Raw genomic sequence first — 144,179 nt, 5'->3', positions numbered from 1 at the left:
TTTTTTTTTTACAGATTTGCATACAATCTGGAATATTAAACTTCCCAATTTGTGTATTGCTTGGTCTAAACATGGCACACAACAGGGGCATTTTCTGCTTTCATTTGTCATGCTTGTACCTAGTATAGGTTCAAAAGAATAGAAACAAGATTTGTGGACCTTTCCAGGACAGTTCTGATCCAATAGGAAACTATTGATGCAATGTTTCAGTGGTAGCATTACTTGGTTTGAATCTCCTTTGGGTGAGTTGACACTGGCATTTTTGTAAAATTGCTTTATTTACAAACATTCAAGTAGCACATAAATTGCTTTTAATTCTTTTTTACAAATTTGCAGACAGCATGCAAGTCTTCAGCTGGGGTACAAATCTTGTTTGGTCAGGATTTTGATGCAAACCTACCTGATCCCCACTTTCAGAAACATGTGTATATATACACTATTGGTGAAAATGGCATATACACATGCATTATTATAGGATATATTGCTTGTAAAAATGTTTGTGTCAGCAAAATTGCAAACAGAACAGTGTAGATATATGGGGAAAAATTTGGACTAAAATACTTGTGAATCTTCATGAGGACATTTTCCATTTAAAAAAGAAGCCAAAAATGGATTCAGAAATGTGGTGAGCAGAAACTTAAAACTGGAAAAAAATAAGAAACCGAGAGAAATGAAATTGAGAGATTCATCCATCCTTCATCTTCCCCAAGGCACCCTTCCCCAGTGTGATAACTTCCAGATCAACCCTGATCAGTATTGCCAATGGTCAAGGATGAGGGCAGTTGCAATCCAAGATATCTGGAAGAAACCAGTTTGGGGGAGATTTTCATAAGCGATGGGGTCATAATTGCAATGCCTTTCCTTCGACGGTCAATAGATTCCACCCACTCGCTATGTACTGATCAAACATGACAGGAAGCTGTTGATCAATCGTAGGTGTGCCCAGTTCTCATTACAGATTTGCATCCCTGAACATATCTCACTCTTCCTTCCCAGAAGCAATGTGAAGCAGTGTTTTGAAACCAGCCAAATTGGCTGTTTTGCTTAAATAATTGTCAACAACAGCATTGGAGACAGAGGTATGTCACACGGGTTTACAGACAGAGCTCAGGGGAAACATTGGCTCCCAGTACATTTCCGAGCACAATTCAAAGTGCTGACATTTGAAGCCCTAAACGGCCTCGGTCCTGTATACCTGAAGGAGCATATCCACCCCCCATCGTCCGGGCCAGACACTGAGATCCAGCTCCGAGGGCCTTCTGCTGGTTCCCTCACTGTGAGAAGTGAAGCTACAGGGAACCAGGCAGAGGGCCTTCTCAGTAGTGGTGCCCACCCTGTTGAATGCCCTCCCATCAGATGTCAAGGAAATAAACAAAAATCTGACTTTTAGAAGACATCTGAATGCAGCCTTGTTTATGGAAGTTTTTATTGTTTGAAGTTTTATCACATGATGATGATGATGATGATGTTGGGAGCCACCAAGAGTGGCTGGGGAAACCCAGCCAGATGGGTTGGGTATAAATAATAATATTATTATTATTATTATTATTGTTATTATTATTATTATTATTAAAATTATTAAACTAACCTGGTAACTTTGCAACTTTGTTTGTTACACACAGATGCCTTTCAATGAAGTTTTGAGGCAGAGGATTCCAAATTCAACCACTGCCTTCTCCCATTACCAATACAGTGTGCTTGTGTTGTAGAGGTCATCACTAGAAACCAGACAGTTCCTGCTGATCTTTATAACAACAACAACAACAACAACAACAACAATTTATTATTTATACCCCGCCCATCTGGCTGGGCCTCCCCAGCCACTCTGGGCGGCTTCCATAGAAACCAAAAATACAGTAAAATATCACACGTTAAAAACTTCCCTGAACAGGGCTGCCTTAAGATGTCTTCTGAATGTCAGGTAGTTGTTTATTGCTTTGACATATGCTGCGTCCGGGCAGAATGATGGGGGTGGAGACGAGGTGGAAAGAGAAGGAGACAGGCAAAGATCAGTATAAAGCTCTTTGGAGCTGGAGAGTCTGCCATGCAGCTACCGACCACCACTAGGAAGGATGCTAATGAATACTTTAATATTATGATTGTGATTCTATTAAAGTATCTTAATTACTTGCAAGACACCATGGAAGGATTTGTATCCTGACATCACCACCACCACCACCACCACCACCACCATCATCATAATTTATATATACCCCACCTATCTGGCTGGGTTTCCCCAGACACTCTGGTAGCTCCCAACAGAATATTAAAAACACGATAAAACATCAAACATTAAAAACATTTAAATCAGGGCTGCCTTCAAATGTCAGATAGTTGTTTATTTCCTTGACATCTGATGGGGGGCATTCCACAGGGCGGGTGCCACTACCGAGAAGGCCCTCTGCCCGATTCCCTGTAACCTCGCTTCTCGCATTGAGGGAACCGCCAGAAGGTCCTCGGAAGCTGAACGATGGGGGTGCAGACGCTCCTTCAGGTATACCGGGCCGAGGCTGTATACCTGACAGGAGGGACATAAGCCATTGTAATATATAAATTCTTTGCACATCTCCATTCTGGAGACAGCAAAGCCATTTCCGAGCTGGGGAGGAGGTGGGGTTGCGGGCCCACCCCCTCCCCACGCAGGCATTGGCAGGGGTAATTGTTACTCAAATGAAGGGGGCGGGGAAGGAAGCGCCATCACCTTCCCCCAAAGAGAAGGGTAGTCTGATAAAGGACTCCGGGGGGGGGGGCGTTGCCCTGTCCGAAGCCTATGGAGGTGTGGGCCTAAGGCATGCCCCCAAGCGGTGACACCCGGGGGATCCTAGTTGGCGTACTTCAGCAGGACTCCCCCGGCTGGTGGTTAACCCTTCCCAGTCTCCATGCCGGGTAGTCGATAGGAACCAACGCCTAAGGCCAATACCTCTCAATTCCTGTAATCAATAAAGTTGTGGCCTTTTTCGCCCATTAACCTTAAATAATGTGTCCTGTGTCTTCATTTCACATGAGGGAAGGGGACTTGCCATGCAACACAGGAGCTCTAGTGACTTCAGAGGACATACTGAAACAAATGATTAGGGACGGCCATTTCTCCACAATTTAGGTAATGGAGAGTTGGATTTAGAGGGTGGTGCAGGGGGAAGTGACCTTTGGATAGAGTCCCTTGCATCATTTCCCCAGCCAACAGTAAACCTCCTGAAGCTGGCGACACATTATGCTGGAAGAGGAGAGCATTAGAAGACAGGGAAGCATCCTCACATTGCCTCAGAAACTGACCAACTCTTCCCTATACGACACTTCGGTCTGTACTATAGAGCCTGGTACCAGAACACTGGGAAAATGTATAGCACACTAATGGAAGGTTGGGACATTGGTTCAGTCGGCCAAAGAGCTGCGGGAAGTGGCTGGTCTCCCAGTGCTGACCTCTACAACACAAGCATCCTAGTAATGGGGGAAGGGTCAACTCAAAGTTTCATTGAAAGATGTCTGTGTGGGTATGTGCATGTCTGCAACCAAACTTGCAAAGTCACCAGGTTACTTTCAGCTGGGCCCTGTCTGTAAACCCATGTGACACACTTCTGTCTCCATAGCTGTTGCTTGCAATTATTTTTGTTCAGGAACTATTTTTTTCTGGTTTCAAAATTTCCATTCCATTCCATTTGGGAAGGAACAGCGAGGTATCTGCGAGGATGTAAATTAGTTACCAGCATCAGACACACCTAAGATTGGTCAATGTTGCTCTGTCAACAGGACTTGATCATGACACAGCAAGTAGCTGGAATTGATTGCCAGTCGAAGGAAAGGCTTTGCAAATATGACCCAATCATTTATGCATTGTTAAGTGTTGTTGGCACCGATATATGCATTTGTATTTACATTTTCCTGTAATAAAGTCAAACCTCAGTTGTCAGATGTAATCCATTCTGGAAGCCTGTTTGGCTTCTGAAATGTTTGACAACTGAGGCATGGCTTCCGATTCGTTGCAAGAGCTTCCTGTACTCAAGCGGAAGCCGCGGCGGACATTCTGCTTCCAAAAAAAGTTCGAAAACCAGAGCATTTACTTTGGGTTTTAGGTGCTTGGGAGCCGAAACATTCCAAAACCTAGTTGTTCGGGAGCTGAGGTTTGATTGTATAATTATTTTTTGTAGACATTATTTTGTAGACACAAAATTCAGGGCAAGGCAGAAAAACTGCTGTCCTTCCGTGGGATATTGTTTCTGAATCAGGTAGGTGCGCATTGAAATCTTGGCTAAACCAGATTTGTACCCCCAAGTGAAATAATGTTTGCATCCAGTGTGATGTAGTGGATCTTTTACCTTGTGGGAATGCCTCCGTTTGCCTCCACTTACAGTATGTGCTGCCTGCATATTTGCAAAAAAAGAAAAACAAATTTTATAAAAATGCCATAGGTTTCAAGTGCCCTGCCATCCAAAGGAACCCAAAACCAAGTAATGAATTGTTGGAATTTCTCAACAATAGGAACGGGTTAAAGAATCAATCAAGGCCTGCAAAACATGTTACAGTGGTAGAAGAAAAAGAAGAAGAGTTTGGATTTGATATCCCGCTTTATCACTACCCAAAGGAGTCTCAAAGCGGCTAACATTCTCCTTTCCCCTCCTCCCCCACAACAAACACTCTGTGAGGTGAGTGAGGCTGAGAGACTTCAGAGAAGTGTGACTAGCCCAAGGTCACCCAGCAGCTGCTTGTAGAGGAGTGGAGACGCGAACCCGGTTCCCCAGATTACGAGTCTACCGTTCCTAACCACTACACCACACTACCTCGTTTTACGGACAGGATCCGTTCCAGAGGTCCGTTTGTAACATGAAACTCGACGTGCCGCGTCTGTGCGCATGTGTGAGCAGCAAAACCCAGAAGCAACCCATTCTGGTACTTCTGTGTTGCCACGGGACGCAACCTGAAAAGACGCAACATGAAGCAGACGCAACAAGAGGTATGACTGTACTAGTTTTTCTACAAAAGGTGAATCTTCCAAGACTTTTGGATTCTCAAAGAGAAGAAAAGCAGCAGTTTGCAAGTGTTCCTCATGGCCACTGGGTGCTGTTGACCAGATAAGTGGCTATTTGGAAGCTTGCATTGAATGTCTTGTTCAGAGTTTGACATGATCGTAATCATTCATCTAAAAAGGTAAAGGTCCAGTTGTGACTGATTCTCGGGTTGCTGCGCTCATCTCGCTTTATTGGCTGAGGGAGATGGTGTACAGTTTCTGGGTCATGTGGCTAGCATGACTAAGCCGCTTCTGGAGAATCAGAGCATCACACAGAAATGCCGTTTACCTTCCCTACGGATACCTATCTATCTACTTGCACTTTGACGTGCTTTGGAACTGCTAGTTGGCAGGAGCAGGGATCGAACAATGGGAGCTCACCCCATAGCAGGGGTTTTCTTTTTGTTATTGTTACGACTACTGCTACCCAGGGGTAGAGGAAGGGGGGTGTGGTGGGGGAAGGTCGCCCTGGGTGTCACCACTGAGGGGGGTGACAAAAGGCTGGGCGGCACTCACCATGGGGCCTGCAGCGTGTCTGAGCCATGCAGCGCGTCGGAGACCCCGCAGTGCACCCTGCCCCTATGGGTGGCTTGCCCTGCCCCCAGACGCGCTGCCCCAGGCGCCTGAGCAGCTTCCTCTGCTGCTGCTGCTACCACTGCTGAGTGGTGTCTTGCAAAGCTCATAAGCAGGCATAGGCAAACTCGGCCCTCCAGATGTTTTGGGACTACAACTCCCATCATCCCTAGCTAACAGGACCAGTGGTCAGGGATGATGGGAATTGTAGTCTCAAAAGATCTAGAGGGTCGAGTATGCCTATGTCTGCTCATAAGCATGGCAGGTCCAATCCAAATGTCAACATGGGGAAGAAGAGATTTTTAGCTGCTTGGAGCAGCTGCTTGCTGGGTCAAGAAAATGTTTTTAGCAAAAAAATAATAATCTGGAAATGGTAGCAGTTTATGCCACGCCACCAGTTGTGGAGAGAAAATGCATCACAGGCTGAAATAGCTCATGCTTGCTGGCCCAACCACACCTTTATTTTATGGTGGGTCAGTGGTGGGGTACATTCATCGCACAGGGGAATGGTCTTAAATTCAGTCCCTGGTTTATGCAGGTAGGGTCTGAGAAGACTCCTATGTGGAAATCTGGGCAGCTGATTTCAGTCCAACTAGGCAATACTGAACTAATTGGACGATCAACTAACACATAAGGCAACACCGCCTGCTACCTCTTCCAGGTCCTGTCTAGATAATTACATGCAATATCTAGATAACAGGCTGTTGACTTTGGGCTGTAACTTCCTTATGAATCCTTTCCCAATTACCTAGGAAAATATTTGTACAATTAAGCTAATATCCATGCTGTGACACGTTGCTCTTTGCCCTATAAGTACAAGGTCTATTCTAACATCTCTACATCTTCTCAACTCTTGAAACGCTATCAAATTTTTCAGCCATGAAGATCTTTGCCCTTTTCACAGCTGTTCTTTGTGCTGATGGCTGCTCCAGGTAACGATATCTATTTATTTATTTAAAAATACAGTCAAATCTCGGTTGTCAAACACAATCCATTCTGGAAGACAATTCGATAAAAATATTGGGATAGATTCCTTTATAAATGAATTAATAAGTGATAAAAAAGATGTCTGTGCCTGGGAAGTCCATTGAATGCGCAGAAATCATTCCCTTATTATTGGGGTGGTTTTCAATAGGGGAAGGGGTCACCCAGGTTCAGTATGAGAGGGAGGAAGTGGGAATTGCAGCCACATGTTACAGGCTGGGGTGCCCCTGTCCAGTGCTCCAGCCACAACCGCTTCTATTAATTTGGCTACAGTCCTATTGGCACTCACCAGCTGAGTCTGCTATTAGCAGGAATGACAATGAGAACACAACTTGTTCTTTCTTTTTCCTACAGCACTTGCGCAGAAGTCAGAGGCAGAATGTCACAGGATGGGTGGCAGGTGCTATAATGGCTTTTGCCCAGGAAACTTAATTCACAAGGGACATTGTGGGAACCCAAAAAGATGGTGCTGCAGAAAATAGGTAAGAATTCTAAATGAATCTCCTGTCCTGTTGTCAGGATGGTTTTGTCCATTGGTTCTTTTTATCTAAGCCAATTTGGAGAAGTCCCAGTCCAAGCCAAAACCCGGGCTGGCTTTTAAGACATATTAATGTATCCGGCTGGGACGGGGGTGGCACTGTGGGTTAAACCACAGAGCCTAGGGCTTGCTGATCAGAAGATCGGCGGTTCGAATCCCCGTGACGGGGTGAGATCCCGTTGCTCAGTCCCTGCTTCTGCCCACCTAGCAGTTTGAAAGCACATCAAAAGGCAAGTAGATAAATAGGTACCACTCCGGCGGGAAGGTAAACGGCATTTCCGTGCGCTGCTCTGGTTCACCAGAAGTGGCTTAGTCATGCTGGCCACATGACCCGGAAGCTGTACTCTGGCTCCCTTGGCCAATAAAGCAAGATGAGCGCCGCAACCCCAGAGTTGGACCTAACAGTCAGGGTCCTTTAATGTATCTGGCAGGAGAATAAGAATAGCATATTTGTATACAGAACACAATAAGTAGGAATACTGCTGGCCAGAGTGAAAAAATAGCTTGGCATGTTCTTGTGTCTGTTACACGTGCCTGATCTGTAGATGTTGCTGGGGCCAAGAAATGACTCATCCAGAACTTCTACATGCTTCTTCATAGGCTGTTAGGTTCCCACCTCAATTCCATCCATGCTGGAAGAGCCTATGAACTTGGCCCACTGTGTGCTGGTGATGCTTTCTGAAATGCTGAGCTGTACCATAGAGGCTGAGTCTGTCACCTGGGCAACTCTCTCCCTCTCCTGTTCTTCTGTTTATGATATGCAGGAAAGCAAAATGGTCCAAATCATTGTGAAATAGTTAATATAGAAATGGAGGTGCTTTCAAGACTTTTCCAAGGGATAGTTTCCCCTTCAAACCCAAATTCTGCCGCAGTTTTTCTTCCAGGCCCTGCTATGGCTTAGCATTTGCAGCTGCTGATGCTTTCCTTAGGAAACACATGCTAACATCCAGCTTTTTTGAAAGAAATCTGGGCTACCTGAATACTGGCAGAAATCAGACATCAGAATGCATTGCTTTTGGTCATGCTTAGCTTAACAAGTGCAGAACCAGTGGGAAGCAATCACTACCCCCCCATTAAAAATTTTTATTGGCCTTGACATAGTGTATTATGTTTAGAGGAGGGGTCAATACAAATTTCAAGTTATTCTGTATCTTTAATGAGGAAACAACAAATTCTGCTGGTGAAAACTTTTTCAAAGCAGAAGAGGCTGATTTGTGTATTTCCAGATGTTGCCAGTTTCCAACTCTTCCATCACCCTTGTCCCCCTCATGATGGCTGTTGGGGCCATTGGGAGGAAGAGTCTAACAACATCTGGCAGGCTAGAAGATCCCCATCTCATTTTAAGGATAAATAACGTATCAATATAGGGATGCGGGTGGCGCTGTGGGTTAAACCACAGAGCCTAGGGCTTGCTGATCAGAAGATCGGCAGTTCGAATCCCTGCGACGGGGTGAGATCCCGTTGCTCAGTCCCTGCTTCTGCCAACCTAGCAGTTCGAAAGCATGTCAAAGTGCAAGTAGATAAATAGGTACCACTCCGGCAGGAAGGTAAACGGCGTTTCCGTGCGCTGCTCTGGTTCGCCAGAAGCAGCTTAGTCATGCTGGCTACATCAACTGGAAGCTGTACGCCGGCTCCCTCGGCCAACAAAGCGAGATGAGCGCTGCAACCCCAGAGTCGGTCACGACTGGACCTAATGGTCAGGGGTCCCTTTACATTTACCTTAACGTATCAATATATTTGCCCTCTTTCTCTTTGTATTTAAATATGTGTTTGTGTTTTTGAGTTGTATGCGTTCAGCTTTTTAGTCCTGATTATCTATGTAATACAACATTAAAAACTGCAGAATCTGACAATGTTTTTTCTCTTTGGTGCAGATAACCTCAAGATGTTGTCTACTCACCATGGATTTAGGGTAGCTTGAACATTTGATGGTAATGCTCTTCTGATTTGCCTCCAGCTTTTAATGGAGCTGATTCTACGGTGATAGTTAAATAAAAATAATTAAAGACAATATATTTGAGCATCTATGTTTTTTGTGTGTCTGTGTATTGAAGAAGTAGATTGTCAAAGAGATCTTTTCGGGGTGCAGATGTAGAGAAATTCACACTTCTCTGAATATTGCAATGTGGTTTTCTTGCTGAGTTATGTCTACAAAAAATGCAGTTATTAGGGAAAAGTGCACTGCAAGGATGTCTATATTAGACAAGATTACATACAGAAATCTGCATAGTGGGGAAAATGCGCATTTAAATGCTGATGAATTTTCATGAGGACGTTTAAGAAATGCAAAGCAGTTTGGAGAACTGATCTTAAGATAAGGAAAATGAGCAACTGAGGAAAACTGAAGTTAATAGATGCAGGCTAATGACAATTGTGGTCTCAACCATTTTGAGGGTGTCACATTGCCTACTCCAATTGAAGGCACCAGCAGGTTGCTACCTTCCAAAAAAACAACCCCAAACATCTTTGTTGTTAGGAACAATACTTTAGCTTTATAGAAGCCTTTGCTAATTACTCAGAGGATATACACAGAATCTCATAATACTGAAAAAAAAAAAAACCTTGTAGGGGAGGCCAAAAATTATAGCAACCACATCAGGCAGTTAAACCCTGGGACATAGATGGGTGTTGGGGATGCTTGAGACTAACAAATAATAGCTTTAGCCAGGTCAGTTCATGGCTTAACTGATATTTGGATTCTGGACAACCTACATATAATTCATGGCCGTAACCTCTATGCTACAAAATAGCCAATGCAGCTGGCTTCACAATTCGGGATTGGAAGAGGGCAAGGTGGGTTTGTTGACACCTTGTTGCCTGACAAGAAGACTTTGCAACTAAACTGACAGCTGGCTCCATATACAGTAGTACCTCTGGTTACGAACTTAATTCGTTCTGGAGGTCCGTTCTTAACTTGAAACAGTTCTTAACCTGAGGTACCACTTTAGCTAATGGGGCATCCCGCTGCCGCCGCACAATTTCTGTTCTCATCCTGAGGTAAAGTTTTCAACGCGAGATACCTCTGGGTTAGCGGAGTCTGTAACCCAAAGTGTTTGTAACTCAAGGTGTTTGTAACCCTAGGTACCACTGTATGCCCCAAGCTTAAACCATTTTGAGTTTTTTAAAAAGGAAACTCTGTTTTAAATGCTGGACATTTTGAAGATTTTTCTTCTTCACCCCCCTATTTTTCATTTCACTTTAAATTTGCACACCGTCTTTCCGTATTGTGATACACAAGGCTATTCTCAAGTTGAAGAAACAACAAAACAGACAGCAAAGATCACACACCTGATAACGGTCTGATCGAATTCAAAGAAGTCATTATAAAAGCATAACTTTGAAATAAACAACTTATATCAAATAAAAGAATATTCAACGATCCATTAGAACGTAATAGTAAATAGACGCTGCCTTGCTCCATAGAAATATCCTGGCACAATGGCTCAGTCATAGCCTGAAGGGATTCAGGGTGTTGTTTTTCTTCAGCTTGATTTCCAAATATGCAAAGCAGTGCTCACTTTCCTGGCATATCCTCTCATGGTGAAATGATTATGATTTTGAAATAATCCCATCAAACGCATTCAAGGTCAGGTTGGGCATTTCAAAGGAGGGAGGAGAGAGATTCATGCTGTTCTCTCCTGCATGTATATCTTGTTTCCCTGCCTGACAGAAGCAAAATCAAATGCCATAATCTTCAGCCCAAACAGCTGCAGACATCTGTATGACTCACCTAACATTTCATAGTAAAAACCAAAAAAAATTCCTTCCAGTAGCACCTTAAAGACCAACTAAGTTAGTTCTTGGTATGAGCTTTTGTGTGCATGCACACTTCTTCAGATACACTGAAACAGAAGTTTCCAGACCCTTCTATATAGTGAGAAGGTGGGGAGGGGTATTACTCAGAAGGGTGGTGGGAATGGGTGATTGGCAGATAGTTGTGATGAGCCTGTTGACGACTCTTAACGACTGCAATAGGTCTTACAGGAAAAAGCAAGGGGTGAGAAGGTGAAAAATGGCTTTGTCATGTATAATGAGATAAGAATCCAAGGTCTTTGTTCAGACCAGGACTCTCCATGGTTTTAAGTTTGGTGATAAGTTGCAATTCAGCAGCTTCTCTTTCCAGTCTATTTCTGAAATTCCTTTGTAGTAAAAGAGCTACTTTGAGATCTTGTATAGAATGTCCTGGGAGATTGAAGTGTTCTCCTACTGGTTTCTCTGTCTTGTGATTCCTGATGTCCGATTTATGTCCGTTTATTCTTTGGCATAAGGTCTGGCCTGTTTGTCCAATATAGAGAGCTGAGGGACACTGTTGGCATTTGATGGCATACACAATGTTAGACGATGAGCTATATAGAAGGGTCTGGAAACTTCTGTTTCAGTGTATATGAAGAAGTGTGCATGCACACGAAAGCTCATACCAAGAACTAACTTAGTTGGTCTTTAAGGTGCTACTGGAAGGAATTTTTTTTTGTTTTTACTATGGCAGACCAACACGGCTACCTATTTCTAACATTTCATCCTCGACATCGATTTCCACATATAAGAATTAGGTCCCATGCCCTAACATAACTCAGACTATAGCTAAGCCTAGGGATGTATGTATTCGCCAATTTAATTTCTCTTAGTTGCATTTTAAGTTTGGTTTGCAGCATTTCTGCATATATTTGCCTTAAAAAAAATCTTCATCGAGATTTGTACATTTTTGTGTTTCTCCTAACAGATGAATTTTTGTACACATTTTTTGACTGGTATGCACATTCTCACAAGCAATTTCCCCACTAATGTGCGAATAATTCACTAATGTGCGAATAATGCACGCTTTTGTAGTCTACTTTCGCAGCAGACCATTTGGAGACCTGCTGTGATAAGCTCTTGAGACGCTTTGAGGGGAATAAAGGTTTTTGACTTCATAAAAATATTGATGCCATGTTTTCCCAGTTTAGGTGGCCTGAAGATGCTGGCCAGCATCAAATCCCTAGCAAGGAATTGTGTGTTGTGCTGCAGGGCGTACAATGTGTACACAACAGGGTGTCTTCAGTTGCATAGACTCCTGGAGCCTATTCCAGTGAACATGCAAATATTGGGACTGAGCTCTCACCCACTGAGCCACTGACAGCTGGAACTAACCACTGGATAGGACATCACCATACCCATATTGCCTAAATAATGCACACATTAAGGACATGGCCCTTAACAGCCGTAGTTTCCTGGTGCATTCTGGAGTTGCAGTAAATGAAGAACAAAACATGTTCAACTGGAAAGGCATTTAAGAGTCCGGGATGAACAAGTGACTTACAGGAAGAGGAGTAAAGACTTCATCCAGCACATCAGGATGAACGCAGGATATGAAAACTCATTGTCATACAACCACCCTGCTAATAAATCAGAATGAATGCTCAACCAAGACCAGGTAATCAGACTATTTGGGTGTCCTTTTAATCATAAATTCATGATGTTCTGTGCTCAGGGTGGAACCAGGGCAATTATATGTGACGCTGCTTTCAGGGCTGTTCACGTCAGTAAAAATTTAAGGGGGAAATGCTGTGTTGTTTCCAATCAGTTCCAATCAGTTGTTTCCAACCCTGTGGCTTCTTGCCTGTTACTTTCCACACCACAAATGCATACCCTCCAAGTGTCCTGATTTTCCAGGGAGTGCTGAGATTATGAAAGCTATTCTCCCGGCTTTTGATTTGATCCTGGAATGTCCCTATTTCCCCTGCTAGTGCCAGTGCCACAGAGCTCAAGGAGGAGGATGGATCAGCGCTTGTTGTGGGTGGCGGCTGCAGTGGCCGCAGCTTTGAAGGAGCCTCCCATTGCCTCTCCTTGGCCTCTTCTGCTGGCCTCTTCCTTTAGGCATAGTGGCTGCTGGACCGCAGGTGAGGAGGAGGAGAGGTTGTGACCGCTGAGGACCACTCCTGCTGGCTCTGAAGGGCAGGCAGAGGACAAGAAAGAGGGAGTGGAGTCATCATTAAAAACAAAAATCGCTTTGTGTGTCTGTGTCCAATCTTGCCCCACTTGAAAATTTATGCATTGAGGAATATCGAAACAAGAAACAACTAGAGAATGGATAATATTTAAGAATTATGTAAAACTTTATTGCACAAATAACTCCATATTAGCAGAAACTGAGTGATATTTGTAAAGAAAAAGTTCAAAGCAGAAATAAATGATATTATATAATGTAAACCTATGTAAAAAAGAATTTTATATCAAACAGTATAACGAGAGGGGTGGGAAGAATTATGTCGATGAGTACTTTTATTATGTAAATAACTTTGTCTTTTTTTATTTGTTTCTTATCTTTGCTACTTCTTTATTTTTTCTTTTTCTCTTTCTTTATAAATTTTCTATTTTCTATTATTTTCTTTTTTCTACCTGTTCAGAGATAGTACATAATATTTGTATAGACATGCAAATATTTTAATCAACAAAGAATATTAATAATAATAATTTATGCATTGATGTCTTTCTTAATTATTTTTATTACAGATGTTCTCGGGTTACAAAACTGCATGCATCACCTCTATTTTCATGTTCTTTTCCACAAGATCAGTTACATTTGGTGTGAGACATTAATGTAGGATACAGTATAGGATTGGGGGAGAAGAGGGATGGGAAGAGGGAACGAATTTCTATTCATTCATTGTTTTTCCACATGTGCTTTTCTTCTTGTAAATCTGCAGAAGAATAAAATAAAATAAAACCAGGATTAAGGGGGTTTCTCTGAGGGGTGGGGGGCATGTGCTCTGTGCCCTGTTGGTGTACTGGTGGTGGCACTTGCCCTCCCTTTGGTAGGAAATGCTCTGTAGGGGGGGCTGGTGGGACAGAAAAAGGGGAGGGGTCAATGAGAGTCAGATGGGGGGGGGAGTGAGAATGCCAGGGGTGGAGCAGAGGCAGAAAAACAGACATCGAAAGGATAGCATACCCTCCCTGTTTTGACCTAAGGAAGGTTGGAGGTTATGAAAATGTTCCAGGGAGTTGTTGTTGTCATGAAGTAGTGATTATGTCAGCAAGTATCGCTGGGTGGGGCCCCTCAGGCAGGTGGTAACAATTAGTCCCCAAAATGGGAGCAGATGATGATGATGATAATTTACTTGTACCCCCACACATCTGGCTGGGTATCCCCAGCCACTCTGGGCAGCTTCCAACAAAGATTTGTTGTTTAGTCATTTAGTTGTGTCCGACTCTTCGTGACCTCATGGACCAGAGCACGCCAGGCACTCCTGTCTTCCACTGCCTCCCGCAGTTTGGTCAGACTCATGCTGGTAGCTTCAAGAACACTATCCATCCATCTCGTCCTCTGTCGTCCCCTTCTCCTTGTGCCCTCCATCTTTCCCAACATCTGTTGCATTCTGAGGCCAAAGGAAAGGACCGGACCCTGATTAAAATAAGACACGAGGCTTTGACCGGCAAGGCTCTCGGAGGAAGTGCGTAAAACCACACCCCTAACCAGGCCATTTTATTAATAAAAGAATCCTTCACACAGTGCTCGTGAGAACCAATCATATTTCCTCTGAGCATTTCATCAAACCCCACGTAGGAACAATGTTACACTACAGTACTAATTACCATGCATGCATTTTGGGGTAAATACAGTGGTGCCCCGCAAGACGAATGCCTCGCTAAACGAAAAACGCGCAAGACGAAAGGGTTTTTCGGTTTTTGCGTCGCTTCGCTACACGAACTTCCCTATGGGCTTGCTTCGCAAGACGAAACGTCTTGCGAGTTCTTGCGAGTTTTTTCCTTTTTCTTAAAGCCGCTAAGCCGCTAATAGCCGCTAAGCCGCAAGACGAAAAAACCGCAAGACGAAGAGACTCGCGGAACGGATTAATTTCGTCTTGCGAGGCACCACTGTAAATTGAGAACTACAAAGGAGTGGTAAATAAGTTGAGAACTACAAAGGGGAGCATCTGGCAACCCCGGAGGTGAGAAATATACATGATAAGAAGGATGACCAGAAAGACAGGATCATTATCACTTTCATGTGAGATCTGTTTCCTGGCTCCAAGATTAACATTTTGAGATTAACATACTAGAAAAGCTACATCAAAGAAACTGCCCATAGTCTTAGATGACCCAGGACGCCTGCCTGCCTGTCAGTGTACATGACTTGTCAAGAAAGAGAAATGGAACAGGGATGCAGAGGTGTGGATTGATCAAGAATCATATCAAAATAGTTTAAACCCAGTCAACGCAATGCTTTCATTGCTGACACAGATGGCTTACTCTATATTTGTTATAATTCCTCATAGCAATCCCACCTGATCACTACAAACATCAGGGTCTTTTCCAGGGAGTCTTCTCTTCTCATGAGGTGGCCAAAGGATTGGAGCCTCAGCTTCAGGATCTGTCCTTCCTGTGAGCACTCAGGGCTGATTTCCTTAAGAATGGATGCGTTTGATCTTCTTGCAGTCTGTGGGACTCTCAAGAGTCTCCTCCAGCACCAATAAAGATTAAGAATACATTAAAATCAGGCTGCCAGTCTTCCTTGGCCCCATAAATCTTCGAGTTAACTTGCCGAGAGGAGGGAGATAGCACGTCGTATATTAGACTGCCGTTTGATGTCTGTAGCTGGTGCCAGAGAAGAACTCAGTAAAGCCTGATAACCCGTTCGGTGCCTATGTGTGTTATTAGAAGCTTGAAGGGGCGGCTCAGGAAAGCAATCTCCTGCTTGACAGTCCCCCCCCCCCATTTTTGTTGTGCTGGAATCTCGCCTCCAGATGGTAGCATTGCCATCGCACTAAAAGACAACATGAGGCAAACCGAAATATGGGTCTTCTGTTCTGGAAGACCATTCAACTTGCAAAACGTTCAACAATCAAGGTGCGGCTTCCAATTGGTTGCAAGAGCTTCTTGCACTCAAGTGGAAGCTGTGACAGACGTTTGGGTTCCAAAAAATGTTTGAAAACCGGAGCATTTACATCTGGCTTTTTGGCGTTCAGGAGCCAAAACGTTTCAAAATGAAGCCGTTCGTGAACCGAGGTTTGACCGTAACAGGTTGTACTTATTAAAACATTAAAAGAGGATCTGTTGATCAACTTAAGGAAACCTATTGCCCAATCAAACAAGTCTGGGCAAGTGAGCTGGGATAATAGGCTGATCTAATCAATCCCATTTCATTACGCATGCAGCAAGGTTTGACAAATAAGCCAATCATAACATGTACCATGGCCCAGCTGACCCACATTCACCCTGATGCACCTTACAGGCCAAAGCCCAAACCGGTTCAGATATTAATCTGATACTTTCTTAAATCTATCCAGGTACCCGGACCAAACGTCAAGAAGCCAAATTCTTAAGCACCACTCCAGTCATACAGACAACAGTGTAAAGTTGGCAAAAAAGAGGAGACATAGCCTGATTGGTGTCCCTCCCCAAAATCCCCCCCCCCGCCAAAGGCAATTAGCAAAGCCCATACAGCTGGAACAGGAGAGTGGGGGTCACAAGTAGAAGGGTGAATGCAGTGTAGAGAGGCTTAAATTCTGGAAGTATAAGGTGGAATTATGCATGGATGGTCCGGTATAAACCCACTACCAATGAACTATTGACATGTTGCAGGATATATCTGCGAAGAAACCAAAACCAAAGCCAACGTAGAGGGGCCAATACTTGAAACTCGGCTTTGTGCAAGCAAATCTGCATGGTTGTTGAATGAATGGGTCAGCTGGAGGGACCAGGAAAGAAACTAAAGTTGACCAATTTAGACCCCCCTCCCTCCCATCCTTTGCATTCTGTTGTAGTGTGTGTGTGGGGGGGACGGGAGTTGTGGGGGAGATGGGAATGATATGCAAGGGTCCTCACCAAGAGCAGGGAGTGGGTGAGAAGAGATCTCCCCTGGGGGTGGGGAAGAAACACGATCTAGTTCAATTTCTGATTTGGTTAAGCAGCCAACCAAAATGTTACCAGTTGTTCTGTTAAGGTGAATCCTTACATCCTTTTGGGCTACAAAAGAGAAAAAAAGCAGGTTCTTTGGCAAGTGTTCCTTGTGGTTACTGGCTGCTGCTGGTGGAAAGCTATACTTAGCACAGGTGATGGCTAGATAAGGGGCTATTGGCAAGCTTGCATTGAAAGGTTCGCTCAGAGTCTGAAATGATGGTCACCATTCATCTTTGTTGTTGTTGTTGTTTAGTCGTTTAGTCGTGTCCACCTCTTCGTGACCCCATGGATCAGAGCATGCCAGGCACTCCTGTCTTCCACTGCCTCCCGCAGTTTGGTCAAACTCATGCTGGTAGCTTCGAGAACACTGTCCAACCATCTCATCCTCTGTCATCCCCTTCTCCTTGTGCACTCAATCTTTCCCAACATCAGGGTCTTTTCCAGGGAGTCTTCTCTTCTCATGAGGAGGCCAAAGTATTGGAGCCTCAGCTTCAGGATCTGTCCTTCCAGTGAGCACTCAGGGCTGATTTCCCTCAGAATGGATAGGTCTGATCTTCTTGTAGTCCATGGGACTCTCAAGAGTCTCCTCCAGCACCATAATTCAAAAGCATCAATTTTTCGGCAATCAGCCTCCTTTATGGTCCAGCTCTCACTTCCATACGTCACTACTGGGAAAACCATAGCTTTAACTATATGGACCTTTGTTGGCAAGGTGATGTCTCTGCTTTTTAAGATGCTGACTAGGTTTGTCATTGCTCACCATTCATCTACGTCTGCTTTTAAAAATTAAAGGCTAACAAGATGTTATCTCATGTGGATGAGAAGTGCTGTTCTTGTTACTGCTGCTACTACTAATACTGCTGCTACAATGCCAACATGAACGGGGCCTTACACAGCTCAGGTCCCTAACCTGAGAAGCTTCCAATCCAAATATCAACATGGAGAAGATGGAATTTCTATTTGCTTGGAGCAGCTGGAAAGGGAGGTGCTTGGCAAAATATTTGTGTGTGTTTGTGTGCGCGCGCGCAAAAAAACCCCTCTGGAAATTGCCACCATTTATGCCATGCAACCATCTCCTGCATTGAGAGAAAAAGATGGCTACCCCCAATTTACGATTATGGTGCAGAATCAGGAGAAATGGACTTTAGGCTGAAATGTCTTCTGCCTCCCACACATACCTTTGTTAGATGGTGGAACTGCAGGTCAGTGGTGGAATACAGTCTCTGCCGTGTCTCAGTTCTCCAAAGGACCATTGACCATGGGTAAGCAAACTAAAGCCTGGGGGCCGGATCTGGCCCAATCGCCTTCTAAATCTGGCCCGCGGATGGTCAGGGAATCTGCATGTTTTTACATGAGTAGAATGTGTCCTTCTATTTAAAATGCATCTCTGGATTATTTGCGGGGCACAGGAATTCGTTCATATTTTTTTTCCAAAATATAGTCCGGCCCCCAACAAGGTCTGAGTGACAGTGGACCGGCCCCCTGCTGGAAAAATTTGCTGACGCCTGCCATAGACCCTGGTTGAGTGCCTGGAAACTTGCTGCAGCTCAGCAGAGAGTAGGGGTGGCACCTAACTTTTGTAACAATATGCTGCCTTATCTCCATGCCCTATCTAGATAATTACACGTAATCAAATATTTTAAATATTGTTTTCGTACGTGAGGATAGTTAATTACATTTAAGGTCAACAACTGGCTGTTGTATTAGGGCTATGCATTCCCTAGAAATACTTTCCAAAGTAACCAGGGATATACTTGCATAATAATACCATCATTAGATTGCAGCAACCCACAACAAGCAGCACCCACAAGATCTTCATACCATGATATAAACACTCCCCTTTGCCCTATAAATACAAGGACCTTTCAAGCACCTCTCCATCCTGCTGTCTCCTGACACCCATCCAATTGTTCAGTCATGAAGATCTTTGCCTTCCTTACAGCTGTTCTCTTCTTCGTGCTGATGGCTGCTCCAGGTGAGTTTTCAATTGATGTTCCCTGAATGTGGACTTCGGGAGGGTATGTTGCTGTTGCTTCCGTGCTCTGCTGCATGGTGGACCACCAATGGGCTCCTAGATGTCTTGGGACTCCAAGTCCCATCAGCCTCAGTCAGCATAGCCACAGCCCAGTCCGGGCTTTTAATGTTTGATGTATCACAGTATTTTAATATTCTTTTGGAAGCCGCCCAGAGTGACTGGGGAAGCCCAGCCAGATGGGCGGGGTATAAATAAATTATTATTATTATTATTATTATTATTATTATTATTATTATTATTATTATTATTATCCAGCAACAACTGGAGACCCATAGATTGCCTGTACCTGCTGTATAGGAACCAGGCTAGTAAGTAATATATCCATATCTTAGATAGGGAGCCCTTACTCACATGAGGACAGTCCCAGGAGATCAGCATTCTCAAGCTCAAGCATGCCTTATAGTTAATAAATTTCCACTCTTTCAACATTGTGCATAAGACAAATCTTGCATTTTCCTAGTTCTGTAAACCACCCAGAGTGCAGTGCATTGATTGATTGATTGATTTGATTTATATACTGCCCTTCATCATAAGATCCCAGGGTGGTTCACAGAATAAAATACAAGATAAAAACAAGTAAATAATTAAAATCAAACCAGCAAAACAATAAGCCTTCCCCTTCCCACATGTCCATTTAAAAGGTTGTAGGATATTAATCAGCCAAAGGCCTAGTTGAAGATGAACGTTTTTGCCTGGTGCCTAAAACTACATGTTGTTGTTTAGTTGTTTAGTCATGTCCAACTCTTCGTGACCCCCTGGACCAGAGCATGCCAGGCACTCCTGTCTTCCACTGCCTCCCGCAGTTTGGTCAAACTCATGCTGGTAGCTTCGAGAACACTGTCCAGCCATCTCGTCCTCTGTCGTCCCCTTCTCCTTGTGCCCTCCATCTTTCCCAACATCAGGGTCTTTTCCAGGGAGTCTTCTCTTCTCATGAGGTGGCCAAAGTATTGGAGCCTCAGCTTCACGATCTGTCCTACATAATGTCCTACAAAACTACATAATGAGGGTCAAAACCAGCAATTGCCCTCCTCCAGTCTGCCGGGACTATGCCTGTTCTCCAGGAATTCTCAAAGATGTCTGCCAGTGGTTCTGAGATCACATCTGAGTTTTTTTTAATTAAAGAAATATTTAATGTTTTATTATGTTTTATGTATGTTGGAAGCTGCCCAGAGTGGCTTTTCTTCCAAGTTGCTCAAGTGATCTTCAGGTTATTGTTTTCTTATTAGGAAAAAACCCCCTTCTAATCTGCATATGCGTGTGTTGCTGAGAAGTCCCCTGAGTAAGCTTACCAGGGGTCAGCAAATTTTTTTAGCAGGGGGCTGGTCCACTGTCCCTCAAACTTGTGGGGGGCTGGAATATATTTTGAAAAAAATATATGAATGAATTCCTATGCCCCACAAATAACCCAGAGATGCATTTTCAATAAAAACACACATCCTACTCATGTAAAAAGACCAGGCAGGCCCCACAAATAAACCAGAGATGCATTTTAAATAAAAGGACACATTCTACTCATGTAAAACCACACTGATTCCCGGATCATCTGTGGGCTAGATTTAGAAGGCGATTGGGCCGGATCCAGCCCCCGGGCCTTAGTTTGCCTGCCTATGGCTTAAACCATTCCTGTGTTTGGGGTGGTGGTGGTTTCCAATAGGGAAGGGGTCACTCAAGTTGAGTATAAGAGGGAAGATGTGGGGCTTGCACCCACATGTTACAGGCTGGTGTACACCTGTTCAGTTTTCTGGCCAGCCAGCTATGGCCCCTTCTATTATTTTGGCTACTGTCCTGTTGGCACTCACTAGCTGAGTCTGCTATTAGCTGAAGTGGTGATGAAAATGCAGTTCTTTTCATAGCTGTCAACAGATTTGAAAATAAGGCACTAGCAGCCTTGAAAATAAGGGACCAGCAGCCAAAATAAGGGATTTTAGTCAAACAGCTGAAATACGAATTTAAAAGGGACCAGATAATTTTGGAGAGAAGTGCTGGTTTTTAGCTCTTCGTTTCCCGAGGTTGTTGCTCAAGACACCAGCCGATGAAACACTGCAATTAAATAACTACAAGCAGCAACCACTTTTCGTGCAAAATGAAGTCCAAGCTACGAAGATGCTGCTGCAGTTCTGTATCTTTTCTCTCGTGCTCCACCTGCAGCTCTCAGTTCCATCAGGCGGGGCGGGAGGAAGGGGGGGGATAGCGCCCGAAGTAAACCCGCAGATCAGACCATCTATGCTAGTCTACCACTACAAATCTATGGGAGAAGCACTTGCGGTCCTTCCCTTGTAGCCCTTGGAACACCTGCCCACGCCTCCGCCTCCTCCTCTTCCTCCTCTCTCTGAACTGCTTTCCCTATGGTTGCCCTCGCTCTCCTCTCAAGGCTCCTCAGCAATTCATAGGCCATGCGAGGCTGCCCATTTCATCCGGGTCCTTCGGCGGCACAGCCGCAGTATGGCCTAGCGGGAGTGGCAGCGACGAGCAGAGGGGAGGCCCCCAGGCAGAGACATTCAGTTCGGGGGCCGCAAGGAGGATGGTGGCGGAAGGGCCCGAGGCTCCTGCCAGTCCTAGTGGGGAGGGACTCCCAGGGGCTGAGGCTGGTGAGAGGAGGCCGGAGGGGGGCGGGCCAGGTAGCCAAGCAACACAGTTTGAGCCTCCCTCCTCCCTGGCCGGCAGGGAGGGAGGGAGGGAGGGAGAAGAGCTGCTTCCTTTGAAACCCAGGAAATTTAAAGGACATCCATCAGTAAGGGACAGCAGCGGGACATGGCGCTGGGATAAGGGACTGTCCCTCCAAATAAGGGACGCTTGACAGCTATGGTTCTTTTATTCCTTTTGGTATAGCACTCGCGAGGCCAAAGACATATGGTGAATGTTATCGTGCCCATGGTAGCTGCCACCATTCTTGCCCACACCATACACGACAAATTGGAGAGTGTGCACGCTATGTACGTTGCTGCAAATAAGGGGTAAGGATTCCAGAAAAAGTGTTTGTCCTATTGTCAACATTGTTTTGTCTGTTGGTTCTCTCTATATAATCCTGTTCGGAGCAGCCTCCGTACAAGCCATAATCCCAGCTGGCTTTTAATAAATATCAATGTATCCCACACGAAATAAGAGCAGCATATTTTTTCCTGTTCAGCACATGAAATATACTCGGAGTCGAGAGTGGATTTCATGCTGTTTATTCAGCTCATAGTAGTGAGGAGGAATGAATGTTCCCCCACAATATCTGCTTTATATACATTATTTACACAATGGGCTGCATGTGATTGGCTAATTCTGGGATTCTTCTGTAGGCCAATCAGGTGGTGGATTCACTTCCACCTGGAGCTGGATTGGGTGGCTCCTGTGGACCAATCATACTGCTGCATTGTTCTAGGACCAATCAGACTGCTGCATTTTGGATCCTATTCAACTCAGTACATAACAACACAATAAGTAGGGAGGCTGCTAACTACAAGGAAAAATAGATTGGTGTGTTCTTGTGCCTGTAACAGATGTTGAAGATATCAAAAATTGTGCAGTTTGAAGCGACTGGAAGCAGAAGAACTAACTCCTTTGGAAGGGAAGCATTGTCCAGACCCATGAAAACATTATTCAAAGTTTTACTGGCAGAACTTTCTTTAAAACAGAATTAAAACATCAAAAATATCCATAAAATATCTTGTGCTGGCCAGCACAGGTTCAGCATCTTGCAAAATATGAAAATAATAATAAGCAAACCTCACCCTGCCCTCTCTCTCAGCTGCTTTGGAGCCTCCAGGCTCCCCCTTTGTTCAGGAGAGCTATTTACTTGCATTGTTCTCCCAGTAGCATCCAGAGACCTCCATTTGCATCTGAGTTTGGGAGACAAAGAATCAGAGGCAACTCCTTTCAAAATCAAGAATGCAACCCAATACCTCTTGCATGTTCCCAGGTTTACAACCCTCACATGTTAGCTACCAGAGAACAACAGTCAGTTTGTTAATCATCAACTCTGCAAGGAGCTCGGACTTATTTAGAAAACCCTTTTGGAAAACCCCCAGCGTTAGCAATACACTTTTGGGTATTTTCCATTTTAAACCTCCATCAATACATATACATCTTTCATTTCTGTGTGAATTAAATCATTATACTTAACAACAGATGCCTCATTTGTATGAATCACAAGCTGTCCTTCTTCACTGACTGCCTCAACACTTCATCAATGAAGGATGCTTGGAGGAGAAATTGACTCACTGTGACCTTGATGATGCTTTCTGAAATATTGGTGCTAAACTGCAGCACAGAGCCGTAGGACTGGTATATTTCTAGCTATCCTGTATTTTTAATGAGGAAGCGACAAGTCACCTTGCTCAGAAGTTATTCAGATCAGGAGATGCTGACCTGTGCTTCTCCAGATGTTCTCAGCTTACAGATCTCCATCACCTTAGACAATTTCTTATGTTGGGGCCAATGGTGGAGTTGAGTTCAACAATATCTGGAGGACCACAGGTTCTCGACCTCTGATTTAAATAAAATAACTATGTGTTTCCACACCCTTTCTTTATATTTATGTATATGCTCCTTATTTTGATTTGTTTGTGTTAAGTTTTTAAATTTTTATTATCTACATAATTCCACATTAAAGACTCCGGAATCTGAAATTGTTTTTCTCTTTGCTGCAGATAGTGCCACGGCTACTCACAGCGGATTTCAGCGTTACTTCCATGGCTTGAACCCTCATAGACCTAGCTTATTTCGCTCTACAATCCCTTCTCCTGATTTGCTGTACTTTTAATGGAGCTGATTCTGTATTGAATTGTCCATGTTAATTAAAAAAGCATGTATTCTAGAAGCTTTTTTGGTGCCTCTGTGTTTTGGAGAAGTAGTTTGTGGAGGAGATTTCTTCATGGTGTATCCTAGGATTACCCAGTCAGTAGAGTATGAGATTCTTAACCTCAGGGTTGCGGGTTTGAAACCCACATCAGGCAAAACATTTCTTCATTTTGGGAGGTTGGACTAGATGACCCTTGTGACCCTTAACAAACTAGTGTTCTCAGTAGGGTTGCCATACTTCAAACAGTGAAAATCTGGACAGATTTTGGGCAAAATCGCTTTGAAAAAAAATGCTGCTTTCGAGCTATTTTTATGGGGAAAGTGGCAAGAAAAGGCACTGCCAGATTTTCCTGGACATTTTTTACAGATTTATGTCTGGTCAATGCTGCCAACTGCAGTATTCCGGATATGTCTGGGAAAATCTGGACATATGGCAATCATAGTTCCCAGGATGGGAATGTTGCAGAAGAAGTTAACCCTCCAGATGACTTCATCAAAGAGTTCAGAGCTAGTTTCTTTAGGAATCACCCACTGCCTCTTTCAACATAGACCACCCTCTCAGAGCCAGCGTGGTGTAGTGGTTAAGAGCAGTGGACTCGTAATCTGGTGAACCGGGTTCGCTTCCCCGCTCCTCCACCTGCAGCTGCTGGGTGACCTTGGGCCAGTCACACTTCTCTGAAGTCTCTCAGCCCCACTCACCTCACAGAGTGTTTGTTGTGGGGGAGGAAGGGAAAGGAGAATGTTAGCCGCTTTGAGACACCTTCGGGTAGTGATAAAGCGGGATATCAAATCCAAACTCTTCTTCTTCTCACGCAGCAAACATTAACCACACTCTGGACCCAACCAGCCAGCTCTCTCTCTGCTAGATTTGATATGCCAGGAGGGACAGGGGTCAAGGGGACATTTGCCACCAACATCTTGTTGACATCAGCTGATTGCGTCAGATGAAACTGATCACATAAGACAACACGGGGTACTTGAGCTGTAACAAGTGCAGAGTCAAGATCATGCCAAAGTCAAGTGACTTTATCCTCAAAGTGTGTAGTCAGTTGGTCACGGTGGGTCTTCAAGGGCTGAAGAGGTCCCTTCCCCATACTGGGAGTCGATAACCTCCAGACCATCCAAATTAACTCCACTGATCACTACTAGAGGATGCAATGTGAGCTGCAAAATGAGCTTTTGTGTTTTTACCAGTGTTGGGTTGGCTTCAGAGCAAGATTTGCATTACTTGCACTCCAGTCTTCATCTGGCATGCTTCCTAGTCCAGAGTTTTATAGCTCCGAGTACCAAGGAGCTGCTTGGGTTCCAAAACACTGCAGAGGACATTCAGGAGTGATCATATCAACCACCCGTTTCATCTCACCATTCCATAGCGAGACCAAGGCTTCAATAGAATCACCACCTTTCTCTACTGGAAAATTCCCCAGACCATCCAGGAACATATCTGGTTCCCTAAGTGTCTGAGGGTGGGCCATCCAAACAGGCCCATCATCCTTACAGCGGGAACTGCCCTTGTCAGTCTAAACATAACCAGATTATGGTCTGACCGTGACACTGCGTTCTTAAGGCAAATATCACAATAGGACCGTGACCTTCCTGGTGTGTGGGACCAATGACCACCTGAGACAGACCCATCATTGTTGTGGAGGCCATGAAGTCTTGAGCTGAGTGAGGTTGTTCTAGTCACAGAATTCGAGAGTAGCACAGTAAGAAACTCTTAACCAGCAGGTGATAGCAGAGAGACCGCAGCAGCAACTGGGAAGTCCTGCAAGAGGAAGTTCCAGCAGATGGTAGCTATGCCAGAGGTCAGCAACCTAAGGCCCATGGGAGTCGCTTAACGGGCACATGGACCCCCACCACCCGCTCGGATGGCTCCCGTTCACCGCACTAAATCAGCGCGGAGCAGAGCGAGGACTGCCTTCCTGCAGCCAATGTGAAGCTGTGCATGCCTCCTCTGCACTGGAAGGAATGGCGGAAATAGCATTTGCGCATGTGTGTGTGCGCATGTGTGGGACATCTGCCGGACCGTGAACCGGCCCATGCCACAAAAACTTTGCTGACCCCTGGTCTATGCCATACATTGTAAAAAGGTAAAGGACCATTAGGTCCAGTCGTGACCAACTCTGGGGTTGCGGTGCTCATCTCGCTTTACTGGCCAAGGGAGCCGGCATACAGTTTCCGGGTCATGTGGCCAGCATGACTAAGCCTCTTCTGGCGAACCAGAGCAGTGCACGGAAACGCCGTTTAGCTTCCCGCCGGAGCGGTACCTATTTATCTACTTGCACTTTGACGTGCTTTCAAACTGCTAGACATCTGAAGGCAGCCCTGTTCAGGGAAGCTTATAATGTTTGATGTATTAGAGTATTTTAATATTGTGTTGGAAGCAGCCCAGAGTGGCTGGGGAAGCCCAGCCAGATGGGCGGGGTACAAATAATCTATTATTATTATTATTATTATTATTATTATTATTATTATTATTATTATTATTATTATGTTGGCAGGAGCAGGGACCGAGCAACGGGAGCTCACCCCATCATGGGGATTCGAACTGCTGACCTTCTGATCAGCAAGTCTTAGGCTCTGTGGTTTAACCCACAGCGCCACCCGCGCACCGCCACACCTTGTAGCCTCCTGCTAAAACTGTTAAGAAATGGAACCCTGATTGCCATCCTCAGGCCTGGTCTGAATCTAGACTACAAGAAATATAGCAAACAGGCCTCCTCTCAAAATGCCTGCAGGTAATCAGGAACTACATGCTTGAATACACTATAATGCATACATTTTTAATAGTGGCTATTTAAGAGAACACTGTATCCTTCAGGCTGCATCCTGATCGTTCATGGACTATTAGCAACGGCTTCCTCATGGGCTATTTACAGATTGCCATCTATGGAGAGGGGCCTTATTTCAGGGTCAGAGAGCATCATTTGCCAGCTGAAGTTCCTGGGTTCAACTAGTGGTGCCACCAAGACTGGGCTTTGGGGCAGAAGTCCAAGACTCTACTCAGCAGCACAGTGACTAGGAGGGCCTCAGAAGCAGCTGGTTTTCCGCACTGGGAATTAAGTGAAGTAGTAGACATTACAAGTTAAATAAGTGGGGCCCTGTAGGAGCATTAAGTTGAGGGCAGGATGCCTCTGATTGCCATTTCCTGGGACTCACAAGTGGGGAAAATGTTGCTGCAGTCAGGTCAGGCTTGTGGGCACCAGCTTGGCTGCTATGAGATGTTGGGTAAGATCAGTGGTGGACTTGGGGCTCTCAAATTTCAGCAGCACCCAGTATGATAGTAAAATTTTGCACCCCCACCTCTTGTGCTCATTCAACATCATTGTTGTGGCACTCCCCGTGGCACCGGCACCCAGTGTGGCCAAACTGGTTGCACTACCCTCAATCCACCTCTGGCAAGATGGGTCTTTGACTTGATCAAACTATGGGGTTGTTCTCTAGGTCCTGAAAGACCTACATTGGCTCCTAGTACGTTTCCAAGCACAATTCAAAGTGTTGGTGCTGACCTTTAAACCCCTAAATGGCCTCGGCCCAGTATACCTGAAGGAGCATCTCCACCCACATCGTTCTGCCCGGACACTGAGGTCCAGCTCCAAGGGCCTTCTGGCGGTTCCCTCATTGTGAGAAGCAAAGTTACAGGGAACCAGGCAGAGGCCTTCTCTGCAGTGGCGCCCGCCCTGTGGAACGCCCACCCATCAGATGTCAAAGAAATAAACAACTATTTGACTTTTTTGAAGACATCTGAAAACAGCCTTGTTTAGGGAAGTTTTTAAGATTTGATGAATTATTGTATTTTAATCTTTTGTTGGAAGCCGCCCAGAGTGGCTGGGGAGTCTTTTTATCGTGGTCTTCTTATGTTCATGTGGTCTTAAATCTAGATTCTAAAAATGCCCAACTCCATCACTGTGTGCAACTGTTGGTGTCTCCTGGTATTGTTTAATGCATTGTGCACCCTCTGAAAGCTGTCCAGATGGGAATGTGGCAGAAAAAGGCCCCTCCCCACCCCAACATTACAGACCTGCACTTCAAACTCCTCCTCTATCCCTCGATGGACTGCTGTCATTCAATGGCCTATAAATAAGGAGCACCTTCTGTTCCCTCCTCAGAATCTCCAGCAAGTTGATTCAGCCATGAAGCTCTCTTGCCTGATCTATGGTTTCTTCTTCATCTTCTCCTTCTTTTCTCCCTTCCTAGTAAGGGCCACAGGTATGGTACAGGGGCATATTGCTTAGACTGTGACATGCACTGAAAGAGCTATGTGGACAGTTCAAGCCCTGCATTCCACAGGGGTCTATTTGACCCCCCTCATATAGCAGTACCCAACAATGTGTCCTCCTTCTTCCAACCCATCCCGGCTATATGTTTAATTAGGTTTTAAAATGCTAATTAAGCTTTAGTGTTGCTCCTGAATTTTTTTGGGGTGAGGATCCTGGTAGAGTTGGCCTCATATCATTCCATATTGGATTAGGGGTGATCTAAAGTGCTGAATTAGACCCTGGATTCATTTTTCATGTGGGTGGGTAGGGGGAGGGCATGTACAGCCCTATTTTTTTACTGCTATTTGCTTTTAATAGAGCTGGTATAAAATAGCTGAAGAAACTGAACTACGTTCCTGGTTCAGATCTTTCAGGCTTATACACCCGCTCCCCACCCACAATATGGAGCACTGTATGAGTGACTTAACTTTTATTGTTAGAGCCAGAGGCATCATGAGGAGCCGGGAGCAGAGCTGAACGTGGCGGCCATGTGGCTCAGTGGCTTCCCCCTCCTCTTAGCACTGCCACCAGCAGGAGTCTGCTTTGCCCCTGATTCCCCTCTGAAGCAGCAGCAGGAGAAGAAGGAGCCAGCGGCTGGAGACGTGCCACATTCATCTCTGAGCTACGGCTCCACACCTTTGGGTCATGGGGGTGGTTGGCTGGGCCAGCCCCTACCCCCAAAATATGGGGGCACCAAAGCTAAAATATTATACAAGAATGTGTATGAGAAATGTGTTCTAAAATGCGGATATATTCTCGTGAGATCTTCAAAATGGTGATATAGTCTCACGAGAGCTTAAAGAAAGCAAACTGATGGAGAGGTGTGGTGAACTAAATTTAAGGTAGGAAAAACAAGAAATTTTGGGTGCCTGTGGGTTGCTGGTATTTTGGAAGAGGGGTTCCAACGCATAGTGAGAGATTTAGGTTTGCTCAATTAAACTGGATAATAAGTTATTTGTTGCCCTGGTTGAACAAATCCATGTTAAAAGTGGAAACTGACTTTTGAGGTTAGGAAAGTGATGGGATAATGTATGGAAATGTGAGTTGGATAATAGATTAAGGTGAACTCATATAAAAAAACTTTTCAAGCAAGTCAGGATGAATGTTCATTGGGTTCCAACAAATGAATTGGAATGAAAATTCGGTTTTTTAAAAAAGATATAACCTAACCTCAGCATAAGCTTTGTGTAAGTAATTCAGAATGAATGCTGAATGAATAGGACATCTGAACCAGCCCATATAGAAAACTGCAACCAAGAGATTCTCGTCAGAGGACATGGCTAAGGGATATGAGATTCAACAGCTTCCAGCTCACCATCCTTAGCTGCTCATCTAACCCAACTCTCTCTTTTTGAAACATATATCCAGAACCATTTTGTAATGGCGTATGCAAGGATAAGTGCGGTGAAGATGAAAAGCAATGGTCTGGAAGCGTGATATGCCAAAGACATGACGACATCTACTGCTGTAAAAAGTAAGATAGGTTTCCCTCAAGTGCTCATTTGTGATCTGCAAGATCAGTCTTGCATTAAATGGAATGCAGGGTCCAGGCTGGGAGTATGATGGGAACTGTGAAGAAGAATCTGAGAGAATGCCTGTGTAGGAGTGAGTTTGCTGAAGCAAACGGGTATGCCAATTTTTGTGTGAAAGGACAGTATAGTAGCATCTTTAGCAATGCTCAGAACATGTGGGAGTTAGGATCCAAAAAAGGCGAATGAGAAGGAATGGGGGCGCTCTAAGATTTGAGTTGTTTGATTCCAGTAAAAGGCATATAACACCCTGCTTTCAGGATTTGCACTGGTGCAGATCTGCCACAGACCCAAGTTCAAGGTGTTATAATAATATAATAATAATTTATTATTTATATCCAGCCCATCTGGCTGTTGGTACTAAGATACAAGTCTACTGAAAACCACTGATTGAAGAGAGTGGAAACTTTCTAATTTCAGAGGCCCTGGTGAGAGGACAGAAAAGGATAAGGAGAGTTGCGGAGTAGGTGGTGAAATCAGCATGGCAGTTAACTGTTTAGAGAAGTGTGCCAAGCATCCAGGCATTTGCAATAAGGTCCCATGCGACACTAAGACCCAAAATATTGGGACATGTGGTACAGGGCTCTATTGCTGCAGTAGATTGTAAGATTTTTCTCTGTGCCAAGGATTCCCTGCCTGAGCTGCTTCAGGTCATGGCGGATGTTCTGCTGGAGACACCTAGCTTGGTTGTCCTAGGGGATTTTAACATCCATGCTGACACGACCTTATGAGGGGCCGCGAGTTTCTGGAGGGGCGCCACTAGACGCATGCAGCAGCATCATCCCTAGCAGCCTCCCACCTGCGCAGTGAGCATCTGGGGGTGCCGCACATGTAGCGAATGTGGGGGGTGGCGGTGCGGTGATGTCACTCCCCCTCACGGCTGACACCCGGTGTGACCACACCCCCCCACACCCGCCTTCCTCCGCCAGTGGAAAGGTGTGGGACCAATTCGGATGGTCCGCCCTCTCCACTTAATGGATCCAAATGGTTTCCAGAGAGTGGTAGGGGATGCTTTATGTATGTTGATGGCTGATTCCCTGGTGGCCTGCTAGAATGCAGAGTTAACCAGGGCTATTGACTGTCTGGCTCCAAAGCACCCTCTTCAATTGCATGAAGCCTGGATAGCCCCATGGTTTTCCCCAGAGTTGAGGGCAATGACACAATCGCTGAGATGGCTAGAGAGCTGGTGGCGGAAAACTCATTTTGAATCGGACCAGACATGGGTTAGAGCTCAACGTTGAGCCTACCAAGTGGTGATAGTGGTGGCAAAGAGGTGAAGGTGACCCAGAAACTACAACTAATCCAGAATGCGGGAGCTAGACTGGTGACTGGGAGCAGCTGCCAGGACCACATAAGACCTACATTGTCTCCCAGTATGTTTCTGAGGACAATTCAAAGTGTTGGTGCTGACCTTTAAAGCCCTAAATGGCCTCAGCCCAGTATACCTGAAGGAGCATCTCCACCCCCATTGTTCAGCTCTGAGGTCCAGCTCTGAGGGCCTTCTGGCAGTTTCCTCACTGCGAGAAGTGAAGTTATAGGGACTCAGGCAGAGGGCCTTCTTCGTAGTGGTGCCCGCCCTGTGGAACGCCCTCCCATCAGATGTCAAAGAAATAAACAATCACCTGACGTTTTGAAGACATCTGAAGGCAGCTCTGTTTAGGGAAGTTTTTAATGACTGATGTTTTAATGTATTTTTAATCTTTTGTTGAAAGCTGCCCAGAGTGGCTGGGGAAACCCAGCCAGATGGGCAGGGTATAAATAATAAATTATTATTATATTATCTTCAAGGCAACAGTTCACAGTAATGCATGCATGCATACATCATTTTATTTGGCTGCCACCTTTCCATAGTTGAAACCATGCTCAAAGTGGCTTACAACATGAAAACAAATTACACAATTACAAATTGAACAGAATTAGTCATAAACAATAAATACACAATCCAACTGAGCAATTTTCACATAAATCATGAATCATCTAAAAACAAAGATACAAAAAGATTATACAAATAACAGCAAAACCTCCACTCTTCTACAACCCCCACTAAACAAGATCCCAGCCCAAGGGCCTGTAGCCTCAGCTTTTGTAGCTGGAGTCAGTCCAGGCCCTACCTTCCTAGGCCAGGTGAGAAAAGGCCTGCAAGGCAGGGAACAAGTCTTCCAGCACTCACAGATGTCTTTGGTGAATCCTCAACCTGTTTTTAGAAGTATGGCTCTATTTGATGTGAGTGATAGCTATGGAAAAAAGGTCCCTCCCATCTTTCTTTGGGCAGAAAAAAAATGCTGCAACTGACATTTGAATTGTAGGGGATTGCTTCTTCTCTAGCCCCTTTGGGTTGGCTCTGACTCCATCTGTTGTCAGTGGGACTTACTTCAGGATAACGTACAGTTATTGTGGCATGAGCCCAGATTATAAATTGTGATGGCAGTGACCCCTTCTGAACCAAAGAAAGGCATTTTGGTACCCAAGACTGATAAAGATTGGGATGTGGGTGGCGCTGTGGATTAAACCACAGAGCCTAGGACTTGCTGATCAGAAGGTCGGCAGTTCAAATCCCCGCGACGGGGTGAGCTCCCGTTGCTTGGTCCCTGCTCCTGCCAAACTAGCAGTTTGAAAGCACGTCAAAGTGTTTTTGTGTTCTGCTCTGGTTCGCCAGAAGTGGCTTAGTCATGCTGGCCACATGACCCGGAAGCTGTATGCCGGCTCCCTCGGCCAATAAAGCGAGATGAGCGCCGCAACCCCAGAGTCGGCCACGACTGGACCTAATGGTCAGGGGTCCCTTTATCTTTTTACTGATAAAGATGAGGTGGGGAATCTCAATATGCTGTATAGGGTCAGGGTGGTGGCTCAGGCCAAGTAAAGTAAGTTCAAATCTCAGCTCTGCCATGATGTTTACTGGGTGACCTGGGGCCAAATTTATCTCACATGAGTCTAGTATTTTGTTATAAACTCTTCCAATGTGCTCTTTGGTTCTTATTCTGATGTTCTGTTTCTTATGATTATAGATACTGAAGAGCGTCAACCAATTGTGTACTGTGTATCAGCCAATCGAGAGGTTCTGAGTCCATGATGCCCCCCCCACAGCCACAGCCAACCATCTGAAACTATACAATAAAAATGGGCTTTTAGTCTCGTACTTTGTTTGAAGTTCTGTTGAGTTATGAATGCCAGAGGAGGGTATGTCTTTCTGAGGTTGAGTGGGAAAGAAGGCAATGATAACTTATTGAAGTTTCATCCCATCACTCACCATCCCAGGAATAAAAAAAAATTCCTTCCAGTAGCACCTTAAAGACCAACTAAGTTAGTTCTTGGTATGAGCTTTCGTGTGCATGCACACTTCTTCAGATACCATGCACACGAAAGCTCATACCAAGAACTAACTTAGTTGGTCTTTAAGGTGCTACTGGAAGGAATTTTTTTTGTTTAAACATCCCAGGAATGCATCTTGTTATATATATGCTCCCCACAGCATTGACCACCCGCAATCCTACATTATATTGCCACCTTAACAGAAACATCCAGACTCTGTTCTAAGTGGATTGAACTATACAAACACACTTCATCTCGCCCCAAACTTATTCTCTTTTTTCCTCTGTTGCTACTGGGTTCGGGCTGGAACAAAACCATACATCTTTTCTTTTCTCACACATCTTCCCCACTTTTTTTGCTGTTGGGATTCTTGTTAAAAAACCAACCAACCAGAGGAAGTACAAGGAGAGAGAGAGAATGCTTAGTTATGCTGCCTCCTCCAAAAGTTGGGCCAGCATGCACCCAAGGAAAGTGCAAAGATAACACACATCTCCATTATAGGCCTGTTGTGCCTGAATGAAGAGGCACCTGCACCCCGCCCCACCAGATGCTGAACCCATTGGTCTTCTTCAGCTGGGTCCTGCAGCAAGGAGAGGCAACAGCCATGAAGCACCTTCTTTTTTCCATGCATAATCTTTATTGTTTACCAAATCAGAGTAAAGAGCAAATTATTACATTTCTTTACATTATCTTTGAAATGGTGACTTCCTTCAGTCTTACCACAAATTGTCCTTGTTCATAATAAACATTATTTCTGCATTCCTTTGTTTGTAATGCCATTAAACTATCTCATTTATGCATTTCCTTTGAACATTACCCTTTATCTTTTACAGAGCATCTTTAAAACCCACCAGAGTTATCTGATCCTCTGTTAGACTTTCCAGATATCTTGTAAAACTTTCCCAATCTTTGATAAACCTCTGATCTTTGATGTATCTAATTTTTCCTGTCAACCTGTCCAATTCCACATAATCTAGAAGTTTTGATCGCCATTCCTCCCGTGTTGGTATAGTCTCTGATTTCCAGTTTTTCGCTATTAGGACCCTTGCTGCCGTTGTTGCATATTGAAACAGCTTGTGATCTTTCTTCTTAATCTCTCTACCTACCAGACCCAGCAGGAACGCCTCCGGTCTTTTACCAAAAGTATATTTTAGCATTTTCTTCATTTCATTGTAAATGCTTTCCCAAAACCCTTTAACCTTTTGGCATTCCCACCACATGTGGTAGAAAGTCCCCTCCTTTTCTCTGCACTTCCAGCATTTGTTATCGGATCCGTACATTTTAGCCAATTTTACAGGGGTTAAATACCAGCGATAAAACATTTTCATTAAGTTCTCCTTTAATAGTACACAGGCCGTAAATTTGATATGTTGGTTCCAGAGTTTCTCCCACTCTTCCAAATAAATATTACGACCCAGATCTCTGGCCCAATGTGTCATTACTGCCTTAACTTCCTCGTCCACTAGATTCCATTCCAGTAATATTTTGTACATTTTGGACAAAATTTTTGTATTGTTCTCCAAAATCTCGGTTTGGAATTTAGAATTCTTATCCGCATATCCTTTCGCTTTTACATCTTTCCTGAACATTCCGTGTATCTGATGGTAATGCAGCCAATCAAACACATGGGACTTAACCTGGTCATACGGCCTCAGTTTCCACTTCCCTTCCTCCTTCGTTAATAGTTGTTCATAGGTTGCCCATTTGGTTCTCTTATCGCTCTTTTTAACCGACATGACTTCTAGTGGTGACAGCCATTGTGGTGTTTTAGGTTCTAAGACATCTTTATACCTTTCCCACACTTCCATCAGAGGGCCCCTAAAAATGTGATTCCCAAAATCTTTATGTACTTTCTTCTTCCCATGCCACAGATAAGCGTGCCACCCGAATCGATTATCATGGCCTTCCAAGTCTAACACTTCTACCTCTTCTAATTTTATCCAAGCTTTAACCCAGCACAGGCATGATGCCTCAAAGTATATTTTCAAATCTGGCAGGGCAAAGCCTCCCCTTTCTTTAGAATCCGTTAATAGTTTAAATTTTATTCTCGGTTTCCTCCCCTGCCAGATAAATTTGGAAATCTCCCTGTGCCAGGTTTTGAATATCTTTATGCCTTTAATCACCGGGATGGTCTGGAAGTAAAATAGCAGTCTTGGAAGTACCGACATTTTGATCGTGGCTATTCTCCCCCAGAATGACAGTTTGAGTCTACCCCACGTTTCTATATCCTTTTTAACTCCTTTCCATGCTGTTTCGTAGTTGTTTTTAAATAAGTCTATGTTCTTTGACGTTACCCATATGCCCAAATATTTCACTTTCTTAGTCACTTCTATTTCTGTTTCTCTTTGTAGTTCCTCAATTTTATCTGCTAGCATGTTTTTAGTTATTATTTTTGTTTTCTTTTTATTCAATTTGAAGCCTGCTACTTCCCCATATTGATCGAACTCCGTCAGAACTTCTTTTATTGAATCGAGTGGGTCTTCTATTGTTACGACCAAGTCGTCCGCAAAAGCCTTAGTCTTGTATTCGTGTTGGCCAACTCTGATTCCTTTGATTTCTTTGTTGTCTCTAATAGAGTTTAATAATACCTCTAATATCATTACAAATAATAGTGGGGACAGCGGGCACCCCTGTCTTGTACCTTTGCTTACTATCAGTTCCGTCGACTCCACATTGTTTATTATCAGTCTTGCTCTTTGTTCGGTATAAATTGCTTTTATCCCATTGTAAAATTCGGTGCCCACTTCCATGTATTCTAATTGTTTCAACAAGAATTCCCAGTTTACATTGTCAAACGCTTTCTCGGCGTCGACAAATAACAGTAAACCTTCTTTGTCACATCTGTCTGTTAGGTATTCTATTATATTGATAACACTCCTTATATTGTCTTTCATTTGTCTTCCTGGCAAAAAGCCGGATTGATCTTTGTGAATACTTTCTACCAGAATAGTTTTTAGTCTCCTTGCCAGGACTCCTGAAAAGATCTTGTAATCTATATTTAACAAAGAAATCGGTCTGTAATTTTTGATTTGTTCTGGGTCAGAGTCTTGTTTGGGGATTAATGTAATCAGTGCCTCTTTCCAAGTCTCTGGTATTTCTCTTTCCTTAAGGATATTATTCATCACTTCTTGTAATGGGTTCAACAGGACCGATTCCAACTCTTTATAATATTTGCCAGTGAACCCATCTGGGCCTGGGGCTTTCCCATTTTTTAAATCTGCTATTATTGCTTTAATTTCTACTGTCTTAATTGGGGCATTCAACTCCTCTTTTGCTGCTGTGGTGATTTTATTGATATTTTTGGATTTTAGGTATCTCTCTATTTTTCTCGTCATATTCCTTCCTGTATTTTTAAAGAGTCCTCCGTAGAAGTCCGTGAAGGCTCTCCTTATTTCTTTTGGCTTGTTTATCTCTTCTCCTTCCACCACTATCCTATTTATTGTGTTCTGTTCCTTTCTTTTTTTCAGTTGCCACGCTAGAAGCTTCCCAGATTTATTGGCATATTCAAAATTCCTCTGTCTCAATCTTTTGACTTTCCATTCTACCTCTCTATTTATCAACATTGCGTATTGGGATTGTAATACTTTAATGTTTTCTTTTATTTTCTTGTTTTTTGGATTTTGACTTAATTTCTGTTCGTTCTCCTCTAATTGCTTTGCGATTTCTTTTTTCCCCTTTTCCCTTTTTTTATTCTTAATTGCACTCTGTTGAATAAAGAAGCCGCGCATTACCGCCTTACCAGCATCCCAGACCACCTTTATTTTTGTGCCTTTGCCTACGTTATCTTCGAAATATTCTTTTAGTCTATTTTGGGCCTTTTCTACTATCTCTTGGTCATCCAACAGATAGTCCTTGAGCTTCCATCTGTTTAATCTGCTTTCTTGCCCTTTCAGTTCCATTTTTACTGGGTTATGGTCTGAAATTGTTCTGACCTGTATCTCTACCTTTGTCGTTCTTCAGACTAATGCTTTCGAAATCCAAATCTGATCGAGTCTCGATAGCGACTCATTAGGTTCTGAGAAGAAAGTGTATTGTTTTTCCAGGGGGTATTTGTATCTCCAAATATCTACTAAATTACAGTTTTGTACCAGGGAAAAAAAAGTTCTAGGTAACTTCCCCTCTTTGCTCTTAGTATTCCTTTGCCTATCTCGCTCTAACGACACCACGCCATTCATATCTCCTAGTAATATAATTTTCTGATCTACGTAGTCCAGCAACTTTTCTTCGAGCCTCCCATAAAACTCTGATTTGTTATCGTTGGGGGCATATATTCCCACTATTATTATCTTTTCTCCCTGCCAGTTGATTTGAGCTGCTACTATCCTTCCTTCTTCGTCTTTGAATAGTTGTTGCGCTTCGATTTGTTTGTTAATATAGATAACTACCCCCCCTTTTTTGCTCTGGTCTGAGGATACAAATTCATTTCCCAGTCTATGGTTAATCAGAACTCTTTTGTGTTTCCTCGCTATATGAGTCTCCTGGAGACAGATAATGTCTAGGCTTTCTTTCTTCAAAATATGTTCAATTTTATTCCTCTTTCCTTTATCATTCATCCCCTTAACATTCCAGCTGTACACTTTCAACGCCATTTTGGTTTAATTTATACAGAGGAAGAGGAGAAGTTGTTATTCTTTTTAAATTTCCTCTTCCGTCGCTCCCTCCTCTCCCCCCTCCCCTCCCTGGTTCTTCTCTCCCCCCTCCAGATCCCCTCCGGCGCCATGAAGCACCTTCAGCCCAAGTTCTCCTATCTCCTCTCTTCTTTTCCACTTTCACTTGTCTCCACTGCCTTCTCCAAACCCCTCTGTGGTTCCTCCTTCACTGGTATCCTCTTTCACCACATCCTCCTCCTCTTCCCCTCCTTCCTGCTGGCTATTATGCTGACTGCTGACCCTCTTTCTTTGCAAACTCTGTCAATTGCTTACTTTCTCTCCATCATCATCATCTCCAAGTCAGCACTCCTCCTCGGTGTTTGTTCCATGCCTGCCTTCTCCCACAACAGCAGCCATCTCTCAGTACCAATCAGCATGAAAGGGTAGAGGAAGGGTCTCCTCACTGGCTAACTCCCCGCCTTCCACTCTGATTGGCTTTAAGCAGCACAAGAGGACAAGGAAGCATGTCAGCCAAGTGAGAAGACTCTTCTCAGCGGCCAACACAATAATCTTTCATGCTGATTGGTTCACTAGGCCATGTCTTCTCAACAAGACTGGCTCTGTTCTGCACCCTCCTCAAGTACTTTTGCCTGGTAAGAATATGTCATTGAACTGTGATAATGTCTCTTGCTTGCAAATGTGCCTGCTGGGCTAAAAAGGTCCCCCCACTTCAGTTACATGTATTGGAGTTATCAATATTGTGCATATGGAAGCCATTGGATAAATAAAAACCCACTCTTCTTTGAAATAAAAATTTCCCAGCCCAAAAATATGGTTCAAAACCTTGCTTATGGAACTTAACACCAAAACAGCTTAAAGCAATAAAAGTTGCATTCAGATCATTGCACAATTTCTTATACTTATCCCAGCATATTTGTCTTAAGAAGAAGAAGAAGAAGAAGAAGAAGAAGAAGAAGAAGAAGAAGAAGAAGAAGAAGAATTTGGATTTGATATCCCGCTTTATCACTACCCGAAGGAGGCTCAAAGCGGCTAACAATCTCCTTTCCCTTCCTCCACCACAACAAACACTCTGTGAGGTGAGTGGGGCTGAGAGACTTCAGAGAAGTGTGACTAGCCCAAGGTCACCCAGCAGCTGCATGTGGAGGAGCGGAGATACCAACCCAGTTCACCAGATTACGAGACTACCGCTCTTAACCACTGCACCACACTGGCTCTAGATCACTGTCTTAGATTACAAATATCTTGCAACCTGAACTGAAAATAAACTCTCCATCTCTTCACCAAACAACCTCCAACAGCCTGAGGCTGTTTACTGGAGAACAGAGATAAACACATCCATTCTCTTAAATAACTTGGAGCAAAGAGCTTACAGACCCAAGATGGATGCCTGCAGATTAGCAAATGCAGAGATTTAGGGACGCCATTCTGGATTTCTGTAGGGTTTATTCCTTAGCCCTTTTCTTCTCCTGAAGATATCCCAAAAGGCAGCGAAGGTTTAGGCTCTGAGTTTTCCTTCTCCTGGATGCACTACCTTCACAGATTAATGAGCCCCATGTGGCATCATCATCATCATCATCATCATCATCATCAAACCAGGAAGGCATTGTGTTGGCTGCAGGAGAGCTGCCCTCTAGCCTCTGGGTCTAATTTGTCCCACCAGACCTACCATTTTGGCCAAGCCATGCCCACATGTCCTACACTTGATGACATGCATGATGTTTTAAGCTCCCAATTGTTGCTTTGACAGACAAAGGCATGCTGGTAGGTATTTTGTCAAATGCAAGAGTTATTTTGAAGTCAGGGGCAATCACAGCAAAAATGAAACAGTCTTCAAGCAAACTAACAGAGCATGCACAAGATACAGTGGTACCTCTGGTAGCGAACGGGATCTGTTCCAAAGGCCCGTTCACAACATGAAAAGCACACAACCTGAAGCACCGTATCTGTGCAGGTGCATGGCACGATTTGGCGCTTCTGTGCACGTGCGAGCGGCAAAACCTGGAAGTAACTCTTTTCAGTACTTCTGGGTCGCTGTGGGATACAACCTGAAAAAACGTAACATGAAGCAAACGTAACATGAGGTATGACTGTACAGTAAAACACTTCTCCATTCAGTCGTTGGGAGCTCCAAGGATCGATAGAGGGGAGACGCCAGTTGGCCAGTATGCAGCCCCATCGCAGCCAGGGCCTCTGATGAATCTCCAGGGGTCAGACCCCATCTGAGAGACTTACCGTACACATTGTCTGGCCATTGAGATGGGATGATGAGAACAAGTAGCACCACCATCTCCAGTGTGTTCTTTCCCCTGTGGATGCCATGATATCCTTCAGCAATGATCCATAAATAAAGGGAAACTTTTGTTCTCTTTTGATGATATCTTTGAGCCTCACGGAGAGGGGAGCAGAACTAGTGCTCAACGACTGAAGTATTCTCCGATTCCATTATCTCCATCATTTCTGAATCAAGCTTCCATTTGAAGATATAGGTTTCCTTAGGTCGCTATCTGTTGGTGCTTTCCTTGTTTTGTGCACCTTTAGAAAGCACACACACACTTTAGAGAAAGAGAGAGAACAAGAATTAACCAATCAAAACTAAAGGAGTACATAATAGACATGAATATCATTAGCAGAATGTTTGGAACACACGGTCCTTTCCTTGGCCCTGAAAGCTTCCTCTCACCATTCCCTTGGGAAGTGTTATTCTAAAGCAGCAATGCGGCAGCAAGCAAAGGCTATAGCAGCCAAGTCTGCTGCATGTGGCTGGAAAGCCAAACAGGAAGTTTGTGACTGTTGCCATGGGAACAAAGGGGCAGTCCATTCTGTACTGAGCACCGGATGTTAGCTCAGTGGGTTTGTCATATGACCTGTACAGGACGTACATGGGTGGAGTTTATTCTAACTGCTGATGAGTGCAGACATGTTTTCTCTGTACTGAAGTAAAAGACAGGAATAAAAGATGTAAATAGATTTCTGTCTGCTTCTTTCCCCTCCCTGGGGACACCAAAGGGGAGGAGGAGCAGTTGGTGTGTTTTCCTCACAGCCTGAGGAGAATCGCCGGAACGGACCTCGAGTATGTTTATTCCTGCCGGGAGTCGCCGGAGGGAGGTCTGAGGAATTCAGCCGGTGCCTGAACAGATAGGCACATACCTCAAGACGGGCCAGAATTCCAACAGTGGTAGCAGAGGATGGTTGCTGTTTTCATCGACCTCTGCATCAAGAAGTGGCCTCCATGGAAGCCTGAGGTGAGAAGGCTGATTCTCTGCAGCCAGAAGCTGACCAGAAGACTCTGAAAGCCAAGCAACGGAGCCCAGGTATGAGATTTTCGGGCTTAGAAGTGTGAATGCAGATTGATTTATTCTCTGCTTCGAGGGAGCAAGGTTTGATAAAAACAGCTCCAGTCAAAAGAGAAACCGCATTCCAAACATTCCTGTGGTTAATCCTGTCCAAGGGATGGAATGCACTGTTGCTAAGCGACGCCCTTCAACGAAGGCCATGCCTCAGAGAGGAGAAGTGAAACTTAAAATGGAATGTTTTGACTACACAGTCTGAAGAGCTCTTGGAAAATTCCAACGCAGCTAGCGTTGAGAGCTGCCAGGTGGCACAGAGTGTAAACAAGCCAGCTATTGGATTTTAGAGGCTTGTGTTTGAGAATCAATGCAAAGACTCAAGATGGATGCAAAGAAGGGAGCTTTGCCTTCTCCGCCCCTTCTGACCAGTGACAATTATGCATCTTGGTCTATTAAGATGAAGGCCCTGCTGCAGAATCAGAGACTGTTTGAAGTGATTGAGAACCCCATTCCAGCAGCACCAACGCGTGCTTGGGAGTCACAGGATGTGAAGGCCAGAACTGCTATAATTCTGTGCGTGTCAGATTCGCAGCTGATCCACATACAAGATTTACTGCACGCGAAACATGTTTGGGACACGCTGAGACGGACACATCAGAGAGATGCAGGTTCTTCAGCGTTGCTGTATTTTGAGAAGCTGACCAACCTGAGGCTTGCGCCTGATGGAGATGTTCAAGCGCACCTGACGGAAATGAAATTTCTGCGTCAACAGATGGTGGAACGCAATTTCCGTCTGCAGGAGGAAGTGTTTTGCTTCATGGTAATCAACAGCCTGAATCGGACTTACAAAACAGTTGCCAGTCAGCTGGGGTCTCTCCCAGCAGCGGATTTGACTTCGGAGAGGGTCTTTGCCGTGGTTCTGAATGAACATGACAGACTTTCCGCCCTGGAAGTCAAGGACAGGGGGAGCCAAGAACGGAGTTCTAACGCCCCCACTGCTGTTGCTACTGGAGGAGACGCCGTAGCTTTGAACCTCGTCCGATGCTACAATTGTGACCAAACTGGGCATCTTCAGCGGTACTGCAAGAAGCCACGTCAGAACAGAGGAGCCAAGGCGAGCTCCACAAAGTCTGAGGCGTCAGACAAAGGTCACACCAAGCCAAAGGCAAAGACTGCAAAGGCTTTGATGTCGCTAAAAGCCACACCAGAGGTGGGAAACTTCTTTATCCTAGACACCAGATGCACGCAGCATATGTGTCGACACAGAGGACTATTTTCTACGTTTAAGAAGCAAAGCTTCGCGGTGCAACTAGCCAACGGTCAAAAGCTGGAAGCGACCGGAATTGGGACTGTGTATCTTAAAAGTCTGAACTTGACTATAAGCAATGTTTATTTGGTTCCAGAGTTGAAGTTTAATCTGCTCAGCGTTTCGCAGATTGCCAAGAAGGGACTAAAACTGTCCTATGATGATCAGAACTGTGAGATCTACAAAGATGGAGAGCTGTATCTTTCTGCCAAAGAGAAAGATGGACTGTATTTGTTGACTTTTGATCAAAGTGATTACATGAAATGTAATTCTTGTGATTCTAATATGATTTCTTTTACAGGTGTAGCCAAGAAGAACACCAAGCTGGTGACCTCGAGGGTCGACAAGGCATTTCAGCGGGTGTATGCTGATGTGATTGGTCCTTTAGCACCGTCTAGAGGCAATGCAAAGTATTACCTAATATGTGTTGATTCTTTCACAGGTTTTGTCTGGATTTATCTTTTGGAGAGACCGAAAGAAGCCTTAGAAAGGTTTAAAGAGTTTTGTGACAAGGTTAAAAATATGCATGATGCTGACATAGATTGTCTTTGCACAGATGAGAAGCCAATTTTTCTTTTACAGGAGTTCCAGAGGTTCCTGAAGAAGAAAGGGATAAGACACAAAATTGCTAGTTCCGAAGAAGCTTGGAACAAATGTGTTTGTGTTAGGGTGAACAAAGAATTGCAAAAGGGAATGCAAGCGCAATTGCTAAGTTCACATCTGCCACATGAGTACTGGGCTGAGTCGCTAATGTCATTTTGTTACACGTGGTTGAGAAAGTTTTCAAAAGAGTTGGGATGTTCTCCTTTTGAGAAACTGTTCCACAGAAAACCTTCTGTTGCCCATTTCAAGGTTTTTGGGTCTCATGTGAGAACAGAAGCTCCAGGTGGGGTAAAGAATGCCAGAGGCATTTTTGTGGGTTATGAAAAGGGTCTCTACAGAGTAATTTTGTCTGAATCTGGAAAGGTGATTCTCACAAAATTTCTAGAGAGTGCTCCTGAACAGGAGAGAGTGATTGTTCACACATTTCCCACAGGTGATGATGATTCTGATGATGATGATGATGAGTTTGATCTTATTGAGTTCAGTACTACTGATGATGACAGCGATAGCTCAGACAGCTCAGTTGTCACAGTCATTGAGAGGAAATCTCACACAATGACTAGACCCTCAGAAGAGGAGGATGAACCACTGATTAAGCTTAGTACTGGTTCTCCAGAGAGTTCAGAGGCTGAACCAGAAAGCAAAGAAGAGCAGCACCTCTTACGTAGGTCTGAGAGAGCAACGAAGGGTGTACCACCCAAGAGGTATTCACAAGAGTTTGCTAACTTAGCTGTTGCTGTTGTAAACGACCAAGGTCAAATTGAAGCTGTGTCTGAGTCAGAGACAAAGGCACAACAGAGAGTTGTTAACCAAGGTAATGCAGAAGCACTCATTCCTTGGAAGTCACACAGCCAGAGAGGTACATTGGTAAAACCAGTGGCGGGTAGTTCCAAGGGTGGAACTGAAACAACAGGGGAGTGTTATACATATAACAACTGTTTGTTTTCTTCTCTGGATGACGCTTTGCTCGCAGCACGCATTGATACTTTAGGGGGAGTATGTTATTCTAAAGCAGCAATGCGGCAGCAAGCAAAGGCTATAGCAGCCAAGTCTGCTGCATGTGGCTGGAAAGCCAAACAGGAAGTTTGTGACTGTTGCCATGGGAACAAAGGGGCAGTCCATTCTGTACTGAGCACCGGATGTTAGCTCAGTGGGTTTGTCATATGACCTGTACAGGACGTACATGGGTGGAGTTTATTCTAACTGCTGATGAGTGCAGACATGTTTTCTCTGTACTGAAGTAAAAGACAGGAATAAAAGATGTAAATAGATTTCTGTCTGCTTCTTTCCCCTCCCTGGGGACACCAAAGGGGAGGAGGAGCAGTTGGTGTGTTTTCCTCACAGCCTGAGGAGAATCGCCGGAACGGACCTCGAGTATGTTTATTCCTGCCGGGAGTCGCCGGAGGGAGGTCTGAGGAATTCAGCCGGTGCCTGAACAGATAGGCACATACCTCAAGCCGGGCCAGAATTCCAACAGGAAGTACCAATAGAGGATCTTTTCTCTCCCTGCAATATCTTTGAGCCAGAAGGCAGCTCTAGTGGCTCCAGCATTCAGCCATGAAGACCTCTGTCCCTCTACTTCTCCTGTTGGTGCTGGTGTCGGTCCCAGGTAAAATCACCGGAGAACGATTCTTTCCGCGTTCACTATCCAGCCATAAATCAGCAATCGTCAGGGGTCCGTGGAACGTAGACAAACAGCAAACACGTCTCCACCAGCCATCCGTAGCCATTACTTTGTAGCCACCACCCGCGTGCTACCATTTCCTTGCAGAGGATGTTTACGATCCATCGACCTCCATCTGCTACCATATGTTGGAAAACAAGCCCCATCGGGAGAGGCTGGCAACTCTCCCAGGCTCCTGGGCTTGTTTACTGGTGATCTGCCCTGGCTGCAATCCCCACAGTCCAGGAGATCTCGATAGGCGACATTTCCCAGCGTGGAAAATGCACACCCCCTTCCCTCCTTGCATTCCAGCAAGGGAAAGAAGATAGTCAGAAAGTCCTTTACATGTTGTTTATGTTAGGGTATTTCCGTTCCACCTTAAAAGGGAGCAGGCTTTGTGAGTCACAGAGTCTGCGTATTTCCTGTTCACAGGATGTTTATGTTTTCTATTGCTTTTGTTTCTCTCTCTGCCTGAGCATACCGAAGCAGGCAGTCATGTTTTTTCTTTGTTCTGTCCAACGCTGAATAAACCTCTAAATGATACTCTCCTGTGTGCAACTTTTGCTATGCATTATCTGCTGATAGAGTGTGCATCAGTTCTGGAATGTGGCAAGCTATTTTCTGGAGCTCGTGTCGCTAATTGCTGATACTGTATCAACGGGAGATTGATGGATGTCCGGAGACGACGTGGGGGCCATGATGGGCCATATCTCCCTGGCAGTATCCCAACGGTTTATTTCTGACTGTGCAACTCTACAAAAAACCATGTTCAAACAGTTCAGTGTTCAGCAAGCAAGTGACAAAGACTTCCTTCACATACGCAACAGGAAGGTCTCATATTACACACAGAGCAAAGACTTTTGAAGCCTGTGAACTTCTGGGAAGATTCTTTCCCACAGCTAGTCACATCATGTGATGTAAACAAGCTACCAGTTTGCAGCTGCGTTGCTCTCATATCATAACAGCCCCAACTTGGTGGAACACTCTGTCACAAGAGACTAGGGCCCTGCGGGACTTGACATCTTTCTGCAGGGCCTGCAAGACAGAGCTGTTCCACCTGGCGGACTCCATCTGACCCTTATGTTTCTCTCCCCTTACGGTTTTGATCTATGGGCTTCTTTTAAAATGAGGCTGCATTTTAAATTGCATTTTAACCTGTATTTTAAATTGCTTTATTTTTATTCTAATTTTATTGGTGTTAGCTGCTCTGAGCCCGGATTTGGCCGGGGAGGGCAGGGTATAATTATTATTATTATTATTATTATTATTATTATTATTATTATTTATTACTTCTCCTTTCAGTTTTCAGGAGGGATCAATAAAGGAGAGACTCCAGCTGGCCATCTTGGTCAGGGCTTCCACCCAAAGAGGATACAGTTACTGATTTTCTCAATGGTTGCTTTTTCAGGGAAAAGGTACCTACTGTCTAGCCATTGAGATGGGCTGTTGAGAACAAGAAGCCTGTTTGTTCTTTTCCTTGTGGGTGCCACAACATCCTTCATCAATGATCCATAAATAAGGGGAAACTTTTGATTATATCTGTGAGTCTTCTGGAGACTGGAGCAGAACCACTGTTCAGCCACACATGTCTCATTCTATTCCATTATTTGTTTCCTTCTTCATACTGCTACATTTGCCATGGGAGGGCCAGTTTGGGGTATTTGAGTATCAGAATGTCCAGGATGATGTCCTGGGTGTTTTAGCTGAGATTCCTGCATCGCGGGGTGTGTGTGTGTGTGTGGACTTGAAGGCCCATGGGGTCCCTTCCAACTCCATTATTCTATGAGGAACATAAGAAGAGCCAATGGCCCATCAAGTCCACTATCCTGTTCTCGCTTTGGCCAATCCAATGAGGAGCACAAGAGCAGCCGGCCCTTCAGCAACGGCCATTCAGAGGCATCGCTGCCTCCAGCTGTGGAAGCAGAGCATAGTCATCCTAGCTAGTAGGCATTAACAGTCTTCTCTTCCATGAATTCCAAAGCCATCTATTTTAGAGAGAGGGAGCAAGAATTAATTATCCAAAACTGAAAGGGTGCATGGTAGCCATGAATATCATTAGCAGAATATTTGGAACACACAGTCCTTTCCTTCCCCCTGAAAGCTTCCTCTCGCCATTCCCTTGGGAAGTACAAATACAGGATCCTTTCTCTCTCTGCAATATCCTTGAGCTAGAAGACAACTCTGGTGGCTCCAGCATTCAGCCATGAAGACTTCTGCCCCTCTACTTCTCCTATTGGTGCTGGTGTCCGTCCCAGGTAAGATCTAAAGGGCTGTCCATCCACAGCACTCCAAGAAGACCTGCCAAACCAGCCCCTTGGCTGCTTTGTAGTGCTTGGAATATTAGCCCATTTGATACTATGTCATCTGTGTAAGATTGAAGTTCTATTTCCTGATTAAGTGGGAAATGGAATGGAGTGCTTTTGCTGAATAGAACTGTAGCATTGTAGAATTGGAAGGGCATTGTCTAGCCCAATACCCTGCCATCCATATACTTCTGTTGATGCAGCTGAGAATAGCATAAGGTTTTCTTTTTGCTGCTGCATCACATTGTTAACTCATGTTATGCTCATGCTGGCCTTGGGTGTTACTAAGAGCCCTAGCTCCATTCACATATACAATAGGGAATGCATAGAGATGTTGGTAATCTCTTTTCACTTGAGGGATTGATTTCTATCTTCATAATATTTTGCCAGGACCAACTAACACCAACAATATACTTTGTAATGGCGTCTGCAAGCGACGCTGTTCAGCTGGAGAATACGAGTCTTCTTTAGACCCCTGCCAGGAATCTGGTCACGTCTTCTGCTGCAAAGAGCAAGGTAACATGCTAAACTGTTATTAGGGGTTGCGATCATTATGATTTGGGAAAGTGGTGAAAAGATAAGAAGCAGGGTTTTGTGCTGCTCTGTTCAAAGCAAGCTGAAGACCAAATAAGGAGCAGGGGCTCTGCATGGAGAAGGCAGAGAGGTGTGTGACGGAGGGAAGGTGGAACTGCTCAACAAGCATTAGAAAAGATAATTAAACAGTGGATCTGTGAGCACATTGAAAAGGTTACTAAAAACTGGTTACTAAAAACTGGCAGGAGTTTCTCGAAAGAAACAAGTCATGGCAGATGAATCTTTTTTATTTTTGGATAGAGTGGCAAGCTTGGTAGATCAGAAGAATGCTGTGAGAGCCAGTGTGTTGTAGTGATTAGAGTGGTAGACTCGTAATCTGGTGAACTGGGTTCGATTCCCTGCTCCTCCACTTGCAGCTGCTGGGTGACCTTGGGCCAGTCACACTTCTCTGAAGTGTCTCGAGTGTTTGATGTGGGGGAAGAAGGGAAAGGAGATTGTTAGCCACTTTGAAACTCCTTAGGGTAGTGATAAAGCGGGATATCAAATCCAAACTTCCTCTCTTCTTCTTCTACCCTAAGGCAGGAGTAATCCCATGCACAAATATATAATTGGGTACACCTGGCTTGACAGTAGTATATGTGCAAAGGATTTAGGGGTAGACAACAATTCTTTTTTAGTAGACAACAAATTTAACATGAATCAACACTGATGCAGCAGGAAAAAAGCTTATGCAATTCTAGGCTGCATCTGGTTAAGAACTTTGCTTCAGGATGAGGACAGAAATCGCGCGGTGGCCCCATTAGCTAAAGTGGTGCTTCAGGTTAAGAACAGTTTCAGGTTAAGAACAGACCTCCGGAATGAATTAAGTACGTAACCATAGTTACCATGTATGTCATATGAGCAAAATTAAAGTTCTATTTCTTCATCTGGTAGGAAATGTAATAGATTGCTTAGGTTGTTTAAGAAATGGTTAGAGATGTTGGTGATTTCTTCTCATCTGAAGGATTGATTTCTATCTTTCTATCTTTCTAACATTTCTCCAGGATCCACTCCCACCCTGAACGATAATTGTAGGGGTCACTGCTCACGATCATGTTCAAATAGAGAATACGTGGCTTCATTAGACCGCTGTGATCTACCTGGTTATGTCTTCTGTTGTAGAAAGATAGGTACTGTATTTTTCGCTCTATAACATGCACCCGACCATAACACGCACATAGTTTCTAGAGGAGGAAAACAAGAAAAAAAAATTCTAAACAAAACAGTGGATGTATGATTTTTGTGGTTCATGCTGTGGCCACAGACAAGTGATCTGACGGTCAGTTTGTGGTAGCCCACAAGGAAAGGGAACCATGGATCCTGTGCTCACGACTGCAGCAGATCCCCCCGCCATCCGTAGGCATTCGCTCCATAACACACGCAGACATTTCCCCTTACTTTCTAGGAGGAAAAAAGTGAGTGTTATGGTGCAAAAAATACGGTAATTGTTGGGAATATGAGATGAGATACCCACTTTGTGGAAGTTGACCCCAGTTTCAGTTACCACACAGAGGCAGCATAAGTTTACTGCTGCAGGAGATAAGGCTTCAGTAATCAGTTCAGTTGATAACCAGACAGAAAGAAAAGGATGCTGTGATTACTAAGAGCTTGGAAGAATATCTTTAGGAGACACTTTCCTTCCTCCTGAAAACTTCTCTGCTGCCTGTCTCTGGGCATATCACTATTCCCTTAGGAAATATAAACAGAGGATACTTCCATTCTCTTTCTGCAATATCTTTCAGTCAAGATGACTCATGTGGCTCTAGCATTCATCTATGAAGACCTATGATGATAGACTTATGATGCTTTTGATGCTGATTACTGCCCTGGGCAAAATGTAAAGGTCCCTCAAACCACAGGACTGTAGTAAAATAATAAATATATAACTACCCCATTTGGGTGACCTTTGACCTTGTTCAAAATATTAGCTCATTTGATGGTACAGTAGTACTTTGGTTCTCGAATACCTTGGTACTCAAACAACTTGGAACCCAAGCACTGCAAACCCGGAAGTAAGTGTTCCGGTTTGTGAACTTTTCCGATTTTTATGTACACTCTAGGAATGTTGTATTTGACTGCTCTGTGTTTCACATCCCACAGTTTTTAACAGTCTGGAATGGATTAATCCATTTTGCATTACTTTCTATGGGAAAGTGTGCCTTGGTTTTGGAACGCTTAGGTTTTTGAAATGACTTCTGGAACGGATTAAGTTTGAGAACCAAGGTACCACTGTATGTCATTTGTGCAAGATTAAAGTTGTATTCATTTAGTGGAAAATGTAATGGACTGCTTTCACTGAATAGGAGATTCTTAGAAATGTTGATGATGTCTTCTCATCTGAGGGATTGATTTCTATCGTCACAATATTTCTCCAGGACCCATCATAAATGATTATTGTAAAGGTAGCTGCAAACCAAGTTGTTCAAGTACAGAATATGTGGCTTCAACAGACTTCTGCCATCATCCTGATATGGTCCACTGCTGTGCAAAGAAAGGTAACATGCTAATTTTTTGTTATGGGCCTCAATTATTATGATTTGGAAAAGAGGTTAAAGATAATAAACGGTAGTATTCAAAGCAAGAGGAAGAACAAATAGGGAGCAGGTGCTGTGTGGGGGAGAAGATAAAGAGATGCTATTTTGATTGTTGTTAGCCGCCCTGAGCCCAGCTTCGGCTGGGGAGGGCGGGATATAAATAAAATTTATTATTATTATTATTATTATTATTAGGTGACAGAGAAAAAGTGCTACTGCTCAGCACCTAATTTGCCTCTGTCTTCACCCATAAGGAAAACAGTGTACAACGTGGTGATAATAGAATGAATGATGCAGCGAGGTTGCTGCAACCCAAGAGAGAAAAGGAGGTGGTAAGGGAACTCCTAGCTTCTCTGAATGAATTCATATCTTCAGGGCCTTATGATCTGCACCCAAACATACTAAATGAAATTGCAGATGGAATCTCACTGCCTCTGTATATAATATATGGGAATCCTTGGAGAACAGGTGGTGTCCGTGAAGACGGGAAGTGGACAAACTTTGTTGGCATCTTCAAAAAGTGGACCCAGGCACATTGCAAGAAACAAGATTCTGACTAAACATAGGAAAGAACTGATGATAAGAGCTGTTTCAAAGCTGAACATACTGCTTGGGAAAGTGCTGGACTTTGCTTTCATTGGTGATTTATAAACAGAGGTTAGATGGCCATCTTTCAGGGATTATTTAGTGGTGCATTGCAGGGGTTGGAGTCCCTTAACCCACAAGCCCCACCCAGAATCAAAGGTCAAGAATGATGGAAACTGTAAGTGAACAACATCTGGAATGAAGGAGGTTTGCCAGGCCTGCAGTGAAGAATGACATATTCATTCAGATATACTTATGGATTTAGTTCATAAAAGAAATGTCCCAACGGGCTCTTTGATTATGTGATTCCTCCACTCTCCCTCTGAAAAACATAGCCTTACTTTTTGGGAAGGAATTCTTTGCAAATGGTTCAGAATGTCCTTTAATGATTTGCAACTTTAAGAAAAGGACAACCAAGTTGTATTCAGAGCAGAGTCGTTAACATTAAAATTAATGAACTTAAGTTAGTCAATTGAATTAATTTTAGTGGGTTTATCTGTAGTATGACTAACTTTGGGTACCAACCCTTGAAAATAAATCTGGAAATTAATCAGCAATGTGGGCATCTGACTAGTCTTTACCTTAGAAGATATTTCCTTTACAAAGCATTTCTGTTAGAAAGTTGATATGGATTCAAGAATCTGGCGTTTCCAAAAGGCCATACAGTTATTTTATTTAATTATCCTTTCTTCCTGAATGTGGTCTATGGCATGAGATTTAAGATGTTCTCTTTTCTTCAGCAGGGGCATAGTAGCAGATCATAAAGGTAAAGGTAAAGGGACTCCTGACCATTAGGTCCAGTCGCGGACGAGTCTGGGGTTGCGGCACTCATCTCACTTTATTGGCCGAGGGAGCCAGTGTACAGCTTCCGGGTCATGTGGCCAGCATGACTAAGCTGCTTCTGGTAAACCAGAGCAGCGCATGGAAACGCAGTTTACCTTCCCGCTGGAGTGGTACCTATTTATCTACTTGCACTTTGATGTGCTTTCAAACTTCTAGGTGGGCAGGAGCTGGGACCGAACAACGGGAGCTCACCCCATTGCGGGGATTCAAACCATCGACCTCCTGATCGGCAAGTCCTCGGCTCTGTGGTTTAACCCACAGCGCCACCCGCTGATCATAAAATGGTCACACAACTATTTTGATGGGATTTTGGGGTGAGGTGCTCAGAGGGTGAGACGTTTTCATTACTGTGAAGCAGAGTGGGAGAACGAGAAAGTAGCTTTGAAAAAGCAATAGTATTTCAAACATTTCCAGTTGCAAAAGAGCAACAACTGAGTTAAGGTTTCATTCTTTATGGATTTCAACACAAGAAACGTTTCATGGAAGAGAGATGATACCGTATTGGCTCAATTATAAGCCACACTTCCCCCCCAAATTCCGATCCAGAAAAGTTTAAGTGCAGTTTATAATTGTGACCTTATGGAAAAGAGGTTGAAGATAAAAAACAATAGTATTCAAAGCAAGAGGAAGAGCAAATAGGAGCAGGTGCTGTGTGTGGGAGAAGATAAAGAGATGCTATTGGGTGACAGAGAAAATGTGCTGCTGCTCAGCACATATACATATAAGGCATTGCGGTAATCTAATCTTTTGAATTATGGTGCTGGAGGAGACTCTTGAGAGTCCCATGGACTGCAAGAAGATCAAACCTCTCCATTCTGAAGGAAATCAGCCCTGAGGGCTCACTGGAAGGACAGATCGTGAAGCTGAGGCTCCAATACTTTGGCCACCTCATGAGAAGAGCCCTGAAAAAGACCCTGATGTTGGGAAAGATGGAGGGCACAAGGAGAAGGGGACGACAGAGGACAAGATAGTTGGATAGTGTTCTCGAAGCTACCAGCATGAGTTTGACCAAACAGCGGGAGGCAGTGGAAGACAGGAGTGCCTGGCATGCTCTGGTCCATGGGGTCATGAAGAGTCGGACACGACTAAACGACTAAACAGCAACAACAACAACAATCTTGAAGTGGTCAGAGCATAGACAACAGATGTTAGTCTATCTGTATAGAGATGGGTTGCAGCTGGGCCACCAGCTGAGGCTTATGGGAGGCTCTCTCTACCACTGAGGCCACCTGAGCCTCAAATGACAGTAAAGGACCAGAAGTAGCCTCCTGAGGGATTGATTTCTATCTTCACAATATTTCTCCAGGACACATCACAAATGATGATTGTAAAGGTAGCTTCAAACCAAGTTGTTCAAGTACAGAACAAGTAGCCCATTTGTTCCTTTCCTTGTGGGTGCCACAGCAACCTTCAGCAATGATCCCTAAATAAGTGGAAACTTTTGATTATATCTTTGAGTCTCCTGGAGAGTGGAGCAGAACCAGTGTTCAACCACACAGGTCCTATTCCATTATTTGTTTTCCTTCTTCATACTACTACATTTGCCATGGGAGGGCCAGCTATTCTCAGCACTGCGGTTTGCTGTAAAAGACCCAACTGGTCAGTTTGGGGTACCGTATTTTTCGCTCCATGGGACGCACTTGACCATAGGATGCACCTTGTTTTATTGGGGGAGAACAAGAAAAAAAAATTCTCCCCCTCTCTGCTCAGCACCCCTTCAGAGAAGCAACAGGAGAAATGGAGCCCCTTCCATTTTTCCTCCCGCCTCGCTGAAGGGGCGCTGCGCAGCTCTCCCTCTCTGCTGAAGCCAGGAGAGTCTTGCTATCAGGGATAGCCGCCTGAAGCCTTTGGAGCGCAGCAGGACCTCGCACTGTGCTCCAAAGGCTTTGGGTTCCTTTCGCTGAAGCAGGAGAGTCTTGCACTTCAGAGGCTTCGCGTTGCTATCACTGAAGCCAAGGAGCCTGCATTTGCTCCATAGGATGCACACACGTTTCCCCTTAATTTTTGGAGGGGAAAAAGTGTGTCCTCTAGAGTGGAAAAATGGTATTTGGGTTTCAAAATGTCCAGGATGATGTCTTGGGTGCTTTAGCTGAGATTCCTGCATTGCAGGGGGTTGGACTTGAAGGCCCATAGGGTCTCCCCAACTCCATGATTCTATGAAGAACATGTTGTTGGTTAGTCGTTTAGTCGTGTCCGACTTTTCGGAGAGCCAGTGTGGTGTAGTGGTTAGAGTGGTGGAACCGGGTTCGATTCCCCACTCCTCCACATGCAGCTGCTGGGTGACCTTGGGCTAGTCACACTTCTCTGAAGTCTCTTAGCCTCACTCACCTCACAGAGATATTTGTGGGGGAGGAAGGGAAAGGAGAATGTTAGCCGCTTTGAGACACCTTAGGGTAGTGATAAAGTGGGATATCAAATCCAAACTACTACTACTACTACTATTCTTCTTCTTCTTCTTCTTCTTCTTCTTCTTCTTCTTCTTCTTCTTCTTCTTCTTCTTCTTCTTCTTCTTCTTCTTCTTCTTCTTCATGACCCCATGGACCAGAGCATGCCAGGCACACCTGTCTTCCACTGCCTCCCGCAATTTGGTCAAACTCATGAGGAACATAAGAAGAGCCAATGGCCTACCCAGTCCAGCATCCATAAATGTTTTGCGGGTTTTTAAAGCATCTACATGAAAGCATTGAGTGTGATTATCCAGAGTTGCTGAAGGGCTGGCTGCTCTTGTGCTCCTCATCGGATTGGCCAAAGCGAGAACAGGATGCTGGACTTGATGGGCCACTGGCCCTTCTTATGTTCCTCATAGAATAATGGAGTTGGAAGGGACCCCATGGGCCTTCAAGTCCACCCCCCTGCGATGCAGGAATCTCAGCTAAAACACCCAGGACATCATCCTGGACATTCTGAAACTCAAATACCCCAAACTGACCAGTTGGGTCTTTTAGAGCAAATGTAGCACTATGAAGAAGGAAACAAATAATGGAATAGGATGAGACCTGTGTGGTTGAACACTGGTTCGGCTCCAGTCTCCAAGAGACTCACAGATATAATCAAAAGTTTTCCCTTATTTATGGATCATTGATGAAGGATGTTGTGGCACCCACAAGGAAAAGAACAAACAGGCTTCTTGTTCTCAACAGCCCATCTCAATGGCTAGACAATATGTACCTTTCTGATGACTTGGTTTTTCCCTGAAAAGCAACCATTGAGAAAATCAATAACTGTGTCCTCTTTGGATGGAAGCCCTGACCATGATGGCCAGCTGGAGTCTCTCCTTTATTGATCCCTCGAGCTACTGAAAACTGAAAGGAGAAGTAATAATAAATAAGAATAAAGAATAAGAATAAGAATAAGAATAAGAATATTTATACCCTGCCCTCCCCCGCCAGACTCAGGGCAGCTAACACGAATAAAATTACAATAAAAACATAATAGAAAATATAAACATTTATTCAAAAGATACAATACATTCTTGTCCACTGCCACAATATCGCGGAATGATCAGTCCAATCTTCGATCCCACAACACTGTCATGCTGGCTTGCCAAATATCCTCAATAGGAATCCAACTACTGATCTGGTGGTGTAGACATTTTCCATCAATATATCCCCTCAAAAGACACTTCCGTGATTGTGATGGCATTAAAACATCCTGCTCTTCAGTAAAAGAGAAAAAGAGAGACCAAATTTCATGTAGGTGTTAAACAGCATGGGGATAACACGGAATGCTAAAGAACCCCACATTGAAGGTTCCATGGGGCTGCAAGCATCACCCTTGGGAAACCACCATAGAAGTATGATGTCAACCACCACTAAGCAGTACCAACAACCCCTAACTTGGACAGCTGCTCCAGAAAAAAATGGGCTGATGGCTTTGAAACTTTAAAGTTTTGGGAAGGAATATCTAAGTCAAGTATATAAAATTTTATTTTAATTAATATGCAAAATGATGATGCAACTTTAAGAAAAGGACAACTAAGTTATACTCACGAGTGGAGTATTAAAATTCATGGGCTTCAGTTAGTCAAGCCAATTTTTACCAGTGGTTTTAACCAGACTCGGACTAACTTTGGGTACTAACCCTTGAGAATGAATGCATAGATCAAATGGCAAGATGGGAAGCTAATCATTCTTTATCTTTCAAGTTATATGCTTTACAAAGCATTCCAGTTAGAAATATATGCTCAAGAATTCTGGCTTTTCTAATTTGCTCATGTAATATATGTTTTCCTGAGTGTGGAATATTGCATGAGATTTAGCATATCTTGTTCTCTTCTCTTTGATAGGGGAAGAATAGCAGATCATATAAGAGTGTAACAGGAAATCCCTAAGTCGCACCTGTGTCTTCGTAAAGAATGGAGCCCTATTTCCATTGCTATTCTGAAGCATTTGATATATGAACAATCTTCCAGAGGTTACATTTGGTTACCAAGAATCTTTCCAGGAATTAACTATCTTATTCCTTTCTGCTCCTAATAAAACCAAACCTGTTCTGCGGACCAAGTCCTTTGTCATCTTTTTCTGTGCAAACTGGGAGGCAAAGTTATCTTGTTTATTTCATTGTTATATGGTGGAATTAAAAACTTTTCTGGTTTCATATATTTTTCTTATGTTTTTCTCTGTCAGTGCTTTCTTTGTTTTGTGCACACTGACCTTCAGAACATGTTTTTTTGGGTGGGATTGAGCAAGCAAGAAGGAAGAAAATATCTGCTTCTTTTCAGATGTTCCTGGGTTCCCCCCTCCCTCTCACAGGGATACTGTGTATGTCCTACACTTGATGACATGCATGTTGGCACGTGTGGGGCAGGTAATGTTGTGTCTGGGTTTGGCATGGCACTATTCTCAGCTAATTGTCAGAGATTCAAAGTGCAGTGCAGATACCACATTTTTCGCTCTATGGGACGCACTTTCCCCCTCCAAAAATAAAGGGGAAATATGGGAGTTCCTGCTGCACTTGGAAGGCTTGCGGATAGCTGCCTGTACTGGGGGCTGGGTTCGGGGGAAGCTCAGGCTTCCCCGCCCCCAGCCCTGCAAGCTCCGGGAGCGGTGGCAAGGTTGCGCACAATCTTGCCGCTGCTCCTGGACCTGGGGGGGGGGCGATAAATTTTTGTTTCTTTATTTCCCTCCCTTAAAACTAGGTGCGCCCTATGTTCTGGTGCGCCCTATGGAGTGAAAAATACGGTACCTCTCAAAGCACAGATGCTCAGTTTCAAAGGGCAGTTTGGGACCAGCAGCTCCAGGGATTCTCTCTCTCTCTTTTTTAAATAAATTTGGATTTTCAAAAAATTACAGAAATAAAGAAAAGAAAAAGAAAAACAAAAAATACATAATACAGAAAAAATAAAAACAGTTAAAAACAAGTCCATCTTTCCATGTCTTATCTTTCATTTGCATATTTCTTTGACCTCCTCACACCTCCCTTTTTTGTATTCTAGTTCAATTAGTTATTTCAGCAAATCCTTTCCATCTTTGTTTTTTTTCTTACTAATTTATCTTAATATATTGTAACTTTACATTCCGACCTGTTGACAATCCATTTTTACTTAATCCTTTATAACATTACTGCTAAAACCACATAACTTCATTCCAGCATCCTTCTAACATTCCTTGATTTTACAATGTTTCTGTAGATAGTCTTTAAATTTCTTCCAATCTTCTTCTACCGACTCTTCTCCCTGGTCTCGGATTCTGCCAGTCATTTCTGCCAGTTCCATGTAGTCCATCAACTTCATCTGCCATTCTTCCCGGGTGGGTAAATCTTGTGTCTTCCAATACTTCGTGATGAGTATTCTTGCTGCTGTTGTTGCATACATAAAAAAAGTTCTGTCCTTCTTTGGCACCAATTGGCCAACCATGCCCAGGAGAAAGGCCTCTGGTTTCTTCAGGAAGGTATATTTAAATACCTTTTTCATTTCATAAATCATCTCCCAGAAAGCCTTAATCTTTGGGCACGTTCACCAAAGGTGAAAAAATGTACCTAGCTGCTCCAGGGAATCTCCATTGGGGCTCCCAAATGTTGCTGAAGGAGAAATTAAGAGAGACTTGGATAGCTGGGCAAAATTGAAGCTTTCTTTGTTAGGCCGAATTGCCGCTATTAAGATGAATGTATTGCCAAAAATGTTGTTTCTGTTTCAAACGTTGCAAATTGTGGATAAAACGGAGTGTTTCCGGAGGTGGCAGAGAGATATTTCCAAATTTGTCTGGCAGGGCAAAAAGCCCAGAATTAAGTTTAAGATATTAACAGATGCGAAAGAAAGAGGAGGCTTTGCCCTGCCAGACTTAAGGTTGTATTATGAAGCCGCAGCTTTCTGCTGGCTAAAAGACTGGTTACTTCTCGAAGACACTGATGTGTTGGATTTGGAAGGTTATAACAATGCTTTTGGTTGGCATGCATACTTATGGTATGATAAGGTTAAGATCAATAAGGCCTTTAAGAACCATATTGTCAGAAAAGCAGTGTTCAATGTCTGGTCAAAATATAAAGACTTATTGGAAAATAAAACTCCAAGGTGGCTTTCACCTTTGGAAGCTAAGGCCCGAAAAACACCCAATATGGAGGCTAAATGGCCAAAGTATTCGGAAATCCTAGAAAAAGATGGAGACAATTGGAAATTGCAGAGTTTGGAGAAAATGAAGGATAAAGTGCGAGACTGGTTACATTACGCTCAGATTAAGGAAGTTTTTAAAAATGATAGAAAGTTAGGGTTCCAGGTGGAAAAATCGAAGTTGGAAACAGAACTGTTAGAACCTAAGACTAAGGTACTTTCAAGAATGTATAACTTGCTGTTGAAATGGAACACACAAGACGAAATGGTTAAATCGGCTATGATAAAATGGGCACAGGATATTGGGCATAACATTATGTTTGAAGATTGGGAAAGGTTGTGGACCACTGGGTTGAACTTTACTGCATGTAATGCTTTGAAGGAAAATGTAATGAAAATGATATACAGATGGTACATGACCCCAGTTAAACTTGCCAAAATATACCATTTGTCTGATAATAAATGCTGGAAATGTAAAGAAAATGAAGGAACATTCTTTCACCTCTGGTGGACTTGCCCTAAAGTGAAGGCCTTCTGGGAAATGATATATAATGAGCTGAAAAAGGTATTTAAGTATACCTTTACTAAGAAACCAGAGGCCTTCCTTCTGGGTATTGTCGGCCAGAAGGTGCTAAAGAAGGACAGAACATTTTTTATGTATGCAACAACGGCAGCAAGGATACTTATCGCTAAGAACTGGAAAACTCAAGATCTACCCACACTGGAAGAATGGCAGATGCAACTGATGGACTATATGCAACTGGCGGAGATGACTGGCAGAATTCGAGACCTGGGAGAAGAAAGGATTGAAGAAGATTGGAAGAAATTTAAGATCTATCTACAAAAATATTGTGATTTAGTGGAATGTTAAGAAGGATGCTTGGTTATAAATAATTGGCCATCACCAAAATGGATCAGAATTTGATGATAAGAGAGATTGAGAGAAACAAAATTTGTAAGAGAACTTTTATATTGTACTTAAATGAGTGGCTATAAAACCGCAAATAAGATGATAATTTGCTTGAAAAAATTAATCAATGATGTAAGTGAGAGCGGGAAACGTGAGGAAGTCTAAAGATGTTATGAAATCTTGTAAAAACAAAGCAATGTTGTTTATTATTTTTGTATTTCTTTTATTAAAAACTCCAATAAATATTTATAAAAAAACAACAACAACCAAATGTTGCTGAAGGGATCTGGAGGGATTAAGTTGTTGCAAAGCACCCGAGGAAGAACTTTGAATCCAAACTGCTTTCCCTGCAGAGGTGCAGATGATCCTTAAATACAAGTAGCAATAAGGAGATTGTTCTTTCTGTGTAAGCATTTAGGAAGCTGCCTTGTGCTGGTGTAGTTTTCTTGACTATAACTCCGAACTGCTCCCTTACATCTCAGTTTTTCAAGTCGTCTGCTCTCTGACCCTTTCAGCTGCAGATTCCACTCTTCAGTAATTGAATTGTGTGTACTAGGATGAGCGACGACCCTTTCCTCTCATAATATCTTGACATGCTGCTAAAATAATGACACCACAACACGATCCAAAATGCAAAAAATAAACTCAAAAGGGGATTTTAAAGGAACAATGTGTTTCTTGAATCAAGACAATAGATACAACATATAGTATAAGAGCTGGCCTGAGGCAATTTTCTGCCAGAGGTAAAGGACAAAAGGACATTTATTTTTTTCTATTATGGTTGCTTTTCAGGGAAAAACGAAGTCATCAGAAAGGTACATATTGTCTAGCCATTGAGATGGGCTGTTGAGAACAAGTAGCCTGTTTGTTCTTTTCCTTGTGGGTGCCACAACATCCTTCATCAATGATCCATAAATAAGGGGAAACTTTTGATTATATCTGTGAGTCTCTTGGAGACTGGAGCCGAACCAGTGTTCAACCACACATGTCTCATTCTATTCCATTATTTGTTTCCTTCTTCATACTGCTACATTTGCCATGGGAGGGCCAGTTTGGGGTATTTGAGTTTCAGAATGTCCAGGATGATGTCCTGGGTGTTTTAGCTGAGATTCCTGCATTGCGGGGTGTGTGTGTGTGTGTGTGTGTGTGTGTGTGTGTGTGTGTGGAACTGAAGGCCCATGGGGTCCCTTCCAACTCCATTATTCTATGAGGAACGTAAGAAGAGCCAATGGCCCATCAAGTCTAGCATCCTGTTCTCGCTTTGGCCAATCCAATGAGGAACACAAGAGCAGTTGGCCCTTCAGCAACGGCCATTCAGAAGCATCGCTGCCTCCAGCTGTGGAAGCAGAGCATAGTCATCCTAGCTAGTAGGCATTAACAGTCTTCTCTTCCATGAATTCCAAAGCCCTCTATTTTAGAGAGAGGGAGCAAGAATTAATTATCCAAAACTGAAAGGGTGCATGGTAGCCATGAATATCATTAGCAGAATGTTTGGAACACACAGTCCTTTCCTTCCCCCTGAAAGCATCCTGTCACCATTCCCTTGGGAAGTACAAATAGAGGATCCTTTCTCTCTCTGCAATATCTTTGAGCTAGAAGGCAACTCTGGTGGCTCCAGCATTCAGCCATGAAGACCTCTGCCCCTCTACTTCTCCTTTTGGTGCTGCTGTCAGTCCCAGGTATTCTGAGTATTGCAGGTATTCTGGGTATTGCAGTCCCAGGTATTCTGGGTATCCCAGGCATTGCTTAGAAATGTTGGTGATCTCTGATCTGAGGGACTGAATTCTATATTCCTAATATTTCTCCAGAATCCACTGCTAGCCTGCAAACAGATTGTAAAGGTCGCTGCAAGGCTCGTTGTTCAAGTGATGAACGTGAGGGTTCTGGAATGATTTGCCATGTGGCTGAGTATGTGTACTGCTGCAAAGAGACAGGTAACATCCCTAATTTTTGTTATGGGCCACAACTATTTTGATTTAGTGGTGGTGTTTATTTGGGAGGTGCTCAGAGGGTGAGGTGATTTGATTAATGTGAAGCAGAGTGAGAAAGCAGCTTTGAAAAAGCAATTATATATCAAACATTTCCAATTCCAAAAGTGCAACGTCTTAGTCAAAGTTTATGGATTTCAAGAGTAGAAGCATTTTTTTTCACTCACCCCTTTGGCTTGCGCTGAACTCCTTCTCAAAGGCCACTGCTTTGTTGTCACTGCTGCTGCTGCTTGCTGTTTCAGCTCCTTGTCTCTCTCAACAGTGATTCTCCTTGAAGAAGGAGGAACTCGGTATGTCTCCGTTTTTATTTTCCGCCTCTTTACAAGGCTTATTTTCCACAACTTGCTAAGTTTCAGAACGCTGAAGCTCCTCTCTCAGTTAGCTTTACTCTCCTTTCTAATCTTATTCCGTACTCCTTTTATTTTAAACCAACGTTGTTACTTTTTTCCTTTCAGGAGTACTCTTGATTTTACAGTTTTAGTTTGGAGCAGCCAGGTGCTTTCTCATTTGGCTCTAAGGGGCATCTCACTGTCGGGTGTGCGATCTTTCTGTGCTGAGGTTCTTCCACCTTCCTCCACTTTTTGTGCTGGAACGGCAGAAAACCCCTTTATGCTCTGCTTGGATCTATTTTCTTCAGTCTGGAACCTCCTCTGAGACCTCTTCAGGGTTCACGTTGCCCTTGCTTCCCCGTCTGTTTAGCCCGTACCCGTAACTGGAAGCGCTCTTACTGCAGCAGAGTGCTTTCCCTGACCCGTCGCTGAGCACACCATGCCAGGAAGTCCAGAAGAAGCATTTCATAGAAGAGAGATGCTACTGTATTGGCCCGATTAGAAGCCTCACATCTTTCCAGAATTCCAATCTGGAAAAGTTAAAATGCGGCTTATAATCGTGACCTTGTGATATGCTGCTGAAACAGCTGCGTAGGAGGGCCATCGGGGTTGCGTGACAACAGCATGCTGCCCACCCACAACTCCCAAGCCTTCATTTTGACAGCTCAGGTGAGGCTTGGGGAAGGTGGGCGGGCTGAACACCATTGGACTCCCAGGCTGCTTCCGGGGTGTGTTTGCCGCCGGCCTCCCCCCTTTGTTCAGATGGCTTGGGGGCGAAGGGCAGGCAACCTGCCATTGTCCCACAGGCTCTCAAACTCATTCCAATGGCTTGGGAGTGGAGGGCAGGTGGCGCACTGTTCCCCCATGCTCCCAGGGTGCTTCGAGCACAGGGGGGGAGCCTCCCAAGCCTCCCCCTAGCTGTCAAAATGAATAGGGAAGGGGGAATGTGGTTGGCAAAGAGGCACGGCTTCACCGCCACCACCACCCCGCTGAATGTAGCTTCTTGCCCAGCCAGAATCTGCCGCCGCTGTTAGGGAGCGGGGGGTGCCTGTCAAGCATGGGGGGGGGGACCGGCAGCGGGTTGCGGGTGCCCAGGTGGACAGTGCAAACCTCCCCCCAGCTGCACCATGTTCGATTTCTGTTTATGCCACTGTCGGGCATGTCACAAGACTCTGTTGCCTCTCATCCAGTCCATTACTGAGGCAAGACAATGGTCCAGCACTTTCAATTCTACACTTGCAGATGTAAAGGTTTTGTGACTGAGTGGAACCCAGTTCAGCTACTGATTGATTGATTGATTGATTGTCTGTCTTCATTACATTGTTTATTGCTTTCATTTTATGGATCAATGATCTCGTTAGACAGTACAATTCATGTTAAATTGCTGTCTTAGGGATTCTTTTTAAAAGTCTGGAACGGATTAATGTTGTATCCATTTAGTGGAAAATGTAATGGACTGCTTTCACTCAATAGGAGACTCTCAGAGATGTTGGTGATGTCTTCTCATCTGAGGGATTAATTTCTATCTACACAATTTTTCTCCAGGACACATTGCAAATAAACATTGTAAAGGTAGCTGCAAACCAAGTTGTTCAGGTACAGAATATGTGGCTTCAACAGCCTTCTGCCACCATCCCGATATGGTCTACTGCTGTGCAAAGAAAGGTAACATGCTAATTTTTTGTTATGGACCGCAATTATTATGCTTTGGAAAGAGGTTAAAGATAATAAACAGTAGTTAGTATTCAAAGCAGGGGGAAGAACAAATAGGGAGCAGGTGCTGTGTGTGGGAGAAGATAAAGAGATGCTATTGGGTGACAGAGAAAAAGTGCTGCTGCTCAGCACATATGCATATAAGGCATTGTGGTAATCTAATCTTGAAGTGGAGAAGAAGAAGAAGAAGAGTTTGGATTTGATATCCCGCCTTTCACTCCCCTACAGGAGTCTCAAAGCGGCTAACATTCTCCTTTCCCTTCCTCCCCCACAACAAACACTCTGTGAGGTGAGTGGGGCTGAGAGACTTCAGAGAAGTGTGACTAGCCCAAGGTCACCCAGCAGCTGCATGTGGAGGAGCGGAGACGCGAACCCGGTTCCCCAGATTACGAGACTACCGCTCCTAACCACTACACCACACTGGCTCCTGGACAGAGCATAGAGAACAGAAATTAGTCTATCTGTATAGAGATGGGTTGCAACTGGGCTAACAAGTGAAGCTGGTAGCCACTCTCCATCACTGAGGCCACCAGAGCCTCAAATGATAGTAAAGGACCCAGAAGTAGCCCCCGAGCTGCGTACCCACTCCACCAGAGGGAGGGTAACCCCATCAAGAGCAGGCAATCTCCCACCCACTAAGAGTACCTCCGTCTTACCTGCATTGAGCTTTCGTTTCTTGCCTCTCATCCAGTCCATTACCGAGGCAAGCCAATGGTCCACCACTTACAGTGGCACACTTGCAGATGTAAAGGAGAAGTAGAGCTGTGGGTCACCAGCATATCGATGACAATCTACTCCAGAACTCTGGATAACCCCATTCAATGCTTTCATGTAGATGCTTAAAGCCCCCCAAAACATTTATTCAAAAGATACAATGCATTCTTGTCCACTGCCACAATATCACGGAATGATCAGTCCAATCTTCGATCCCACAACACTGTCATGTTGGCTTGCCAAATATCCTCAATAGGAATACAACTACTGATCTGGTGGTGTAGACAGTTTCCATCAATATATCCCCTCAACAGACATCTCTGTGATTGTGATGGCATTAAAACATCCTGCTCTTCAATAAAAGAGAAAAAGAGAGACCAGATTTCATGTAGGTGTTAAACAGCATGGGGATAACACGGAATGCTAAAGAACCCCACATTGAAGGTTCCATGGGGCTGCAAGCATCACCCTTGGGAAGCCACCATAGAAGTATGATGTCAACCACCACTAAGCAGTACCAACAACCCCTAACTTGGACAGCTGCTCCAGAAAAAAAATGGGCTGATGGCTTTGACAACTTTAAAGTTTTGGGAAGGAATATCTAAGTAAAGTATATAAAATTTTATTTTAATTAATATGCAAAATGATGCTGTAAATTTAAGAAAAGGACAACTAAGTTATACTCAGAGTGGAGTATTAAAATTCATGGGCTTCAGTTAGTCAAGCCAATTAATACCAGTGGTTTTAACCAGACTCGGATTAACTTTGGGTACTAACCCTTGAGATTGAATGCATAGATCAAATGCCAAGATGGGAAGCTAATCATTCTTTATCTTTCAAGATATATGCATTACAAAGCATTCCAGTGAGAAATATATGCTCAAGAATTCTGGCTTTTCTAATTTGCTCATGTAATATATGTTTTCCTGAGTGTGGAATATTGCATGAGATTTAGCATATCTTGTTCTCTTCTCTTTGATAGGGGAAGAATAGCAGATCATAGAAGACTGTAACAGGAAATTCCTAAGTCGCACCTGTGTCTTCGTAAAGAATGGAGCCCTATTTCCATTGCTATTCTGAAGCATTTGATATATGTACAATCATCCGGAGGTTACATTTGGTTACCAAGAGTCTTTCCAGGCATTAACTATCTCATTCCTTTCTGCTCCTAATAAAACCAAACCTGTTCTGCGGACCAAGTCCTTTGTCATCTTTTTCCGCGCAAACTGGGAGGCAAAGTTATCTTGTTTATTTCATGGTTATATGGTGGAATTAAATACTTCTCTGGTTTTCTTTGGCTTCAAAGGAAGAGGACTCAGCTTGAAAGGGCAAGGTCTGGTGTGTGTTTGTATTTACTAGTCTCCTGTGACTCTCCTGCTTCCTCCTTCACTTCAAACTGAGCTGGCACACAATGCCAGGTGCGAAAGGCTCCATCTTCCCCAGTCTCCTAGACACATATGCAGATTTCTCCCTGCCTTGTCATCAGAGGGAGGATATAATGAGCAGCTGTAGAAGCTCAAAATTGTCCCAAACCAGCAGAACAGCCTCAATAAAAATGTTAATAAGTATAATAATATGCTGTTTAGATTTCAGGTCTTGCCAATTTTATTTGCAGCAAAGGTTCTTGGAAAGCTCCCAGATTCCACAATTTAGGAATATAATGAATGATTCAATTGTCCAGGGAATTCTCACCCGTTGCCGTTGTCTATGGTCCTGTCTTATGAACAGGATAACAGCATTGTTCTTTTTCTACATTATACTTGAAACAGGAAGTTTCCATGAATGTTTGTAACCATCTTGTAGAAAGGCAAAAAGAGCTTTATGGAATGGGCTGCCCTCACTGAATAAGCAGTTTCCATGTTGGTTGGTTATGGATGTAAAGCAGATGGACAAACCTTTTTGCAAGCGAAGGAGGCCTCTTCTGCTCCTTGGGTCCAATGAGGTTTTTTTTTTTTTAGGTTTCATATATTTTTCTTATGTTTTTCTCTTTCGGTGCTTTCTTTGTTTTGTGCACACTGACCTTCAGAACATGTTTTTTTGGGTGGGATTGAGCAAGCAAGGAGGAAGAAAATATCTGCTTCTTTTCAGATGTTCCTGGGTTTCCCCCTCCCTCTCACAGGGATACTGTGTATGTCCTACACTTGATGACATGCATGTTGGCACGTGTGGGGCAGGCAATGATGTGTCTGGGTTTGGCATGGCACTATTCTCAGTTGGCACCACTGTGCATGTTAGAGTCAGGGTTGACCCACCCTACTCAACAACCAGCGGTCAGGCTGCTTGATACTGTATACATATCCAATGCCTTGGCCAAAACCTACTGACATGTGAAATCAATAAAGGTTATGGCCTATTTCAACCCAATAGCAATGTCCCGCGTCTTATTTATTTGGCTGGCCCTTCACTGGGCTGTGAGCATCTTGCCCCTGTATATGCAATCCAATCCTATACATAACTACTATGTATCTCCCTATATCTGGTCCACTTGCACAAAGCAAGGGCAACTCATATATCAAAACAATGCAGACATTTTAAATAATCCCACAAGAAAGAAAAGTTACAAAATGGGGAGGCTAGTCTATTAAGGAAAAACTACTGAATCCTCGAACTTCCATTTACACACATAGTTTTGACAATTTATTCCAGGTGAAACATAAGGAAAACCTTTATATAATTTTCTTTTGTTTTTAAGTATAAACTACGAAGATGAAGATTGAGGATCATTTGAATATTGGGGGCTGTCCCATCACTTGGAGAGCCACTGGATCCTGCTTCAACCCCAGCAAGATTCTCCTTCTGCTTCTTCATCAAAGCATCCAGATCAAAAGAAGTGCTTGCAACATTCTCCATGATTACATGAGATTCTCCCTTGCAATAAAAGTGAATTAAAAAAAGAGCAATTTCCATTCATTTGTCCTGATCTGAGTACTAGCATGAGGTTATTCCTGCTTAAATGTAGAACATGACATTTGTTCTTACTGAAATTCATTTTGGGTTTTTTTGGCCCTGGTCCCCAATCTGATAAGGTCACTGGGAATCCTGATTCTACCTTCTGAGGTATTAGCCACCCCTCCCAGTTTGGTGTCATCTGCAGATTTGTATACACTGTTTTGTTCACGTTGACCTTCATGACATTTTTCAAAAGAAAGAGCAGGAAGTAATTATCCAAAATTAATAGCCACGAATATCCTTAGCAGAAGGTTAGGAAGAACATACAGTCCTTCCTTCACCCTGAAAGTTTCTCTTCCCCCTGCCTCTGTGCATGACATCATTCCCTTAGTAAGTACAAATAGAAGATGCTTTCCATTCTATCTCTGCAATATCTTTGAGCTGGAAGATGACTCTGGTGGCACCAGCATTCAGCCATGAAGACCTTTGCCCCACTGGTTATCTTTTTTATGCTGCTTAGCTTCCCAGGTAAAATATAAAGAACAGTTGAACCACCGGACTGTGGTAAAAGAAGACTTGTCTAACTAGCTTTGCTGCTGCGCCATGCTTGAAGTATTAGCTCATTTGATACTATGCCATTTGCACAAGATGAAAGTATACCTGAAGGAGCATCTCCACCCCCATCGTTCAGCCTGGACACTGAGTTCCAGCTCTGAGGGCCTTCTGGTGGTTCCCTCCCTGCGATAAATGAGGTTACAGGGAACCGGGCAGAGGGCCTTCTCGGTAGTGGTGCCCGCCCAGTGGAATGCCCTCCCATCAGAGATCAAGGAAATAAACAACCATCTGACTTTTAGAAGATATCCGAAGGCAGCGCTTTTTAGGGAAGTTTTTAATGTTTGATGTTTTACCGTGTTTTTAATGTTCTGTTGGGAGTTGCCCAGAGTGGCTGGAGAAACCCAGCCAGATGGGCGGGGTATAAATAGTAAACTTATTATTATTATTATTATTATTATTATTATTATTATTATTATTCTGCTTTCACTGAATAGGAGATGCTTAAAGATGTTGGTGATTTCTTCTCTTCTGGGGGACTGATTTCTATCTTGTTAATATTTCTCTAGGACCCACCCCCACACTGAATGAAATTTGTAGAGGTCTCTGCAAACCAAGTTGTTCAGGTAGAGAATATTTGGCTTCGTCAACCTTCTGCCATCATCCTGATTATGTCTATTGCTGTGAAAAGACAGGTAACATATTAATTTTTTCCTAAGGTGTGCGACTATTATATGATTTGGAAAAGCAAATAAACAGGTTTGAGGGGTTTTTTTGGCTATGTTTGAAGCAAGAGAAAGAACAAACAAGGAGTAGGTCTTCTGCGTGGAGATAATGGAGAGGTGACCTGGGGGGGGGGGGATGGAGCTGATCAACACCTACTTTGTCTCTGTCTTTTTCAAAAGGAAAACAGTCTGCAATGTGATGATATTACAATTAAGAATGCAGGGTGGGAGCTGCAGCCCATGAAAGGAAAACAGGTGGTGGTGGAAACAACAACAACAACAACAACAACAACAACAACAACTTATTATTTATACCCCACCCATCTGGCTAGGTTTCCCCAGCCACTCTGATGAGATTCTCATTAAAAACATAAAGAATATTCTCTCTCTCTCTCTCTCTCTCTCTCTCTCTCTCTCTCTCTCTCTCTCATAAAGAATTTATAAAATATAAATGAGATTCTCATTTAAAATATAAAGAACTGTATGAAAAGGGCCCCTTCCGATTCTCAGAACTGAGTGTCTTTGCAAATTAGTGTGGAATCTACAAACATAAAACCCCCTCTGAAAATGCTTTTTAAAAAGCATTAAAAAAATACATTGCATTTTCCATAAGGCTCACCATTGCCATCTAGTGTCCCATTGTTTACATTGTTTACCTTCCCGCTGGAGCAGTACCTACTTATCTACTTGTACTTTGACGTGCTTTTGAACTGCTAGGTTGGCAGGAGCAGGCACTGAGCAATGGGGGCTCACCCTATCGCAGGGATTCGAACCGCCGACCTTCTGATTGGCAAGCCCAAGAGGCTCAGTGGTTTAGACCACAGCGCCACCCACGTCCCGTTGTCCCATTGTATATTGCACTTAAAACACACTTAAAACATTTTCTTTGCAGCTGTATAGCTGAGTTTTATATCATTTGCGCAGGATTAGTTCCATTTCTTTTCTTAGTGAGAAGTGTAATGGGCTCCTTTCACAGAATAGGAGATGCTTAGAGGAGTTGGTGATCTCTTCTCATCTGAGGGATGAATTTCTACCTTCACAATATTTTTCCAGGACCCACTCTCACCCGAAATAAAAAATGTATAGGTCGCTGCAAAGCAAGGTGTTCAGGTGGAGAGTATGTCGCTTCAACAAGCTCCTGCCACCGTGCTGATCATGTCTACTGCTGCTCAAAGACAGGTGACATGCTAAATTTTTGTTATGGGCCAAAACTATTATGATTTGGAAAAGAAGGTAAAAAGAATATACACGGTTGTTTGGCTATGCTTGAAAGAAGAGGAGGAACAAGAAAGGAGGAGGTCCTCTTCATGGAGAAGATGGAGAAATGCTATTGGGTGACAGAGAAAATAGTGAACAGTTCAACACCAACTTTGCCTCTGTCTTATTCCCAAAGGAAAACAGTGTACAATTTGATGATACTAGAATAAAAGATGCAGCTCAAGAGAGGCAAAGAGATAGAAAGGGAATACCTAGCTACTCTGAATGAATTCGAACCTTCAGGGTCTAATGAACTGCACCCAAAGGAACTATATGGATTTGCAAATATAATCTCAGAGGCTGTTTTATAATATTTGGGAATCCTTGAAAATCCCTGCAGGTGGGCAAACATTGTCACCATCTTCAAAGAGGGGGAAAAGAAGACACAGGCATCTGCCGGTTGGTCAGCTTGACTTCGATACTAGAATCATAGAATCATAGAGTTGGAAGAGACCACAAGGGCCATCGAGTCCAACCCCCTGCCAAGCAGGAAACACCATCAGAGCACTCCTGACATATGGTTGTCAAGCCTCTGCTTAAAGACCTCCAAAGAAGGAGACTCCACCACACTCCTTGGCAGCAATTTCCCCTGTCGAACAGCTCTTACTGTCAGGAAGTTCTTCCTAATGTTTAGGTGGAAAATTCTAGGAAAGGTCCTAGAAATATATTTATAGTGTGGGTCTGTGAACACTTATTAAAGTGTTCGGTGGCTACTAAGAGCCAGCATGGGTTTCATAGCAGATGAAACTCTCTCCCCCTTTTCAATAGAGTGGCAAGCTTGGTGGATAAAGGGCATGCTGTGACTGTAGTGTATCTTGATTGCTGTAAGACTTTTGACAAACTTCTTCATGGTTCTTTTGTCATCCTGGGAGAAAAAAGTGGCAAGTGGATTACCACAGGCTTCTATCCTGGGCCCGGTGTTGTTCAACATCTTTATAAATGACTTAGATGAAGGGAACAGAGGGGTTCCTCGTCAAATCTGCTGATCGCACCAAATCAGGAGGGGTAACTAATATCTCAGAAATAGAATTGGAGACCTGGGCCAAAACTAACAAAATGAATTTCAGTAGGGACAAATGTCAGGTTCTGCACTTAGGCGGGAACTGCCAGATGCATAAATATAGAATGGAGGACAAAGGATCTTAGAGGTTTTTTGTTTTTTTAAAAGTAGACCACAAATTTAACTTGAGTCAACACTGTGATGCAGCAGCAAAAAGAGTTAATGCAATTCTAGATGTTCAGTCCTCACAGCAAGGGAAATAACAGTATCACTCTTACCTTCCTTGGTCAGACCCCACCTTTAGTACTATGTGGAGCTCTGGGTACCTTTAGTACTATGTGGAGCTCAGGAATGATATTGACAAAGTGCAACATCAGCTGAGGAGAGTGACCAAGATGCTCAAGAGTATGGAGAACACACCTTGGGAGGAACAGTTGAGGGAGTTGGGTATGTTTAGCCCAGAGAAGAGAAGACTGAGAGGTGATCTTATAATCATCTTCAATATCTGAAAGGCTTCCATGTGGAGGATGGAACAAGCTTTTCTGCTGCTCCAGAGGGCAGGACACGAGCCAATGGATTCCTATTACAAAAAAGGAGATTCTGACTAAATGCAAAGAAGAACTTTCAGGTGCTAAGAGCTGTTCCACAGTGGAATGGGCTACGTGAGACTTTGCTTCATTGGAGGTTTTTAAACAGAGGTTGGATATCCTCCTGTCAGAGATTCTTTAGCTGGGGTTCCTGCATTGCAGAGGGTTGGGATCCCAATTCCAAAGCTGTGCAACTGGAGTGATATCTGGGTTAGGTGCTCAGTGTTGGAACACACCTGGGGGGCACACACAGCCCCCAGAATGAGACAAACCTCTCCGGGCATCTTCCTGATGAAGCGCAGCCTGGGATGTGCATAAATCCTCATGCACCAGCGGAACATATCAGAAGACTATGTGCACACTCACTCAGCAGAGTATAGCAGAAACAATCGTGGAGCGTGAGTGTGGCATTCTAAGTATTTATTAAGCAATATACAGTTGTACCTCGGGTTAAGAACTTAATTCGTTCTGGAGGTCCGTTCTTAACCTGAAACTGTTCTTAACCTGAGGTACCACTTTAGCTAATGGGGCCTCCTGCTGCCGCCGCACCGCCGCATGATTTCTGTTCTCATCCTGAAGCAAAGTTCTTAACCTGAGGTACTATTTCTGGGTTAGCGGCGTCTGTAACCTGAAGTGTTTGTAACCTGAAGTTGCTGTAACCCGAGGTACCACCGTATACAGGACAAAGCAATCATGGCGACCTCTCAGTTCTTCTCCGAGAGAGAGAGCGAAAAAGAAAAGTACAAAAATATAGTAGAGTGGAAAAGATCATAAGACTGGCTTCCATTCTCATTTTCCAAGCCTGGAAAGTAAACACAGACATGTGATGTAACAATCACATATCCAGCAACGGAGGAGTGAAATGCTAACACTTAGCGGGTGGGAAGATACAATCACTGGGCAGCAGAATGAAAGAACAAAGAAGTAACTTTTGAAAAGCAACTTAATTTGAAACATTTTGAATTGGAAAAATTGCAACACTTAACACTACATTTCTGGTCACACATAACCTCCAGTTTTCACTTGCATGTTCCATTTTCAGAGCTCCCAGAGATTAATTCAATTTACGTATAAGACACAACCTTGCAAAGTTGTACCACCTTTTGTATTATCTTTTCATGATTCCCAAGGACAACAGAATATAAATAGGAGTCCTTCCAGGTGATCTTTTTACACTTCCTGTTTTTAGAGTCAATATATAGAGGAGGCAGGAACTATTTTCCCAAGAAGTCACCACCCAAATAAGTATACAAATCAGACCTTTGGTAAAATGCTTGCACAGATACAGTAAAGTAGTTCAAAAATTGGTGAAGGTCTTTTTTTTTTTAATTTACTTGAGGGTTTGCCACTCTTAACTAATATTGTGTGCAGATTATTATAGTTAGGAAGAGATGGAAAACTGGTGGTCCTCCAGATGTTGTTAGATTCTTGGTTTCCATGCTCAAAGGCTAAGGATTACCAAGATCTGAAGGGTCAAATTTTCAACGTGCTTATAGTAAGGGATTGGATATTGTGTCAGACACATTCCCGTGGATATTGTTCATCAAAGGAATGCACAAGTGGGACTTAACACAGCTTGTTCTCTTCTCTTCCATAGGGCCATAAAATGGCACAGCAGGAAACTCCTAAATTGCATCAGAACCTATACAAAGGGTGAAGTCCTTCTTCAATGCCATTCTTAAGCATCTGACACACAAGTAATCTTACAGAAGTTCATTTCTGGTGACTGAAAAGCCTTCCAGAAAGTAACGATCTTAATAAAATAATAAATAAAATAAAATCAGACATCTTGTGCAGATGGAGTCCCGTGTAAACTGGGAGTCAACTTGTTTATTTGATTGCTGTGTGGCAGAATCAAAACATTCCCTGGTTTCCTTGGCCGGAATAGAAGGGAATCCAGCCTGCTGCAAGGAATTCAGAGAAGACCTGGTTTTATGGCTTCTTCTTCCTCTTCCTCTTCCTTTTCTTCTTCTTTTGAGGTGGGGGAGTTTTAAGAATCTCCTCTGACTCTTCTTTGGCCTCTGTGGAGAGCCAGTGTGGTGTAGTGGTTAAGAGCGGTAGTCTCGTAATCTGGGGAACTGGGTTCACGTCTCTGCTCCTCCACATGCAGCTGCTGGGTGACCTTGGGCCAGTCACACTTCTCTGAAGTCTCTCAGCCCCACTCACCTCACAGAGTGTTTGTTGTGGGGGAGGAAGGGAAAGGAGAATGTTAGCCACTTTCAGACTCCTTCAGGTAGTGATAAAGCGGGATATCAAATCCAAACTCTTCTTCTTCTTCTCTTCCACTTCAAACTGGGCCTGCACACCATGCCAGATTTAAACCATTCCTTGGTCATCGGATGGATAATATGATGAGCAAGGAGGATGAGAAAATACTGGCAGCTAATCTGCAGAAAAGGGCTGTGGAGAGAGAGAGGGAATGCATGTGACCACATCCATCGCTTGTATGGACAAGGATGAAGCCAAAACCAATAATAATGATGATGATGATGATTATTATTTATACACCACCCGTCTGGCTGGGTTTCCCCAGCCACTCTGGGAGGCTCCCAACAGAACATTAAAAACACGGTAAAACATCAAACATTAAAAAACTTCCCTAAAAACAGGGCTGCCTTCAGATGTCTTCTAAAAGTCTGGTAGTTGTTTTTCTCTTTGACATCTGGTGGGAGGGCGTTCCACAGGGCGGGCGCCACCACCGAGAAGGCCCTCTGCCTGGATCCTTGTAACCTCACTTCTTGCAATGAGGAAACCGCCAGAAGACCCTCAGAGCCAGACCTCAGTGTCCGGGCTGAACGATGGGGGGTGGAGGCGCTCCTTCAGGTATACTGGGTGTACTTAACCTGCCCCACAACTGAACTCATACGTGACAGGTGTGATTTGGTCAAATTGGTCTTGTGGGTCAAATGAGGAGGCTAGGTAGGCCTAATTACACCCGTAGGCCTGAGGTTTTCCAGGCCAGATTAATATGATTGCAAAGTATTTCATGGTTACAATTCTGATAAATTTCTTATATATATATTGGCACTTGGATCCTTCGATCCTTTGCATGAAGAGTAGGCATTGACTCCCATGTACTGGGCAGGATGCCACTTTTCTCAATCTCTTCCTTCAGCCCCTTTTGTTACTTTCCAGACTGTTCTTAGCATTTGTGGAGAACTGTTAAGTTGTGGGTGAACATATCAGACGACACAGAGATTCTTGAAACAGCTCTTGTTTATTCACAGGCCAGAACAGAACTGAGCTGAAGGGTTCAGCCAACCTACTTATATAGAGCTCAACTACACGGCAACAGTAACAACTTTCTGTAACTATCCAATCACTGAACATCACTTTCAATTCCTTATTTGCATATGTGGACCTGAGTGAAAACTATCTACAGTATCCCCCTGCTGGCCCTGGGTGAGAACTTCAGTACATAACAAGAACGATGCTTGGAGATGACAATAGGAACATGCTGTCCCAAGACTAGAAGTGTGCCTTTAGGCCTTTAGATCTCAGTTTTTCTCTACCCTTTCGAGCTCGGTAAGTGGGCAAGTGGTGGTGGGGAGAATATTCCCTCATAAAATATGGGATACTAGGGACACATCTACATTCATGGTTTTTAAGGCTAAAAATGAGTTTTAAAAGGGTTATGATAATCATATAGCCATATGACAAACTTTTAGAAAGTCAACAATGCGTTATTAAAACGTGATGCCAGAGGGCGCGGCAGAATTCTCCCCATCAAATAAGTGGGTAGACATTGTAGAAAAGGAAGCGAAAGAGAAACCAAATGCCTTGGTCCCAACCAAAGAAGAATGGCAACTTAAGTTGACAGACTATGCACAACTTGCAGACTTAAGAGAACAAGAAGAGCAGACGTTTAAAGTGGATTGGAAAATGTTTATTGAGTATATGGAAAATAACTGTATACAGCTGAAATCACTGGCAGCATTAAGATAAATTCAACAGTGTAAATAATCTTTGACAGATGTAATAATGGAAAACTGATTGGTATAGTTTTTGTAAAATATGCAGGGATGTAAGATATGCAAAATGAACCATGGAAAGAGAAGAAGGGAAATCGCTGATATTTTAAGTATGTGGAATGTTTATCTGAAATTGTAATACAGAAAATTTAATAAAAATTATATTAAAAAATAAATACATTTGCATCTGCCATGAACCACAATACCAAAAGCTGCAAATTTTATATTGACTGCAATGTTTAAAGTAATCCATGCCACTAAAACCCTGAACTCTGAATAAATTTCATGGTTGATATCAAGAACTTAACTTTATTTTCCTCTTTTCTTTCCTTGGTGAATAGTTCCTGTCATCACGTGCATCGCAACCAGATCACTCATGCACAGAGCTTACCTGTCAGTATATCACAAAAACCTACAAATAGGTGGACATCCAACCTTCCAGGAGGCACAGAACTATCATCAGAGTATTCTGCCTCAGTAGTCTGCTCTTGCTGCTCAACTTGAGATCCAAGTCAAGTTTCAACAATGAGTTTGCGCTGGCTGTTCATCATTGTATGGTTCAAGAAGAAGAAGAAGAGTTTGGATTTGATACCCCACTTTATCACTACCCGAAGGAGTCTGAAAGTGGCTAACATTCTCCTTTCCCTTCCTCCCCCACAACGAACACTCTGTGAGGTGAGCGAGGCTGAGAGACTTCAGAGAAGTGTTACTAGCCCAAGGTCACCCAGCAGCTGCATGTGGAGGAGCAGGGAAGCGAACCCAGTTCCCCAGATTACGAGGCTACCACTCTTAACCACTACACCACACTGGCTACATCATTCCGAGCCATGATCTTGTGGGGTCACATGACTCAATGTAGGAACACAGCCTTAGAAGATGGCATCCCGATTTTTGGGCTCAACACCTTGGAGGGTATGGGATACAGCCTATGTCTTAAAAACCAGACACCAAGGAGTAATGTTTAGTTTTCTGCATTGCTCCAATAGACCTTCACTCACTGTTTCATTACAGTCAGGATAGTCTAGTCATTCCCAGGGTTGATTCACACTTACCTTTCTGTTGTGCTTCCCAGGCATGGTCTGCACTTTAAAGCAGTGGCGTAGCATGGGTTGTCAGCACCCGGGGCAAGGCAAGTAATTTGTGTCCCCTAACCCGTGGATTTGCGCCCCCTAACCCTAACCCCCAGGTGTTGCGCCTGGTGCGGCCGGCCCCCCCTGCACCCCCCACACTATGCCACTGCTTTAAAGCTCTGTTTCTGAGCGCTTTCTTTCTTTCTTTCTTTCTTTCTTTCTTTCTTTCTTTCTTTCTTTCTTTCTTTCTTTCTTTCCTCCAGAGCTTTCCCAGTGAAAACCTACTCTGTAAAGCTGAATCAGAGCAAATGTTAATCCACGGAAAAACCCAAATGGTAGTTTGTTGTGCTTCAGCTATAAAGAGTGGGCTTTTGCAGGGAAAACTCTGGAGCAAAAAGTGGACTGCTTGGACATGGACCTGTGTCAAGAAAGAGTGGAGCCAATGGTCAGTGTGGATAAGCACCCAAAGTCTGCTCTGCAACAATGGCTGCTGTGCCAGAACAGCTTAGTTAATCAAAGCATTAAACATTCCCATGAGCTCAAAATAACCATCTAATGTATCCCTTCATCCCTTCAGGGTTTACTGCTGCACCCACGCCAGTTTCCAGTCAGCCTCCACTGAAGTGACATAATTCTCTCCCAGGTTTGCAACCTGAGGCACAGTCTAAGCTTGGCTCTACAAAAGGCTGCCCCTGAAGTCACCAGTCCCATCGCCCGTGTCTATTACAGCACATTTAATTTATTGCAATTCTCTGGTGACCATTTTCCTACCTGTTTTTGTGCTTCCTTGTGAAAAAGAGAATGCATTCCCACTAATGGTGTGGGAGGTCTGGTGCTTTTCCCAATCTGCTCATTCAGTTGCTTCTATTGCCTTGCAGACTGTTTAGAATTTATTGAGAGTGATACTGCATTGGAAAGGGCAATGGGAATGCGCTATTTCAAGACTAGAACTGGGCTGTTAGGGCTTTAGTTCTTATCTGTAGAAGTTGGGGCTGCCTTCTTTACCCTCTGAGCTCTAAATTTAAGAGGAACACCTTCAAAGTGTAGAACACATTGTTTAGAGTGGCTGTTAGTAGCAGTTAGTGTTTGTGCTGGTGAAGGTGGAATAGTCACGCTTTCCATTGCCAACAGGTCCCCTTGCAGAGACCTATTTGTCCCTTGTCCTTATTTCCTTATTAAGTATAAATAAAGGGTTTTTTTTGCTCTCTTTCTGCCAGCCAGCTGCCTCAGCGCCCACAGCAGAAAAAGCCTGTGGTGCTCCAATGGGTTCTGCTCCGCTCAGCAGTGGCTGTCAGCTGGCCAGGCTCTTCAATCCCTGGACTCCAAATCTTGGCCCTGGGCTCTCAGCCTGGCGCCCCTAAGAGCCTGGCGCCCGGGTGCCCTGCACCCCTAGCGCCTATGGGTAAGCTGGCCCTGGAGATGGTGGCCTGTTTGATAAGGTTACGTTGATCTTGTTCTTCTCTGTTTACGAGGGAAAATAATATATTATCCAGTCTAAGCAAATCCTAAATGGCACCAGTTCCTTCCTAAAAGATGGACCTCTTGGACACTGTCAACTTGATGCACCTAATATGTTGGACTGGTGATCTGAAAGAACTTATTGACTTGCTGGAAAACCTTTGAGAAATCAAACTTCCCACGTAGTAACAGTCTCATCTCCAAAATAAAATTTCCCATTGTCTATAACAATGTTTTGACTTTCTGCTCCCAATAAAACAAAACCGTTTCACAGATAAACTGTCAGTGGCACCTCATTTGCTCTGTTGTTTTGTCCTGGAGAGAAACTATTTTGCCCTTTCCTAATGACTGCAAATGAAGAGAACCCAATCTGCAAAGAATGCAGACATGACTTGTTGTTCTTTCTGTTTCTACCATGCTTTTGATTCCACAAAGGTGGAATTGTTCTTTCCTGGCAGTCAAGAGAAGAACAGTTCATCTCTTTCCCAGAAAGGAGGAGTGTCATGGAAGTCTAGTTGCTGTTCAGATGTATGGCATCTGCAACCCACCGTACATTTTTGGCAGCATGCTTCCCTTTTAACCTGTGAGAAACATCCTTCATTTTTAAAAATAAACCTACACCAGAGGGAGTGTAGCCATGGGGTAACGAAGAGTCGGACACGACTAAACGACTAAACAACAACACCAGAGTCACATCTAATAGCTGAAAACTCATCAAAACGTAAGGAAAGTCCTGCTGTATCAAGCCAGAGATGCCCGAAGGAAGCCTACGAGCACAATCTGAATGCAACTGCACTCTTCCCATTTATCATCTGAGTAGGCAACCATTGGTAGCCTTATCTTTCATGTAACAAAAACCCCTGGCTCCAACCAGCACAATTTTGTTGAATTGGTGGGCATGAGACTGGCCCGGCACAGACTGATCTCCCAGTAGTTTGTTTCTTTACTGAAGTTTGTTTCACACAGGCGGACTGTTAAGCCCTTTCATCTACGCTGTGTTCCTTATTGAAATTGCATGCCCCAATGCTAGTTTGAGGAGTAGGCAGGGTGGAACAGGTGCCTAATGTTAATGACACACTGGGAAGTATTGAAGCTTTCAATGCTGAGCATTACCTGATTGTGCTTGTCGGATTCGAACGAATCCTGGGTCAAGAACTGACGTGGGCTATTACAGGGGTTTTCTCCAAGATGAAGCAAGATCTCTCCGAAGCAGTATCCTCCAAAGCAATTCAAACTCCAGAGGCTGTGTCTGCAAAAACTGAAACATTTGCCCCCAAGCCTGCCCTGTTCTCTAGCCAAACGCCTCCTGCCACACCACCACCTCACCATTCCTACATCCAAACATACTCCTAAAAAACACTTATTCAACCCAAGTCCCCCCCCCCCCAATGCAGAACCCTCCTTGCACTTTGCTTGGAGATGTTCACTCTGACAGTCAGATTCCTCCTAAACTGTTTCTTACCAGCTTTGTGGTCAGCCTGCAATCTTGCGAAATGACACTGGCCTCCCTGAAAATTGGTTTTGCAGAATTTCTACTTCATGTAGATGTAAATCAGCCTGTACCCTACTGGTACATACTCTAAGGGACTCCTGGACGAAGGCCATTTCTCCAGCAACTGCCCATTGCTGACTGGATGATGGAGCTGCTTAGCCTGGTACTCTTAGGGTCTGGGCCCTGCATTCAGTGAGGGTGAGATGTGCAATTCAGCCTCTACACACCCAGTGCTCACCTGTATGGCCAGTTAGCAATGATAGGCTTGATAGACTCACATCACTCGCTTTGATGGCGATGGAGCAGGTCCAAGGAGGCTTTGCCCAGGGTTGGAGACAGACAGTCTTTGCCCTTCTGCCTCCACATGTTCCATCTGCCCACACTGGAACAGCTTGTGTTTATGATGATGGATCCTCAAGGTACCATGAATAAATCAGGTATTTTTGCCACAATATTGTCTCCCACATCTTCATTCTGGGGTGTGTGGGCAATGGCTTTGAGATGTACTATACAGAACACCACCAATCATGAACCCCCCCTTTATGTAGAGACGCTCTCCATACACATGTAGATACATCTATCTATAATATCTATCATCTATATCTATCATCTATCTCTATCTATCTATCTATCTACTATCTATCTATCTATCTATCTATCTATCTATCTATCTATCTATCTATCATCTATCTATCTATCTATCTATCTATCTATCTATCTATCTATCATCTATCTATCATCTATCTATCTATCTATCATCTATCTATATCTATCATCTATCTATCTATCATCTATCTCTATCTATCTATCTATCTATCTATCTATCTATCTATCTATCTATCTATCTATCATCTATCTATATCTATCATCTATCTATCTATCATCTATCTCTATCTATCTATCTATCTATCTATCTATCTATCTATCTATCTATCTATCTATCATCTATCTATCTATCTATCTATCTATCTATCTATCATCTATCTATCTATCATCTATCTATCTATCTATCTATCATCTATCATCTATCTATCTATATCTATATCTATATCTATATCTATATCTATCTATCATCTATCTATCTATCATCTATCATCTATCTATCTATCATCTATCATCTATCATCTATCTATCTATCATCTATCTATCTATCTATCTATCTATCTATCTATCTATCTATCTATCATCTATCTATCATCTATCTATCATCTATCATCTATCTATCATCTATCTATCTATATCTATCTATCTATCTATCTATCTATCTATCTATCTATCTATCTATCTATCTATCATCTATCTATCTATCTATCTATCTATCTATCTATCTATCTATCTATCTATCTATCTCTATCTATCTATCTATCTATCATCTATCTATCTATCATCTATCTATCTAATCTATCATCTATCTATCTATCTATCTATCTATCTATCTATCTATCTATCTATCATCTATCTATATCTATATCTATCTATCTATCTATCTATCTATCTATCTATCTATCTATCTACCATCTATCTATCTATCTATCTATCTATCTATCTATCTATCTATCATCTATCTATCTATCTATCATCTATCATCTATCATCTATCTATCATCTATCTATCTATCTATCTATCTATCTATCTATCTATCTATCTATCATCTATCTATCTATCTATCTATCTATCTATCTATCTATCATCTATCATCTATCTATCTATATCTATCTATCTATCTATCTATCTATCTATCTATCATCTATCTATCTATCTATCTATCTATCTATCTATCTATCATCTATCTATCTATCTATCTATCTATCATCTATCTATCTATCATCTATCTATATCTATCATCTGTCTATCTATCATCTATCTATCTATCTATCTATCTATCTATCTATCTATCTATCATCTATCTATATCTATCATCTGTCTATCTATCATCTATCTATCTATCATCTATCATCTATCTATATCTATCATCTATCTATCTATCATCTATATCTATCTATCATCTATCTATCTATCTATCTATCTATCTATCTATCTATCTATCTATCTATATCTATCTATCATCTATCTATCATCTATCTATCTATCTATCATCTATCTATCTATCTATCTATCTATCTATCTATCTATCTATCTATCTATCATCTATCATCTATCTATCATCTATCTATCTATCTATCTATCTATCTATCTATCTATCTATCTATCTATCTATCTATCTATCATCTATCTATCTATCATCTATCTATCTATCTATCTATCTATCATCTATCTATCATCTATCTATCTATCTATCTATCTATCTATCTATCTATCTATCTATCATCTATCATCTATCTATATCTATCTATCTCTATCATCTATCATCTATCATCTATCTATCTATCTATATCAATCATCTGTCTATCTATCATCTATATCTATCTATCTATCTATCATCTATCTATCTATCTATCTATCATCTATCTATCTATCTATCTATCTATCTATCTATCTATCTATCATCATCTATCTGTCTATCATCTATCTATATCTATCTATCTATCATCTATTTTTTTTACTTTATTTAATTATTTGACAGTTATTAACTATAATCAACACAAGCACTCCAGGAAAAAAATGACTTCAGCTTAAGAAAATTAAGGGAAAACTATTAATTACATTTAAAAAAAAAAAATCTTTCAGAGCTAACTTGAACTTGCTTTCACAGGAGATATTTATTTTCTTGACAATATTGTATAAGGGGCAAGCAGTTTCCCCAGAAACGATTTCTACATTTACCTGCAATTCTCACTCTTAGACGTTATTTCTGCCATTATAGCCATATCCCAAACTTTATTAAACCATTTTCTCCAAGAAGGAAGAAGTGTATGTAACTTCCTTTATGTACTTTCCTTATGATAGGTGATGTATAGTTCAGCAATATCATTGCTAGATATATGGAAACTTCATATTTCAATACGGTATTTTTGCCATTAGTCTAAAAATCATTTCCCCAGCATAACTACGTGTCCACAACATATGGCAATATGTTCCATTCTGCTCTTTGTACCCACAGCTGTTCTCAGAATGTTCTTAGCTGTTTTCAGAAGGTTTTTAATTGTTTTTAGATTATTTCAATTATTGATCTGTTTGCTGCCCTGGGCTCCTTTGGGAAGAATGGGGGGATATAATTGGAACCATCAAAGAAACCTCTTCTAAAGCCATTCAAATGTAAAGAACACCTTGTATCAACATTCTGAGGGTGTGCTAACAGCTGCCACTTTTAGTACCTGGTGGAACAAACAACCTTTCAATGGCAAAGGTTTCCTGTGTGGGCCTCTTGCTGCCTGTGCATCCTAATGAAGTATAAATTCTTCTGCTTCTTCCACATCCAAAGAGAATGCGCAGACCCAACGTTCAGCTATGAAGACCTTCCATCCTCTACTTCTATGTCATTTTATCACACTGCTGACTTTTTCAGGTGAGATGCACAGGGCATATAGGCAGTGCTAAAACCAACCAGCCTGTTCAATGAGGCCAGTTGTTTATTTGACCCAACATTGTCTCAAAATGGTGGGAATATTACCGTACCTTGTTTTGTCCTACCGTGCTGTTCTAGAATTAGAATCCCATTTCTTTGGAAATATCAGAAATGGGGTGCCTTCATGGAAGGGGAAAGGCTCGGCAATATCGAGGATCCCTTTTTATTTGAGCACTCCCAACTTCAGGCAACAGTGCAGCTGAATGAAATTGGGAAGGATACAAACCAAGTTGTTTATATGTCAAATATGTTGCTATGGCAAAAACCTATTCTTTGCTATTAGAAAAACAACTATTGTAATAAATTGCCAGGTAGCATTCTTTAATTTTATGCTCAAAAATAGTCATGATTTACTGGGGGATTTCTGGGTAAGGTGCAGAAGGAGGAAGACATTTCTTGCAGAAAGACATTGCATCTTTCTTAAAGAAATCAATAAGAAAACCTTTGAAGTTGCCGGTAATGTCACTCTCACTGATTTTCTTCATCAAAGAAATGGACAAACATGTAATTGAGGGAAGTTTGAGGGTGAGGTTCAAAGATCCTTTCCCTTTAGTTAGCCCAGCCTTTGGTCTGGACCTTCCAATTCCCCCTCTGTATTATCTGTCTCCGATCCTCACACAAAACAATGGAATGGGGTAGAGTTAGATTGCAGGTGATGTAACAGGGAGGCATAGAAACACAGAGGAGCAATGAACTCCTCCAAATGTCCAAGTCTCTGTCTTTCTTTCACGCTTCCATGAAGTATGGAACCTGCCAGCAGAGTGCTGACTTGAGGATTTTGTTCTTTAGAAAAGCAGAGTAGCAGATGACTTTTTTCAATTTAAAAAGGAAGAAATAGATAAAAACTTCATTAATTTATTTAAATGAAAACCCTCGCTGTGTTCTGCTTAAAGTAAAAAAAAAATCCCCCGAAGTCCTTTAGCTCTCTGAAGGCAACCTGCAGGATAGCCACATTTCTTCTGATTTCCTATTGCTTCCTGACGTGTCCTCTATAAATAAACACACACTGGTAAGTTAAGAAGCTGGTGTGTGAGAAGCTGGTGTGTGTGGGTGTGGGGGTGTACACACAAAGAAGGCTGCACACCACACAACCACATCTAAATCATTTTAAGGCCAAAATATACTCCCTCGCTGCAGTGCTTTGAAGTTGTGACATCAGAATCTTATTGATTGATTGATTCAATTTATCTAGTGACCTGTATCCAATGTTCCCATGGTGGTTTTCCTCAAGGGATTTATTACTGTCCATCCCAAAAGTGGGGATGGGGGCATGGGATGGTTTGGGGCAGTGGACACAATTTGAAATTATTGCCATAGCACTAAGTCCCATGCTTTTTTATGTGCTACAAGAAGGATTAGTGTTATCATTTTTTTTAAAAAAAATATACCCTGCACTTTCCTCCAAAGGAGTGGAGGGTGGTAAATGTGGAGGTTTTCTTCGTATAGCATATAGGGGGTCCTGGGAAGGAAAATGAGAAACTGAATGAGTGGCTTCTAAAAGCCCTGGAATATAACGAAGAATGTTCCCTGAGTTGGTGTTGTTTTTTTGAAATGGCAGCTTAATGGGACTATCTGAAAGTGAATTCATAGAGATGCTAGCAAACTCTCTTCCTCTGTTTTGCTAAAGTTTCCGGAGGATTTGCAAATGCTGTCGTCAAGAAACGTTGGGCACGATGCAAGCCAGAATGTGATGAAGATGTTTCTGCAGCAAGAGCCTGCTCTATTCCTTGCTTTGTCTTCTGCTGTGAACGGCCAGGTAATATCACCTTGCTTTTAATGTGCCAGAACAAGAATGAGGCACTAGGGTATTTCTGGGCAAAGCACAAGGTAAATGGGTAGGTGTGGTTTATAAATGTTGTCTTTGCCTGGTTCCTGAAGTTCCTTGCTTCCTAATGAATTGTGGGGTAGCCAGGAATTAATGTGAAGCCCAATGAATGACAGAATGATGGGCCTTTAACAGCCCTTGTACTTGTGGGATGGACAAATTCATAGATCTGATTCATAAAGCAACAGGCAAACAGAACTGTTGGTTTATAGATGGCAATCTTTTGTAAATTTTGTAGCTGAACTTAGGGTATTTAGAGACTGAATTGATAGAAATTGAACTCTTCAAAATAATAATAATAATAATAATAATAATAATAATAATAATAATAATAATAATTCCTGCATTCATGGGAAGTGCTTAGAGATGTTGATCTCTTGTCTGTTTTCATACAGCGCACCAACAGTTTCTCCCCTTCGTAGCTGATAAATGTTTGGGCAGATGCAGGTCAAGGTGTTCCAATGGTGAAAATGTACCTTTAAGAAGACCCTGCTCTACTCCTGGTTGCTGTGCGAAGCCAGGTAATATTCAAATGCCTTTTGACTGCTAAAACAACAATGATGTATTGGGGAATTTTGAGTCAGGTGTGCAGAGGCTGGGTACAGATAAGTTATTTACTATGTCTATGAGTGCATTTCAAAGTCCATTGTGAGGTAGACAGGAATTACTGTGAAGCCCAGTGAGGAATTGAATGTGTAGCTTTTAGAAGCCCTTGAGCTTCTATAGATGCACAAACTTGTGGATCCTGGTTCATCCTGACAAACCGCTTTATGGAGCTTCTCCCTGGAAATACATTTATGGTACTCAAAGACGGAATTCTTTACAGTGTTTTCTATGCTTATTGAGATTGCTGAGAGATATCAATGTCCTCTTCTCCTTTGTTTTGACCATGTCCCAAGGCTTGGTCCACACTGCAGGCAAGAAATGTCGGGGTCAGTGCAAGTCAAAATGTTCCAGTGGTGAATATATCTCTTCAACAAGAGTCTGCCCTGTCCTTGGCTATGTCTTCTGCTGTAAACGGGCAGGTAATGTTCTCATGCTCTTAATGTGCTAGAGAAGCAATAATATATTGCGGGATTTTTGGGTAAGGGATGTGTGGGGGTGCAAATGAGGGTTATTTTGAAATTCCATGGTTTCTAATGAATTGCATGGTAGACAGGAATTATTCTGAAGCCAAATATGTGATTGAATTGAGATTGCTGAGAGATATCAATGTCCTCTTCTCCTTTGTTTTGACCATGTCCCAAGGCTTGGTCCACACTGCAGGCAAGAAATGTCGGGGTCAGTGCAAGTCAAAATGTTCCAGTGGTGAATATATCTCTTCAACAAGAGTCTGCCCTGTCCTTGGCTATGTCTTCTGCTGTAAACGGGCAGGTAATGTTCTCATGCTCTTAATGTGCTAGAGAAGCAATAATATATTGCGGGATTTTTGGGTAAGGGATGTGTGGGGGTGCAAATGAGGGTTATTTTGAAATTCCATGGTTTCTAATGAATTGCATGGTAGACAGGAATTATTCTGAAGCCAAATATGTGATTGAATGAGTGGCTTTTTAACAGCCCTTGGATTTTCAGGGATGCTTCTCAGGTAGCTCAGTTGGTTAGGGCATGGTGGTGATAACGCCAAGGTCGCAGGTTCGATTCCCATATGGGAAACCTGAATATTCCTGCACTGCAGGGAGTTGGACTGGATGAACTGCAGGGTCCTTTCCAACTGTACAGTCCTATGATTTGAAAATGTTAGTTTAAAGAAAAGGCGAGTAAGAGGCAACTTTGCAAAATTATGTATGACATGGAGAAAGTGGATGAAGGAAAATTGTTCTCCCTCTCATGTAACACATGAACTTATAGGCATCCTCCACTGCTGGAGGCTTCTAAATGCCAGTTGATGGAAACTCTAGGAGGGGAGAGGGTTCTTGTGGTTGAATCCTGCTTTCTGGTTTCCCATAGGCATCTGGTTGGCCACTGTGAGAACAGATTGGTGGCCTAGATGAGCAATTGGCCTGATCCAACAGTATCTTCTCATTAGCGAGGCAAGCACAGGGGTGTGCTAGTGGCTGTGCCATCTGTCATGGATGCTTTAGTTGAGATTCCAGCATTGCAGGGGTTACGACTAGACGACCCCCAGAGTTCCTTCAAACTCTAAGATTCTATGATTCTATAAGGGGAGGATAAGAAGGTGAAGAACCATTGTGCCAATGGAAGTAAAATTTATACAAACCATGGTATTTAGAGGTTGAGCTGGGTTTTTTTGGAATATATTTTCTATGTGTATGGGAATATATTGACTGCTGCTCTCTCTGGCTGAAATGTCCCAAGGACTGGTCCACAGTGTAGGCAAATCAAATCAAAATGTTTATTCGGCTTTACGCCCATCATAAAACACAACACAACAAAACAAAACAAATAAAACAGCGGACTCGTACAAACCACAAATAGTATAACACAATTCGCAACTCACAAGGACAGATATTAGCCATTCATAAGAAAAGTTTAAGATTAAGATTAAAAATTTTAGGCACTACACTAAAATCAATATCTGATGTCATTATAGAAAATTCTTATAACTATCAATAATCAGCTAACATTCCATTCCGTCTCTTGTACGAGAGGACGGCTGTTAGGAATTTGGCAACCTGTAGGGTAATATAAGGATCCACATCTTGAAGAACCCAGGCAAGCTGTAGGTCTACTGGTTTGTCAGCCATAGGCTTATGGAGTTTAGTATACTAGCACGGGCTGAACTGTACAAAGGGCAGATAAACATAACATGATGTAGAGATTCAGATGTTTTCATTTCACAAGCACACATTGAAGGGACTTGGCCCTTAGTGAATCTATGTCTCAGCACGTTTGTTGGAAAGACATAGAACCTAGCTCTAATGAAGGCATATTGGTGAGACGCGGCCATAAGCGATGTTAAGTAGGACGGAGCGTGGTAGATAGGGGTTATGCCGAAATTTAACGGCGAGCAGGCTCCACCACCAGCTACGAAATTTTGGTATAGCTCCGCATCATCCAGCCTTTGATTTATACACCTTTTTGCCACATTTAGATCCAGTTTGAGCAGTTCAGTGGGCGAGATCTCATAGGACAGCAATTTCACAGTGTAGGCAAGAAATGTTGGGGTCAATGCAAGCCAAGATGTTCCTATGGTGAATATATGTCCTCAGCAAAAGTCTGCACTGTTTTTGGCTATGTCTTTTGCTGCAAAAATTATAAAATTATAATTTTTTAAAAAAATTATAGGGGACGCAGGTGGCGCTGTGGGTTAAAGCCTCAGTGCCTAGGATTTGCCGATAGAAAGGTCGGCGGTTCGAATCCCTGCGGCGGGGTGCGCTCCCGCTGCTCGGTCCCAGCACCTGCCAACCTAGCAGTTCGAAAGCACCTCCGGGTGCAAGTAGATAAATAGGGACCGCTTACCAGCGGGAAGGTAAACGGCGTTTCCGTGTGCGGCTCTGGCTCGCCAGATGTAGCTTTGTCACGCTGGTCACGTGACCCAGAAGTGTCTCCGGACAGCGCTGGCCCCTGGCCTCTTGAGTGAGATGGGCGCACAACCCCAGAGTCTGTCAAGACTGGCCCGTACGGGCAGGGGTACCTTTACCTTTACCTTTGCTGCAAATGGGCAGGTAATGTTCCCATGCTTTTAATGTGCTAGAGGAACAATGATTCAAGTGGGGATTTCTGGGTCAGGATCCCAGAGGGTGGGTAGACGTTGGTCCCATGAAGAACAGTGGGAGATGGAGCAAGTGTCCTTGAAAAGCTCTTGATACAGAAACTTGTGGTTTTTGTTCACCAAAGAAATGGGCCTTGTTTTCATGTGTGAGTGGGGTGGGTGGGTGTTTTGGATCAGGTTAGCCATATTGATTTGTATGCTGTTGGTAGATTTTTGTCATTGTCATGTTGGGCTGTGTATGTGATAAAGGGGAGCCATACCAGGGTGAAGGTGTCTTCTTCTATTTGTCCCCATGTCAGTCTCAACAAATGAAACTGACTTGTAAAAATGTTACATGGGAAAAAATATACAAGAGAGAGACATTGCACAAACTTTTGTAAATCAAGAAAATCTTTAATAATAAAAAAACCCAAAGAAATGGGCAAAATTGGGCTCTCTAGAACTTTTTGGAACTTTTCTGAATTGCACGTATCATGTTGAGAGTCACACACACACACACACACACATTATTAATGGAAAATGCCTTGATACATTGCTGACCTCTTTTTCTCTGCTCAGGTAAAATGCCCCATGAATTTACCATGAAATGTTTGGGTAGATGCAAGCCAAAATGTTCCCATGGGGAATATGTGTTGTTTGCTGGTTCCTGCTCTGTTCCTGGCTTCTTCCTTTGCTGTAGAAAGCCAGGTAATGGCTGCCTTCATGTCACCTTTGCAGACCTCTATGTAACGCAGACTTGGTCTGCTAATGGGCCTGGTACCAGAAGCCAGCTGCCCATAGAGCACGTCCTTGGGGATCCTGCTATCTTCCATTCTTTGGGCATGACCAAGGCAGCATAGATGTCGCTGAGACAGGAGTGCAAATATGCTGGGAATGTGGCTTGGGAAAGTGCATCTTTGTTTGAGACTCTCCCCTGTTGTGAGGTAACCCAAATCTTCCTGACACAGCACATGTGGAAGGTGTTGTGTCGTCACCCCTGGCGGTTGTAAGAGAGGAGTTATTTACTTTGCTTGAAAGTGAATTTCAAAGCCGTCATTTCCTAATGAACTGTGAGATGGACAGGAATTACTGAGAAGCCCAATGAGAGATTGAATGAGTAGCTTTTAGAAGCCCTTGAGTTCCCATGGATAGAGAAACACATGGATCATCAAGGCAAACAGTCCTCTGGTTCTTCTCTCTGGAACCATATTAATGGTGTTCAGAGACATCTTTTCAATATTTAAAATACTTCTGATATTTCCAAATGCTTAGAGATGCTGATGATCGATTATCTGTTTCAGTAATGCCACAAAGATTGATTTCTGCTGCATCTCTGAATCTTCGGGGTAGATGCAAGTCAAGATGTTCGTATGGTGAATTTGTGTCTCCAGCAGTAATGTGCCCTTTCCCTGGCACCCTATTCTGCTGCAAATGGCCAGGTAAAATGCTTTTAATGCACTAGAGCAACAAGGGGACCAGGTAAAATGCCCCATGAATGGACCACGGAATGTTAGGGTAGATGCATGTCAGAATGTTCCCATGGTGATTATGTGTCTTCTGCCAGATCCTGCTGTTTTCCTGGCTTTGTCCTTTGCTGTAGAAAGCCAGGTAAAACCTAGGAATTCCGGACAAGTGGTGGTTTGTGGGCACAGCACAGTGATGGCCTGCCGAGGGCCAGTCTTGCAGCACAGCCATTGGGGAACACACACATTTTCCTCAGCAGCCACACTGCCTTGCAGCAAGATGTCTGATTTGAATGGGCCAATCCAAGAATGCTGCCCCAAGAATCGACACTTGCTGTAGCTAATAAATATAATAATAATAATAATAATAATAATAATAATAATAATAATAATAATAATTTATTTATACCTCACCCATCTGGCTGGGTTCCCCCAGCCACTCTGGGCAGCTTCCAAGAAAAGATAAGTAAAACATTTTTTTAAAATTGTGGTTAAATGCAATTCAGGATGTTCCAATGGTAAAAATCTGTCTTCAGCAAGACCCTGCTCTATTCCTGGCAGCTGTAAGAGGCCAGGTAATATTCAAAAGCTTTTTACATGGTAGAACAACTGCAATGTATTGGGAAATTCTTGGTAAGGTACGTAGTGGAGGATTCTTGGCATCTGTCTGTCTTGGAAGACAATGGAGGAATGTAACTGTGGGGGTGAGGTCACTCCTGGTGGTTGTAAGAGAGGAGTCACTTCCTAATGAATTGTGAGATGGACAGGGATACTGAGAAGCCCATTGAGAGATTGATTGAGTAGCTTTTAGAAGCCCTTGGGTTCCAATGAATGGAGATACACATGGATCATCAAGACAAACAGTCCTCTGGTTCTTCCCTCTGGAACTATATTAATGATGTTCAGAGACATACTTCTTTTCAATATATAAAATATTTCTGATATTTCCAAATGCTTAGAGATGCTGATGATCTATTATCTGTTTCAGTAATGTCACAAGGATTGATTTCTGCTGCATCTCTGAAGCTTCGGTGTAGATGCAAGTCAAGATGTTCGTATGGTGAATTTGTGTCTCCAGCAGTAGTGTGCCCTATTCCTGGCAACCAATTCTGCTGCAAATGGCCAGGTAAAACGCTTTTAATGCAATAGAGCAACAGTGATGTACAAGGGGATTATTGAGAAAGGGACATAATGTGAGTTCAGATGAGAGTTAAAAAATGGGACAATGTCACTGGATAAAAACTATGGCATTTAGCTATCGAACCACTTTTCTATGTATAAGGGAAGATGCTAATGGTTCCTTTTCTCCTTTGCTGAAGTGTCCCAAGGATTGGTTCACAGTGTAGGCAAGAAATGTCAATGCAAGTTAACATGTGGCAACAGTGAATATGCATCTTCAGCAAGAGCCTGTTCTAATCCAGAATTTGTCTTCTGCTGCAAAAAGCGAGGTAATATTCCCATACTTGTATTGTGCTGGAGCAACAATGATGCATGTGTGGGATTTCTGGGTCACGATTTCAGTGGATGGGTAGATATTGGCCCTGTGTAGGGCAATGGGAAATGGAACAAGTGTCTTTGAAAAAGCTCTTGAATTTGCAGGGATATAAAAACTCATGGCTTTGATGTATCAAAGAACTAGAGGGAAAGGAGCTCTTTGGCTATTTTTGGAAAGCCCCTTTCTGAGCCTGCTGAGGAGAGGGTGTTGCGGGCAGGCCCCTCCCACATTCGCGGGGGCTTCTCTCGCCCCCGCGAGAACTGGGGAATCCCTGGGCGTGCCTGCAACCCAGCCCGCCAATCGGCGGGCGAGGGGAGGCGTGGCCTGGGGTACTTAAGGCCAGGCACGCCCAGGGACCTCCCTCTTTTCCCCTCACCCCAGCAGCTGAGCGGTTTTCCCATCCCACCCACCCTTAGGTTTAGCTAGAATTGGCCTTACTATGGACTTCGGTTGGTCGCCGTAAAGGGGCCTGGTAGGAATTTTTCCAAATTGGCTCACTTCCCGCCTTTTGGTTTTTTCGCCTACCTCGTAGCAATCGTCACAACTTTCACGGCATTGGCGGTTAGGCATTGGCATGGGGCAAATTATAGGAAAAAGGAGGGGGGAAGGGAGCGCCATCACCTTCCCCCAATGAGAAGGGGTAGTCCGGTAGAGGACTCCCGGGGGGGCGTGGCCTTGTCCGAAGCCTAGAGAGGTAGGGCCTCCGGCACGCCCCCGAGCGGTGACACCCGTGGGATCCTAGTTGGCATACTTCAACAGGACTCCTGCGGTTTGTGTTCAACCCTTCCCGGTCTCCATGCCGGGTAGTCGATAGGAGCCAATGCCTAAGGCCAATACCTTCAATTTCGTAATCAATAAAGTTGTGGCCTTTCACGCCCATTAACCTTAAACAATGTGTCTGTGTCTTCATTTCATCTGGGGGAGGAAACTTGCCACGCAAATGAAAACCTCATAAAACTTTCTTTGAACTGTTGATAGATTGAATTCTCCCTACATTATTATTATTATTAGCTCTGATATGTTGATGATCTCTTGTTCTCTGTCAAGATAAAAAGCCTAAACAATTGACAAATGCTGCAGCTCAGAAATGTGTGGGTAGATGCAAGGCAAGATGTTCCAAGGGTGAAAAGGTGTCTTCAACATGTTCCTGCTCTATTCCTGGCTTCGTCTTTTGCTGTCACAATCCAGGTAATATCCCAAAAATTTCTTTGTGCTAGAACAACTATAATATATTCAGGGTTTTCTGGGTAAGTCACACAACACGTGTGTAGATGGGAATTATTTACATTGTCTTCTCAAGAACTGCAGTATATTTTGCTTTCTAATTAATCAACAGGAATTAAAGTGAAGCTGATTGAGTGATTGAATGAGAGGCTTATAATGGTCCTTGGATTTGCTGGGATAGACAAACTCATAGATTCCTCTTCACCAAAGAAATAGGCAGAGCTGTCTGTTTATTTTCATAAATGAGCAGCCAATTCTAACTTCTAAGAAATTGACTTCTGGGGTTGTATCCAACAAACTCATCCCACTTGTACAAGAACTTCTGTTTGTAAGCAGATTGTGGATGGCACAAGGTGATATAGGAAAACGATGACGAGAAGTGTTCCATTCCTCAGGTTGAAATCATTGTTACAATGTGAATTAATTCATTGGATACAAACCATGGTATTTAGAAATGCAACCCAACCGTTTTTTTAAAATATATATTTTCTATGTGCATGGGAGATATTGATGGTATCTTCTCTGTTTTTCTAAAGTGTCTCATGGATTGGTCCACCCTGAACGCAAGAAATGTCATGGCCAATGCAAGTTAGCATGTGGCCGCAGTGAATATGCATCTTCAACAAGAGTCTGCTCTAATCCCAACTTTGTCTACTGTTGTAAAAAACAAGGTAATGTTCCCATGCTTTTAATGTGGTGGAGGAACAATGATGAGAGGGGGGATTTCTGGGTCAGTATTCCAGCGGGTGGGTACATGCTGGTCTTGAGAAAAACCGTGGGAGATGGAACCTGTGTCTTTGAAAAGCTGTTGAATTTGCTGGGATACAGAAACTCATGGTTTTAGTTCATCAAATAACTACTCAAACTTTGGTTTTGGAAATAACAGCCTCATATTCCTTTTTCTTGCAGTAGACTTGTTTTGAGAGATTAAATTTGCTTTGTATTTACTCTATGTATGGGAAATTCTTTGAGAAATTGATGATTTATTGTTCAATAAAGTGCCTAAACAATTGACCAAACTATACTGAAAGATTGACATGGGCATTTTATCCAACAATGTCCTTCCAATTGCCAAGGTACTTTTGTTTATGTCAGGAATGTGAGGCATTCACGGAAAAGAATTTTTTATCAGTGCAATGTATCAGCAAAGAAGCTGAAGGTTACATGTTGTATTGTTCAGCATAGCATGGTGAGCTAGCAGGGCAAAATGCTTGTGCATCCCTCCATATACTTGTATCTCGCAAGGTTTACTTCTAAGCCCAGAACTGTATTACAGTAGACTAGTTCAAGATGTACCAGCATCTTTTAAAGTTTATCTGGCTAGCATGTTTATGTTTGTCTTTTGCCATAAGATAATAAACACTTCCTACTCTAGACTGAAGCGAGTGATGGTGGGCCCATGTTTCACATGTTAAGGACTAACTGATTGTCAGAAGATCATGGCATCTCTGAATCCTTTGGAACAGATTTAGTGGTGCTGGCAGAGAGAGCGGAGGAAAGGAAACCTCCATTTCACAGGTGGAAGTTTTTGTGAAAATGGGATGGTGCCACTGGGAAGGGACTATAGTATTTAGACATCAAAGTCTTCAGTCTCCCTCCCTCATTATATGGAAAGATGTGGATGGTATCTTCTCTGTTTTTCCAAAGTGTCTCAAGGAATGGTCCAGCCTCAAGGCAAGAAATGTCATGGTCAATGCAAGTTTGCATGTGGCCGCAGTGAATATGCATCTTCAGCAAGAGTCTGCTCTAATCCCGACTTTGTCTTCTGTTGTAAAAAACAAGGTAATACTCCCTAGGTTTTAATGTGGTGGAGGAACAGTGATGAGAGGGGGCATTTCTGGGTCAGTATTCCAGCAGGTGGATACATGCTGGTCTTGTCAAAAAGTGGGAGAAGGAACCCGTGTCTTTGAAAAGCTGGTGAATTTGCTGAGATACAGAAACTCATGGTTTTAGTTCATCAAATAACTGCTCAAATTTGGTTTTGTAAATAAAAATCTCATATTATTTTTTCTTGCAGTAGACTTGCCTACTATTCAGCCAGTTTCGCTTCTCCAAACCATCACCTTCAACCCCCGTTGGACCTCTGTTCCTGTTCTCTTACTCCCACCTCCTCAGTAAACTTTAACTCAACTCGCATCTTCAACATCATAATGTCCATGCGAAGGAATAAGGCCCCCGGCCCAGACATGGTCCCGTTGGACCTTTTCCTGACTGATCCTCTTTGGTGGAGTGAACAGTTGACTCCTGTATTCACCGCTATCTCCTCCGCCCTAGACATCCCCGACTCCTGGAGAGAAGCTACAATAGTTCCGATCTTTAAAGGCGGCCAGCCAAACATCCCTAGGAACTATCGCCCCATCAGTCTATTATCTATTCCAGGGAAAATATTTGCCGCTGTTTTACTGGAAGAACTCCTTTCATGAGTCCATGAGAGGAACATTTTACCGCCAGAACAGATTGGCTTCCGAAAGTCAGCATCCACCATGGACCACTGTCTAACTCTCTATCACCTTGCCAGTAAATACACTGCACCAAGGCAAGGCCACCTGTTTGCCGCTTTCATGGACCTGGAGGCCGCCTTTGATTCCATTCCTAGGCAGAGATTATGGTCCAAACTTGCCCATCTGGGAATTGATCCACACCTCCTCTCCCTAATTGTTTCCCTTTATTCAAATACCACAGCCTCGCGTCCGAAGTGGTCCCAACGGCTCCCTTACCACTCCATTCCCAACGGCCAAGGGCGTCCGACAAGGTTGTCTCTTGGCCCCTTTACTGTTTAATCTTTATCTTTATGATGCTCTTCCCCCTCTGAAGCTAGCAACTAAGTATCCTCCTCACTTAGCAGGCCACCCCGTTGCTTCCCTTTTCTATGCAGATGATGCCGTCATCTTATCCAGAACAGCCGCGGATCTAGCAAATGCAGTTAATGCATTTATCGCCTATTGTAAGGCGGAAGCTCTTAATATTAATTATAAAAAATCGAAAGTCCTCCACTTCTCTCGTTCCCGCAAACTCAAGCTGGAGCCGCTTAAGATCACAGGTGGCTACTTAGAAATGGTAAAAGCCTTTAAATATCTAGGCTTAATATTCACCTATAATCTCTCCTGGACCACCCATTTACAATCTGCCTTTCTCGCTGCAACCACGACCTCTAATGCCATTGTCCGATTTTACCACCAGAAGGGCGGTAAACACCTTCCAGCAGCAATTCAAATATTTAATGCCAAAGTTGTCCCTAAATTATTATATGGCTGCGAAGTATGGACTACAGCAATTTCAGGTAACTTGGATCGCCCACTTCACATGTTTCTGAGATCTCTTTCCGGCGTCCCGAGATGTGTCTCAGGTCCAGCCCTACGACTTGAGTTCGCCCAGCCGTCAATTGAAAAACGAGCATGGAGTCGAGCCATTTCCTATAGCTCCCACCTATTAGCATCGGATGCTCGAATTAGAGGTGGTTTCTCCAATCTGATCCTAAGAGATATTCATAACTCTCCTTGGAAAACCACAATTAACCTCAAACTCCGCTCTCTTCTCAATCTGAACTGCAAAACTGTTCTTAACTTAGAGAGTATTAGCCCAGCGGCGCTACCTTCAATCAAAAAGAAGCTACAGCATCTTGACTTCTCCAACACAGCTTCCCATGCAAGAGGGCCGTGCTCAGGCTTAGCCCTAGCTATTCCACCCCCTGAAGGGATCCCTCTATACTGCCTCACAATTTCCTCAGAGGCTAAGCGAAGGGCCTTTACCTGTGCCCGTCTCAACTGCTTTCCTACAGCAGTTTTGTCGGGTCGTTATTCCAGAGTTCCCATCGCAAATAGAACATGCACCTGCAATGACACGGCTCTCGAGACTATGGAACATGTAATGCTCTTCTGTCCCAACTGGACAGATGAAAGATCTAGGTTTCTAACTCCTCTCATGAACAAGCTTCATCTCCCAATCCAGCCTTGGATAGTGGCCCTTCTTCTGCAGGATTCTGATTGCTGGATTACCGAGATGACAGCTAATTTCCTGCTCAGTGTGATGAAGAGGAAAGCGGCACCAACTTCTTCTCTAATACCACAGCTGTAGTAGATACGCCGCAAAATCGAACGAAGTCCCAAGTAGCCTTATTGTACAAGGACAAGGAGCTAGGACAAATCTGAGGAGATGACGGACCCTTTAATGATCCTCCTCCAGCCTCAGCAGTTTTTTGTCTTTCTATTTTTGTATTCTCTGTTACTCGATGTTTAAAATCCCCTGTTACTTTTGTTATCCCCATTTTTTTAAAGCATTCGCCCAGGACGACATCTACTTTTACCTCCCCACCCCCATTTTATGTTGTTATTTTTATGTATACTATGCTATGGCCACACGGCTAATGCAATAAAATTGATTGGATGTGGATGGTATCTTCTGTTTTTCCATAGTGTCTCAAGGAATGGTCCACCCTGAACGCAAGAAATGTCATGGCCAATGCAAGTTAGCATGTGGCCACAGTGAATATGCATCTTCAACAAGAGTCTGCTCTAATCCCAACTTTGTCTACTGTTGTAAAAAACAAGGTAATACTCCCTAGGTTTTAATGTGGTGGAGGAACAGTGATGAGAGGGGGCATTTCTGGGTCAGTATTCCAGCAGGTGGATACATGCTGGTCTTGTGAAAAAGTGGGAGAAGGAACCCGTGTCTTTGAAAAGCTGGTGAATTTGCTGAGATACAGAAACTCATGGTTTTAGTTCATCAAATAACTGCTCAAATTTGGTTTTGTAAATAAAAATCTCATATTATTTTTTCTTGCAGTAGACTTGTTTTGAGAGACTATATGTGCTTTGTATTTTCTCTATTTATGGGAAATTCTTTGAGATACAGTGCTACCTTGGGTTACATACGCTTCAGGTTACATACGCTTCAGCGTATGTATCTTTGGAACATATCTAAATCTTTGGAACAGATTTAGTGGTGCTGGCAGAGAGAGCAGAGGAAAGAAAACCTCCATTTCTCATGTGGGTGTTTTTGTGAAAATGGTATGGTGCCACAGAGAACAGACTATACTATTTAGACATCAAACTCTTCATTCTCCCTCCCTCATTATATGGAAAGATGTGGATGGTATCTTCTCTGTTTTTCCAAAGTGTCTCAAGGAATAGTCCAGCCTCAAGGCAAGAAATGTCATGGTCAATGCAAGTTTGCATGTGGCCGCAGTGAATATGCATCTTCAGCAAGAGTCTGCTCTAATCCCGACTTTGTCTTCTGTTGTAAAAAACAAGGTAATATTCCCATGCTTTTAATGTGGTGGAGGAACAATGATTTGAGGGGGCATTTCTGGGTCAGGATTCCAGTGGGTGGGTACATGCAGTGGCGGAGCTTCATGCTCCGGAACCAGGGGGTGGAGAGCAGGCGGGGGGATGGGGACTGGCCCATCTTCTTCCTCCGCCGGTGGGTACATGCTGGTCTTGAGAAAAATAGAGGGAGATGGAACCCATGTCTTTGAAAAGCTATTGAATTTGCTGGGATAAAGAAACTCATGGTTTTAGTTCATCAAATAACTACTCAAACTTTGGTTTTGGAAATAACTGCCTCATATTACTTTTTTTTTGCAGTAGACTTGTTTTGAGAGATTACATTTGCTTTGTATTTTCTCAATTTATGGGAAATGCTTTGAGATATTTATGATTTCTTGGTCAGATAAAGTGCCTAAACAATTGACCAAAGCTATACTGAGAGATTGACTTGGACGTTTTATGCAATAATGTCCTTCCAATCGCAAAGGGACTTTTGTTTATGGCAGGAGTGTGAATCATTCAAGGAAAATAGTTTTTGCTCAGTGCAACGTATCAGTAGTGAAGCTGAAGGTTAGGTGTTGCACGGTTCAATATAGCATGGCGAGCTAGCATGGCAAAATGGTTGGGCATCTGTTCGTATACTGGTATCTCACAAAGTTTAGTTCTAAGCCCAGAACGGTATTATAGTAGGTTAGTTCATGATGTACAGTACCAGCATCTTTTAAAGTTTATGTGGTTAGCATGTTTATGCTTGTCTTGTGCCATGGGACAATAAACACTTTCTACTCTAAACTGAAGTGTGTGATGTGGGCCCAAGTTTCACAGGATAAGGACTACCTGCTAAAAAAATGATGACATCTCCGAATCCTTTGGAACAGATTTTTTTAAAAAAATATTTTTTATTAAATTTTCCATTTTAACAATTCAATCAAATCACAATAAATAATCCATATTATAAAAATACATATCATATAGTCCAAATATTTTACCAAATTATAAATTTTTATTGGGGCTTCCCATGCTTCAAGTTTGGTGGGGCTCTGATCATCTTATATCTCTACTGCCTTGAGTTTCCAATAGTTCCTTTAATTCTTCCTGTTGTTACCTTTCCTTCGTTCATGGCCTCTGAGTTGTTTCCACAGGTGAGTTGAAGTAAGCAATGATATGCTTCTGTATGAAATTTGTCTGCTTGACTCTTCGTCTATTGTTTGCTGTATATCCTCACACGCTGGTGTTTATGCCGAATTAATCCAAAAGTTGTTTGCAGCTGGCAGACGCCATCTTCTCTCAGTTCCGAAAAAATGAAATCAAATCAAATCTAGGCATTTGCTCATTAATTTCCCCAGACTGGCTGCATCGAACATTAGTCTTTCCAGAAGAGATTTGCCAAATCGGACTTGAAGTGCATATATAATAACAAATTAAGAACTCATCTCCCCCTATGACTATTTATCTCTGCAGCTCGGTCTTATTCTATAATGGTGGGTCCCAATTAAAGAATGCGTCACATCACCCTTCTCAGAATCCGTCCAAAGTTTTTTGAAGTCTCTCCAGCGGCTAACGAGATCATGCTTCTTTCTAATATCAATATTTGGAGAGTCTTTTATCTTCTTCCAAGCGTTTCAAGAAACATCAGCTTTAGCTATATAGTTTTGTTATTTTCACACAGTTTATATTTTCCCATCTTGCTTGCTATAAGTAATGGAAACGGTTCTTCGGGGGGGGGGTTGTCAGGTATCATCGCAGTAAAAAAAAAAGTTTTACCCCCCCTTTCCATTCCGTTCCAACATACCGGCTTAGATGTTATACTTAGATGTTATTCTTTCTTCCTCTCTGTCACTTTTGCCACCTCAGTGGCTGACTTAATTGGCAGATTAATTTCCCCCTCTTCACTTGAAGTATGTCCAAGAACTTAAATCCAATTTTTTATCTTAAGAAATGAAACTTGGTGTGCTCGCGGGGATAGCGTCCAGGAGATCAGAATTCCCTTGGGGCTCTCCATCCAGTGCCCCACCCCCTCCTTCTTTACAAACTCGGGGGTGGTTTGTTGGGCACCGCGGATGAGACTGCATCTTCCCTTCCACCGGGAAGAATTTGGGAGGTTGATTACTCCCATCTCAGCCTCTAAATTACCTCGTGGAAGCTGGAGAGATGGTATTGTTGGCCATCTTCCGCGGTGCCCCTAGCGGAGCCTCCTTTGGAACAGATTAAGTGGTGCTGGCAGAGAGAGCAAAAGAAAGAAAACCTCCATTTCACATGTGGATGTTTTTGTGAAAATGGTATGGTGCCACTGGGAATAGACTCATAGTATTTAGACATCAAAGTCTTCAGTCTCCCTCCCTCATTATATGGAAAGATGTGGATGGTATCTTCTCTGTTTTTCTAAAGTGTCTCAAGGAATGGTCCAGCCTGAAGGCAAGAAATGTCATGGTCAATGCAAGTTTGCATGTGGCCGCAGTGAATATGCATCTTCAACAAGAGTCTGCTCTAATCCTGACTTAGTCTTCTGCTGTAAAAAACAAGGTAATACTCCCATGCTTTTAAAGTGGTGGAGGAACAATGATTTGAGGGGGGATTTCTGGGTCAGGATTCTAGTGGGTGGGTACATGCAGTGGTGGAGCTTCATGCTCTGGAACCAGGGGGTGGAGAGGAGGAAGGGGGGGCTGGCACGTCGCGCCGCCCGTGCTCTTCTTCCTCTGCCGGTGGGTACATGCTGGTCTTGAGAAAAATAGAGGGAGATGGAACCCATGTCTTTGAAAAGCTATTGAATTTGCTGGGATAAAGAAAGCTATACTGAGAGATTGACTTGGACGTTTTATCCAACAATGTCCATCCAATCGCAAAGGGACTTTTGCTTATGGCAGGAGTGTGAGGCATTCACGGAAAAGTGTTTTTGCTCAGTGCAACCTATCAGCAGAGAAGCTGAAGGTTACATGTTGTATGGTGCAGTATAGCATGGCAAAATGCTTGTGCATCTCTCTGTATACTTGTATTTTGCAAGGTTTACTTCTAAGCCCAGAAAGGTATTATAGTAGGTTAGTTCATGATGTACCAGCATCTTTTAAAGGTTATGTGGTTAGCATGTTTATTCTTGTCTTGTGCCATGGGACAATAAACCCTTTCTACTCTAAACTGAAGCGAGTGATGGTGGGCCCCTGTTTCACACAATAAGGACTACCTGACTGCTAAAAAATCATGGCATCTCTGAATCCTTTGGAACAGATTTAGTGGTGCTTGCAGAGAGAGCAGAGGAAACAAAACCTCCATTTCACATGACTCTTAATTTTCCGTCCCTCATTATATGGAAAGATCTTGATGGTATCTTCTCTGTTTTTTTAAAGTGTCCCAAGGATTGTTCCACCCTGAAGTCAAGAAATGTCATGGTCAATGCAAGTTAGCATGTGGCCACAGTGAATATGCATCTTCAACAAGGGTCTGTGCTAATCCTGACTTTGTCTTCTGTTGTAAAAAGCAAGGTAATATTCCCATGCTTTTAATGTCCTGGAGGAACTATGATGAATGGAGGGATTTCTTGGTCAGGATTCCAGTGGGTGGGTACATGCTGGTCTTGTAAAAAATAGTGGGAGATGGAACAAGTTGAAAAGCTCTTGTGTTTGCAAGGATGCATAAAATCATGGTTTGGGTTCATCAGATAAATGGGGTTATGGCCCCATTGTTATTCACGGAAATAGAAACCTTATGACTTTGAGACGTTGATGATCTCTTGATCTCTGTTTATGTAAAGTCTCCCGATGACTGAACAAAAAGTGTTTGGGTACATGCAAGTCAAGTTGTTCAAATGGTGAATATTTGCCATCCAGAAGAACTTGCTCTGCTCCCAGCTTTGCCTTTTGCTGCCAAAAGCCACATAACATCCCAACACTTTCTTTGTGCTAGATACATATATTGTTCCTAAAGCATCTCAGAAACATGGTGTCACCACTGAAGAGACCTGTTCTCGTGTTGCCAGCTTCCAGACCTCTTGTGGAAGAGGCACACAAAGACAGTCAGATTATGATCAAAGGGTCCAGGCTAGTTCATATGGGAAGAGGCGGTCCTTGAAGTATTGTGATCCTGAGCTGTGGAAGGCTTTATAAGTAAAACCAGCAATTTGAATTGGGTCCCCAAACTAACTGGCAGCCAGTGCAGTCAGGCTAGGATTAGTGTGATATGCTCAAACCGCTTTGCCCTGGTGAGCAACCTGGCCACCGAATTCTGCAGCAGCTTAAGTTTCCAAACCAATTTCAGAGGCAGCCCTATATATAATGTGTTGCGATAATCTAACATAGACGTTAAAAAGGACCCCTGACAGTTAAGTCCAGTCACAAACGGCTCTGGGGTTGCGGTACTCATCTTGCTTTACTGCCCAAGGGAGCTGGTGTTTGTCCACAGACAGTTTTTTGGGTCATGCGGCCAGCATGACTAAGTCGTTTCTGGCAAAACCAGAGCAGCGCACGGAAATGCCGTTTACCTTCCCGCCAGAGTGGTACCTGTTTATCTAATTGCACTTGACATGCTTTTGAACTGCTAGGTTAGCAGGAGCTGGGACAGAGCAACGGGAGCTCACCCTGTCGTGGGGATTCGAACTGCTGACCTTCCAATCAGCAAGCCCAAGGCTCAGTGGTTTACACCACAGCGCCACCCATGTTCCAAACATAGAGGTTGTTTTTGTTGTTTAGTCATTTAGTCGTGTCCAACTCTTCGTGAGCCCATGGACCAGAGCATGCCAGGCACTCCTGTCTTGCACTGCCTCCTGTAGCTTGGTCAAACTCATGTTCGTAGCTTCGGTTACCAGAGTATAAATGACAGAAGTTGGGCTGTCACTGTCTAAACAGGGGTGCAGCTGGGCCACTATCTGAAGCTGATGGAAAGCACTTTGGGCCACTGAGGCCGCCTGAGCCTCAAGCAACAGCAAAGTACCCTCAAGCTATGTAGCTGCTCCTTCAGATGGAATGTAATGACATCGAAAGCAGGCAACCTCCCATCCATGTAGTCTATGGAACCACCCACTAACAGTGCTTCAGTCTTATATGGCTTGAGCTTCAGTTTGTTATATACTCAGGGAGTTCTCTGTAATCCACACAGTGTGTGGAAATTCCAACAAATCTTGCTTTCTAAGGAATTGCAGAGTAGACAGGCATTGCTGTGAAGCCAAATGAATGCTTGTAAGAATGGCTTTTAACGCCTTTTGGATTTGCAGAGATTACATGTTGAGGTCAATGCAAATCAAGATGCTCCAGTGCTGGAAATATGTCTTCCACAAGAGCCTGCGATAATGCTGCCTACATCTTCTGTTGTAAAAAGCCAAATAACAGAGACTTTCTGGATCAGGATCCCAGGGGGTGGGTAGATGCTGCTCTTGTGAAAAACAGGGAAAGGTGGAAGGAGTGTCTTTGAAAAGCCCTTGAATTTGCAGGAATACAGAAACTCATGGTTTGGGTTCATCAGAAAAACGGAGGAAAAGGTCTCTCTGGTTATTTTTGTTAGTGGAAACCTTATATGTCTTTTTTTGAAGTGGGATTATGGTTCTTTGATTAAATTCTTTTTGTGCATGTGGAATTTTTAATGCCATGGGGAAATGCTCTGAGATGTTGATGATCTCTTGTCTTCTCTTTTGATAAAGTGCCCCAAAGATTGCCTAAGCCTGTAGCTAAGCAACCTGAGGGTGTATGCAAGTTAAGATGTTCCTATGATGAAGAGGCGTATTCAGAAGCATTTTGCCCGATTCCTGGCTTTGTTTTCTGCTGTAAAATTATGACAGGTAATGTTTCTATTTATTTATCACATGGCAGAAAAATTGTAATACTGTACCTGGACAAAGGCTACCAATGGTGGGAATGGGATTTTTTTAAAAAAACGTTATTATAAAATTAAAAGTACAAAATTACGAGTGCACGTAGTGAGGTAAGACACAAAGAAGATGAAGAAATGGAAAATAGTACCTATGGGGGGGGCACACAAAACAACAACAACCAAAAGATTTTGTGTACCTTGCGAAATGGGGAGGGTGAGGGACTTGTTATTGTGGTTAACTAGACCTTAATCTAATATGGTATTTATAAAAATGAACTACAAATATCGTTAGATTTGCCCATGGCAAGTCTACATTTGTACACAACTTGTTTATGTGTAGCGGGTTTGTGTATATCTTCACACCAACCATTAAAGGAAGCTGCATTTTTATTTTTCCAGTTAATCAATACCAGTATTTTTGCTGTAGTAAGGGTGTGGAGAATCCATTCAAACTGAGGGTGGGAAGTTGAAGTTCATGTGACACAGAAAGAGAGAATGACGGAGCCTTTGAATACACAGTTTTTGTCATGGTCCCTGCTTGGCATTATGAATGTAATGGCAAAAGCGTGACTTAGGCTACTGTTCTACAAAGTCAAGTAACATTCCCTCATACCTGCCATTCCTATAGCAGTGATGATTTAAAGGGTGTTTTTTATTATGTATAATACATTGTATGTATAAAAGCAACATTTTGTAATAAAATGTAAACATGCCTATGAATGACATGGGTGGCGCTGTGGGTTAAACCACAGAGCCTAGGGCTTACCGATCAGAAGGTTGCGGTTCGAATCCCTGCAACGGCATGAGCTCCCATTGTTCGGTCCCTGCTCCTGCCAACCTAGCAGTTCGAAAGCACATCAAAGTGCAAGTAGATAAATAGGTACCGCTCCGGCGGGAAGGTAAACGGCGTTTCCGTGTGCTGCTCTAGTTTGCCACAAGAGGCTTGGTCATGCTGGTCACATGACCTGGAAGTCACATGACCCAGAAGCTATACGCCGGCTCCCTTGGCCTATAGTGCGAGATGAGTGTGCAACCCCAGAGTCGTCCGCAACTGGAGCTAACAGTCAGGGGTACCTTTACCTTTATGATTTTGCAGTGGGTGCATTGCTCCCCCCCCTTAGACAGTTGGTAAAGCCTTTCCCTTTCTGTCTGAGAAGAACAACGATGACCTTCAAATATGCATAGGTTCTTGAAGTTTCTGTTTTAAGATATTGCCTTGCTGAATGTTATAAAATTCAGCTGATTTCTTCCAGCGTGCATTCATATGTCTTGATTAGTACTGATCATGTCCTCCATTTATCAGGTTACCACAGACTGTATCGTGTTGTGCCTGCACTGGCTAAACTGTATCCACCCATCTTTTAAAAGTTCATCTCCACGCTAACCAGATGTACTTAACATGTGGGCTGGTGATTCGGAAGAATGCTTTGAGCTGCTGAAACGTCTTCCAGCAATCAAACCACTCGCGATACTTTGACATTCTAAACCTAATAAAACCAAATTTGATGTGGAGATGAATTGCAGAGTCATGATTCTGTCCACAAAGGCTTTCTTTTTAATTTACTTTTCATTTATTTATACACTTCATATGCCACTTAAGTACAATAGTCTTTTACAAAGATATAATACATTAAAAAATAAAATCCAGCCCCGGTCGAAACTATAAAATCAAACTTCAGTTAAAATGCTCTTCAGTAAGCACCTGATATTTAGTTGGGAGTGAGCCTGTCTGACCTCATTCGGAATGAAGCTCCAAAAAATTGGGCTTCTGAATCTGGAAGGGACCACTGACGATGATTCCCCCAAAGACTTCTATGATTTGGTGGTCCCTGAGGTATCTTGGACCGAAATTGTTAAGGGCCCTGTAAGTTAATACAATAACCTTGAAACTGCCTTGATAGAAGAAGACGAAGAAAAAGAAAAAGAAGAAAAAGAAGAAAAAGAAAAGAAGAAGAAGAAGAAGAATAGAAGAGTTTGGATTTGATATCCCGCTTTATCACTACCCGAAGGAGTCTCAAAGTGGCTAACATTCTCCTTTCTCTTCCTTCCCACAACAAACACTCTGTGAGGTGAGTGGGGCTGAGAGACTTCAAAGAATTGTGACTAGCCCAAGGTCACCCAACAGCTGCATGTGGAGGAGCCGAGACGCGAACCCAGTTCACCAGATTATGAGTCTCCTGCTCTTAACAACTACACCACACTTGCTCTCTGATAGGGTATGGGCAGCCAACATAGGAGCCAACTCTTAAGGGCCAAGGTCCCTTCGCCCTCCCCAATAAAACATTTGAGGGTCCCTCTCCCCCCAAAGATAATGGGCATTGCCATTCAGATGGTGTGTAGTGCTTCATCATGTGATTGATTATGCAGGGCAGGGGCTTACCTCCCCCCTCCCATATTTTATTCAAGCTGGCACCTAATGCAGCTAGTGCAGACCTTTGAGCACTGGAGTTCTGTGCTGGCAATAGTCTGTCTCCATTAACAGCCTAGCAGCACAATACTTCACTAGGTGGAGTCTCCAGACTGGGCCCGAATATAGTTCCATACAGAGCACATTGCAAGAATCAAGCCTTAAGGTTATTGTTGTTCTGTAATGAAGACAAAGTATCAGACCTTCTTCCAAGCTGCTGCAAAAGATGGGAGCCTAGCCTGTCAGGAATACAGCCATGGCTTGACAGCATTTCAGACTTTCCCATGCTTTTACTTCCATGAAGGAAGTACTTCCTTCATGGAAGTAAAAGCATGAAGGAATTACTTCCATGATTCTTTCCTTCCACCAGAACTTCCTTTTTTTAATTTTTTTTTTATTAAGTTTCATATTACCAAATTAAACACATCAAATCAATTAGTCCAAATTATAACAATACATATCATGTAGTCCAATTATTTTCCAAATTATAAATTTTTGTGGGGGGTACCCATGCTTCTTGATCGGCAGGAGTCCAATCCTCAACTGTTTTCTGCTACTTTCATATTAAGAATGATATTTCCAGACCCCTCTTCTCAATGCTTGTCATTCCTCATTTCCCTATCCTTTCACCTCCAAATTGCTCCGCAAGTAGGTTGAAAAAAACAACAACAGTCTTGTTTGTATTTCTGTGTGGACTTTGTACTGCTCTCTCGTAAATCCCAATAGTCCGAACAGTTCTGCTCGAGCAAGCCATCGCCATCTTGTCTTCCGATGAAATACAGTCCAAAAGCTCGCTCTTTAGCTTTTCCGACCTGTTGCATCTTAAATTAGTCTTTTTCCAGGAGGGCTGCCCCTTCCAGATCGCAATCTCATCGAAAATAATAAATCTTCGGCTCGCCCTCCCCAAGACCAAACCTTCCTGCAACCCAGGTCTCGTATCAAGTCTCCATTTTAACTGCGTCACAGAGAGAGCCCTTCTTCTTTCCAAGCCCTTTACAGAGTAAAACCTTTATCTTATTATTCCCACACAGTTTGTTTTCAGTCCCATTTGCCAATTAGTTGCTGTGACGGATCTTCTAAGAGGGAGGGTTATTAATTAATCACATAGAGGGGAAAAAGATAAAAAGTCATTCCCTCCCCCTTTCAGTTCCGTTGCACTCCAATCCACATACCAGCTTGTCTGTAGTAATTGATGTAATCTTCCGTCTCAGGCTTCTTCATTTCGGTGGTATGATTGTTAGTAGATCAAAGCCTCCTGCCTCTCTTGAAGCATGTGCGTTATCTTTTACCATTTTTTTCCCTTTAAGGAAGGCAACTAGTTTCGCTCCTGGAAATAGCTTCGGAGGAATTCCGAGATCCACCAAGGGTTGTGCACCCAGTGCCTCACCCCCTCCTTCTTCCGAACTCAGGGGTGATTTATGGCAACAGTGGGTGAAAACTGCATCTCTCCCCCCGGAAAGATGTTAGGGAGACTGATTTACTCCCCATAATCAGCCTCTAATTACCTCGTGCGGGCTGGATAGATGGTAATATCCACCATCTTCCAAGGCACCCCTAGCGGCCCCTTTTCCACCAGAACTTTCACCTAAGGTATGCTTCATTCCTGTTTGAAAAGGAATGGGCTGCCTGAATAGTGTGCCCAAAATCAGTTTATTGGCTTTCATCTAGTCCACTGCTGTGTTAAGACACTGATCTAGAGCTTGCACAAAATATTTTGATTCAGCTCTTATGTTATGGAGAAGTAGAGCTGGGTATCAGTATAGTCATACCCTGCTTCTCAAATGTAATCTGTTCTGGAAGTCCGTTCGAAAACCGAGATGCAGCTTGCGATTGGCTGGAGGAGCTTCCTGCACTCAAACGGAAGCTGCGTCAGATGTTCAAAAACCAGAACACTTACTTCCAGGTTTTCGGCATTTGGGAGCCGAAACGTATGAGTAGCAAGGCGTTTAAGAACCAGTGCATGACTGTATACTGATGGTACCATGCTCCAAAATTCCTACTGACCACTCCAAATGTCTTCATATAGATATTGAACAACATTGGGGTCAGAATAGTGCACGATGGAACCCAATAGCACAGGTGCCAAGGAGTTGAAGAACATTTCTCCAATGTTACTTTCTGCACAACTAGGTAGGAACAGAACTACTGTACCACAGTGCCTCTGATACGCTTCCCACACATTTGATCCAGGAGGATACCATGGTCAATGGTATCAAAAGTTGCTGAGACACTGAGTAAGAGTAGCAGTTTTGTATTCTCCACATCTCTCTCCCGATGCAGCACAACAAAAGCTGATTAAGTAGTAAAACCATTGAAGTGGATCCAGATAATCAGGGTCATTGAGGATCACTTGCAACCGCATTTAGTCTCATTACTGTGATTTGTATTATTACGGTGCTGTTCAGAACACACAGTCCTTTGATTGCCAATGGGTCGGCCCCCCCGGTTTCTTCTGTTCTGTATAGGCATCATTAGCCCCCAATGAAGCACACATGAAGAGTTCATCTACTTCTACTTCAGCCATATCATTGGGTGGGAAGTAGACATTGGTGGATCCAACTTTCAGCTGCTATAACCTCATTTTTCTTGATTTCTCAGCTGGTCCCCTGCTCAGTTGGTCCTCTGTAGAAAACAGATGTAGGATTGAATCCTGAAAGTATAGAGACCTCTTATAGTAATTCTTAAATTTTCTCCTGCCACCATTCAAAAACATTCTGGTTACTGATATAATAGGCTTAGACATGAGATAGACACCAGCACTAGAGACAGGACGATTTTTCAGCTAAGATGGTTGGTTTTTTAAAGGGATACTATGTGTAAGAATGTGGCTCCTTTAAGAGGAGGGCTGCAAGAAAGAAGGAGTGAAGAAGTATCACCAGAACAGAGAACAGCAACAGCAGCATTTTATTAATTATATGCCACCCAACTGACTTGGTTTCCCCAGCCACTCTGGGTGGCTCCCAACAGAATATTAAAAGCAAAATAAAAGATCAAACTTCAAAAACTTCCCTAAACAGGCCTGCCTTCAGATGTCTTCTAAAAGTCAGTTGTTTATTTCCTTGAAATCTTACGGGAGGATGTTCCACAGGGTGGGTGCAATTACCAGGAACGCCCTCTGCCTGGTTCTCTGTAACCTCACTTATCACAGTGAGGGAACCACCAGAAGGCCCTTGGAGCTGCATCTCAGTGTCTGGGCTGAATGATATGGGTGGAGATGCTCCTTCAGGTATAAAGGGCAAAGCCGTTTAGGGCTTTAAAGGTCAGCACCAACACTTTGAATTGTGCTTGGAAATGTACTGGGAGCCAATGTAGATCCTTTAAGACTTGTGTAATATGGTTCTGGCAGCTGCTCCCAGTAACCAGTCTGGCAGCGTGGTCAACAGTATCATATGTCTCTGAGAGATCCAGCAGGACCAGAAAACAGCTTTTGGAAGAAAGATCACCAGTGTTGAAGTGACGATTCTTCAACATCAACTTCATTGGATTGGTCATGTTTTTCAGATGCCTGATTATCATCTTCCAAAGCAACTACAGTGGTACCTTGAGTTACAAACGCCTCAGGTTACAAACGCTTCAGGTTACAAACTCTGCTAACCTGGAAGAGTTACCTAGAGTTAAGAATTCTGCCCCAGGATAAGAACAGAAATCGGCACAGCGGCAGCAAGAGGCCCCATTAGCGAAAGCACGCCTCTAGTTAGGAACAGTTTCAGGTTAAGAACGGACCTCCAGAACGAATTAAGTTCATAACTAGAGGTACCACTGTACTCTATTCTGAACTTAAAAATGGAAAGTGCAATGCTGGTGGTCAGCAAAAGAAGTTTAAAGACTCTCTCAAGGCAAATCTAATAAAATGTATAAACACCGACAATTGGGAAACACTGGCCTGCGAGCACTCCAATTGGACAACAGCCTTTGCCAACAGTGTCATGGACTTTGAAGGCACTTTGAACGCAGGCCGAAAGGGAGAAACATACTAAGAGGAAGGCACATTTGGCAAACCCTCACCATGATCGACTTCCTTCCGAAAACCGATGTCCCCACTGTGGAAGGATGTGTGGATCCAGAATTGGCCTCCACAGTCACTCACTGTTAAGACCGTGTTCATGGAAGGCAATCTTACTCAGCTCTGAATGATCGCCAAAGAAGAAGAACTATTATTGACATTTGGTTCTTAAAAGTTTCTGAAGACCCAAGAGTGATAGTTGCTGACATCAAACTCTAAGTGGCTTTGACCTCAGACCAAATTTCCTAAGCTCCATGGCAGCCAAATATTCCCACAACCCAGTCCAACTATTGGGGACAATCTGCTTCTGTATACCAATGAGCCTCTGGTTGTACTTATGGCTTCTTGGATAGTTCACCCACCTTAAAAACACATTTGTGTTGCCTCCCTCTCAGGACAGTTCAGTTATGGAGTCCCTTCTCCCAGACAAGTATTAATAACACATGGGCTATTAAGAGCACATTGAATTATAATATTCAAGCCTTAGCTTTTCTCCTCAGTTTTTCCTCTTTGATTCTTCTCCTCATGCCTCCTCCACTTCTAAACTGTTCAACCTTTTGAGGTGTGGGCTGAGCGCAAGTGGGAAGGTGCTATTTTGGAAATAGAACTTTTCCTTGAGATCTTTGGATCAAAGTCTTTATACTCTCTATCTCTCTGTGTATGTGTGTGCATGTGTGTATTAGTTCTGTGCAACTTGATTTTCAGATCAAAGCACCTCAAGCATTTTCTGTAGGAATAACCTCCCCTTTTTGCCAGTGCTTCGACTTCCTGCACTGTCTCTAGAGCTTGCAGCACAAAGTAGATGATATTGTGAGGCCTGTGAGTCTCATTGTGTTCTCTTCTGTTTTTCAGGGACGACTTACAGAAAGATATCCCAGATGATATCCCAGAGAATCCTTATATCTCAGCAGACCTTTTGTAAAAGATGCCTTCCCTTTCCTAACCAATCTGATGTGCCTAACATTCAGGAGATTAGCCAAGCATTTGCTGCAACCCAACAACTTTCTGTAAAGGAAATCTCCAGTTTCTTCCAATGCTTTGACCTCCCAGTTTTAATAACAAAAACAAACAAACAAAAAACTGTTGTGCCAATGACTTACTGTGTAATTTTTCATAAATGCAAACAGGAAGGAAGAGGTGATTTCTGTTTCTCATTTCTCTCTTGCAGGGTTGGGGAAAACCACCAAATGGCCTTGTGTGCCCAGGATTTGTTGCCTTCACTGCTAACAACTGTATTTTCCCAATTTTTCCTGAGGAACTGGAAACAAGGAAACAATAGCAAGAATATTAAAAGAACACAACAAATAGATTGCACATGAAGAGATACATAATTTGTCCTGTGCTTTCGACCCGGTGTTAACAAGGCAATTCCTTGAAGGAACAACTGATATGGAATGGAGGTAGTGGCCAGGAAGGTGGGGAAAGGAAATTTGCTCATGATCACCAAAATCCCAACACCCCTATTTTAGGAACCCAGGACACTTCAAGAGAGACATTTTAAGGAAAAGCAGGACATTCTGGTATCAAATAAGAAATTGGAACAGCTTCTGAAAATCTGCCACTGTCCCTGGAAAATAGAGACACTTGGAGGGTCTACAATATTTGTGGGAAGGAGGCTGGGCCCCCTCAATGTTGAGGGGTGGAGGAGGCCAAGCACGGAGCCGAGCATGGCTCAACTTCAGTGACCGGCTCCTCCAGAGCCCTTGACCTCCTACCAGACAGTGTGATGTCTCATGCACAAGTTGTACGTCGGGCCCCCTCAATCTTGGGGGCAACTTGGTGCCTCTCATGTGGGCCTGTATAGGCCATCAGCCCTCCTAGTTTTGGTCATATTATTCCACTCAACCAATTTTACAACCCACTGAATTCTGAAGATTTCATCAGGTTAATGCACTGTTCAGTATTTCCTTGCTTTGGTACAGTGTGTCTTCTTGAGTGGTTGCAGTCATGGACCACAGTACCCAAAGCAGGAAATAATATATAGACAGAAACTTTCAAAACAATAAGTGCTATAGAACCACATGAGTGAATACCATGCTTAATGATATGAATTTTACTTTCTGTTCTTTGAATATTATAGCTTTCTGAAGAATAATGTGCAATATATATGGTGATTAACTTTAGATTTTGTCATCATGTGTATCATGCAAGTTCATCCATGAAGAGGGCTTACGTGTCAGTATATCACGAATCCCTATAAATAGTTGGGCATTCAGAAGACACAGAACTCCCACCAGAGCATTCTGCCTCAGGTTTCTGCTCTTGCTGCTCAACTTGAGACCTGAGTCAAGCTTCAACAATGCAATTGCGCTGGCTCTTCATAGTTGCCCTTCTGTTTTCTGGGATGATCATGTTTTCTGCAGGTAAAACATACATTGAAATTAAAACATTCGGACATAAATGACAAAACAAAAAATGGGGTTGGAAGTCATGCAGTACCACCGGGTCCTCTCCATGAGGCAGACTGAAGGAGGTGCCTCCTATGCCATTGGAGAAGCGAGCAGAAATGGATGAGGAAGTTTCTGGTTTCCAGAGAGATCTCATGGGAACCCCTTGAGATCTCAGTGGCATGTGGAAGCTGCAGCTGCGCAACCCTAGTAAACTAGGCTGTGGTGGTGGCACACAGTATGGGATGCCATCTTCTCTTTTTGCCTTTTTGTGATGAAATAGGATGGGCTGCCCCTGTAAGGTAAAGGTAAAGGTACCCCTGCCCGTACGGGCCAGTCTTGCCAGACTCTAGGGTTGTGTGCTCATCTCACTCTATAGGCTGGGAGCCAGCGTTGTCCGCAGACACTTCCGGGTCACGTGGCCAGCGTGACAAGCTGCATCTGGCGAGCCAGCGCAGCACAGGGAACGCCGTTTACCTTCCCGCTGGAGCGGTCCCTATTTATCTACTTGCACCCGAAGGTGCTTTCGGACTGCTAGGTTGGCAGGCGCTGAGATTGAACGGCGGGAGCACACCCCGCCGTGGGGATTCAAACCGCCGATCATGCGATCGGCAAGTCCTAGGTGCTGAGGTTTTACCCACAGTGCCACCCGCGTCCCTTGGGCTGCCCCTGTACATAGACATATATTATAAATATAGGTAAAAAGGTAAAAGTAAAAGAACCCCTGACCTTTAGGTCCAGTCATGGCCGACTCTGGGGTTGCGGCGCTCATCTCGCTTTATTGTCCAAGGTAGCCAGTGTACAGCTTCCAGGTCATGTAGCCAGCATGACTAAGATGATATTCATAAGTATATCATATACAGTTAGTGCATGCATGCTGACTCTGAATTTGCTTACATGCAAATTTATTGAAATTCAATCAATTCTTCTTTGAAATGTCACACAGTGAATTGTATTTCTTCAGTTAGGTGACAATCCTAATTAAAATAAATATGGAAAATAAGGAAAATACTTTAATAATAATAATAATAATAATAATAATAATAATAATAATAATAAATTTTATTTATACCCCGCCCAGCCCCAGCCCCAGGCTCAAGGTGGCTAACACCCAATATAAAAACAATTGATTGAAAAACAACTTAAAAACAAGATTAAAATACAACATTAAAATATTAAAACATTAAAATGCAGTCTCCTTTCAGTGGAAACTCATATCAAAAACTTCTTTGGGGATGAAAACGTCAAGTCTTCACCAAGGCTCACTATCCAGACTGGTCCTATATGGGCCAGAAAAAATCCAGAGAAGACCCCCAAATACAAATTCAATCTCTGAAGGAGAAAGGAAAAAAGAAAGAGGGGGAGGGAGTCAAACTGATTCCAAGCCAAAGGCCAGGCGGAACAACTCTGTCTTATAGGCCCTGCGGAAAGAAATCAGGTCCTGCAGGGCCCTGGTCTAATGAGACAGAGCGTTCCATCAGGCCAGAGCCAGTGTTGAAAAGGCCCTGGCTCTGGTTGAGGTTCCTTAGGGCCCGAGACCTCTAGGGTGTTGCTATTTATGTACCTTAAGGTCCTCCGTGGGGCATACTGGGAGAATAGCCAATTAAGAATAGTGCACCAGGCAGTAGGGTCCGATTTGGTGACAGCCTGATTTAAAATAAATGTGGAAAATCAGGAAAACAATTTACAGCATTAAATCTCTATGCTATCTCACTCTGTTCATTTTCTCTCTTTTAGTCACTCTTTTAGTCTCTTTGTTGACCAGTCTTCCTGGCGACAAATTTATCTGTCTAAATTTATTGCCATTTCCCCCTCTTATAGGATCTAATGGAAAGGCTTGTAAACAAATGGGAGGCACTTGCATTGCTAAGGCTGCAAAATGCAAAAAATCCATCAGCAAAGCTGACTGTAGCAATGGTCAATAGTGCTGCGAGAAATGATGTGCAGTGCATGTTTCTTAACCTCGACGACCTGAAAAAAGAGATGGATCTTCAGTCGGGGAAGCCAAATAAGCTTATTTCTGCTGAACACAGATAAAGCTGTGTATTCCTCTCAATAAAAACATGTCAGAAATACAGGTGTGAAACTCATTTTTAAAATAGGTTTTGCAAGATATGATTCCATCCCAATTACATTTTAGAATGTTCTTGATTTTTCCTGCTCAGCTTGGAGCTTTCTCAAAATCCAAGTGACAATTGTTGTGGTCAAGAAGCTTCCAACTGCATTTTGGATTAGCTGTCTTAGCAAAATAGTTTTCAAAGGCACTACTGTAGTCCAGTTTGGAGACTCTGAGAGTGCGATTGATCATGGCCAGTGTTTTGATCCAGACAAGACCATGGCTCAAAGATGTCCCTATGCACCTGATGTCACTTCTATCCCCAGTGACACAGCTGGATCCAAGAGGCCCCTTGAGCTGGTCTGAGAGGTTCAGCCATATCCAGAGATGAACTCCATGACCTTGGCTAGATGAATACTGAGACAGGGGCAAAAAAGGATCAAAGACTCCTGAGCACCAGAATTGCATGGAACTCATGGTTCTCCCATGCACACAAAACCACTTCTGTTTACCAAAGAAGCCAATAATAATAATAATAATAATAATAATAATAATAATAATAATAATAATTTATTATTTGTACCCCGCCCATCTGGCTGGGTTTCCCCAGCCACTCTGGGCGGCTTCCAACAGAAATGAAAAATACACTAAAATGTCACATATTAAAAACTTCCCTGAATATATGGTATTTATTCCACCAGTATCACTCAGGAGTCTGAATCCCACCAGTATCACTTAGGAGTCTGAATCCCAATTTACTGCAAAGCATCCAGATCCAGTAGATCCAGCCTATCTTCTCTCCTCCCGCTGCTCAAAAACTCCATTTTCACCTGACTGAGTTCTAATTTAGACCCCTTTCCAGTTCATTCACAATTCAAGGCACCAATGTAGCACATTCACTGATTCTCCTCAAGTGCAATGAGCATTGTCAGGTTATGGGCAAACCTTCACCAGAGGCTTCTTATTGAGAAGGCCAGGTGATGTCCTGTCCAGACTGGACATCTAAACGTACTGCATCCATGTTGTGGAAGACACGAACCTTTAAATCCTTGAAATAATTGGAAAATATATCACAGCATGCTTCAAGGACTTCACATGGTCAGGCACCCCTTGTAGGCTCAAGAACAGCAGTTGTCACCATTAGGACCTCGGCCAGTTTTGGCACCCCACTCTCCATTGCAGCCAAATATTCCCACAACCCATTCCAGCTACTGGGGCCAATCTCCCACTGTATCCCAATGAGCCTCTGGTTGTACTTGTGGCTTCTTGGAAAGTTCCTCCACCTTAAAAATAAACAAAAACCTTTTGTGTTGCCTCCCTCTTGTTGCAATGGAGATCTGCTCTCTCACTAGTACCATGAACTACTTGTGAGTCGGGTTGAAGAAAGAATCCAGAAAGTTTATTTACTGCAGTAAAGTGTTTCAGTGGGATTGATTCACAAAGGCTGGAACCCCACCCCAGAGCAGGTGTGCGTGTGTGTATTACTTACAGGTTTATTCCACAAAGCATTAAGACTTCCTTCAATCATGTGCATCATTACCTCATTCCAGGAACTGTCCAAGATGTCATTAGCAAGAATTTATTTAGTTACATTCCATTTTAGTGCGCCTGCGCTTCTAGCATAAGCATATTCGTATTCAGGTCATATTCATTAGCTGACATCACTCAACATTTACTGTGCATATGCATAACTTTCTCATGGATACATTTTGTAGCAAAAGCTCTTGTGGTTTGTAATGTGTATGCTGTGAACTTGCGTGTGTAGCTGTGTGTATGGCTATTGTGTTTTCGTGATAAGTGTTTTAGCTCCTCTCTTCCCATGGTGGGGGCTCCATGGAAAGTGAAATGCTTTCTCATCAATTTCTTAAAGCGATAGGCTACTATAAGTTCCTTTTCACAGTCACACACAGGGGTCCACATTATCACAATTTTGGGGGCCTTGCCCCTCCACAATCCCCCATTTCAAGCTACAATTGTTGAGGGTGGGGCTTCCTCCCACCAGTGTCAACTTGACAATCCTGGGCCACTAGATGATACAGCAAAAATAATTGCCTCGTTAGCCACCCTATTTTCACCCAAAGGGGTGTAAATGCTATTGCCCTATTTGGATTGGGGCTGCTGGTGCTTGTGCTTGGGGATTTGGAGGGTGGGACCAAGGTAATAAAACTCTTTCATCCTCTAGGAGCAAAATCTTTCCACCTCCCTGTATCCTGAGCCTCCTTTTTTATTATTAATTTTTTAAAATAATATTTATTAACAATTTAAACACTACAAAGAATAAAAACAATACAATACAACACAAAAACACTACACAACACCAACACATTTAAACTAACAAAACAAAACAAAACAAAAAACAATTTAAAACACATCAAATAGTTTCAGTATCATATCTTTCATTCACTTATTTCTGCGACCTCCTCACACCTCCCTTTTTGTATTCCACTTCTATTAACTGTTTCAGCAATTCCTTTCCATCTTTCTCTGTTTTCTATCCTATAATTATCTTAACACATTCTAACCTTATTTTTTCCTTTGATACTCTATTAATCTATTTATACTTAATTCCTTATAACATTTCTACTAAAGCCATATAACTTCATTCCAACATTTTTCTAACATTCATTAATTTTGCAGTATTTCCGTAAATAATCTTTAAACTTTTTCCAGTCTTCTTCCACCGACTCTTCTGCCTGGTCTCGGATTCTGCCAGTCATTTCCGCCAGTTCCATATAGTCCATCAACTTCATCTGCCATTCTTCCCGGGTGGGTAAGTCTTGTGTCTTCCAATACTTCGCAATGAGTATCCTTGCTGCTGTTGTTGCATACATGAAAAATGTTCTATCCTTCTTTGGCACCAATTGGCCGACCATGCCCAGGAGAAAGGCCTCTAGTTTCTTCAGGAAGGTATATTTGAATACCTTTTTCATTTCGTTATAAATCATCTCCCAGAATGTCTTAATCCTTGGGCATGTCCACCAAAGGTGAAAGAATGTACCTTCAATCTCGTTACATTTCCAACATTTATTATCGGGCAAATTGTAAATTTTTGCAAGCTTGACTGGTATCATGTACCACCTAGAAATCATTTTCATTAAGTTTTCTCTTAGAGCATTACATGCCGGAAATTTCATACCTGTGGTCCCTAACTGTTCCCAGTCAGCCATCATTATGTTAGTATCCTGAGCCTTCTTAAAACAACCCATGTGGTCACCAGAACACTGTTTGGAAGGGGTGTGGTGTCGCTATGGAATTTGCACAATGTGGTGGACATCCCCTCCCATTCTCTTACACCTGATGACTCCTCAAGCTTCCCCTTCTGCATAGAACAACCAGCTTTGGGTCTTGTTGTAGCATTGGGTCGTTGTCTCGTTGCCCGTGTCCTGACCCACTCCAGGGAGGGGCCAGACTCAGGGGTTCCATTGGTGCACTTTTAACCTTAAGTCAGAGTCTGGGTCCTTAGCACACGTCCACGTGCCTTCAGACCTTCTTATGACAAAACAGTGAATCCTGGAGGAACCTCTGCAACTTTTAACAGGATGATAAATGGACTTCTCCAGTGTGGTGCCAGTGGTTCGTCCTTCAACTCCTTCACCCCAATCCTCGTCACTTGGCTGGGACTGGTGTGTTGCTTTCAAGAGTCCTATATGGGGCTCAATCCAGAACCCACTTGTGGAGAGAAGACAAAACAGGAGAGAGAGAAATACTGCACTTGTTTTCGTAATGCATTTCCCCCTCTACCAACCCACTGTCAGTTGTACAATATGGACCGCCAATGTACATATTATAAATACCTGTAACATCAGTTGTGAGTGAGTGAGGGGCATCCTAGCTTCATGCAGGGAAGACTGGAGTGTGTGAGTGAGGAGGGTCCCAGCTTCATGAAGGGGAGACTGGGGTGTGTGAGTGAGGGGGGTGGGTCCTAGCTTCATGCAGGGGAGGCTGGGGACAAAGGGGAGGCCAGCCTGTTGAGCGCCCAGGGTGGCATTGAACTGCTCCTCCCGGTGCCACGTGCGCGCAAGATGGAGTGGCTTAGCTGGCACTCTCCCGCGTGCTCTGCTTTTGGGGCCAATCAGCTGTGGGCAGGGCGAAGGCCTAGTCTCATTTTCTTCACATAGGCCGACTTTCCAGGACCTGGGAAGCCCAGTAGAGGATGGGGCAGTAGGGAGGTTCATAAAAAAACTTTTGTTTGAAAATGCCTGCTCCAGAGGTCTTACCTTAAAAAAAAAAAAAATTATTACTTTTCCAACAATTTAAACACTACAAAAAAGAAGAACAATACAATACAATACAAAAACACTACATAACACTAACATTAAACTAACAAAACAAAACAAAAACAGTTTAAAACACATCAAACAATTTCAATATCTTATCTTTCATTCACTTATTTCAACGACCTCCTCACACCTCCCTTTTTGTATTCCACTTCTATTAATTGTTTCAGCAATTCCTTTACATCTTCCTCCGTTTTCTATTCTATAATTTTCTTAACACATTTTAACCTTATTTTTCCCTTTAATACTCTATTAATCTGTTTATATTTGATTCCTTATAACATTTCTACTAAAGCCATATAACTTCATTCTAACATTTTTTTAACATTCATTAATTTTACAGTATTTCTGTAAATAGTCTTTAAACTTTTCCCAGTCTTCTTCCACCGACTCTTCTGCCTGGTCTCGGATTCTGCCAGTCATTTCCGCCAATTCCATATAGTCCATCAACTTCATCTGCCATTCGTCCTGGGTGGGTAAATCTTGTGTCTTCCAATACTTCGCAATGAGTATCCTTGCTGCTGCTGTTGCATACATAAAAAAAGTTCTATCCTTCTTTGGCACCAATTGGCCGACCATGCCCAGGAGAAAGGCCTCTGGTTTCTTCAGGAAGGTATATTTAAATACCTTTTTCATTTCATTATAAATCATCTCCCAGAATGTCTTAATCCTTGGACATGTCCACCAAAGGTGAAAGAATGTACCTTCAGTCTCATTACATTTCCAACATTTATTATCAGGCAAATGGTAAATTTATATAAGCTTGACTGGTGTCATGTACCACCTATAAATCATTTTCATTAAATTTTCTCTTAGGGCATTACATGTCGTAAATTTCATACCTGTGGTCTATAACTGTTCCCAGTCAGCCATCATTATGTTATGTCCAACATCTTGTGCCCATTTAATCATATCAGATTTCACCATTTCATCCTGAGTGTTCCATTTCAACAGCAAGTTATACATTCTTGACAAATTCTTGATTTTTGAATCTAACAATTCTGTTTCCAATTTTGATTTTTCCGCCTGGAAGCCAACTTTTTTGTCCAAATTATATGCCTCCATTATTTGATAATAATGGAGCCAATCTCGCAATTTATTTTTCAATTTTTCAAAACTCTGCCATTTTATTCTGTCTCCATCTTGTTCCAATATTTCCCAATATTTCGGCCATTTGGCCTCCATATTGAGTTTTTTCTGTGCCTTCGCTTCCATTGGTGACAACCATCTTGGGGTTTTCTTTTCTAACAAATCCTTATATCTTATCCAAACGCTAACAATGCTTTTCTAACAATATGATTTTTAAAAGATTTGTGTGCTTTTACCTTATCATACCACAAATATGCATGCCAGCCAAAAGCATTATTGAAACCTTCTAGATCCAACACATCTGTTTTCAAGAAGCAGCCATTATCTCAGCCAGCAAAAAGCAGCTGATTCATAATACAGTTTAAGGTCTGGCAGGGCAAATCCACCTCTTTCTTTGGCATCAGTTATTATCTTAAATTTTATTCAAGGCTTCTTGCCCTGCCAAACAAATCTGGAAATATCTTTCTGCCACTTCTTGAAACAATCCATCTTATCCAAAATTTGCAATGTTTGAAACAAAAACAACATCCTTGGCAGAACATTCATTTTTATCACAGCAATTCGGCCTAACAATAACTTCAAATTTGTCCATATTTCTAAATCCTTTTTCACTTCAATCCAACATTTTTTCATAATTATCCTTAAATAAATTCACTTTTGTTTGAAAATGCCTGCTCCAGAGGTCTTACCTTACTAAACTAAGGATTATATAGCTATATCTGAAATTTCATGCATATCAGTTAATATCTTGACCCTGCTCCACAGAACTGAAATTTCAGCCTAAAAGATATAGGAAAACAGCCAAGTAAACAGCTATTTTCATGGAGGAGGTATGAAATGGAGGTATGCCATGAAAGGGAGATAGTGGCCAGGAGGGTGGGGGAAGGAAATTTGCTCCTGATCACAAAAATCCCAACTCTCCTATTTTAGGAGCCCAGAACACATCAATAGCCCAGGACACATCAAGAGAGACATTTTAAGGAAAAGCAGGACATTCTGGTATCAAATTGGGACAGCTTCTGAAAATCTGGGGCTGTCCCTGGGAAATAAGGACACTTGGAGAGCCTACAATATTTGTGGGAAGGAGTCTGGGCCCCCTCAGTGTTGAGGGGTGGAGGAGGCCAAGCACGGAACCGAGCATGGCTCAACTTCAGTGACTGGTTCCTCCAGAGCCCTTGACCTCCTACCAGACAGTGTGATGTCTCATGCATGTTGCACGCCGAGCCCCCTCAATCTTGGGGGCAACTTGGTGCCTCTGATGTGGGCCTGTATAGGCCATCAGCCCTCCTAGTTTTGGTCATATTATTCCACTCAACCAATTTTACAACCCACTGAATTCTGAAGATTTCATCAGGTTAATGCACTGTTCAGTATTTCCTTGCTTTGGTACAGTGTGTCTTCTTGAGTGGTTGCAGTCATGGACCACAGTACCCAAAGCAGGAAATAATATATAGACAGAAACTTTCAAAACAATAAGTGCTATAGAACCACATGAGTGCACATCATGCTTAATAATATGAATTTTATTTTCTGTTCTTTGAATATTATGGCTTTCTGAAGAATAATGTGCAATATATATGGTGATTAACTTTTGGGGTTCTTCTTGGTGAATAGATTTTGTCATCACATGTTTCATGCCAGTTCATCCATGCAGAGGGCTTACGTGTCAGTATATCACGAATCCCTATAAATAATTGTGCATTCAGAAGACACAGAACTCTCACCAGAGCATTCTGCTTCAAGATTTCGCTCTTGCTGCTCAACTTGAGATCTGAGTCAAGCTTCAACAATGCAATTGCGCTGGCTCTTCATGGTTGCCCTTCTGTTTTCTGGGATGATTGTGTTTTCTGAAGGTAAAACATACATTGAAATTAAAAACATTCAGACATAAATGACAAAACAAACAAACAAAAAGGGTTGGAAGTCATGCACTACCCCCGGTCCCATCCATGAGGCAGACTGAGGGAGGTGCCTCCTATGCCACTGGAGAAGCGAGCAGAAATGGATGCAGAAGTTTCTGGTTTCCAGAGAGATCTTATGGGGGCCCCTTGAGATCTCAGTGGCATGTGGAAGCCGCAGCTGTGCAACCCTGGTAAGCTAGGCTTTGGTGGGAGCGCACAGCATGGGATGCCATCTTCCCTTTTTGCCTTTTTGTGTTGAAATAGGATGGGCTGCCCCTGTACATAGACATATATTATAAATATATTTTCATTAGTTTAAAAGCTAACCCGAATTTCTAGGACTGCTATTATGCAATGGTTATATTGAACCTGGGACATTGAACCTTGAAGAGAGAAGTTCGTTCCTTAGAAATCCAGGCCTCAATGCTCTGGCACTGAGCTATGGCACTTCTCTGTAATGGATGCTACATTGAACGCCTCAGGGTCATTCTCCCCCCCCCCTCTTGCCTGATCACAGTTCTTAAGAGAATTGATGAATTGTTCTTCTCCAACACCTCCTCCACTTGCTTGCTCTTTCACATTCTTCTACCTCAAGGAGTGTCTCCACCCCCATTGTTCAACCCGGACACTGAGGTCCAGCTCCAAGGGCCTTCTGATGGTTCCCTCACTGCATCAGTTTAAAGGTTATTCCTGTTAAGGGAAGCTTTTGATGTTTAATAGGTTATTGTATTTTAGTGTTTTGTTGGAAGCCGCCCAGAGTGGCTGGGGGGACCCAGCCAGATGGGCAGGGTATAAATAAATTATTATTATTATTATTATTATTATTATTATTATTATTATTCCAAATATCTAGGCCTGCTATTGTGCAATGGTTATACTGAACCTGGGGTGTTGAACCTTGAAGAGAGAAGTTAGTTCTTTAGAAATCCGGACCTCAGTGCTCTGGCACTGAGCTACGGCTCTTCTCTGTAATGTGTGCTAAACTTAGGGGCTCTGGGTAATTCTTTTTGGTAATTCTTTTGAATTTTTCTACTGCACCACCTTCTCCACTTGCTTGTCTTTCACAGTCTTATTACATAACATTCTTAAATCTCAAGAAACAACATGTTGTAATAACACCATATAGGTAAATAGAACCACGTTTTCCCCCTTGAGGATGTTTCCTCTAAGACAATATTCATAAGTATATCATATACAGTTAGTGCATGCATGCTGACTCTGAATTTGCTTACAAGCAAATTTATTGACATTCAAGCAATAAAAGTCACACAGTGAATTGTATTTCTTCAATTATTTGAGAATTCTAATTAAAAGAAATATGGAAAATAAGGAAAATACTCCCGTCAACTAAGAATAGGCAACTGCAGTGCACCAGGCAGCCCAATTTAAAATAAATGTGGAAAATCAGGAAAACAATTTACAGCATTAAATCTCTATGCTATCTCACTCTGTTCATATTCTCTCTTTCAGTCACCCTTCTCTCTTTGTTGGATCAAACTGCCTGGGAAGTCAGAATCTCATTCTCTTTATTTATCTGTCTAAATTTCTTGCCATTTACTCCTCTTACAGGATCCAAAGGAAAGGCTTGTAAACAACTGGGAGGCAAATGCATTCCTCTCAGGCATAAACGAAATTGCAAGACTAACGGATACATTAAATCTTCCGACTGTGTCCGCTCTTACGTGTGCTGTGTGAAAGGAAAGACTTGTAAACAACAGGGAGGCAATTGCATTTCTGAGGAGGAAAAATGCCCGAGCAACAAATACATCAGCAAAACCGACTGTGACAATGGTAAAGTGTGCTGCAAGAAATGATGTGGAGCTCAAGGCCAGTGCATGTTTCTTATCCTCGACTCTCTGAAAAGAGAAGGCTCTACAGTTGGGGAAGCAAAGAAAGCTGATTTCTGCTCAACACAGATAAAGCAGTATATTCCACTCATTAAAAACATGTGAAACTCATTTTTAAAATATCTGTTAAAAGATTTGAGTCCATTCCAATTACATTTTAGATTATTCCTGATGTTTCCTGCTCAGCTTTGAGCTTTCTCAAAATTCAGGTAACAATTGTTGTGGTCAAGAAGCTTCCAAGTGCATTTTGGATTAGAATCCAGAAAACTTATTTATTGCAGTAAAGAGTTTCAGCATGACTGATTCACAAAGGTTGGAACCCCACACCAGAGCCCGGGGTGGGGAGTTATAGGTTTATTCCCCAAAGCATTAGCATCCAGGAGATTAGCCAAGCCTTTGCCGAAACTCAACAACTTTCTGTAAAGCAGCAGCTAGACTGGTGACTGGGGGCGGCCACCGAGACCACACAACACCGGTCTTGAAAGACCTACATTGGTTCCCACTATGTTTCCGAGCACAATTCAAAGTGTTGGTGTTGACCTTTAAAGCCCTAAATGGCCCCAGCCCAGTATACCTGAAGGAGCGTCTCCACCCCCATCGTTCTGCCCGGACGCTGATGTCCAGCGCCGAGGGCCTTCTGGCGGTTCCCTGTGGAACACCGTCCCATCAGATGTCAAAGAGATAAACAACTACCTGACATTCAGAAGAGATCTTAAGGCAGCCCTGTTCAGGGAAGTTTTTAATGTGTGACATCTTAGTGTATTTTTGGTCTTTGTGGAAGCTGCCCAGAGTGGCTGGGGAAACCCAGCCAGATGGGCGGAGTACAAATAATAAAAAATTATTATTATTATTGTCAGGGGTTCAGAAGGAGAGACACAGGAGGAGGAGCAAATGGAGAGTGAGGAGGAGGAGTACGAAGGGGGAGCAGGCAGTGACAGCGGCCAGAGTCACTCCACAAGCCTCTCTAGCGAATCGGAGGACTCACAGAAGGGAGCGCCAATGGCCAGAGCGAGGGGGGTTCCAGGGGGGAAGCCCCAGGAGGGAGGGGCCAGCGGGGAGTTCCTGAGCAGCAGTTGGAAATCAAGACCAGCTTCCCCACCAGAGCGCAGTGGGGAGGGGGAGTCCCAGGAGTCGGGACCAGTGCTCTCACCACCAGCGGGAGGAGAGGAGTCAGGTTTGGCAACGCCCACATCAGGAAGCGGGGAAACGGTCAGAAGGAAGGTCACCGGCTGGGCGCGCGCACCAAGTTCAAATGTACAGGCGAGCGGCACAGCAGGGAGTCCTGACAGGGAGCCAGGTCCTAAAGCCCGCCGGAAGGAAGGGCGAGACTCAGGGGGGTCAGCGTCAGAGGAATCCAGGAAGGAGGTAACTCCAGAGGGCAGAAGGACCCAGCGAAGGAAAGAGCAGCGGAGGAGGTGGAGCAAGGCAAGAATCTTAAACTGGTGTGGGGTCAGCAGTGAGTCAGAGGGGACTTAGCCGGTCTAGCGTCAAGACGTGGGTCTGCGCGCCCAGAGCTTGGAAATGGAAACTAAACTTCAATAAAGACTTTTGTATATAATATCCACTGGGCGTTGGTCCTCTGTGAGCTGGGACTTAGCGGCAGCCCTGACAATTATTATTATTATTATTATTATTATTATTATTATTATTATTATTATTACTATTATTATTATTATTAGAAATCTCCAGTTTCTTTCAGTGCTTTGACCTCCCAGTTTTAATAACAATAATAATAATAAAACTGTTGTGCTAATGGCTTACTGTGTCATTTTTCATAAACAGGAAGGAAGAGGTGGTTTCTGTCTTTCATTGCTCTCTTGCAAGTTTGGGGAAAACCACCAGATTGCCTTATGTGCCTGGGATTTATTCCCTTCACTCCTTATAACTGTATTTTCCCCATTTTCCCCGAGAAACTGGAAACAAGGAAACAATAGCAAGATTATTAAAAGAACACAACAAATAGATTGTGCATGGAGAGATGCATAATTTTTCCTGTGCTATCGACCCGGTGTTAACCAGGCAATTCCTTGCAGGAACAACTGCCATGGAATGGAGGTAGTGGCCAGGAGGGTGGTTGAAGGAAATTTGCTCCTGATCACCAAAACCGCAACTCTCCTATTTTAGTAGCCAAGGACACATCAATATCTATCTGAAGGAACGGTGAGGTTTTCATGCTCTGAGAGCATCCACAAGTTGGCTGCTCTCGCAACTTTAGGAGATTTCATAACAAAAACAAGCTGCTGAGTCAGATCCATATTCCATCTAACTCAGTATTGTTTTCATTTTTCTTTATTTGTTTTATTTAATGCCCCACAAAAGTTCCAGGGCAAGTTAAAAGATTTCAAAAATATGCCCCCTTTCTGGAGTCATCCTAGGCACTTCTGCACACAAGGCATGTGGGCCAGGTGAACCCACTGTAGGGGTCTTCAGCCCCCTCAATCACATCCCCTCCCAAGCTATATATAACCCACCCATCTGGCTGGGTTGCCCCGGCCACTCTGGGCAGATTCTAAAATATATGAAAACATAATAAAACATTAAATATTGAAAAACTTCCCTATAAAGGGCTGCCATCAGATGACTTGAGGTTTGGATAACTCCATACCCTCCAACGGGGGTGCCAGGTTGAATAAAATATTGTGGGGGCCCAGGTAAGCTCTGCCCCACGTCGATTGATCACATCTGCTACGCAGGCTGAGACCCTATCTGCCCACGGACTGTCTTGCCAGAGTGGTGCATGCTCTGGTTATCTCCCGCTTCCCGCTTGGACTACTGTAATGTGCTATATGTGGGGCTACCTTTGAAGGTGACCCAGAAACTACAACTAATCCAGAATGCGGCAGCTAGACTGGTGACTGGGAGCGGCTGCCGAGACCACATAACACCGGTCTTGAAAGACCTACATTGGCTCCCAGTACGTTTCTGAGCACAATTCAAAGTGTTGGTGCTGGCCTTTAAAGCCCTAAATGGCCTCCGTCCAGTATATCTGAAGGAGTGTCTCCACCCCCATCGTTCTACCTAGACACTGAGGTCTAGCGCCAAGGGCCTTCTGGCGATTCCTTCACTGCGAGAAGCCAAGTTACAGGGAACCAGGCAGAGGGCCTTCTCGGTAGTGGCACCCACCCTGTGGAACGCCCTCCCACCAGATGTCAAACAGAACAACTACCAGACGACATCTGAAGGCAGCCCTGGTTAGGGAAGCTTTTAATGTTTGATGCATTACTATATTTTACTGAAACCCAGCCAGATGGGCGGGGTATAAATAAATTATGATGATGAGGATGATCATGATACAGTGCACACAAAGCATTTGAATGGGAATGATCATTAACTTTTTTTGGGGGGTGTCATCCCTCAAATATTTTATTGTGGGCAGCGAAGTCCCATCAGCCCTAAGGAGTTGACTCTCATGCCCTATAGCATTTCTCTGATGACAATGCTATAGATACATTCTAAGGAAAAATGGGACATTCTGTTATCAAATAAGATATTGGGACAGCTTCTGAAAATCTGGGACTGTCCCTGGAAAATAGGGGCACTTGGAGGGTCTACAATATTTGTGGGAAGGAGGCTGGGCCCCCTCGACGTTCAGGGGTGGAGGAGGCCAAGCACGGAACCGAGCATGGCTCAACTTCAGTGAACGGTTCCTCCAGAGCCCTTCACCTCCTACCACACAGTGTGATGTCTCCTGCACAAGTTGCATGCTGGGCCCCCTCAATCTTGGGGGCAACTTGATGCCTCTGATGTGGGCCTGTATAGGTCATCAGCCAAGTGAATCCTGAAGATTCCATCAGGTTAATGCACTGTTCAGTATTTCCTTGCTTTGGTACAATGTGTCTTCTTGAGTGGTTGTAGTCATGGACCACAATACCCAAAGCAGGAAATAATATATAGACATAAACTTTCAAAACAACAAGTGCTATAGAACCATTGAGCTGAATGGTACTTTCTGAATGGTACTTTTTGTTCTTTGAATATTATGGCTTTCTGAAGAATTATGTTCAACCTATACGGTAATTAATTTTTTCGAGTTCTTCTTGGTGAATAGATTTTGTCATCACGTGTATCATGCCAGGTCATCCATGCAGAGGGCTTTCGTGTCAGTATATCACAAATCCCTATAAATAGTTGGGCATTCACAAGACTCTCACCAGAGCATTCTGCCTCACTAATCTGCTCTTGCTGCTCAACTTGAGATCCGAGTCAGGCTTCAAGAATGAAATTGCATTGCCTCTTCATGGTTGCCCTTCTGTTTTCTGGGATGATTGTGTTTTCTGAAGGTAAAACATACATTGAAACTAAAAACATTTGGACATAAATGACAAAAAAAAGTCATATAGTATCACCTGGACCATCCATGAGGCAGACTGAGGTAGATGCATCAGGTGGCATAATTCAAGGGGCCCCTCTATGGGCACCTCCACAGGTGCCTCCTGTGCCACTGGAAAAGCGAGCAGAAATGGCTGAGGAGGCTACTGGTTTCCAAAGAGATCTCATGGGGCTCCCATGAGATCTCACTGGCATGTGGAAGCCACAGTTGCAAATCCCAAATTAGGTAGGCTTTGGTGGTGGCACACAGCACTTGATGCCTTCTTCCCTTTTTGCCTCAGGTGGTGAAACAGTATGGGCCACTGATGTACATAGACACATTTCATAAATACCTGTAACATCAGTTTAAAAGTTACTTCGAATATCTAGGACTGCTAGATGGGACTGCTATTTTCCAATGTTTAGATTGAACCTGGGATGTTAAACCTTGAAGAGAGAAGTTTGTTCGTTAGAAATCCAGACCTCAATGCTCTGGCACTGAGCTATGGCCCTTCTCTGTAATGTGTGCTAAACTTAGGGGATTTGGGTAATTCTTCTTTTTGTCCTTTGCCTGATCACAGTTCTTAAGAGAATTGATGAATTTTTCTACTCCACCACATTCTCCACTTGCTCGTTTTTCACAATCTTATTATTTAACATTTTTAAATCTCAAGAAACAACATATTGTAGTCACACCATATAGGTATATTATAAATACCTTTAACACCAGTTTAATCAGCATTCCAAATATTTTGCGCTGCCATTATTCAACAGTTATCTTTAATCAAAAATTCCTTGTTCAATCGAATAATTGATTGCAGGATTTTAGCACAACTCTGCTGTCATTCATAGCATTAGAATGCCCTTTGAAACACTAAGTAAACCTTGAAATTGTTGGGCCTTACAATATGCTCTACTACACTGAGGAATTTTATTTCTCCTTCCAGCTCTTTCCCATCAGCTTTTTTATTAATCCGCAAAATATATATTTTTGACAGTTCAGCAATATTTTGTTGATTCCTAGGAGAGCCAGTGTGGTGTAGTGGTTAAGAGCGTTAGACTCATAATCTGGTGAACTGGGTTCGCGTCTCCGCTCCTCCACATGCAGCTGCTGGGTGACCTGGGCTAGTCACACTTCTCTGAGGTCTCTCAGCCTCACTCACATCACACAGTGTTTGTTGTGGGGGAGGAAGGGAAAGGAGAATGTTAGCCGCTTTGAGACTCCTTCGGGTAGTGATAAAGCAGGGTATCAAATCCAAACTTTTCTACTCTTCTTCTTCTTAGACAAGGGCAGATTGTTCTAGCTTTGTTCCAATCCTCATAGCTTCTTCTTCTTTTCTACTTGATAATTAATATTTCTATCTTGTCAATCAATTCATAAAGGCTCTCCCTGAAAGGCTCCCATAAAGGCTCAAGGTACCTGTGGACCTTGAGATGTTTCTGGAATATAACTCCCTTCATGGGCTTTGCTGACTGTGGGTGACAACAACATCTGGAGCTAGGCCCCATATTTTCCCATCTCCAGAGCCTTTTTCAGCTTGAACCCACCAGGGCTCAGGTCCAGCACCTCTCAGGTGGCTGCCATTCCCGTTATAACTTATAAGAGAACAAGGGAGGCATTTGTGGTGAGTTCCGGCACCTCTTTTCCTAGAAAAACAGCACTGCGCATTCCTAAGCTAGATGAATCAGTTAAATATTTTTAATCATATAAGAATAGAGCATTCCTCTTCAGAAGGCAGCATTTTTTAATTTGGGGAAAAAGTCCTTGGGAATGTTTTCTCTAAGTCTAAGACAATATACTAAGTACATCATATACAGTTAATGCATGCATGCTGACTTTGAATTTCCTTACAAGCAAATTTATTGAAATCCAATCAATTCTTCGTCTAAAAGTTACACAGTGAATTAAATTTCTTCAATTGGGTGACAATCCTAATTAAAATAATTATAGAAAATAAGGAAAATACTTCCATCAACTAGTAATAGGCAACTCCAATGCACTGGGCAGCAGGGTCCAATTTGGTGACAGCTCAATTTAAAATAAATGTGGAAAATAAGGAAAACAATTTACAGCAATAAATCTCTCCATGCTATCTCACTCTGTTCATTTTCTCTCTTCCAGTCACAGCTTCTCTCTTCATTTGATCAGCCTGCCTTGCAAGTCAGTATCTCATTCTCTTTATGTATCTGTCTAAAATTCTTGCCATTTACTCCTCTTACAGGATCCAAAGGAAAGGCTTGTAAACAACTGGGAGGCAGTTGCATTCCTACCATGTATAAAAAAAATTGCCGCACTAAAGAATACATTGAAGAGTCAGACTGTGAGCAGAATCAAGTGTGCTGCATGAAAGGAAAGACGTGTAAAGAACAGGGAGGCAATTGCATTTCTCAGACGGGAAAATGCCCCAGCAACAAATACATCAGCAAAACCGACTGTGGCAGTAGTCAAGTGTGCTGTCAGAAAAAATGATGTGCAACTCCAGGCCAGTGCATGTTTCTTAACCTCAACTACCTGAAAAAAAGAGATGGTTCTTCAGTCGGGGAAGCCAAGAAAGCTGATTTCTGCTCAACACAGATAAAGCAGTATATTCTGCTCATTAAAAATATGTAAAAAATTCAGGTGTGAAAGTCATTGCGTGGACAGGCAGAGCCCCCCTAACCCCAGGCGACCCCCGAGCAGAATAATGACTCAAGACAACGTGCTATGGGGTTAAAATTGTCCACAACTTTATTAAGCTTCAGATATAGGGAGACCTTGGCTCAGGCATTGGGCGTTTATCCTTCCCAGTCCCCAGCTGGGGATATGGGGGACTTCAGGGTTATCCAGAATGTGTGGGGATTGGGCTGGCTCTGGAGAACACAGAGCCTGCCCCCCGTTTCACTGTTTTTGGAGGGGAGAGCAATGGCAACCTCTCTGCGTATGGCCAGTGCCTCCCCTCCAGACCCCTTTAATTGGGAACCCTGGTATCACTGCCGCAAGGGGGCATGGGTCACCGCTTCACCCTCACCCCCAATTTAGGAAGATAGACTAAAGGTGTCAGGGAACTGACATCGGAGCCAGAAGTGGAGGCAGGGCTCCCAAGCGATGCCGGAGAAGCGCCAAGCAGGGAGAGAGGGAACTCATCAACTGGGGAAGGAAATCAGCGTAACACCAGGGATAAAGGGGGGCGGATGGGGGAATCGGAGAGAGGGCTCCAGGACTCTTCGCTGGAGACCAGCGGGGAGAGCACAGGTCCTCCGCTACCCACACCCATCCTGCGCAGAAGACTTCCGCGCAGGGAAAGTAGGCGTAGACTTGGCGTCAAAGAACTTCTTTGCTGGAAGAAGTTCAAGAAACGCCCACTGACGGATTCTGCTAGCGACTGAACAGCCACGAAGTGAAGGGCTGTCCATCCAGGAAAGGTTTAACCAGGCTACCTAGCCAGGAGTGGCGGCAACTTACGCACGAGCAACCCCATATAACCATTACAAAAGGATTCCGCCCAAAGCCTGAAACTGCCAAAGTTGTGACATTTTGCTACGGGAAAGGCAAAACCTGCCAATGCAGGAAAATTCCTTTCCGGCCCTTCAACAGTGACACTGACGTAGCAGTGCCTGCATACCTGTGGAGAAGAGGTTAACCTGCAAAAGAAGACTTAACTGAGGGAGGGGAGGGTGGGAGAAGCTCTGGAGCCGACTGCGGCTTCGCAGTCCCCTGGCAACGCTTCCCCAGACGGGATTGGACGATTGGCTGAGGTAGGCGGAGACCTCCAGGTATCCAGCCTGGGGAGGATGAAGCCAGTCCAAACTACCAGGAGTAGCACTGGGATCCGGGGGGCTGTGCATGACCACACAAAAGGCACCCCCATTTGAAGTGGGAGCGGTCATTTTTAAAATATGTCTTGCAAGATATGATTCCATCCCAACTACATTGTAGAATGTTCTTGATGTTTCCTGCTCAGGTTTGAACTTTCTCTAAATCCAAGTGACAATTGTTATGGTCAATAGCTAATCCAAAATGCAGTTGGAAGCCTGTCTTAGCAAAAATAGTTTTCAAAGGCACCTCTGAGCAACACGCTACTGTAGTCCAATTTGGAGACTCTGAAAGTGTAAATGATCATGGGTAGTGTTTTGATTCAGACAGGACCATGGCTGAAAGATTGTCCCCAACCACCTGTTGTCATTTATATCTCCACTGGCACAGCTGGATCCAAGAGGCCCCATGAGTTGGTCTGAGAGGGTTCAGCCATATCCAGAGATGAACTCCATGACATTGGCTAGAAGAGTACTGAGATAGGTGCAGAAAAGGATCAAAGACTTCTGAGCACCAGAATTGCATGGAACTCATGGTCCTTCCATGCACACAAAACCACCCCTGCTTACAAAACAAGCCTATTTATTTCACCAGTATCACTTGGGAATAATAATAATAATAATAATAATAATAATAATAATAATAATAATAATAATAATAATTTTACCCAGCCCATCTGGCTGGGTTTCCCCAGCCACTCTGGGTGACTGGTCCATCTTGTTGCGGAACGGTATATTAATGCAGAGTCTTCTTCATAAACAGAATAAAGATTTTACTGAAGAAAATAAACTTGTTCATAAACAACATAGTTAAAGAGCATACACAGAGTACTCATAACAGCTTTCTTAGTCTTCACAGAGGCACAGATCTCAGTTACTGATTAACTGTAGTCCTGGAGCCTCTCTGTCTTCAACAAGACACACATACTGAGCTGAGACACACACATTTGACAGACAGAGGCCCACAGAAAGGCTTGCTACTTCTATAGGGAACCCAAGATGAGTCACAAGTTACAGGGACACAGCATTTTACTGTTAACAGTTAGGCCTGAAAGATTTGTGTACGCTTCATAGGTTGCAATGCCTAGGCCTTGCCTGCTTCTGCTCTCAAGAACCTTTGTCTCATGACACATCTCCTGCAAAGCATCCAGATCCAGTAGATCCATCCTATCTTCTACCCTCCTACTGCTCAATATCTGCAGCTTCACCAGACTGAGTTCCAATTTGAACCCTTATCCAGTTCATTCACAATTCAAGGCATCAGTGTAATACATTCACTGTTTCTCCTCAGGTGCAATAAACATTGTCAGGTTATGGGCAACCTTCACAAGAGACTTCTTGTTGAGAAGGCCAGGTGATGTCCTGTCCGGACTGGGCATCTAAACATACTGCATCCATGTTGTGGAAGACATGAATCTTTTAAATTGTTGAAATAATTGGAAAATATATCACAACGTGCTTCCAGGGCTTCACCCCTTGGAGGCCCAACAATAGCATTTGTCACCATTGGGACCTTGGCCAGTTGTGGCATTGCACAACAGCTTTTGCCTAGCCTGCCAAAGATCACTGAATAGCGTGACCAAATTCCCTAAGCTCCATTGCAGCCAAATACTCCCACAACCTAGTTGAGCTGTTAGGGACAATCTCCCACTGTATCCCAATGAGCCTCTGGTTGTACTTAAGGCTTCTTGGAAACTTCATCCACCTTAAAAATAAAATAAAATTGTGTTGCCTCCCTCTTGTTGCAGTGCAAACCTGCTCTCTCACTAGTACCATTATCCACTCGTGAGTTGGGTTGAAAAAAGAATCCAGAAAGTTTATTTACCGGAGTAAAGTGTTTCAGCGGGATTGCTCCACAAAGGCTGGAACCCCACCACAGAACCAGGGGGGAGGAGTTACTTATAGGCTTATTCCACGGAGTATTACGATTTCCCCCATTCATATGCATCATTACCTCATTCCAGGAAGTATACAAGCTGTCATTAGCCAGAACTTATTTAGTTACATTTCATTTTAGTGCGCCTATGCTTCTAGCATAAGCATATTCGTATTCAGACCTTCACATGGATACATTTTGTAGCAAAAACTCTTGTGCTTTGTATTGTGTATGCTGTGAACTTGCATGTTACATGTATAGCTGTGTGTATGGCTATTGTGTTTTGCGATAAGCGTTTTTTTAAAAGAATATTTATTAAAGTTTTCAATAATAATACAATAAAAATCAAAAAGAAAAAAGAAAAGAAAAATAACAAAAATACAAAAATGAAAATAATTAAAAGCACACAAAATTTCCATTACTTATTTCCATTAACTTATTTCCCAGACCTCCTCATACCTCCCTTTTTTGTATTCCAATTCAAATTGTTAGTTCAGCAAATCCTTATCAATAAATTTTAACCTAATTCTAAACCTTATTTTCCATATTCTCTTAGGGCATTACAGCTGGGAACCACTTAGTTTCTATCCAACATCATTCTAACATTCATTAATTTTGCAATATTTCTGTAAATAATCTTTAAATTTCTTCCAATCTTCTCCCGCCGACTCTTCTCCCTGGTCTCGGATTCTGCCAGTCATTTCTGCCAATCCCATATAGTCAATTACTTGCATCTGCCATTCTTCCAGAGTGGGTAGATCCTGTGTCTTCCAGTACTTTGCGATGAGTATTCTTGCTGCTGTTGTAGCGTACATAAAGAAAGTTCTATCCTTCTTTGACACCAATTGGCCGACTATGCCCAGGAGAAAGGCCTCTGGTTTCTTCAGGAAGGTATATTTAAATACCTTTTTTATTTCATTATATATCATTTCCCAGAAAGCCTTAATCCTTGGGCACGTCCACCAAAGGTGAAAGAATGTACCTTCATTTTCTTTGCATTTCCAACATTTATTATCGGGCAAATGATAAATTTTTGCAAGCTTGACTGGGGTCATGTACCACCTGTAAATCATTTTCATAATATTCTCTCTTAATAATATTCTCTCTTAATAATATTCTCTCTTAAGGTTTTAGCTCTTCTCTTCCCATGGCGGGGGCTACTTGCAAAGTGAAATGCTTTCTCAGCAGTTTCTTAAAGAGAAACTTTGTCTTTAGTTTCCCATTCCAAAAGCAAACTATATGCCTTCTTCAATAATTTAGAATTATCATCTATAATATCCCTTTGGAATTTGGAAAGTGTAAGTAAATCCTCTCTTATTGTCCTTAATAAAGATTTCATTTTGTTGCCTGTGATGCAATCAGCTCTGAAGGTGTTCCTTTATCTCACCATAATCTTTAAGTTTTTGATTTCCTTCTTGATCAGTTAATTGATCTCTATATGTTGGCCATATTCCTTTCTTTGTTGACGCTTTGGATGATAATGCTTCCATAGGTGATAGCCACCACGGAGTTTTAATTTCCAATAAATCTTTTTATTTTCCCATAGCTTTATTAGAGATTTTCTTATTATATGGTTATGAAATCCTTTATGTACTTTTGCTTTTCCATACCATCCTTATACACTGGAGTCTTGGGTAATGTTGCCTCCAGCTTATGTCACCCTCAGCTTGAAACCAGTGCAAACCCAGAAGTACCAGAATGTGTTACTTTCGGCTGCGCGCTGTTCGCACATGCGTAGAAGCATTGAATTCCCTGTGTGCATGCACAGAAGCGCTAAATCGCACCGCATGTGTGCGCAGATGTGACACTTTAGGTCATGTCGTTTTCAGGTTAAAGTGGGGCCCCTGGAAAGCTTCTCTACTGTAACCCGAGGTTCCAGTGTACAGTATATCACCAAAGCTTTGGTAAAAGATGGCTTCCTTTTTCTGATGTGCATAACATTTGGTTCAATAGTTAGCCAAGCCTTTGTTGCACCTCAAGCATTTTCTGCGGGGAAAACCTCCCCTTCTTGCTACTGCTTTGACTTCCTGCACTGTCTCTAGAGCTTGCAGCACAAAGTAGATGACATTGTGAAGTCTGTGAGTCTCATTCTGTTCTCTTCTGCTTTTCAGGGATGACCTACAGAAAGATATCCCAGATGATATCCAGGAGAATCTTTATATCTCAGCAGACCTTTTGGAAAAGATACCCTACTTGCTAACCAATCTGATGTGCCTAACATTCAGAAGATTAGCCAAGCCTTTGCTGAAACTCAATAACTTTCTGTAAAGGAAATCTCCAGTTTCTTTCAGTGCTTTGACCTTCAAGTTTTGTGCCCCCTCAGTGTTGAGGGATGGAGGAAGCCAAGCACAGAGCTGAACATGGCTCAACTTCAGTGACCAGCTCCTCCAGAGCCCTTGACCTCCTACCACACAGTGTGATGTCTCATGCATAAGTCGCATGCCAGGCCCCCCCAATCTTGTGGGCAACTTGGTGCCTCTGATGTGGGCCTGTCAGCCTTCCTAGTTGTGGTCATATTATTCCACTCAACTGTAGTGAAAATGCGGGAGACAATTGAATTTCGAGGAGTTAGGTGGCATGTCCCTTTCCCTTTGTTATGTACTGAGTTGAATAGGATCCAAAAGGCAGCAGTCTGATTGGTCCTAGAACAATAGGATCCAAAATGCAGCAGTCTGATTGGTCTTAGAACAATAGGATTCAGAATGCAGCAGTCTGATTGGTCCTAGAACAATGCAGCAGTATGATTGGTCTGCAGGAGCCACCCAACCCAGCTCCAGATGGAAGTGTATCCACAACCTGATTGGCCTACAGGAGAATTCCGGAATTAGCCAATCACGTGCAGCCCATTGTGTAACTAGTGTATATAAAGCAGATACTTTGGGGGAACATTCATTCTTCCTCACCACTATGAGCTGAATAAAGAGCATGAAATCCACTCTTGACTCTGAGTATATTTCACCCTTTAACATCCCTAGTTGGATACTTGTGTTTTACACACCTGTCGGGAGTTTATTGGGTTCTTCTGTGTTGCAAGTGCTGGCTGGATGCCAGATGCAGGTAGTGGGAGACACTCAGCCACTCTGTATTAATCATGAGTAATGCCAGGTGCACATGATTACATCAATGCAGGCTATAAAAGCCATAGGTGGGAAGGGCCTGGTGAGCTTCCGCCCAGATCAAAGGACCTGATGCTGGGAGACCAATGGTCGTGGTCTTTCTCCTGCTGCTCTACCTGGGGATCCGGGCAGCTGAAGGGGAGACTGGGTGGCCCTTGTCGGGTATGTTTTGTGTTGTGCTTTGTATGTATGTTTGTTTGTTAAGAAAACTATTTTGGTTCCCCTTCCACCTCCTCATTCCTTTTGTTCTGCTATTCTTGGAAAGAACTGCCGCATTTGGCAGAACATCAACCAAATAGATTTTACAACCCACTGAATCCTGAAGATTCCATCATGAATCCCTGTAAATAGTTGGGCATTCAGCCTTCCAGAACTCTCACCAGAGCATTCTGCTTCACTAATCTGCTTTTGCTGCTCAACTTGAGATCGAGTCAAGCTTCAACAATGCAATTGCGCTGGCTCTTCATGGTTGCCCTTCTGTTTTCTGGGATGATCATGTTTTCTGAAGGTAAAACATACATTGAAATTAAAAACATCTGGACATAAACAACCAAACAAAAAAATGGGGTTGGAAGTCATGTAGTACCACCGGTCCCATCCATGAGGCGGACTGAGGTAGGTGCCTCAGGTGGCATAATTCACGTAGCCCTTTTGTGGATGGAAGAACCATGTTTCCACCCTTGAGGATGTTTCCTCTAAGATGATCCATATTAGTACATCTTATACAGTTAGTGCATGCAAGCTGACTCTGAATTTGCTTACAAGCAAATGTATTGAAATTCAATCAGTTATTCTTCTAAAAGTCACACAGGGAATTAATTTCTTCAACTGGGTGACAATCCTAATTAAAATAAATATGAAAAATAAGGAAAATACTTTAGTCAACTAAGAATAAGCAACTCCTGTGCGCCAGGTATCAGGGTCCATTTTTGGTGACAGCCCAATTTAAAATAAATGTGAAAAAACAGGAAAATGATTTACATCAATAAATCTCTCCATGCTATTGCACTCTGTACATTTTCTCTTTAAATCACCCTTCTCTCTTTGCTGATCAGACTGCCTTGCAAGTCAGTATCTCATTCTCCTTATTTGTCTAAATTTCTTGCCATTTCCCCCTCTTACAGGCACTTTCGGAAAGAATTGTAAACAACTGGGAGGCATTTGCATTAATCCCGCCTTCTCCTTAAAAGTGTGCCTCTCAAAAAGCCATAAATATAACGACTGTTCTGTTCACAAACTATGCTGCAAGTAAAAATGATGTGCAGCTCCAGGCCAGTGCATGTTTCTTATCCTCGACTACCTGAAAAAAGAGATGGATCTTCAGTCAGGGAAGCCAAGAAATCTTATTTCTGCTCAACACAGATGAAGCAGCATATTCTACTCATTAAAAACATGTCAAAATGCAGGCGTGAAATTCATTTTTAAAATATGTGTTGCAAGATTTGACTGCATCCCAATTACAATATAGAATATTCCAGAAGTTTGCTGCTCAGGTTTGAGCTTTCTCAAAATGCAGGTGACAATTGTTGTGGTCAAGAGGCTCCCAACTGCATTTTGGATTAGCTGTTTTAGCAAAATAATTTTCAAAGGCACCTCTGAGCAACACACTACTGTAGTCCAATTTGGAGAATATGAGAGTGTGAATGATCATGGCCAGTGTTTTGTTTGAGACAGGATCATGGCTGAAAGATTGTACCCAACCCCCTGATGTCACTTATATCCCCAGTGACACAGCTAGATCCAAGAGACCCCTTGAGCTGGTCTGAAAGGGTTCAACCATATCCAAAGATGAACTCCATGTCCTTGGCTAGATGAGTACTGAGACAGGTGCAGAAAAGGATCAAAGACTTCTGAGCACCAAAATTGCATGGAACTCATGGTCCTTCCATGCACACAAAACCACTCATGTTTACCAAACAAGTCAAATATATTTATGGCACCAGTATCGCTTAGGAGACCGAATTCCTGGTCAATCTCTTGCAAAGCATCCAGATCCAGTAAACCCATCCTATCTTCTCCCCTCCTGCTGCTCAATATTTCCATCTTCACCAGACTGAGTTCCAATGTAAACCCTTATCCAGTTCATTCACAATTCAAGGCACCAGCGTAGCACATTCACTGTTTTTCCTCAGGTGCAATGAGCATTGTCAGGGTATGGGCAACCTTCACCAGAGGCTTCTTGTTGAGAAGGCCAGGTGATGCCCTGTCCAGACTGGACTTCTAAACCTATTGCATCCATGTTGTGGATGACGTGAACTTTTAAAATTCTTGAAATAATTTGAAAATTTATTATAAACATGCTTCCAGGGCTTCACATGGTCAGGCACCCCTTGTAGGCTCAACAATAGCAGTTGTCACCATTGGGAGCTTGGCAAGATGTGGCCTGGCACAATAGCTTTCCCCTTGCTAGCAAAAGATCAGTGAATAGCATGACCAAATTCCCTAAGTTCCATTGCTGCCAAATACTCCCTCAACCCAGTTGGGAAAATCTCCCACTGTACCCCAATGTAGCTCTGGTTGTACTTATGGCTTCGTGGAAAGTTCATCCCCATAAAACACACACACACACACACACACACACACACACACACACACACTTGTGTTGCTCCTTTCTTGTTGCAATGAAGATCTGCTCTCTTACTAGTACCATTAACTACTTGTGAGTCGGGTTGAAGAAGGAATCCAGAAAGTTTATTTACTATAGTAAAGTGTTTCAACGGGATTGCTCCACAAAGCCTGGAACCCCACCCCAGTGTTGGGAATTCCATTCCACCCCTTGCTGCAGATAGGTGGGATTGTTACATGTCACATGTCTGTTTACATTCCAGCACGGATTGCTGGAGTCCTGTGAGCGGAACATCCGCTCTGTATTGCTTTTCTTTACTCTCTCTCCAAGAACGACGACTAAGAGAGAGGCCATGTTTTCTTTGTCCTGATTTATGTATAATAAATGCGTAGTTTAGTATAGCATCCATGCCTCGAGCCTGATCTGTTGTGTGTTTACTCTGCTGAGGAATGAGTGCTTGAGTCGCAGACGCATGTCGGAGGAGGATGACTGATGCATCTCTGCAGCGGCAAAGCTGAGAAGGGAGACGCTCTAGCTGTGGCCAAGCCAGCTGGCTTTCCATCCCAGGTTCCGATACGCTTACATGTTTATTCCACAATGCATTAAGATTCCCTCCATTCATATGCATCATTAGCTCATTCCAGGAAGTATACAAGCTGTCATTAGCCAGAACTTATTTAGTTACATTTCATTTAAGTGCTCCTGTACTTCTAGCATAAACATATTAATATTCAGACTGGTTCATTTGTTGACAAAACTCAACATCTACTGTGCATAAGCATAACCTTCGCATGGATACATTTTGTAGCAAAACCTCTTGTGCTTTGAATTCGTGTGCTTTCAACCTGCGTGTATAGCTGTGTGTATGGCTACTTCTGTTCTTGTGATAAGCTTTTTAGCTCCTCTCTTCCCATGGTGGGGGCTACTTGGAAAGGGAAATGCTTTCTCAGCAGTTTCTTAAAGCGATAGGCTACTATATGTTCCTTTTAACAGTCACACTCAGGGGTGCACATTATCACATTTTGGGGGCCCTTGCCCCCCATTTCAAGCTACAGTTGCAGGGGGTGGGGTTTCCCCCGTAACTGTCAGCTTGAAAAACCTGGGACACTAGGTGATACAGCACAAATAATTGCCTCGTTAGCAACTCTATTTTTGCCCAGAGGGGTATAAATGCCGTTGCCCTATTTGGATTGGAGCTGCTGTCCGGTGTGCTTGGGGATTTGAAGGGTGAGGCCAAGGTAATTAAACTCTTTCATCCTCTAGGAGCAAAATCTTTCCACTTCCCTGTATCCTGAGCCTTCTTAAAGCAACCCATGTGGTCACCAGAACACTGCTTGGATGGGGTGGTGGTGCCCCTATGGATTAGCAGAATGTGGTGGGCGTCCCCTCCCATTCTCTTACACCTGACGACTCCTGAAGCTTCCCCTTCTGCATAGAACAACTAGCTTCTGGTGTGGTTGGGATGTCGCCTCATTGCCTGTGTCCTGACCCACTCCAGGGTGGGTCCAGACTCAGGGGTTCCACTGGTGAAGTTTTAACCTTAATCAGAGTCCTTAGCACATGTCCAGGTGCCTTCAGACCTTCAGACCTTCTTATGCATCCGCCACTAACTGAAGTAGCTCAGGCAGGGAATCCTTGGTGCAGCGGGGAGGTCGTTACACGAAAAAGAATCCTGTACTGCCCCTATTACCCAACTTCCAGAACATGCACATGTTTTCCCAATAGGATGCCTGGTGCAAGCTAATGACTTCCTTAAAATCACTGCACCCCCCCCCCGCCCACAAGGTTTGGGTTGCTGTGCGTAAGAGAAACCTGGTGGACAAGAAGCAGCCTTGGACATGCCCATCTGCTTCATCCAACTAAGTCTCTGTTACACATGCCAGGTCAAGTCCTCCATCCATGATCAATTGACCTGGCATTGCACATCAGCACCTTCAGGTCATGTGGGTCTCCCTTGCTGATTCCAGTATCCATCCTGTCAAGACCAGACCCGGAGGCAGGGATAGTCCTCAAAGAGCGACTAAATAATGCTTCCTCGGTAATGACATGGTCTGGCGTAACTCCTCCTCCTACCCATGATCACTGAGATTGGGTGTCCCAGTGCATCCCCGCCCCCATGGAGCCTGCCCCAGCCATTCTGTTGGCTGGGTCCCACTCCCAGGCAGCCCTGACCCCGCCCTTTAAAAGCAAAATACAACCCACACAAAAAACCAATAAAACAATAGAAACAAAAAATTATAAAAAGTTAAAGGTAAAGGTAAAGGTACCCCTGCCCGTACGGGCCAGTCTTGACAGACTCTGGGGTTGTGCGCCCATCTCACTTATGAGGCCAGGGGCCAGCGCTGTCCGGAGACACTTCCGGGTCACATGGCCAGTGTGACATCGCTGCTCTGGCGAGCCAGAGCTGCACACGGAAACGCCGTTTACCTTCCCGCTGGTAAGCGGTCCCTATTTATCTACTTGCACCCGGAGGTGCTTTCGAACTGCTAGGTTGGCAGGTGCTGGGACCGAGCAGCGGGAGCGCACCCCGCAGCAGGGATTCGAACCGCCGACCTTTCGATCAGCAAGTCCTAGGTGCTGAGGCTTTAACCCACAGCGCCACCTGTGTCCCAATAAAAAGTTACAGTCATACTAAAATTAAACAAATCCCTAACCCCAACTCCAACATTTATCCCACCCCAAAACTAAAAAGGAGTAAAAGAATAATTTTAAAACATTTTTAAAAAGAACCCTCTCTGTTGTTCAGAGGCCTGTCAGGTCCCACCCTGGGCCAGGTGGAGAGAGGCAGGAACGGGGCCCTCAGAGAAGGCCAGATGTTGCCCTGTCCAGATGGGATATCTAAACCTATTGCATCCATTTTGAGGAGGATATGAACCTTTTAAATCCTTGAAATAATTGGAAAATATAACACAACATGCTTCCAGGGCTTCATATGGTCAGGCAGCCCTTGGTGGCCCAACAATAGCAGTTGCCATCATTGCGACCTTGGCCAATTGTGACATGGCACTACTGCTGCTTGCTACCACCACTGTTTAAGTCACTTGCTCACCCTGTTTACACCACAGTGGTGCTTGCTATGGGAGCTGAGCTAATGCTTTGCTCCCCTGGTTGTTGGGCCACCACTTTGGATGGAAAGCCACTAGATTCACAGCAAATGGGTGCTGTGTTGCGGATCACAGGCACTCTCTGTGCCTCAGTTCTTGCAGACAATGGTGCTATACTGCAGCAGAGAGTCAGAGCTGAGTCAATGACAGCTCTAGTTTCATTCAATAGCTGTCAAGAGTGACCTGGAAGTAATTTGCACCATTCAAAGTTGGATTTAACCCTTTATCAGGAAAAACATGATCTCTGCAGACTTCGCTGAGTGTCAGCCCTAAGGAGAACAGCAGTAGGTCTTGTCCCATGGGCTTTTTTGTTTTAAAAAATACATTTTTAACTGGTTTTTAAATGAACACAAATACAACGACCATTAAACACTTTGCACTTACCTTGTTTAAATCCCCACGACTTTCCCCCTAGCAATTGGGTACTGCCCCTGCATGCCACCAATATGATGGGAAATATTACATTACATTATTATATCACACCTTATAAGAAGAAGAAGAGTTTGGATTTGATATCCCACTTTATCACTACCCGAAGGAGTCTCAAAGTGGCTAACATTCTCCTTTCCCTTCCTCCCCCACAACAAACACTCTGTGAGGTGAGTGGGGCTGAGAGACTTCAGAGAAGTCTGACTATCCCACGGTCACCCAGCAGCTGCATGTGGAGGAGCGGGGAAGCGAACCCGGTTCCCCAGATTACGCGTCTACTGCTCTTAACCACAACACAACACTGGCTCTCATGACATATGTCAGAGATGTTCCCTTTCTGACAGACGGAATGGAATCCGAAGGGGAGGGGGGGAGAGCCAGAGCTGACAGATAAAGAAGAACCCGAATTGGAGTGGGAAGAGCCAGAGAGAAGTCGGAATCTGACTCCTTTACACAGTGACAGTGAGATAAACTTATCTTGCTCAGGAATACAGGCTAGCGATTCAGAAAGTAACAGCTGAAAGAACAGGATGTCAAAGAGAAGCAGGAAGGGCTGGGAGAACTAGAGTCCCAAAAAAGCCGCAGATAGAATGGTTTAGCCAAAAAGTGAATGACAGGGAAAAGGAGCGGGAAGAGGTGGGGAGTACCTTGCTTCCACTGGAAAAAGAGGCTAGATCCAGCAACTGACTCCAAAAGTGATGAATGAGTTAATGAAGCTCAGACTGCTGAGCCCATTAATTGCTGAATAAATCTGAAGTAATAAAACTCTCAAGAGACTGTGTCTTGTGTGGGAGAGCCTACCAACCTGACAGCATACATGGTTCCCTTGACCTTTCAAAAAATTTCCTCACCCTGTGAGGTTGGTTAGGCTATGACTGTCCCAAGGTCAATGAATGTTTATTGTTACAGCAAAACAGCCAGCATAAGGTCCGTATAGTTAAAGATATGGTTTTCCCAGTGTGATGTATGGAAGTGAGAGCTGGACCATAAAGAAGGCTGATCGCCAAAGAATTGATGCTTTTGAGTTATGGAGGAGACTCTTGAGAGTCCCATGAACTGCAAGAAGATCAAACCTATCCATTCTGAAGGAAATCAGCCCTGAGTGCTCACTGGAAGGACAGATCGTGAAGCTGAGGCTCCAATACTTTGGCCACCTCATGAGAAAAGAAGACTCCCTGGAAAAGACCCTGATGTTGGGAAGGATTGAGGAGATGGTTGGACAGTGTTCTTGAAGCTACCAGCATGAGTTTGACCAAACTGCGGGAGGCAGTGGAAGACAGAAGTGCCTGGCGTGCTCTGGTCCATGGGGTCACAAAGAGTCGGATACGACTAAATGACTAAACAACAACAACAACAAAACAGCCAGCATACTAAAACCAAAATGTATGCATAATTATTTACATAAACAATCAATATGGAATTTAACAATCAATATTACTAATTAAGTGGACTTGAAATACACATCCAAGGGAATAAAAACACAATTAAAAGATTAAATGAACAAGAAAATTTATTATTATGAGTTATGACGGTTTGTACAGCTGTACAATCTTTTGCTTTCTTTGACTAATGGCTATTGCACAAACTCTAGCTACATTTCTAGTAACATATGAATTCCAAACAGACAAGAGGTAATTTAAATAGTAAGGTAAAGGTAAAGGGACCCTGACCATTAGGTCCAGTCGTGACCGACCCTGGGGTGGCGGTGCTCATCTTGCTTTATTGGCCAAGGGAGCCAGTGTACAGCTTCCGGGTCATATGGCCAGCATGACTAAGCCACTTCTGGTGAACCAGAGCAGCACACGGAAACACCATTTACCTTCCTGCCGGAGTGGTACTTATTTATCTACTTGCACTTTGACGTGCTTTTGAACTGCTAGGTTGGCAGGAGCAGGGACCGAGCAATGGGAGCTCACCCTATTGCGGGGATTCGAACCGCCGACCTTCTGATCGCCACCCGTGTATTTGTCCATAAAAGCAGAGTTATGAGAGGGGCTCCGAGCTCTGAATAAAATCCCCTGTTTCAATTTCACCATTCTTAATTGTCCCAAGGTCACCGAGTGAGTTTCTTGGTTATGCCAAGTGGCTATGCCACTTTTTCTCAAATTGACAGGGGAACGGGGAGCATATCTTAAGTCAACTCTCAAGTAAAAAGGTGAAGGGTTTTGATGAGCTGAGTTCCTTCTAAATATGTATAACAGCATCCAGGTTTACCTATACGGAAAGTAGTCTACTGAAGGAGGCTAAAGCAGCCAAGAGACTGTCAAAAATAATATATGTATAGAAACTTTTAAAACAATAGATGCTAATGAACTCTTGAGCATTGAGTAAATGTGCTTAATGCCATGACCTTTACTTTCTGTTCCTTGAATAGTATGGCTTC

The 144,179-nt window shown here is 43.2% G+C and overlaps 4 protein-coding genes and 4 long non-coding RNA genes across 9 annotated transcripts; 7 read left to right on the top strand and 1 right to left on the bottom strand.

Annotated features, from left to right (window-relative positions):
* The first annotated feature begins 6,361 nt into the window (after positions 1 to 6,361).
* On the top strand, positions 6,362 to 9,120 carry LOC309365963. Its single transcript, XR_014166326.1, has 3 exons — positions 6,362 to 6,507; positions 6,914 to 7,041; positions 8,972 to 9,120. It is a non-coding gene; the product is annotated as an uncharacterized lncRNA (long non-coding RNA).
* Positions 9,121 to 18,802: 9,682 nt separating this feature from the next.
* LOC309365962 lies at positions 18,803 to 23,815 on the top strand. Its single transcript, XR_014166325.1, has 3 exons — positions 18,803 to 18,948; positions 21,838 to 21,962; positions 23,643 to 23,815. It is a non-coding gene; the product is annotated as an uncharacterized lncRNA (long non-coding RNA).
* Positions 23,816 to 44,208: 20,393 nt separating this feature from the next.
* On the top strand, positions 44,209 to 66,299 carry LOC309365920 (uncharacterized protein). Its single transcript, XM_081904535.1, has 5 exons — positions 44,209 to 44,305; positions 47,053 to 47,178; positions 48,240 to 48,365; positions 49,611 to 49,730; positions 66,088 to 66,299. The coding sequence occupies exons 1-5, from the start codon at positions 44,254 to 44,256 to the stop codon at positions 66,090 to 66,092; spliced, it is 429 nt and encodes a 142-aa protein (XP_081760661.1). The 5' UTR covers positions 44,209 to 44,253; the 3' UTR covers positions 66,093 to 66,299.
* LOC309365940 (uncharacterized protein) lies at positions 60,215 to 64,494 on the top strand. Of its 2 annotated transcripts, XM_081904573.1 has the most exons (4): positions 60,215 to 60,330; positions 60,460 to 60,585; positions 62,514 to 62,633; positions 64,378 to 64,494. In XM_081904573.1, the coding sequence occupies exons 1-4, from the start codon at positions 60,279 to 60,281 to the stop codon at positions 64,386 to 64,388; spliced, it is 309 nt and encodes a 102-aa protein (XP_081760699.1). In that variant the 5' UTR covers positions 60,215 to 60,278; the 3' UTR covers positions 64,389 to 64,494. The 2 variants fall into 2 exon arrangements, 1 of the variants encoding a protein (XP_081760699.1); XR_014166309.1 differs by lacking the exons at positions 62,514 to 62,633; positions 64,378 to 64,494 and adding an exon at positions 61,095 to 61,337.
* Positions 66,300 to 66,718: 419 nt separating the features above from the next.
* On the top strand, positions 66,719 to 72,138 carry LOC309366410 (uncharacterized protein). The gene is made up of 4 exons (XM_081904955.1): positions 66,719 to 66,812; positions 67,406 to 67,531; positions 68,615 to 68,740; positions 72,003 to 72,138. The coding sequence occupies exons 1-4, from the start codon at positions 66,761 to 66,763 to the stop codon at positions 72,008 to 72,010; spliced, it is 312 nt and encodes a 103-aa protein (XP_081761081.1). The 5' UTR covers positions 66,719 to 66,760; the 3' UTR covers positions 72,011 to 72,138.
* An 11,430-nt stretch (positions 72,139 to 83,568) lies between these two features.
* LOC309366029 lies at positions 83,569 to 84,770 on the top strand. Its single transcript, XR_014166420.1, has 3 exons — positions 83,569 to 83,678; positions 84,143 to 84,268; positions 84,647 to 84,770. It is a non-coding gene; the product is annotated as an uncharacterized lncRNA (long non-coding RNA).
* Positions 84,771 to 84,895: 125 nt separating this feature from the next.
* Positions 84,896 to 104,150, top strand: LOC309366265 (uncharacterized protein; the record flags this gene model as incomplete). The annotated part of the gene is made up of 14 exons (XM_081904720.1): positions 84,896 to 85,121; positions 87,979 to 88,107; positions 88,701 to 88,838; positions 89,851 to 89,988; positions 90,182 to 90,310; positions 91,405 to 91,545; positions 92,118 to 92,252; positions 93,229 to 93,363; positions 95,994 to 96,128; positions 96,696 to 96,830; positions 99,234 to 99,368; positions 100,187 to 100,321; positions 102,469 to 102,676; positions 103,942 to 104,150. The coding sequence occupies 14 exons, from the start codon at positions 84,896 to 84,898 to the stop codon at positions 103,979 to 103,981; spliced, it is 1,959 nt and encodes a 652-aa protein (XP_081760846.1). The 3' UTR covers positions 103,982 to 104,150.
* An 11,910-nt stretch (positions 104,151 to 116,060) lies between these two features.
* LOC309366079 lies at positions 116,061 to 119,204 on the bottom strand. Its single transcript, XR_014166476.1, has 2 exons — positions 119,141 to 119,204; positions 116,061 to 116,283 (listed from the first exon to the last, which is right to left on the bottom strand). It is a non-coding gene; the product is annotated as an uncharacterized lncRNA (long non-coding RNA).
* Between the last annotated feature and the right edge of the window lie 24,975 nt (positions 119,205 to 144,179).

This window comes from Podarcis melisellensis, assembly GCF_964234715.1.
Source record: "Podarcis melisellensis genome assembly, chromosome: 3".
Classification (NCBI taxonomy): Eukaryota; Metazoa; Chordata; class Lepidosauria; order Squamata; family Lacertidae; genus Podarcis; species Podarcis melisellensis.
Note: the sequence above shows the minus strand (reverse complement) of the source record. Positions and strands in the feature narration are given on the sequence as shown.

Bases quoted from the DNA above. Each gene is read 5' to 3' on its own strand.
- LOC309365940 (XM_081904573.1), top strand. From the start codon at position 60,279: ATGAAGACCTCTGCCCCTCTACTTCTCCTTTTGGTGCTGCTGTCAGTC. The intron at 60,331-60,459 runs GTATTCTGAGTA...ATATTTCTCCAG, and splicing joins GGTGCTGCTGTCAGTCCCAG to AATCCACTGCTAGCCTGCAA. The intron at 60,586-62,513 runs GTAACATCCCTA...ATTTTTCTCCAG, and splicing joins GTACTGCTGCAAAGAGACAG to GACACATTGCAAATAAACAT.
- LOC309365920 (XM_081904535.1), top strand. From the start codon at position 44,254: ATGAAGACCTCTGTCCCTCTACTTCTCCTGTTGGTGCTGGTGTCGGTC. The intron at 44,306-47,052 runs GTAAAATCACCG...ATATTTTGCCAG, and splicing joins GGTGCTGGTGTCGGTCCCAG to GACCAACTAACACCAACAAT. The intron at 48,366-49,610 runs GTACTGTATTTT...ATATTTCTCCAG, and splicing joins CTTCTGTTGTAGAAAGATAG to GACCCATCATAAATGATTAT.
- LOC309366410 (XM_081904955.1), top strand. From the start codon at position 66,761: ATGAAGACCTTTGCCCCACTGGTTATCTTTTTTATGCTGCTTAGCTTC. The intron at 66,813-67,405 runs GTAAAATATAAA...ATATTTCTCTAG, and splicing joins TATGCTGCTTAGCTTCCCAG to GACCCACCCCCACACTGAAT. The intron at 67,532-68,614 runs GTAACATATTAA...ATATTTTTCCAG, and splicing joins CTATTGCTGTGAAAAGACAG to GACCCACTCTCACCCGAAAT.